The sequence below is a fragment of the Bos indicus genome, chromosome 6 (assembly GCF_029378745.1).
Source record: "Bos indicus isolate NIAB-ARS_2022 breed Sahiwal x Tharparkar chromosome 6, NIAB-ARS_B.indTharparkar_mat_pri_1.0, whole genome shotgun sequence".
NCBI lineage: Eukaryota > Metazoa > Chordata > Mammalia > Artiodactyla > Bovidae > Bos > Bos indicus.
The window spans coordinates 82,520,949-82,665,127 of NC_091765.1; positions in this window are offsets into that span (position 1 = coordinate 82,520,949).

Genomic DNA, 144,179 nt, shown 5'->3' on the forward strand with positions numbered 1-144,179 from the left:
TGAAGAACACACTGGAATCAAGATTGCCAGGAGAAATATCAATAACCTCAGATATGAAGATGACCCCACATTTATGGCAGAAATCTAAGAAGAACTAAAGAGCCTCTTGATGAAAGTGAAAGAGGAGAGTGAAAAAGTTGGCCTAAAGCTCAACGTTCAGAAAACTAAGATCATGGAATTCGGTCCCATCACTTCATGGGAAATAGATGGGGAAACAGTGGAAACAGTGATAGACTTTATTTGGGGGTGCTTCAAAATCACTACAGATGGTGACTGAAGCCTTGAAATTAAAAGACACTTTCTCATTGGAAGAAAAGTTCTGACCAACCTAGACAGCATATGACAAAACAGAGACATTACTTTGCCATCTAGTCATCTAAAGGTCCATCTAGTCAAAGCTATGGTTTTTCCAGTAGTCATGTATGGATGTGAGAGTTGGACTATAAAGAAAGCTGAGTGCCAAAGAATCAATGCTTTTGAACTGTGGTGTTGGAGAAGACTCTTGAGAGTCCCTTGGACTGCAAGGAGATCCAATTAGTCCATCCTAAAGGAAATCAGTCCTGAATATTCATTGGAAGGACTGATGCTGAAGCTGAAACTCCAATTCTTTGGCCACCTGATGAGAAGAACTGACTCATTGGAGAAGACCCTGATACTGGGAAAGATTGAAGGCAGGAGGAGAATGGGAAGAAGAGGATGAGATTGTTGGATGGCATCACCAACTCGATGGACATGAGTTTGAGTAAACTCCGGGAGTTGGTGATAGACAGGGAGGCCTGGTGTGATGTAATCCATGGGGTCACAAAGAGTCGGACACGACTGAGCAACTGAACTGAACTGATTGCAACATCATCTGATTCATTTGTATCCTGCACTCCAGTAGCACTGCTCTTGCCCTCTAATCTTCTGGTCTTGGGTTTCTAGTAATTTTATGCTGGGGTTAATCGGCAGGATACTTTACTTTCACCTTTTTGACCTCAGTTCAGTTCAAAATTTTTTGGTCTCACATTTCCCTAATCATGCATGTATGCAAATTAAAATCTCTTTGTTTTAAATCTTCAAGTGGTTTATGTCGTGGTTTGGTGTTTTATTAAAACAATTCCTTAGAACTTAGGTGGCAAAAATGAGACTTTAACCCAGAGTATCTAAATCTAATTGCAAGGCTGTTTCTAGTTCTACACTAGAGTAGCCACAGAGACTCAGTCCATCGTTGATCATGATCAGGAGGAGGGTATTCTGTTTAATGTAGAGAGACAAAAATATAACATTCTGTGGAATGATAAGTCTAGAAGTTTGTATGCTATAAATATAGTGAATGTTATTAATTATTCTATGATTATTCTAGATATAAGACTAAATCTTTTTGCATGTATTCTTTTTACAACTATAACAAATGAGATAGTCATATTCTTTACATTTGATATAACATTGCTTAGTAAAAGATCAAATCAAAAGTATCAGATAATTTTGTCCTATATAACTTCTGATTTGTTTCAAACAGGTTAGCACATGACTGTTTTTAGAACTCAACTTTGCATTTCCTACATAGGGTATCATAAGTGAAGTAAAGTGAAAGTCACTCAGTTGTGTCCAATTCTTTGGAACCGCATGTACTATACAGTCCATGGAATTCTCCAGGTCAGAATACTGGAGTGGGTAGCCTTTCCCTTCTCCAGGAGATCTTCCCAACCCAGGGATCAAACCCAGGTCTCCCACATTGCAGGCAGATTCTTTACCAGCTGAGCTACAAGGGAAGGCCTGGAACATCATAACTCATGAGAAAAAAGCTACTTAAAATCGCTAAATGTGAATGTTCTCTTTTCATCATGAAATATATTTTAATATATATTAATAGTATTTATAAAAAAATTTAAAGTATCAGACTGTTTTTACTCACTTAAAATTGTACATCTTATTTTTGGCAATATTAATTTTTTTCCCTCTCTCTCTCTTTTTTTTTAAAACTTTTATTTTATGTTAGGGTATAGCTGATTAATAATGTTGTAATGGTTTCAGGTGAACTGCAAAAGGATTCAGCCATATGTATATATATGCACACACACACACACATATCCATTCTCCCTCAAATTCCTCTCCCATCCAGACTGTCACATAACATTGAGCAGAGTTCCATGCACTATACAACAGGACCTTGTTAGTTATCCATTTTATATACAGCAGTGTGTACATGTTCATCCCAACACGCTAACTATCCCTTCCCCATCCTTCCTCCTGCCCCTCAGCAACCACAAGTTCATTCTCTAAGTCTATGAGTTTCTTTCCACTTTGCAAGTTCATTTGTATCATTTATTTTTAGATTTTACATATAAAAGATGTTATAGGATATTTATTCTTCTCTGTCTGACTTCACTCAGTGTGATAACCTCTAGGTCCATCCATGTTGCTGCACATTTGCCATATTAACTTTTAAGAACTCAGTTACTAATTATATTTGGTAATACATGTTTCTGTTTTTATTTTCTGGTTAACATTTGATAGAGGACTGTCAATAAACAGTAGAAAGGTTGGAGATACATGTATATACATCTATATCTGTATATTTATATATATGTATATCTCCAGCCTTTGTGTTTATATATATATATATTTCTACTGTTTATTTTATATATTTATACACACACACTTTCTCTTAATTCCTGAATGATATGTCATAAAAAACATTATAATACAGATGATAACATTAAGCTAATTTACTTTTAAGCTCATTTTACCTTTTTCTTTATTTAACAGCTTGAATAGTATGAATTTTGTTTTCATATTCTAATTTTACCTTTTTCTTAAATACAGTATTAGCTTGGTTCTAATAGGAAAATTGTAAAGAAAACCTATATCCCATTTTGCCCTTAATTTTTCATTTTCTTTGCCTTATCTAGAAGCATTAATTTATGTAATTCAGAGCTTTTTTTCTTTTCTTTCTCTTTATTATTATCATACCATCAACAAACATATATCAAGTACCTACATATACACACACTCTTGTTAACAGAAACGTATTTAATTTACAAAGGCAGTTAATGTCTTTTACAACTTACAGAATCAAATTAAAATCTATACTGACAAATCAAATTGGGAGATAGCTGATAAAATACATGTCTGCATAAACATGTAAGTGAAAATGTACACATACACAATCACTTGTCCACACTAGATACAAGCATACATGATGACAAAAATCCCAGAACTAAACCAAGTTTGTATGCTAAGTATCCTGGGAAAGCAGGTTAAATAAGCGATGACTTCTTATTACAGATTTCCCAATTTCAGTAGCTACAATACAGCCATCTGTGGGCATATCCACAGATGCACAGCTTGGCAGCAAGCACAGCAGTTTACAGAAGGTCAGATGTTAAGTTTGGACACCATGACATTCCCTTTACACTAAATTTTCAAAGCCAGATTATGAAGAAGAGAGTTGTGAATTTAATGCACATGTATAGTTGGCAATATTTTTGCATTTGACACATTTGAAATGGATTGCATCTTAAGGATGCAGTTATGTACTTTGTAACCCCATACTGAACACATCATGGAAGCCATTGAGAGTAATTGCCTCATAAGACATAGTTCCCCAAGTCAAGCTCATTCCTTAAATATGTAATTCAAACTAGTGCCTTGACTAAGTTTGCAACTTAGTCCATAATTAAATTTAATCTCTTATTTTTGAAAATGTATTATTTCCTCAATGAGTATATAGTATTGAGTAGAAATAAATTAAGGAAAAAAATATTATGTAGTGGTGGTCAGCTGAAGGCAATTTTCTCTTGAGAGGACATTTGGCAATGTCTGGATATGTTTTTGACTATCACACAGAGGGAGGTGTTGGTACAGGCATCGAGTACATAAAGACCAAGTGGGTTGCTGAACTTTCTACCATGTTCAGGGCAGTCTCTTGTTAAAAAGCCAAAAATATCAGTAATTCTGAACCTGAAAAAAATTTTTAGCGTAATATTTGGTGATGACATATTATTGTCATGTCACTACTTCATAAATACACGCATGGAGTTTAGAGTTATGTGTAAGAATAAGTGGCTTCCCTGGATAGGCATAAAATTAGATTGGAGGTGGCAGAATAGAGTCAGTGAACCTGGAGTCTGGTTGCTAGAAATTATCCAATTTGAAAAGTGAGACAAAAAGAGATGGATTATTAATAATAACCACCTCAGTGATGTCTGAGACAATATGAGATTTCACAAACTTATTATTGGAATCCCAGAGGGAAAGAGTTCAGTTCAGTTGCTCAGTCATGTCTGACTGTTTTCAACCCCATGGACTGCATCACACCAGGCCTCCCTGTCTATCACTAATTCCCAGAGTTTACTCAAAATCATGTCCATTGAGTAGGTGATGCCATCCAACAATTTCATCCTCTGTCATCCCATTCTCCTCCTGCCTTCAAACTTCCCCAGTATCAGGGTCTTTTCAAATGAGTCAGTTCTTTTCGTCAGGTGGCCAAAGTATTGAGGCTTCAGCTTCAGCATAAGTCCTTCCAATGAATATTCAGGACTGATTTCCTTTAGGATGGAATAGTTGGATCTGCTTGCAGTCCAAGGGAATCTCAAGAGTTTTCTCCAATACCACAGTTTGAAAGCATCAATTCTTCAGCACTCAGCTTTCTTTATAGTCCAAATCTCACATTCATACATGACTACTGTAAAAACCATAGCCTTGACTAGATGGACCTTAGGAACACCATTTGTTTTTGTCATTGTAATGGAAACCCACCCCAGTGTTCTTGCCTGGAAAAATCCCATGGACAGAGGAGCCTGGGGCTACTCTCCATGGACTAGCAAAGAGTTGAACATGACTTAGCAGCTAAACAACAACAATGTGGAGGAACACTATGAAAGAAAGATGAAAGGGAAGTCATTCAGTTGAGTCCGAATCTTTGCGACCCCATGGACTGTAGCCTACCAGGCTCCTCCATCCATGGGATTTTCCAGGCAAGAGTACCTGAGTAGGTTGCCATTTCCTTCTCCAGAGAATCTTCCCAACCCAGGGATTGAACCTGGGTATCCTGCATTGTAAGAAGATGCTTTACCGTCTGAGCCACCAGTTAAATCTAAACACTAAATCTACTTACAAACTTTTGCACAATGAAGGAAACTGTAAGCAAGGTGAAAAGACAGCCTTCAGAATGGGAGAAATTAATAGCAAATGAAGCAAGTGACAAATAATTAGTCTCAAAAATATACAAGCAACTCCTGCAGCTCAATTCCAGAAAACTAAATGACCCAATCAAAAAATGGGCCAAAGAACTAAACAGACATTTATCCAAAGAAGACATACAAATGACTAACAAATGCATGAAAAGATACTGAACATCACTCATTATCAGATAAATGCAAATCAAAACCACAATGAGGTACCATGTCACGCTGGTCAGAATGGCTGCTATCAAAGAGTCTACAAACAATAAATGCTGGAGAGGGTGTAAAAGGAAGCCTCTTACACTTTTGGTAGAAATGTAAACTAGTACAGCCACTATGGAGAACAGTGTGGAGATTCCTTAAAAAACTGGAAATAGAACTGCCGTTCAGTTCTGTTGGGTTCAGTTGCTCAGTCCTGTCCAACTCTTTGTGACCCCATGAATCGCAGCCCTCCAGGCCTCCCTGTCTATCACCAACTCCCAGAGTTCACTCAGACTCACATCCATCAAGTCAGTGATGCCATCCAGCCATCTCATCTTCTGTCGTCCCCTTCTCCTCCTGCCCCCAATCCCTCCCAGCATCAGAGTCTTTTCCAATGAGTCAGCTCTTCGCATGAGGTGGCCAAAGTACTGGAGTTTCAGCGTTAGCATCATTCCTTCCAAAGAAATCCCAGGGCTGATCTCCTTCAGAATGGACTGATTGGATCTCCTTGCAGTCCAAGGGACTCTCAAGAGTCTTCTCCAACACCACAGTTCAAAAGCATCAATTCTTCGGTGCTCAGCCTTCTTCACAGTCCAACTCTCACATCCATATATGACCACTGGAAAAACCATAGCCTTGACTAGACAGACATTAGTTGGCAAAGCAATGTCTCTGCTTTTGAATATGCTATCTAGGTTGGTCATAACTTTCCTTCCAAGGAGTAAGCGTCTTTTAATTTCATGGCTGCAGTCGTATGACCCAGCAATCCCACAGCTGGGCATACACACTGAGGAAACCAGAATTTAAAGAGACACGTGTACCCCAGGGTTCATTGCATCACTGTGTACAATAGCCACGACATGGAAGCAACCTAGATGTCCATTGGCAGACAAATGGATGAGAAAGCTGTGGTACATATACACAATGGAATATTACTCAGCTATTAAAAAGAATGCATTTGAATCAATTCTAAAGAAGTGGATGAAACTGGAGCCTATTATACAGAGCAAAGTAAGCCAGAAAGAAAAACACCAATATAGTATATTAACGCATATATATGGAATTTAGAAGATGGTAACAATGACCCTATATGCGAGACAGCAAAAGAGACACAGATGTAAAGAACAGACTTTTGGACTCTGTGGGAGAAGGTGAGGGTGGGATGATTTGATAGAATACCACTGAAATATGTGTATTATCATATGTGAAATAGATCACCAGTCCAGGTTCGATGCATGAGGCAGGGTGCTCAGGGCTGGTGCCCTGGGATGACCCTGAGGGATGGGATGGGGAGGGAGGGTCAGGATGGGGAACACATGTACACCCATGGCTGATTCATGTGAATATATGGCAAAACCCACAATACTGTAAAGTAATTAGCCTCCAATTAAAATTTAAAAATCTAAAAGGAGGAATTAGGAGCATTCAGAATGACAAATAAGTAGTAAATGTAAAGGATTGCTTTTTCTGTTGTGTAATATAAAAACTAATTACTGTTAAAAACAGAAAATAATTGTCATTGTAATTGTTTACAATGTCAATGTCATTGTAGTAATGTCATTATATTGTTTGTAGAACTAAGTGAAAGTTGCTCAATTATGTCTGACTCTTTATGATGCCTTGGACTCTAGCCTGCCAGGCTCCACTGTCCCTGGGATTCTCCAGGCCAGAATAGTGGAGTGAGTGGCCGTTCCCTTCGGCAGGAGATCTTCCCAACCCAGGGATTGAACCCAGGTTTTCTGCACTACAGGCAGATTCCTTACTGCCACCAGGGAATCCCATTTGTAGAACTAAAATACATGATAGTAACAGCCAATACATGGAGGAGATGATAAATATAATTATACTGTTATAAGATTCAAATATTTAAAAACTGTGACTATGAAGTGCTATGATAAAGTTCACTGGAGTAAATTAAGGATGTACTTAATAACTTCTAGAGCAACCACTAAAATATAGTGTTAATATATTTCGATAAGAATCCAATAGAAAGAATAAAATCTTTAAAAAATATTTAAATAATCCAAAAGAAAGCAAGAGGAACGAAAGGGAGGAAAAACAACAAAAACAAAAAGATGGGGAAAATACAAAAAGCAAGTATTTAGACTTAAATACAAGATAGCAATAGCTATGCTGCTGCTGCTAAGTCACTTCAGTCATGTCCCACTCTGTGTGAGCCCATAGATGGCAGCCCACCAGGTTCCCCCCGTCCCTGGGATCCTCCAGGCAAGAACACTGGACTGGCTTGCCATTTCCTTCTCCAATGCATGAAAGTGAGAAGCGAAAGTGAAGTCGCTCAGTTCTGTCTGACTCTTAGCAACTCCATGGACTGCAGCCCACCAGGCTCCTCTGTCCATGGGATTTTCCAGGCAAGAGTACAGGAGTGGGGTGCCATTGCCTTCTCCTAATAGCTATGCTAGATGTAATTATGGAGAAGGCGATGGCACCCCACTCCAGTACTCTTGCCTGGAAAATCCCATGGACAGAGGAGCCTGGTGGGCTACAGTCAATGGGTTTGCAAAGACTCAGACACAATTGAGCGACTTCACTTTCGCTTCTCACTTTCATGAATTGGAGAAGGAAATGGCAACCCACTCCAGTGTTCTTGCCTGGAGGATCCCAGGGACGGGGGAGTCTGGAGGGCTGCCATCTCTGGGGTCGCACAGAGTGGGACACGACTGAAGTGACTTAGCAGCAGCAGCAGCAGATGTAATTAATTTAACATTTCAATTAAAAGGCATCAGATCAGATCAAATCAGTCGCTCAGTCGTGTCGGACTCTTTGCGACCCCATGAATCGCAGCACGCCATGCCTCCTTGTCCATCACCAACTCCCGGAGTTCACTGAGACTCACGTCCATTGAGTCAGTGATGCCATCCAACCATCTCATCCTCTGTCGTCCCCTTCTCCTCCTGCCCCCAATCCCTCCCAGCATCAGAGTCTTTTCCAATGAGTCAACTCTTCACATGAGGTGGCCAAAGTACTGGAGTTTCAGCTTTAGCATCATTCCTTCCAAAGAAATCCCAGGGCTGATCTCCTTCAGAATGGACTGACTGGATCTCCTTGCAGTCCAAGGGACTCTCAAGAGTCTTCTCCAACACCACAGTTCAAAAGCATCAATTCTTCGGTGCTCAGCCTTCTTCACAGTCCAACTCTCACATCCATACATGACCACAGGAAAAACCATAGACTAGACTAAACTTTATTGGCAAAGTAATGTCTCTGCTTTTGAATATGCTATCTAGGTTGGCCATAACTTTCCTTCCAAGGAGTAAGCGTCTTTTAATTTCATGGCTGCAGTCACCATCTGTAGTGATTTTGGAGCCCAGAAAAATAAAGTCTGACACTGTTTCCACTGTTTCCCCATCTATTTCCCATGAAATGGTGGGACCAGATGCCATGGTCTTCGTTTTCTGAATGTTGAGCTTTAAGCCAACTTTTTCACTCTCCACTTTCACTTTCATCAAGAGGCTTTTTAGTTCCTCTTCACTTTCTGCCATAAGTCTGGTGTCATCTGCATATCTGAGGTTATTGATATTTCTCCCGGCAATCTTGATTCCAGCTTGTGTTTCTTTCAGTCCAGCGTTTCTCATGAAGTACTCTGCATAGAAGTTAAATAAACAGGGTGACAATATACAGCCTTGACGAACTCCTTTTCCTATTTGGAATCAGTCTGTTGTTCCATGTCCAGTTCTAACTGTTGCTTCCTGACCTGCATACAAATTTCTCAAGAGGCAGATCAGGTGGTCTGGTATTCCCATCTCTTGAAGAATTTTCCACATAACAAACATTGTCTGAAAGAGATGCACTTTAAATATAAAGATACAAATTGCAGGTAAAAGAGTGGGAAAGTAATATAATGCCAATAATAATTATAAAATAGGGTGGCACTATTAATATAAGAAAAATTAGACTTTAAGATGAGTATCATCAGAGATAAAAGGAGCATTTTATATTTATAAAGGGCTTGATTCAATAGTAAGACATAAAATGCCCAATACATCTGCACCTACTATTAGGGCTTCAAAATGAATAAAGAAAAATTGGCAGCAGTAGAGGGACTATAGACACAAAATTTTTTTGAAGTTTTTATTTTGTCTCTATTTATTCATCAACATTTTGTACCAAATAAAAGGTAGAGATAATGTCAGCTCAGTGAATACACCTCACTTTTATTATTGTACAAATGAAAGCAGAAAAACATATAGTCAATGGATAATAATCTCTAAACTAATATATTTCTGTCTAGTTTTACTCAGTGAGTTCATGTGTTTTAACCAGGAATTTAATCCAATTAATATTATTTGGGTTATGTTAAGAATATAAACAATGTCAAATGGGCTAGTCTTCTCTGACAGATAGTGAATGCCAAAGGGTAAGAAAAGTTTATCCTGGCAAGCAGTAATCAGATGCCAGCTTGGAATTTACCAATTTCCTTGGGCAAGTCAAAGATGTTTAGGATAACACATAGAGATTGTAGTTAACTGAATTAGAGTGGCCACAAAGACTTAAAGCAAAGCAGTGTTTGGCTTGCTAAACTTTTAATCCAACAGTAGTTCTTTGCTTTTAACAGCAATTGACATAGCATAATAATATGTTCCTGATCTATTTTTCCAAGGCTAGCAACAATGTATATCCCAGTGTCTTCCACAGATTTCTGGACTGTGCCCCACAGGAAGTCATACATTTTTATATCAATATACATAATACACACATACAAATATATACATATTTATTTGGAAACCTGAAAATAAAAATGTTTCATAAATAATATATCCCCTTATAATGCTTAATAGCAGTCTGCTCTATTCTGCTTTATTGTGTTCTCTTCAATTATATTCTATTATATATTTTTTCAATTCTATCAATACTATACTGCATCCATTAAATTGATTTTATGATCTATAAATGTGTCATCAATTACAATTTGAAAATTAACATTTAGATTATAATGAGTATATTTGGTTAGGTTAGATAACCAAAAAATATATTAAAAGGTGATCTACATTCATTGTGTTAAATTAAGCTATTTATGTAATCATACTGTAAATAGAAATACTTAGCTAGATTCTATTTCATTAGAAAAATTAATAAACTGTTTCCTAATAGTATTCACCTGTGAGATAGGCATGATTTGCCTTGCACTACTCAGTGTCTGTGACCTCTTTTCCTCTTCAATTAAATGGGTTTTATTTACAAAAAGGATTTCTTCAATAAGTTTTGAAAAGTCAATATGTAATGAAATGTATAATAGGAAGATGATTTAGAAATATTGATGAAAAGGATTGGAGTAGAATAAGATCAAGAGAAGAAAATTACACAGAAGAATGAGGCAGAAAAGAGAAAATAAGATAAAATAAGAACATTTGTTAAATCAATAAAGAATAAAAAGAAAAGAAATGTGATGCTATTGTGAAATCATAGAAATGTCAATTTCAAGAAACTTTCAAGAACAGTATTTACTAAAAATGGTAGCATAAAATGCACTGAGCATTTCTTACTTGTCAGGTACTGTCTCAGGTGCAGTGAAAGTGAAAGTCGCTCAGTCATGACCCCATGGACTGTACAGTCTATGGCATTCTTCAGGTCAGAATACTGGTGTGGGTGGTCTTTCCCTTCTCCAGGGGATCTTCCCAACCCAGGGACTGAACCCAGGTCTCCTGCATTGCAGGCTTATTCTTTACCAGCTGAGCCACCAGGGAAGCCCAAGAATACTGGAGTGGGTAGCCTATACCTTTTACAACAGACGTTCCCAACCCAGGAATTGAACCAAGGTCTCCTGCATTACAGGCAGATTCATTACCGACTGAGCTACCAGGGAAGCCCATGTACTAAATCATTTTTATTCTTATAACAGCCCCAGCAGGAAGATGTAGTTATTATCTTCATTTCGTATAGGAGTTAGTCAAAGTGAGGCTCTCAAGATCAGAAACTTGTAAGTTCCAGAGCCACAACAGGAGCATAGTTGTCTAGCCCCAAAGTCCACATGCTTTCCTAATACCTCACATTCCACAGCTATTATAGTGTGAGTGAGAAAGAATTAGGTTCATGCTGCGAATACGGAACATTTTTTTTTTTTTGAGTCAAACAATTCAGCAAATGACAGAGCCATTCTTCATACCCATCTGATTTTAAGTTTGAAGCTTGATCTCTTAAAGAGCTACATTCTAAAGAGACACTGATGTACAGAACAGTCTTTTGGACTCTGTGGGAGAGGGAGAGGGTGGGATGATTTGGGAGAATGGCATTGAAATGCGTATAATATCATATATGGAACTAGTCACCAGTCCAGGTTAGATGCAGGATACTGGATGCTTGGGGCTGGTGCACTGGGACGACCCAGAGGGATGGTATGGGGAGGGAGGAGGGAGGAGGGTTCAGGATGGGGAACACATATATACCTGTGGTGGATTCATTTTGAAATTTGGCAAAACCAATACAATATTGTAAAGTTTAAAAATAAAATTAAATTAAAAAAAAGAAAAAAAAGAAATTTACTATGAACATTAACTACACTCCACACACTCCTCTGCATGTTTTATTCCTTTTGCAACATGCCCTTTAGTTCTCACAAAAACTTTGTGGAAAGCTCTTATCATCTCTGTGTTGTATATATATGAAGACATTCACTACAGATGGTTTAATAGCTTATATAAAATCATGAAGATAGTAAATAGAATTGTTGTTGTTCAGTTGCCCTGCCATGTCTGACTCTGCAACCCCACAGACTTCAGCACGCCAGGCCTCTCTGTCCTTCACAGTCTTCTGAAGTTTGCCCAAATTCATGTCCATTGCCTATAGCTTGAAGATTATTTAATGGAGGAACCATAGAAAGTTAGCATTTTTTAATACATATAAGAGAGACAATATAAAATATTTTGGGGGAGTCAAATTTGGAAACTTTCAAGGATAGTTCTGAGGAAGTTAGGATTGCCATATATAATACAAATACCAGTTCAATTTGAATTTCAGGTAAAGAATGAATATTGGTGACATACTAATGATTGTTTTTAGTGAATACAACAATTTTAAAGAAAGGGTGTATATCAAATATAACAATCCTAACATTGAAAATTTCAGTTCCAAGTGTGATTCATTTTTGAAGTTGACTAAAATGACACACTAGACAGTTAAGGAGAAATGAAACCAAAAAAAAAAAAGTTAAAATACATCATAACACTAAAAAGAAGAATGTGGTATAACACATGGAAATGATGGCTAACCCTAAGATATATCAGATATGACTTGGAAGATTTATTGCAAAGATGAGTCACCAAGGGAAAAAAAGATTAGATTTATGATTATGTATAATCCAAGAAGATAGAAATCTAGAATAAAATATTTTTATGAATAGAAATAAAAGCATGATGCAATATGTTAAGTCAAAAGTATGTCAAATGTATTATTTGTAATGAATCTAAGTATCATAAAATTCTGTCAGAAGGACAATGTCAACCACCACATGGAAGAGTGGTTTTTATTAACTTTTGTTAGAGCCTATGATTGTATCAATATTATTTATTTAGGCACAAGATTTTTCTCCTAGAAAATCTTATGTACAATATCAATATATAAAATAGATAAGCAACTACAGTCGTGGAAGCAGCTAAGATGCTCATTATCACAATAAATACCAGATGAATAAGTTAGCAGTCTTGAACATTAAAGTTGTGATACTTTCCTTACTATATAATAAACTCACACACACATTCAAAATTGTAAAATATTTTAAAATCTCAAAGCATCAATTTCTAATTGATTCTTATTTTCAAATATAATTCAGAATGTTCCTCCTTTTGGAGTGCTTGCTTTACTTGTGGTTTACACAAAGACATAGTATATATCCTGAATAACTCAGCAGTGATAAAAGCTATGATATCTCTCTTGCTTCCTCTAAAGGGGGTTCTAAAGTACAAAAGACTTGATCAATAATATATTTGAAGCAAAGACACATATTTTCAGTTTAAAAAAAATGATAGAAACCGTGGGCAAGAAGGAATAAAGGTTGTGAAGCATAGAGCCAAAAATACCTACTTTCCTGATTGCTGTGGTATCAGAACTAAAAATATGTTTTAAAAACAAGAAATGTTACTTGAAAATTACCTACTTCCTGTGTCAAGATGGAATTATTACAGGAGAGATGAAAAAGAAAAAGGAACAGAAACACTGTTTTTATTTCAAAGTGGCAAGGTACGGGTATGATTTAAAATAGAATATAAAGTCATCTCTCACAAAAAGGAAGTGTAAAGCTCTGGGATTTAAAGAGCATAAGTAGGTATTTCCAATTGCAAAATCATTTAATGGAGTACAAAGGCAGAGGACAGCAACTGAAGAAAGAGCAGGAGACAGAATGCTTCATCTTCACCTACACTGTATAAGCCTTTCTAGAAATTCTGGTCATGGGCTTTTATTCATCACATTCTCTTTCTGGAGCATTCCCACCTGCTTCCAGGACTTCAGATTTCACTTCTATGTTGTTAGTGCTCATAAATACAACAGATATTTTTCAACATTTCACAGGACTTATACAGAGCAGACTTAGTGCATAAAAGAGAGGGAGGGAGAAAGGAAATGGAATGGGAAGATGAATGTGAGGAGACCCAAAGCAATAGGGATTGTATCTGCATTGTAGCTCACACCTAGTTCTGAAACATCTCCATTCTCACCTTTGGTCTGTACTTTGGGAGTAGACATGGCATAAAGTAGAAACTCCCTTTCAATTTATATATTGAATTCTGGACTTGGATATGGGGCTGTAGCATTTGTCTTGGGTGTGAGCAGCTTGAGCAGACAGAATTTAAAGTTTTCTCACATTTGTGGAAATGGTAACCCACTCCAGTATTCTTGCCTTGAGAATCCCACGGACGGAGGAGCCTGGCGGGCTACAGTTCATAGGGCTGCAAAGTCGAACATGACTGAGAGACTAAGCACACACACAATTTTCATGCAGCAGTTGACATAACTCTATGCTGTGTTGAAAGATAACAAATTCACTGTGAAGTCTGTGGTGGCAGAGCAAGAAAGCCACACTTCTCTCCTCAGCTAGCAGATGCTGAGGGAGACTCCTCACCTGTGTTTTTCCCTTGTTGGGAAATGTAGCAGAAACCTGGGGCCTGGAAGATTCCTTGAGTCTAATGACATTTGAGTCAGCTTGAGAGTGCTAATGGGTTCTGACTAGTCCAAAAGAGAGATTAATTCACTAGTGACACCAAACTTAGATTCCAGCACTAAAGAAAAGTCAAGAGCTGGTGACTAGATGATGTGTGAAGGTCGTTCAGTCATGTTCGACTCTTTGCTACCCCATGGACAAGATAGCCCATGGAATTCTCCAGTCCAGAATACTGGAATGGGTGGTCGTTCCCTTCTTCAGGGGATCTTCCAACCCAGGGATTGAACCCAGGTCTCCTGCATTGCAGGCAGATTCTTTACCAGCTGAGCCATAAGGGAAGTCCAAGGGAAGACCAAATGATGCTGAGTGCTTCACTCCAGTTGTGTCTGACTCTTTGAGACCCCATGGACTGTAGTCCACCAGGCTCTGCTGTTCATGGGATTCTCCAGGCACAAATACTGGAGTGGGTTGCTGTGCTCAGCTCCAGGGATCTTCCCAACCCAGGGATCAAACCCCCATCTCCTGTGTCTCCTGCATTGACAGGCAGGTTCTGTCAATAGGGTTCTTCCCAATAGGGCCAACTGGTAAGTCCACTCTGTATGTTTAAGGACTCATAATTTAAACACAAACACATACATATAATAAAAAGTATTTACTATGTTGTACACGTGAAAGTGGAAAAGAGTCCCCTTAAAACTAGTATGATGCTGAGGACAGTGCCTAAACCCCAAAGTCATATCTTCTCACTATAGCTGCTCCAACTTTGTCCTCTCTCTGCCCATCTTCACCACCTACATCAGAAGTTGAAAAGCCATACACTTTATCCAAGAGAAACACTTTGTTCTTATTAAAATGAGACTAATCATCACTTAAGTATAATCCTTACATTGTTGTACAGGATTAGGTTTATTGTTGGTAACTAAAGTTTATTGTTTCATATTAAATCATAAGTGAATTCTCATAAGGAAGTAATAAAATAGGTAAATAACATTAGAAAGCATTGCTTTCTCAGCATATAATAGTTATGGATAGGTGAATTTTGTTTACTCACTACTAACAATTCTATTCATTTTGCTGTATTTACTAACACCTGCTTATTTAACTTATATGCAGAGTACATCATGAGAAACGCTGGGCTGGAAGAAGCACAAGCTGGAATCAAGATTGCCAGGAGAAATATCAATAACCTCAGATATGCAGATGACACCAGCCTTATGGCAGAAAGTGAAGAGGAACTAAAAAGCCTCTTGATGAAAGAGAAAGTGGAGAGTGAAAAAGTTGGCTTAAAGCTCAACATTCAGAAAATGAAGATCGTGGCATCTGGTCCCATCACTTCATGGGAAATAGATGGGGAAACAGTGTCAGACTTTATTTTTTGGGGCTCCAAAATCACTGCAGATGGTGACTGTAGCCATGAAATTAAAAGACGCTTACTCCTTGGAAGGAAAGTTATGACCAACCTAGATAGCATATTCAAAAGCAGAGACATTACTTTGCCAACAAAGGTTCGTCTAGTCAAGCCTACTGTTTTTCCAGTGGTCATGTATGGATATGAGAGTTGGACTGTGAAGAAAGCTGAGCACTGAAGAACTGATGCTTTTGAACTGTGGTGTTGGAGAAGACTCTTGAGAGTCCCTTGGACTGCAAGGAGATCCAACCAGTCCATTCTAAAGGAGATCAGTCCTGGGTGTTCTTTGGAAGGAATGATGCTAAAGCTGAAAGTCCAGTACTTTGGCCACCTCATGCAAAGAGTTGACTCATTGGAAAAGACTCTGATGCTGGGAGGGATTGAGGGCAGGAGGAGAAGGGGACGACAGAGGATGAGATGGCCGGATGGCATCACCAACTTGATGGACGTGAGTTTGAGTGAACTCTGGGAGTTGGTGATGGACAGGGAGGCCTGGCGTGCTGCAATTCATAGGGTCGTAAAGAGTCAGACACGACTGAGTGACTGAACTGAACTGAACTGATATATATTTAGCAACTATGCCTCCAGAATTTGATAATGGAGAAGATTGAAGGAGGCAATATTGTTGAAAGGAGGACTAAGGTCCTAGCTTTAAAACCTCTTTTCTCTGAAGAACTTTTCACTCAGAGTGAATGCTTATTTAGTGTGTTTTTTGATGGAATTGAATAAAACTTATTTGCTGCTTTTCCCAGTGTCATAAGGAGTGCCTCTATGAAACTGCTTATTATGCTTTTAGAATGCAGAAATTATGACTGGCAGTTATACATGAAATTTTACTTATCCAGGCAATATGCAAGTTCAGTCTCTGTAGGTTTAAATCTGTGGGTGTGCATTGGCAACTTGCCGGGTTGATCCAGGGTATTTGAAGGACAGACGGCATAGGTGACCTATTTATTTAAATATTTATCAAAGATATAAAGAGTAATAGGATGAGGATAGCTCAGTAGGAAAATTCAGTGGAGAAAAGAGGCTGAGTAGCTTGGTTTACGCGGGAGACCTATAAAACTTCAAGACAAGAAGTTTGCACCACTTACGTAGGCCGCAGGCGTCCTTCCGTTCTCCCGAAGGAGAGGAGACACTGAGGCCTCCCCAGTAGGATCTTAGAAGCCCAGGCATAATTAGCAAGCATGGCGGGTTCCACGCTCCAGATGGAGACTCAGCCAGAATTTGGGAGAGAGAGCGACATGGGGAAACCAAGTTTCGGTGAACAAGGCCCACACTTTATTTTCCAAAGTAGTTTTTATACCTTAAATTGTGCATAGAGGATAATGGGGGAAGGGGTGGAGTCATGCAAGGACAGCAGCTCCTGGTCCTAATCGAAGCCAGGCTTTCAAACTTATCATATGCAAAAGTTCAGGTGAATTACATCATCTTCTGGCCAGGAGGCCTGTTAACATTTTAAGAAACTTATCTTTCTCTAAAGGTGATTATTCCAAAGTCAGGCACCAGCCTCCAAAAAAGCACTGGACAAAGCTGCATTCCTATAGGGCAAAGGTGAGGTGGGCTCAATCAAGAAAAGAATTAACTCAAGGGTCCAAGGTTACAAACATTGAGGCTACTACTTACATTTCTATACACCCATTATATCAATCAATACACTGCCAAGGACACAGTAGGTAAGGAATATGGAGACTTAGCAGCAAACATTGGCCCAATAAGTGAAAAACTCTTCACCAATACAATTTCTAATCAATCTTTTAACTACTCAAAGGAATCTGTGTTTAGACAGTTTAGAACATCTCCTGCCTCTCACAGTTGGGAGGCTCTGAACAATCACATGTGGCCAGAGAAACCTATTCAGGCAGGCTAGAGGATTTCCAAAGGAGTTTGTAGGTTAAACACTGTCACACCCAGGAATTATTAACTGGAACTGTAAGCTAACTCTTTTTTCAGAGAGAGGTAGTGGGGGACAGCCCCCCGTAAAGTCAGAGGTGTAGGTGAAAGCACAAAGCAGAAAGTAGGCAGTCTCTGGTTTTGGGGGTAGATCCTTGAGAATTTCCAGGGGGACTCCTGAAGCTTGATCCCGCCTTTGCGTACATCGAGCCTCCTTCCCACCTTTGTCATGGGCGGAGTTCCTCACGCTGGCTCCCGGCAGTGATAGAATTCCAGTTGAGCTATTCCAGATCCTGAAAGATGATGCTGTGGAAAGTGCTGCACTCAATATGCAATATGCCGGCTCCCGGCATCAACTCTCTTAAGATTCAGATTCAAGTAATAGTTAGCGATTGCCACTTACAGACCAGACCTAATGCAAAGCTCATTACAAACATCTTTAACACTGATGCTACCTAATAAAATCTGTGAGGTCAATATTCTTATACCCAGTGTGTAGATGAGAAAACTGATATTGAAAGTAGTTAGTTAACCTCTCAAGAATAAATAACTATAAAGATGATAGATCAAAAATTTGAATTTTGTTTGTCCTGTGATTTAAACTTTTAACACTTTTGTTGCTGATGCTGTTGCTGATTTTCTTCTTGTTTTTATTCTGCCTTTTTTAGGCGCCATCAGAAAACCAACCTCTGTTCTCCAGGCTCTGATATTCATCATCTATCCCTGCTCCCAGAACCCCAGATTAAACAGATTGGAGCTCTTTAAATAATATTTAAAAATAAAAGCCAAAACAAACCCAGTGTAGCTACATGGCAGATGTTCTAGTTCTAGGCTGAATTAGTCATCAAATCTGCCTCTCTTCGCATGTTTTTATTGTTGTTGATTTTGGAGAATGATACCAAATTAATGAATTGCTTTTCAAATCCCCCTTGAAAATGCGCTTATAGTCAAAGATGGTAGACCCAGGTGTGGTAGAAGAATTAATTAGAGTGTGCACATCAGAGGCATCTCAAAAGGCTGCATATCCAATGCAAATTTCCAAGTACTTAATGTCCATTCAGATGTGTGTGGTGATTGCAGTATTACAGAGGACAAAGCTAAGATGCCGAGCTTATAAGCTTGGATAGAGCTTTCTTGTGTACTCAGGAGAAAACTGAATGAGGTGAGATGGCAAAATCTTTTACTGATTCCTTTGGAATTGATCCTTATTGCATTAGCCAGTCGAATGCACATCTTGCATAATAATTACATTGTGATAATAGGACATTCAAATTTTGGCTTGATTCAGTGTATAATGTTCAGTACATATTTATGTATGTAGGGTCCCTTTTAAAGTACTCACTGTCAAATACTAGTGTCACGTGACAAACATCTCTAATATCCATATTCATCATCTAGGGATTATCTCTTATCTTTATAAATTCTTATAATATTATTGGACTTTCCTGAGTTAGTGAGTCATGCCTTTGGGGCACAAATTTGTAACAATTTGAGAGACAGTGTAAGAGCCTCTGTCCAACAGATGAAAATCAAAATGGTGTTATTTTAACTGAGTAAAGCCAGTTGGATAATGGTGCTTTAGATCTGTGACAAAAAGGACTCACCACTGATGTCAGAATTAGATTTAAATTAATAGTCACAAGCAGCACTGGGCAATCTCAGACCTCCTCTAGACAGGAAGAGGCTTCTTAGCATATAGCAAAGAAGATGCAGAATAATGCATTTTATAGATAAATGTTTCTGAATAGAGAATCATAGTGGAGCCTGGCCACACTTTAGTTCTTCTCCCAGATTGGCCAACCAAGTAAATATTTTATCATTTGACCCAAGTAAATATTTTATCATTTGAAAATGTCAAGTGGGATTGCTGGATCATAAGGCAGTTGGGGCTGGTGCACTGGGACGACCCAGAGGGATGGTGTGGGGAGGGAGGAGGGAGGAGGGTTCAGGATGGGGAACACATGTATGCCTGTGGCAGATTCATTTTGATATTTGACAAAACTATTACAATTATGTAAAGTTTAAAAATAAAATAAAATTTAAAAAATAAAAAAAAAAAAAGAAGAAAATGTCAAGTGTTCTATCCTATAGAATAACATCTTGCTTTGTTAAAACAAAACAAAAACAAAAGCCAAAACAAACCATCAAAAAATTTAAGTACACTAATTTGAAAGTTGAATTGTACTTTTTTTTTTTTAAGTTTGAGGATAATCGCTTTACAATTATGTGTTACTGCCATACATCAACATGAATCAGCCACAGGTATACATATGTCCCCTCCCTCCTGAACTCCCCTCCCATATACCTCCCTATCCCAACCCTCTAGGTTGTCACAGTGGGTTGAGCTCGCTGTGTCACACAGCAAATTCCCACTTACTATCTATTTTACTTATGGTAATGTATATGTTTCCATGCTATTCTCTCAGTTTGTCCCACTGTCTCCTTCCTCCATTCTGCCCACAAGTGTGTTCTCTATGTCTGTGTCTCCATTGCTGTGCTGCAAATAGGATCATCAAAAAGACAGGCAAGGGCTATAATTTCTCTAAGAGTCTTTTTCTCTCTCTGTTTCTGTTTCAAACAGTAAGTGTAAAGCTGCCTATCTCTGCAGGCTAGTCCAGCACAATGAGCTATTTTAATGATTTAATGTTGGCTGTGAGAAACCAACACAGTTCTCACCTGAGAAGGCCAAAGAAACTTAGAAGTTGTGATACAAATATTTGCATGTTCTTGCACATTTAAGCTGAGGTGGCCCAAACTATGTCTACAAAATCTAATGTTTATATTATATTCTAATGTGTTAGTTACCTATTTATGCTGTCAGTCAGTCAGTTCAGTCGCTCAGTTGTGTTCAACTTTTGTGACCCCAAGGACTGCAGCATGCCAGGCTTCCCTGTCCATCACCAACTCCTGGAGCCTACTCAAACTCATGTCCATTGAGTCAGTGATGCCATCCAACAATCTCATCCTCTTTATCCCATTCTCCTCCCGCCTTCAATCTTTCCCACCATCTGGGTCTTTTCCAATGAGTCAGTTCTTTGCATCAGGTGGCCAAAGTATTGGAGTTTCAGCTTCAGCATCAGTCCTTCCAATGAATATTCAGGACTGATTTCTTTTTTTTTTTTTTTTCAGGACTGATTTCTTTTAGGATGGACTGGTTGGATCACTTTTCAGTTCAAGGGACTCTTAAGAGTCTTTTCCAACACCACAGTTCAAAAGCATCAATTCTTTGGCACTCAGATTTCTTTATAGTCCAACTCTCACATCCATACATGACTATTGGAAAAACTATAGCCTTGACTAGATGGACCTTTGTTGGCAAAGTAATGTATCTGCTTTTTAATATGCTGTCTAGGTTGGTCATAAGTTTCCTTCCAAGGAGTAAGTGTCTTAATTTCATGGCTGCACTCACCACTTGCAGTGATTTTGGAGCCCAAAAATAAAGTGTGTCCGTTTCCATTGTTTCCCCATCTATTTGCCATGAAGTGATGGGACTGGATGCCATGATCCTAGTTTTCTGAACTTTAATTTTTAAGTCAACTTTTTCACTCTCCTCTTTCACTTTCATCAAGAGGCTCTTTAGTTCTTCCCTTTCTGCCATAAGGGTTGTGTCATCTCTGCATTCTTGCCACCTCTTCTTAATGTCCTCTGCTTCTGTTAGGTGTTTGTCATTTCAGTCCTTTATTGTGCCCATCTTTGCATGAAATGTTCCCTTGGTATCTCTAATCTTCTTGAGGTGATCTCTAATCTTTCCTAATATATTGTTTTCCTCTATTTCTTTGCATTGTTCACTTAAGAAGGCTTTCTTAGCTCTCCTTGCTGTTTTTTGGAACTCTGCATTCAGATGGGTGTATCTTTCCTTTAATCTTTTGCCTTTCACTTATCTTCCTTTCTCAGCTATTTGTAAGGTCTCCTCAGCCATTTTGCCTTGTTGCATTTTTTTCTTTGGGACAATTTTTGCCACAGCCTCCTATACAATGTTATGACTTCCACCCATAGTTCTGCAGGCACTCTATTAGATCTAATCCCTTGAATCTATTTGTCAACTCTCCCTGTATAATTATGCCTGCCTACTAAGTTGCTTCAGTTGTGTCCCTTTGCAGCCCCATTTCCCATAGCCTGCAAGACCCCTCTGTGCATGTTCTTCTCCAGACAGGAATACTGGAGTGGGTTGCCACTCCCTCCTCCAGCTGATCATCCAGATCCAGGGATCAAACCACAGTCTCTTATGTCTCCTGCATTGGCAGGCAGGATTTTTTTAACTACTAGCACCACCTGGGAAGCCCTGTATAATCATAAGGGATTTGATTTAGGTCATATGTGAATGGCCTAGTGGTTTTCTCTACTTTCTTCAATTTAAGTCTGAATTTTGCAATGAAGTGCTCATTATCTGAGCCTAGTCCACTCCCTGTCTTGTTTTTGTTGACTGCGTAGAGTTTCTCCATCTTCAGCTACAAAGAACATAATCAATCTGATTTCAGTATTGACTACCAGGTAGTGCCGATGTGTAGAGTCTCATCTTGTATTGTTGTTGGGGGCAATTAAAAATATACTACTTCCCTGACCATTTGTATACATAATTATATATGCCTTAAACACATTACTAAGCCAAAAAGAGGAACTAAATTGGAGAACCCACACACCAGATTTTTAAAAATTGCTATACAGGCCATGTAGACCTGGCATAGATTAGACAGGAAGATTAATGAGAAAGAATAGGTCAGTGAGAAAGAACATACACAAATATGCTCATTTGACTTATGACCTTGGACCTCGGCACTAGTATAATTCACTGTTTGTGAATTGTGAATTGGGCTTTTCAATCAATGATGCTGAAAAAATTGGATATACATAAAAAGGACACAGAAATTCATATTTATCCAGTGATAAGACTGAGAAAATATTTTATTAATAAAAAATCAGATTTGGAGAAGATATTAACATTATCTATATGTAACAAAACACTCTTATACTATGTATACACACATTTATGCACATATACAAAATATATTCATACTCACATACATAGATTATTATATACATATTTTATATATGTATATGTTATATTTAATGAGTAAAAAACAGGAAAAAAATAATAACCCAACTTTTTTTAAATGGAGAAAGATTTGAACAGATATCTTGCAAGAGAATATTGAAATAACTTATAAAAATGTTTAAAAATTACTGGACATTGTTAATCATCATTGAAATAGCAGTTAAGACTATGATTTATTGTACATGCTTTAGAGAGACAAAAATTAAAATCATGTTACTAACTATTGAGGATGAGGAACAACTGGAACTGTCATACATTGTTCATATATGGGTAAAATGGTTCAAATATTTTGGAAAGCTAGCTGTTTCTATATTCAACACATAATCAGGAATTCTACTTCAAATTATATGCCCAAGAACAGTAAAAGTATGTCTTAAAAATACATGCACAAGTGTAATAGGAGATGTACTTATAATAACTAGAAAACTGAACAAAGTGTACAACAAAAGAGAGTGGATAGATAATACTTAGAATAATAATAATTCCATGCAGCATTTTAAAGGGATAAACAAAACTTACATGTAACAAGATGGATATATCTCACAAAAATAATAATGGAGAATAGAAGACACAAAAACATACTTAGTTTTCTATTTTTGTCACTTTTTTGTGAGGGGTGACTCTGGGCTGTATTATTTTTTAGATTCCACATATAAGTGATATCATACAGTATTTGTCTTTCTCCGACTTATTTCATTAAATGTGTTATTCTCTAGGTCTAACCACTTTGCTACAAATGGCATTGTTCCATTTCTTTTTGTTGTTGTTGTTCAGTCACCACATTGTTTCCAGCTCTTTGTAACCCCATGGACTGCAGCACACCAGGCTTCCCTATCCTTCACTATCTTCTGAGTTTTCATCAAACTCAAGTCCATTGAGTCAATGATGCCATCTGACCATCTCATCCTCTGTCACCCCCTATCCTCCCACCCTCAATCTTTCCCAGCATCAGGGTCTTTTCCAAATGAGTTGGCTCTTTGCATCAGGTGGCCAAAGTATTGGAGCTTCAGCTTCAGCATGAGTCCTTCCAATGAATATTCAGGGTTGAATTCCTTTAGAATTGACTGGTTTGATTTCCTTGCTATCCAAGGGACTCTCAAGATTCTTTTGCTTTTTAAGGCTGAGTAATATTTTTTCCTTTCTATGAATAGGAAGGGGGATAGTCTTTTCCTTTTTATGGTTGAATAATATTCCAGTGGAATTGCTGCTTCATAAGGTAGTTCTATTTTTAATTTTTTGAGGAATTCCATACTGTTTTTCATAGTGGCTGATTCAATTTACATTCTTACAAACAGCATACAGGTATTCCTTTTTCTCCACCTCCTCACCAATATTTATTTGTTGTATTCTTGATGATAGTCATTCTGATAGATATGAGATGATATTTCACTGTTTTGATTAGTACTTTTCACATAATCAGTGATGTTTAGAATCTTTTTATCTGCCTATTAGTCTTCTTAATTTCTCTTTGGAAAAGTGTCTTTTTGCATGTTCTGCCCATTTGTTGATCAGGTTGTTTTTTGACATTGAGTTATATGAACTGTATATAAATGTTGGATAATAACCCTTTGTCAGTTTGTCATTGTCCCAGATGTCTCTTCATTCTTTTTTATTTTGTCTGCTCCATGGCAGTGATTTCTGCCACTTTGTCTTCCAGTTTACTAATTCATTATTCTGCCTCATTTATTGTGCTATTGATTATTTCTAGTGTGTTTTTTATTTCAGTTATTGTACTCTTCAACTCTGTTTGGTATAATATTTTTCAGTCTCTTTGCTAAGAACTTCTTGTAACTTCTCAATCTGTATATCCATTTTTTACCAAGTTCTTGGATCTTCTTTATGATCATTACTCAGAATTCTTTTTCAGGCTGCCTATCTCAATTTTATTTAGATGTCCCTCTGGGGTTTTATCTTGTTCCTTTTTCTGGAATATATTCCTTTGTCATCTCATTTTGCCTAAATTTCTATTTGTATTTTTATGTATGTAGTAGCTTAAGTTGGGCTTCCCTGGTGGCTCAGTGGTAAAGAATCTGGCAGCCAGTGCAGGAGACACAGGCTTGATCCCTGGGTCAGAAAGGTTCCCTGAAGAAGGAAATGGCAACCCACTCCAGTATGTTTGCCTGGAAAATCCCATGGACAGAGGGACCTGTTGCGTTATAGTCCATGGGATTGCAAAAGTGTCAGACACACCTCAGTGACTGAACAACAACAAAGTAGCTTAGCTAAGTTTCTCAACCTTAGAGCAATGGCCTTCTTTAGGGGATTTCCTAACAGTATATTCCCCTCTCATTATCAAGGGCCAGAGACCAGCTGGTTCCAAGGTAGACAAAGTTCCACAGGATGCAGGACTGTAGTTTCCTTTCTTCTGGTGTCTGCTCCAGTGTGGGTGAGGCAAGTGCATGTTTTCTGGCATGAAAGGCTGGTACCTGCCCACTGGTTGGTGGACCTGGTTCTTGGCCCTCTGGTAGGCAGGATGGTATCAAGGGATACGTCCAGAGGCAGTTTTGGGTTTAGGAAGTCTCTGATAACTGCTGATAACTGGGGCTGTATTCTGCCCTGTTGGCCATTTGGCCTGAAGTGTTCCAGAATTGGAGCTTACAAGCTGTTGGTTGGGGCCAGGTCTTCATGCCAGGGATTCAAAATGTCTCCCTCCAGCCAGAGGTCATGTAGGTCCCTCATGTATGGCCACAAGCTTTCAACAACCCCCCGTCTCTCCAGGGACCTTCTAAGACCAATAGGCAGGTCTGAGCCAGGCCCCTATTAAGTCACTACTTTTGTTGTGGGTCTCAGTGCATGCTAGATCCTGTATGCACTGTCTAAGAATAAAGTCTCTGTTTTCCCCAGTCATATGTAGCTCCTAAAATTGAAACCCACTGGTTTTCAAGGTAAACTGTTCTTGGAGCTCCTCCTCCTGATGTTGAACCCCTTGGCTGGAAGCCTGGAATTAGGGTCAGATCTCTCAGCCCTGTGGGAGAACTTCTGTGATATGAATATTCTCCAGTTTGTGGATTGCCCACTCAGGAAGTATGTAATTTTAATACATCACAAGTGTGCTCCTTCTACTGTTTTTAGGTTGAGATTTCTTCTTTAAGTCTTTGGATGTACAATATCTTTTCTTGATAGATCCCAGTTTTTTATCAATAGATGTTCAGAGGTTAGTTGTAATTTTGGTGTACTCTGCCATCTTGTTGAAATTCTCCCTTGGTATTTAAAGTGTCCAAAGGTTTCAGGTAATCTAAAGGAAGAGTGAAAAAAAGCTTTTTCTTTTTTCACTCTGTAGTGCTTCCTAGAGTAGAAAGTAGAGGCTTCCATAGTAGCTGCATACTTTGACCTCAAAGACCAACCTAAAGTGTTCTCTCTTGCACATATCCTCTGTAAAAGTAGCATTCATATGCATCCAAAGGTAAGCCTGAGAATCTCTGTTGAGAGAAATACTCATTTCCTGCCCCTGTCTTGGGTGTACTTTTATTATTCCCAGTCTCTGGTGAAAATCTTTCAGCACTTGACCATTTATTATAACTGCTAATGTTCTTTCTATATATATTTTTTATGTGTGAAGGATGTCCTCTTCCAACTTAAATATGCTAAGATTCATATTTTTATCATGAATATGTATTAAATTTTATCAAATATTCTTCCTCTACTTTGAGGAGAATATGATTTTATCTCTCATTATTTTAATGTAGTGACTTATTAGCTTTAACATGATAGATTTAACTGTGGTTTCTTTGTGTTTCTCTCACCTGATATTTTTATGACATCTTTATCTTGATATATACCTAAATCTATACCTATAGGTATGAGATTTGGAAAATTCTCATATTATCTATTATGATATTGTTTTTTTCCCAGTCTCACTTTCTGTCCTCTGTGGGAATCTGATTACATGTATGTTACTAATTTAACTCTATCATATATATATATATATATATATAGATAGATATAGATAGATATAGATATAAATATATATATATATCTTTTATATACTTTTTTCTATTTAGTTTATATTTTGTTTCATGTTTTCTTCCACTCTTTTTTTTTCTTGTGATATGATATGCTCAGCAGGAAAAGAAGGATTGAGTTCATTAAAAGCTGCTTTACAATTTTGTAGGAAGTACATATACTCCTAATGGGATAACTCACATCTACTTCCAACTGAGATCTGGGACTTATTCTAGGCCCTCCTTTTGGGGGGAAGTTCTTTTGGAAATACCTATCATTTTTTTTTTCACTTCAACACTTTGAGACCTTGAAAAACTCAGGTCAGTTGATCAGTGGCTCTTGGTCTAACTTTATCTGTTGCCCTGTGCACCTCAAGGATTCAGCACACATCAAGAGAAAACTAGCAGAATACCAGCAGTACTTTGTTGAGCTGTCCTTCTACTCATCCCAGGCAATTTCCTGACTGCTTTGGCAGACAACACTCAACTTTATGTCATTCCACTCAAGAAATTTTCAAAAGTCTTCTCCTTTGCCAAAAGCCCTCTGCCTTATACTCTCTAGGTTCTTGGCTTTTCCAAAGAATAGAAAATAATAGCAGAGGTACTGAGGAGGAAAGTGGCTATATAAAACTGCATCATCTCTGGCTGGTTCCATTCTCTCTGAAAATTTGGCTTTTAGTTAAGGAATTAATAATTAATTAAATTAGTAATTAACAAAGAATTATTAATTCCTTAAAATTAAGGAATTATTGTTTGATTCCAGAGTTCTCTAATTCTACCAAAAAAGACAATAAAAAATGGTATCTACCTTTCATAATTGTTTGTAGCAATATTTATATTTTGTTGCAAAGTATTCCATCATTGGCAAAGTCATCTTACATGATTTTATTTAAATTTTAAATTATTCAGTGACTGTTCCTAGGGTAAATATCAAATCCATAGTTGTATATACAACTTAGAAAATTGATATGAATAAATCAAAATTCTTTACCATTTTCTTGGTACTGAGTGTAAGTGTTTAAGGAAATGGAATAACATGATAACATCTTTATCAATAACATGCTGTAAGTAATCAGTCTCTCTCATGTCTGACACTACTTCTCCATTTGATTCTCCACATTTCTATAGAATCAGACTACATAAGAGTTCTATATACAAAACTCAGCAGTGCTGGCCCAAATGTTGTAGCAGAGAAGGCTACATTGACTGGGACTTCCTGTTGCTAGTTTTATAGTTTTAAGATTAGCACTATATTTTTTAGTTTTTAAGGTCAAATGAAAATAGGAAATGACAGATATCATGTTTTTTCATGCAATCTATTATATTTTTTACATAAATCAGTGCTTTCATATGAATGAAAGATATATCAAAGTCTCACTAGTATCATGAAATAGTTTGAAAAATGGGCCTCCTTTGTAATTCTCTGAGATAGTTGTATAAGGATGATGATATTTCCATTTTGTTTGGAAGAATTCAACTGCAAATCTAAATTGGGAAGATATTTAATTCAGAGTCAGTTGATTCAGAAGACATAAGATTATTCAGAAATACTATATCCCTTTTGATAGTTTCAGTAATTCGTATGTTTAAAGAAATTTGTGTGTTTCATCTTTTTTCTTTAAATATTCCTGTTTCTTTCTATGTGATATTCTTTTGTAGTCTTTATAGCAGAGTACTATATATTAATTTTTAGAAATATGTTGCCCCCTCAAACTTGAAATTGGATGAATTCCAGTCCTCTTGCAGCATTTTAAATATGAGGAGACTTACTGGTCATGCTAGGAGGAAAAATTAAATCAGTAAACCCTTCTAACAGATACCTTAGCATTTGGCCCCATAACCCTTAAAACTATAATACTCAATCACAATCACATAATCATAACAGCATAAAACTCTTACATTTTTTCTAAAAAATCTAACAGAAATAAACATGTTCTAGTATAGAAGATATAAATAGAGCTATGAGAGCAGACAAACAAATGCCCTGATTAGGGTAAGAAACATTTACATCATTATTCTATATGTTCAGAAGGATTCTATTTCCTGAAACAGAACTACAGACATTTAAAATTTTTAATTTTAGCCTGTAGCTTTTCTTTACCCAGGGAGAGCTTCCTATGTATTTAGATATTAGAAGAAACACAAGCTGGAATCAAGATTGATGGGAGAAATATCAATAACCTCAGATATGCAGATGACACCACCCTTATGGCAGAAAGTGAAGAGGAACTAAGAAGCCTCTTGATGAAAGTGAAAGTGGAGAGTGAAAAAGTTGGCTTAAAGCTCAACACTCAGAAAACGAAGATCATGGCATCCGGTCCCATCACTTCATGGGAAATAGATGGGGAAACAGTGGAAGCAGTGTCAGACTTTATTTTTTTGGGCTCCAAAATCACTGCAGATGGTGACTGTAGCCATGAAATTAAAAGACGCTTACTCCTTGGAAGGAAAGTTATGACCAACCTAAATAGCATATTCAAAAGCAGAGACATTACTTTGCCAACAAAGGTCCATCTAGTCAAGGCTATGGTTTTTCCTGTGGTCATGTATGGATGTGAGAGTTGGACTGTGAAGAAGGCTAGGCACCGAAGAATTGATACTTTTGAACTGTGGTGTTGCAGAAGACTCTTGAGAGTCCCTTGGACTGCAAGGAGATCCAACCAGTCCATTCTGAAGGAGATCAGCCCTGGGATTTCTTTGGAAGGAATGATGCTAAAGCTGAAACTCCAGTACTTTAGCCACCTCATGCGAAGAGTTGACTCATTGGAAAAGACTCTGATGCTGGGAGGAACTGGGGGCAGGAGGAGAAGGGGATGACAGAGGATGAGATGGCTGGATGGCATCACTGACTCGATGGACGTGAGTCTGAGTGAACTCCAGGAGTTGGTGATGGACAGGGAGTCCTGGTGTGCTGCGATTCATGGGGTCTCAAAGAGTCGGACATGACTGAGCGTCTGATATGATCTGATCTGATCTGATCTGATTAATTATAAAAGAAATATCTCTTAAAAACTGCTCAGATGATGTCAGATAAAATAAGTAGGAAAAAGAATCAAGATGCATTGGTAAAGAAGAGTTCCAGTCCTAGGAAAAATTAAGATAAAATTTTAGGTAGAGAAGAAAAAGGGGAATTTGAATATATTTCCTAAGAGGAACAAAGAAAATAGGCAGAGAAGTTCAGGTGATACGGAAAGCAAGAAATTATGTTTAGAAATGGAGGAAACATAATAGGGCTCTAAGGCAATGCTAAACAGCTTCTTATAATCAAACCCCAAATTGTGTTTCTTCTTGTTTGAAGTTTGCCAAATTGATTTGAAAGTTTATGCTCTTCAAAACATTCTCTGTGTATGTGGAATTTAATATAATTATCAAGTCAGAAGAAGCAGAGTTGAAAATATTACAAAGTAGTAGCATGTCTCCAGGAGAAGTAAAATTTTTCAATATTTTACAGTGTTAACTCATTTCACTTTTAACATGTTCTTACCTACTTTATGACTTATTGATTAAAATTTGGGAAAATGGAAGCTAACAAAGAAAAGACTATTTTATATTTTAGTAACTTTGGTCCCTCTTTGTCTTGACCTCTATCTTTAATCAGGGCAGTGAGTAACAGAACTTTAACAACAAAAAAGAGACTCATGAATACTCAACTACATGAAATAACTTCCTTGAAGATTGCCACTGGAGTTACTGACTTCCAGATGTAAGATTGCTTTATTTGCAAGTCTTGCTAGGAGACAAAAGACATGGTTCTAGGAATCTTATAAGAAAGCATGTATCTAGGAAATATTCAGCTCTGTTTTATAGGTGTAGCATATCACATCTGTACAAGGTTGAAGAGTTTATCTGAAACGAGCTTCTGAACCTTTCAAGGTTTCTAACATGGTTTTAGTGAAAAACACATTTTCCTCTACACAATCTGGAATGTAGAAATACTCTCTCAATGAACCAATATCAAATGTGACAGTCAGTCTGGTATTAGCAAAACATTTTTTTTTTTTTCTAAAAATCCATCAATCAAAGAAATGAAAGTTAAGGGATTTTATGGACTGTACCTAAATGACAGCTTGCTAATGGATTTTGTTAACAATAAGTGCTGACAATCATAAGTCAATGTATGGCTTATATATGTTGTCTATTTGTAAAGCAAATTTATTTTACTATTTAATAATGACTATCCAATATCACTGATAAGCAGACATAAAATTCCTCAACAAAATACTAGCAAATAGAATCCAATAACACATTAAAAGGATCATATCAGCCCTGGGATTTCTTTGGAAGGAATGATGCTAAAGCTGAAACTCCAGTACTTTGGCCACCTCATGCGAAGAGTTGACTCATTGGAAAAGACTCATGCTGGGAGGGATTGGGGGCAGGAGGAGAAGGGGACGACAGAGGATGAGATGGCTGGATGGCATCACTGACTCAATGGACGTGAGTCTGAGTGAACTCCGGGAGGCCTGGCATGCTGCGATTCATGGGGTTGCAAAGAGTCGGACACGACTGAGTGACTGAACTGAATTGACCTGATACCATGATGAAATGGGATTTATCTCAGGGATACAAGGATTCTTCAATATACACAAATCAATGTGATATACCATACTAACAAAATGAAGGATAAAAATCATGATCATCTCAATGGAAGGAAAAAAAAAGCTTTTGATAAATTCAATATTCATTTATGATCTCTTCAGAAAGTGAGTGTAGGGGAACCAAACTAAACATGGTAAAGACCACATATGATAAACCCACAGCAAACATCTTTCTCATTGGCAAAAACTGAAAGTATTTCCTCTAAGATCAGGAATAAGAAAAGGATGTCCACTCTCATTACTATTATTCAACACAGTTTTAGATGTTCTAGTGACAGCAATCAGAGCAGAAAAACAAATAAAAAGAATTTAAATTGGGAACCAAGTAAAACTGTCACTGCAGATGACATGATGCTATACTTAGAAAATCACAATGATGCTACCAGAAAACTACTAGAGTTCATCAATGAATTTGGTAATGTTGCAGGATACAAAATGAATAAAAATAATCTCTTGAATTTCTGTACACTAACAGTGAAAGATCAGAAAAAGAAATCAAGGAAACAACTGCATTTATCATCACATTAACAAGAAAATAGCAAGGAAAACCCTATCTAAGAAGGAAAAAGTCCTGTACTCAGGAAAATATAAGATACTGATGAAAGAAATCAAAGGATACACAAATAGATGAAGAGAAATGCCATGTTCTTGGATTGGAAGAATCTATATTGTTAAAATGACTATATAGCCAAAGCAATCTACAGATTCAGTGCAATCCCTATCAAATTACCAGTGGCATTTCTCACAGAATCAGAACACAAAATTTTACAATTTTTATGGAAACACAAAAGACTCTGAATAGCCAAAGAAATTTTGAGGGGAAAAAAAAAAAAAAGAAAACTGGAGGAATCAGGTTCCCTGACTTCAGATTATACTACAGACCACAACAATCAAAACAGTATGGTACAAAACAAATATAGATTAATGGAAGAGGATAGAAAGTCCAGAGATAAACTGATGTTCCTAAAGTTGTTTTATCAATATTTTATCAGAGTGCACTTATCAAAATTAAGAATTAATGTTATTGCAACATTAAATTGCAAATTTTATTTGAACTCCAACAGTTTTCCCACCAATATCTTATTTCTGTTTATAGATCCAATCCAGGATACCACTTTGCAATTTATCATGTCTCCTTAGTTTCTGTCCTGAAACAGTTTCAGTTTCATACATTTTTCTTATTTTTTATGACCTTGATACTTTTCAAGAGTAATAAATAGTGAGGTATTTTGTGGAAAATCCTACTTTTTTTTTTCTGTTTTCTAATGATTAGACTAGGTGTATGGGTTTGAGAATGAAGACCACAGAAGATGTGTTATTCTCATCACATCTTACCAGGAAATTACTGATATCAACATGACATTACTAATGATATTAAACTTAACAAAGGTAGTGTTTGCCTGTACTCTCCACTGTGAAGAAGTTATTTTTATTTTTTCTGTACTCTTTTCTTTGGATATGAGTCACTAAGTTTACCTCTTTCATACTGGTGGAGGAGGGTATGAGAGGGGAGATATTAAATAAATGCCACCTCCTGGATTATCAATAATACATTAAATTCTTCTGTAAGATGTCCCTTTTCCCCATTTACTTTTATTCAGTATTTTTATATTAGTATGTAGTCACATCTATTCTATTCTTTAAGCTATATAATAATACTGCTATTTATATTTTTGTTCAAATTTTCCCCAAGTCTGATCAGGTGTTGCATGTTGGTTCCTTTGTCAATTTGACATATCCCATACCATTTTCTTGCTTGTTTTATTTATTGAAATATATTTGACATAATATTTTATAAGTTTAAGGTGTACAACCACGTTGAGTTGAAATATTTGTCTATTGCTGTAAGACTGTCATTGTAACATTAGCTAGCCCTTCTATCACATCATATAATTATTTATCTTTTCTGGTAAGAGTAATTGAGATATACTTTCTTAGCAAGTTTGCTATTTGTAGTACAATATTATCTATAATCATTATACTGATGTATTATATCTCCAGGAGTTATCTCCTAGTTCCAAGTTTGTATCCTTAAATAACATCTCTCCTATCCCGCTATGGCCAAACCACTGATTAACTATCACTTGACTCTCTATATTTATTGGTTTAGCTTTTTTAAAATGTCACATATTAGTGGAAATTTAGTACTTGCTTGCCTGACTTACCTCACTTAGTATAATGTCCTGAGGATTCATCAGTTTTGTCATAAATGGAAAGATTTCCATTTTTTCATAATGATATTCTACTGTGGTGTATGTTTATCTGTGTGTGTGTGGGGTGTGTATATATATCACATTATTTTATCCCTTGAACTATTCATGGGTACTTAGCTTGTTTCTGTATAGCAAAGATAGGGATGCATATATCTCTTCAATATCCTATTTTTATTTCCTTTTGCAACTCCAGAAGTGGAGTTGCTGGAACATATGGTAGTTCTACTTTTAATTTTTTTAAGACCTGCCATACAATTTTCCATAAAGGCTGAACCAATTAACATTCCCAAAAAGTGTCCAAGAGTTTCCTCTTTTTTCTCAATACTTATTATCTCTTCTTGATGATAACCATACTAATAGATGAGAGATGATATCTGATTTTGGTGCTGATTTGAATTTTCCTGTTGATTTGTGATTCTGAGATTTTTTTCATATACCTGTTGCAAATTTGGATGTCTTCTTTGAAAAATGTCTATTGAATTGTTTCACCCAATTTTTTCAATCAGGTTGTTTGTTTTTTTGTTATTGAGTTGTATGAACTTTTAAGTATTTTGAGGACATTAACCCTGTAGCTATTAAGTGATTTTGCAAATGCCATTTTTCCTATTCTGTAGTTGTGTTTTCATTTTGTTGATTGTTTTTTATGCTTTACAGAATCTTTTAAGTTTAATGTGTTCCCACATGTTGAGTTTTGCTTTTGTTAGTGCTTTTGGTATCATATCCAAAAAATTAATACCAAGACCAAGGTCAAAGGGTTTATTCTTACTTGATGTCTCAGGTTCATCTTGTATTTTCCTTGCCCCAAGTCCTAGCTCATTTTAATGGAGAATGGTATTTGCAAATTAAGATATGGGAATTGGTATGTTCATTGTTACTGAGTTGTCACTGCTTCTAGACCCTCTCAGCTGGCAGATTAGGCAAATATAAGTGCATACACTAATGTACACACCCACATATATCTATATTTATGTGCATCTATATCTGCCTTTCTCCATCTGTCATATATCACTGTACAAATCTGTCATGATCTATCATCTATATATACTAACATAAACATGAGTTCATACAGATGCTGTATTCTAATGCAGCACCATGAGGTTCATTTTAGCCTCCCCTCCTCCTCTTCATTATTTGTGACTTCCTTCTCTTACAGTGAAAAACCTGTCTCTGTTTTTATATAATTTTATAAATTTTATACTTATTTGTTCAAATTTGGATATATACAAAGTAATTTTAGAGTTGGTGATTCATACACATATGTGGAAAAACATTATAAACTAGGATTGGCATTGGTAAACTTTGTCTGTAAAGAACTAGATTTACATTTTACACTTGAAACTGCAAAATCACTTGTAGCTTGTGAGCCATATTTTAAAAAAGATGGTGGCTAGATTTTGTTCACAAGTTGGTTTGCTAATTCCTGAAATAGAGTGAAAGCATTTATGTATAATTCTTTTTTATCCGTTGATAACACAATTTTCCATAGTCACTTAGGCTAGATTTTATCCTACACTTTCAGTGAATTTGTATTATGTTGTTGTTCAGTTGCTTTTTCTTTGTGACTCCATGGATGGTAGCACACCAGTCTCCTCTGTCCTCCACTATCCCCCAGAGTTTGCTCAAATTCATGTCCACTGAGTTGGTGATGTTAACCATCTCATCCCCTGCTGCCCCCTTCTCCTTTAGCCTTCAGTCTTTCCCAGCCTCAGGGTCTTTTCCAATGAGTTGGTTCTTCTCATCAGGTGGCCAAACTACTGGAGCTTCAGCTTCAGCATCAGTCCTTCCAATGAATATCAAGGGCTGATTTCCTTTCAGATTGACTGATTTGATCTCCTTGCTATTCAAGGGACCTTCAGGAGTCTTCTCCAGCATCACAATTCAAAAGCATCAATTCTTCAGTGCTCAGCCTTCTTTGTGGTCCAACTCTTATATCCATACATGACTACTGGAAAAAACATAGCTTTGACTATACGGATCTTTGTCTGCAAAGAGATGCCTCTGCTTTTTAATATGCTGTCTAGAGTTGTCATTGCCTTCCTTCCAAGGAACAAACATCTTTTAATTTCATTGTTGCACTCACCATCTTCAGTGATTTTGGAGACCCAGAAAATAAAATCTGTCTCTCCTTCTACTTTTTCCCCTTCTATTTGCCATGAAGTGGTGGGACTGGATGCCATGATCTTAGTTTTTTTGAATGCTGAGTTTCCAGCAAGCAAGCCTTTTCACTCTCCTTTTTCACCCTCATTAAGAGGCTCTTTAGTTCTTCACCCCCTGGGCTTCCCTGGTAGCTCTGACAGTAAAGAATCTGCCTGCAGTGCAGAAGACCCAAGTTTGATCCCTGTTTTGGGAAGATCCCATAGGAAAGAAAGTGGTCACTGACTCCAGTATTCTTGCCTGGGAATTCCCATGGACAGAGGAGCCTGGCGGGCTACAGTCCATGGCATCACAAAGAGTCGGACATGACTGAGTGGCTAACTTTCACACTTTAACTTTCTGCCATTTGAGTGGTATCATCTGTATATCTGAGGTTGCTGTTATTTCTTCCAGCAATCTTAATTCCAGCATGTGATTCATGCAGTGCAGCATTTTGCATGATGTACTCTGAATAGGAGTTAAATAAGCAGGGTGACAATGTACAATATACATATTCCTTTCCAAATTTGGAACCAGTCAGTTGTTCTATTCCTGGTTCTAATGGTTTTTTCTCGACCTACACACAGGTTTCTCAAGAGACAGGTAAGGTGGTCTAGTACTCCCATTTCTTGAAAAATTTTCCACAGTTTGTTGTGATCCACATAGCCAAAGGCTTTAGAGTAGTTAATGAAGCAGAAGTAGATTTTTTCTGGAACTCACTTGCTTTCCCCATTGTCCAATAAATATTGGCAATTTGATTTCTGGTTTCTCTGCCTCTTCAAAACCCTGCTTGTATATCTAGAAGTGCAGTTCACATATTGCTAGCTTGACGCCTTTTGTTCATAGCTTTGCTAGCATGTGAAATGAGTGCAATTGTATGGTAGTGTGGACATTCTTTGGCATTGCCCTTCTTTGTGAATGTAATGGAAACTGACCTTTTCTAGTCCTATGGCCACTGCTGGGTTTTCCAAATTTGCTGACATTTTGAATGCAGCACTTTAACAGCATCATCTTTTAGAATTTTAAATAACTCAACTGGAATTCTGTCACCTCCATTATCTTTTTTCATAGTAATTCTTCCTAAGACTAACATGACTTCACGCTCCAAGATGTCTGGTTCTAGATAAGTGACCACGGCATCATGGTTATCTGGGTCATTAAGACCTTTCTTGTATAGTTCTGTATATTTTTGCTATCTCCTCTTAATCTTTTCTGCTTATATTAGGTCCTTATTGTTTCTGTCCTTTAGCATGCCCATTCTTACATGAAATGTTCCCTTGATACCTCCAAATTTCTTGAGCAGATCTCTGGCTTTTCCCATACTATGAAAGTGAAAGTGAAGTCACTCAGTCGTGTCCGACTCTTTGTGACTCCGTGGACTGTAGCCTACCAGGCTCCTCCGTCCATGGGTTTTTCCAGGCAAGAGTACTGGAGTGGGTTGCCGTTTCCTTCTCCAGGGGATCTTACCGACCCAGGGATCAAACCAGGGTCTCCTGCATTGGAGGCAGACGCTTTAACCTCTAATTGTCCTTTATTTCTTTGCTGTTTTTTTTTTTTTTTTTAAATTTAAGAAAGTCCTCTTATCTCCTTGCTATTCTCTGAAATTCTGGATTCAGTTGGGTGTATCTCTCCCTTTCTTCCTTACTTTTCACTTCTCTTTCCTCAGCTCTTTGTCAAGCCTTTTCAGGGAAATACTTTCCCTTTTGCATTTCTTTTTCTTTTGATTGGTTTTGGTTACTGCCTCCTGTACAATGTTATGAACCTCTATCCATAGTTCTTCAGGCACTCTGTCAGATATACTCCCTTGAATCTATTTGCCACTTTCTCTATAGAATTATAAGGGATTTGACTTAGGTCATACCAGAATCGCCTAGTCATTTTCCCTATTTTCTTTAATTTAAGCCTGAATTTTGCAATAAGGACTCATGATCTGAACAACGGTCAGCTCCAGGTATTGTTTGTTGTTGTTGTTGTTGTTCTCTTCTGACTATATAGAGCTTCTCCATCTTTGGCTGCATAGAATATGATCAATCTGATTTCTGTATTGATAATTTGGTGATATGCATGAGTAGAGTCATCTCTTGGGTTGTTGGGAAAGGGTGTTTGCTATAACCAATGTGTTGTCTTGACAAACTCCATCAGCCTTTGCACTGCTTCAGTTTGTATACCAAGACCAAATTTTCCTATTATGCCTGTTATCTCTTGATTTTCTACTTTTTCATTCTAATCCCCTATGATGAAAATGACATCTTTTTTTTTTTTTATGTTAGTTATAGAAGATGTTGTAGGTCTTCAAAGAACTAGTCAGCTTCAGATTCTTTGGCATCAGTGATTGGGGCATAGACTTGGATTACTCTGATGTTGAATGGTTGGCCTTGGAAACAAACTGAGATCATACCGTCATTTTTGAGATTGCACCCAAGCACTGCATTTCGGACTCTTTTGTTGACTATGAGGGTAATCCGTTTCTTGCCCACAGTATATGTAATGGGCATCTGAATTAAATTTGTCCATTCCCGTCCATTTTAGTTCACTGATTTCTAAGATGTGAGTGTTCAATATTGCCATCTCCTGCTTGACAATGTCCACTTTACCTTCATTCATGGACCTAACATTCCAGTTTCCTATGCAGTTTGATTCTTTACAGCATTCTTTAAAGTGTAAAGAATTTACTGTTCTTTACTTTCACTGCCAGACACATCCACAGCTGAGTGTCTTTTCTGGTTTGGCCCAGCTATTTCAGTCTTTCTGGAGCTATCAGTAATTGCCTTCCACTCTTCCTCAGTAGCATATAAGACACTTTCCGACTTGAGGGGTTATCTTCCAGTGTCATCTTTTTTGCCTTTTCAGTGTGTCCATGGGATTCTCCAGGCAATAATGCTGGAGTGGATTTCCTTTTCCTTCTCCAGTGGACCACGTTTTGTTTGGGAAATGAGGGGAAATCAATGAATAGAACAGTGGCAGGAATGATCTAGGCACTGAGCCTACTCATCTTGATATATCAATGTCATGGGAGGCTTAAAAATCAGAATAAAGAGCTATCTCGGATTAGCAGTTTAGAAGGTAGTATTGAGAAACTCAATAAGAAGAAGTAGAAGTTAAAAATTCAGGTTAATACTCAACAATTTTTAGAGTTAAAAAATACACAAATGCAGGCCTTTTTGTCTCTCAAGCTTTTTATTTAAATGTTCATTGACCACAAAAAATACCCTCAGTAGCTCAGTCAATAAAGAATCTGCCAGCAATGCAGGTGACCTGGGTTTGATTCCTGGGTGCAAAAGATCCCCTGTAGAAGGAAATGGCAACCCACTCCAGTATTCTTCCCTGGAGAATCCCATGGACAGAGGAGTCTGGCAGGCTACAGTTCATGTGGTCACAAGAGCCAGACACAACTTAGTAATTAAACCACCACCACGAAAAATACACCATTTGGAAATAGGTAAGAATGGATGATTTTTCTTATTGTATAACATAATGCATAATGCTACAGATAATAGTAAGTCATTTATTGAAAGCATTAATTGTATATTTTTCAATTACAAATTTCTAGGAGTTTGTAAGTTTCTCTTTATATGAGATATAAGGTTAAATATCAAAATGAGATAATTCAGGAATACTAATAATCTTACACTTAAATATTTACCTATATGGGATATTCATCTCAGTTCTATAAATTACAAAATTAACTTGACTAAAAATTCAAGACTTTGGGGACCATAGTACATTCACATTCTGATTATCTAATTCTTTGCCTGACTTCTGGTTTAAATTGCTCTCACCTAAAGAGTCATTAATATTCAATTAAAAACAGTATTATTGGGGCCAGTTTTTTTTTAATGAAACTTCTGGAAGGATGAGCTTTGATCATACTTTCAAAAATGTATTTTTATTTTCAAATAAAAATACGATTGTCAATGATGGAAAAATAATGAAAATATCTCTAAATTTACTAAAAATATATGACTATAAATATAAGTAGATATTATGTATCATAGTTCAGTTCAGTTCAGTTGCTCAGTAGCTCAGTCATGTCTGACTCTTTGTGACCCCATGGACTGCAGCATGCCAGGCTTCCCTGTCCATCACCAACACTCGAAGCCTACTCAAACTCATGTCCATTGCAGTGGTGATGCCATCTAACCATTTCATCCTCTGTCATCTCCTTCTCCTCCTGCCTTCAGTCTTTCCCAGCATCAGGGTCTTTTCCAATAAGTCAGTTCTTTGCATCAGGTGCCCAAGTATTGGAGTTTCAGCTTCACCATCAGTCCTTCCAAGAATATTCAGGACTGATTTCCTTTAGGATTGACTGGTTGGACCTCCTTGCAGTCCAAGGGACTCTCAAGAGTCTTCTCCAACACCGCAGTCAAACATCATCAGTTCTTAGGCATTCAGGTTTCTTTGTAGTCCAACTCTCATATCTATACATGACTACTGGAAAAATGATAGCTTTGACTAGACAGACCTTTGTCAGCAAAGTAATGTCTCTGCCTTTTAATATGCTGTCTAGATTGGTCATAGCTTTTCTTCCAAGGAGCAAGCATCTTTTAATTTCATGTAGTCACCACCTGCAATGATTTTGGAGCCCGCAAAAATAAAGTCTGTCACTGTTTCCACTGTTTCCTCATACGTTTGCCATGAAGTGATTGGACTGGATGCCATGATCTTAGTTTTCAGAATGTTGAGTTTTAAGCTAATTTTTTTTACTCTGCTCTTTCACTTTGTGGCTCAGATGGTAAAGTGTCTGCCTGCAATGTGGGAGACCCGGGTTCGATCCCTGGGTTGGGAAGATCCCTGGAGAAGGAAATGGCAACCCACTCGAGTATTCTTGCCTGGAAAATCCCATGGACGGAGGAGCCTGGTAGGATACAATTCATGGGGTCACAAAGAGTCGGACATGACTAACTGACTTCGCTTTCACTGTCATCAAAAACCTCTTTAGTTCTTCATTTTCTGCCATAAGGGTGGTGTCATCTGCATATCTGAGGTTATTGCTATTTCTCCCAGCAAACTTGATTCCAGCTTGTGTTTCATCCAGCCCAGCATTTCTCATGATGTGCTCTGCATATAAGTTAAATAAGTAGGATGACAATATACAGCCTTAATCTACTCTTTTCCTGATTTGGAACCAGTCTGTTGTTCCATGTCTAGTTCTAACTGTTGCTTCTTAACCTGCATACAGATTTTCAGGAGAAAGGTCAGGTGGTCTGGTATTCCCATCTCTTTAAGAATTTTCCACAGTTTGTAGTGATCCACACTGTCAAAGGCCTTGTTTGGCATAGTCAATAAAGTAAAAGTAGATCATATTTCAACAGAACATAAAAGAGCAAAAATGACTAATCAAGATAAACCTGATATGAAAAATATCAGATATTAAAATATTTTAGGACTTTCTTATGAATTCTGTTTCTACCAGAGAAAGTAATTTCACAGAATTATGGAAAATTTAGCCCATATATATATATATATATATATATATATATATATATATATAACTGGATGGTGGCATACACTTCATATCTGTCCTCGACAAATTTTTTGTTTCAGAAAAATTGATTTTGCGTTCCTCCTTAATCAAGAAGTATCATAGCAATCTTAACTGAAATATCTCCTACCTTCTTTTATTGAGGGCTAAATCTCAACATTCTTTTGAGAGCAACATAAATACATCTATTTTATGAAGTTTCTAGTGATCTTATATACAACCTGTAAATACTGCTTACTCCTCTCAACCATATAACTCTCCTAATATCTACCTTTTGATGATGCCTTCTTTGAATAATCATTCTATGTCCCTCAAGTACAAGTCTTTCAAAAATTAAGATTTAGTATTTTTATACAGCTGTTATAACACCCTCCAACATATACTCAAAAAGACTTGATCCTGGGAATTCAATTTTCATCAAAAATGAACAATGTTGTTTTGTTTTAATACAATATTATTTGGATTGTAGCAGTCATAATTTCAGAACAATTTTATAGGAATATAAAATTAGTTCCATCATGGCTCTTCTAATATGGAAGAGATAGGAACTTAGAGATAGGAGAAACAACAGGAAATGGAATAATTTATCCACCTGTGAATGCAGACAAACTGTATATGCCACTAATTTGATTTATATCGGAGAAGGAAATGGCACCCCACTCCAGTACTCTTGCCTGGAAAATCCTATGGATGGAGGAGCCTGGAAGGCTGCAGTCCATGGGGTCGCTGAGGGTCGGATACGACTGAGCATCTTCACTTTCACTTGCATGCATTGGAGAAGGAAATGGCAACCCACTTCAGTGTTCTTGCCTGGAGAATCCCAGGGATGGGAGAGCCTGGTGGGCTGCCATCTGTGGGGTCACACAGAGTCGGACATGACTGAAGTAACTTAGCAGTAGCAGTAGTTGATTTACATACTCCATTCCAATTCCAGTGTTAGTTGCACATGAGCATTATTGTGATGAGGTTTTATTCTTCTTTATGCCAAAGAATGCTCACACTACTGCACAATTGCACTCGTCTCACATACTAGTAAAGTAATGCTTAAAATTCTCCAAGCCAGGCTTCAGCAATACTTGACCTGTGAACTTCCAGATGTTCCAGCTGGTTTTAGAAAAGGCAGAGGAACCAGAGATCAAATTGCCAACATCCGTTGGATCATGGAAAAAGCAAGAGAGTTCCAGAAAAACATCTATTTCTGCTTTACTGACTATGCCAAAGCCTTTGACTGTGTGGATCACAATAAACTGTGGAAAATTCTGAAAGAGATAGGAATACCAGACCACCTGACCTACTTTTTAAGAAACATATATGCAGGTCAGTAAGCAACAGTTAGAACTGGACATGGAACAACAGACTGGTTCCAAATAGGAAAAGGAGTTCGTCAAGGATGTATATTGTCACCCTGTTTATTTAACTTATATGCAGAGTACATCATGAGAAACGCTGGACTGGAACAAACACAAGCTGGAATCAAGATTGCTGGGAGAAATATCAATCACCTCAGATATGCAGATGACACCACCCTTATGGCAGAAAGTGAAGAGGAACTCCAAAGCCTCTTGATGAAAGTGAAAGAGGAGAGTGAAAAAGTTGGCTTAAAGCTCAACATTCAGAAAACGAAGATCATGGCATCCGGTCCCGCCACTTCATGGGAAATAGATGGGGAAACAGTGGAAACAGTGTCAGACTTTATTTTTCTGGGCTCCAAAATCACTGCAGATTTTGACTGCAGCCATGAAATTAAAAGACGCTTACTCCTTGGAAGGAAAGTTATGACCAACCTAAATAGCATATTCAAAAGCAGAGACGTTACTTTGCCAACAAAAGTTCGTCTAGTCAAGGCTATGGTTTTTCCTGTGGTCATGTATGGATATGAGAGTTGGACTGTGAAGAAGGCTGAGCACCGAAGAATTGATGTTTTTGAACTGTGGTGTTGGAGAAGACTCTTGAGAGTCCCCTGGACTGCAAGGAGATCCAACCAGTCCATTCTGAGGGAGATCAGCACTGGGATTTCTTTGGAAGGAATGATACTAAAGCTGAAATTCCAGTATTTTGGCCACCTCACACGAAGAGTTGGCTGATTGGAAAAGACTCTGATGCTGGGAGGAATTGGGGGCAGGAGGAGAAGGGGACGACAGAGGATGAGATGGCTGGATGGCATCACTGACTCGATGGACGTGAGTCTGGGTGAACTCTGGGAGTTGGTAATGGACAGAGGGGCCTGGCGTGCCGTAATTCATGGGGTCACAAAGAGTCGGACATGACTGAGCGACTGATCTGATATATATATATATATATATATAAATATATATATATATATATATATAAATATATATATATATATATACATATATATGTGTGTGTGTGTGTGTGTGTATCTCCAGAAGTTCCTATAATTGCAGTGGTTAAAAATAATATACACATGTATACTGTGGCGGATTCATTTTGATATTTGGCAAAAGTAATACAAATATGTAAAGTTTAAAAATAAAATTAAAAAAATAATAATATAATAATGTGATAAAAATAACAAATGTTCCATTTTTGTTCTGGTTTGAATTAAACCATAGTCTTATTCTGCTTTGCTTTTCTCCAGGATATAAATCATCCTCTCTTGGTAGTTGATGCTATTTGAGAAATCAGGAAAGTATTTTCAAATCAGAGATTTTAGAGAGGAAATATTCTCAGGTTTTTATATAGAGTTTTGATTGAATATGTATATATCATTTCTTTATCCATGGGGACAAATTATACAGTTTTGAGATCATTCCATTATCATCCTAGGTTTTAGAATAAACCTGAAAGTTTTGAATTTATAAAAGAGTATTTTATTCATGAAACTCAAAAACTCTAAGCCTATATGTAAAGTGAAAAGTAAGCTGAATAAACAGCAAGCTGAACTTTCCACCCAGCCAGTCCAGTTCTACTGTTTTAAATACAGCCTTTAGTTCACACAGTGGAAATGTTTTCATTGGACATTGATTACTGTTATTGTGAGGCTAGTTTGTATCAAATTTTACTTCTTACAACCCATTTCCTATCAGAGCTAATGGGTTTGCAGCTCATTTATAATGATCATATTGGCATGGATTTAGCTGATGTTTTCAAATCCTCTATAGGGGAAGTTTTTCCACTCTCCTTAGTACCTCTCAGCTGCAGGTAAAGAATGTTACAGCTGGATGAGAGAGCTAATTAGGGCCAATTATAGCCTGAGTGACCAGCGGTGGCATTAAAATGTCTGACAAAAATCTACCTTGTCCTTGCAACACATAGGTTTTAAAACTCTACAAAAACCTGTCTTGGAACATTAAACATCATAGAATGGCAGGTAATAAGCATATAAATTTAATAATCAAAAGGGATATTGCCAAATGAATTCTGAAAGTGAGACTTCACTAGACACTTACACCAACTGCCAAAGGCATCTCAAAATTAATAGTAAATTTCAGAGAGCTAATGAGGATCATCAGGGTTCTACAACAAATTTATAAGTAATAAATCTGGTGACCTAAATTTAATTCAACATACATATTCAAATTTTCTTATAAGTTCATTGGCTCAGCATTTTGAAGAAATTATTTTCAGATTCTCTTTATTTTTATTTTATTCACTTTGTCCAATGGAAGACACAAATCTTTTATTCAGTGAAATTGTTTTTTGGCCAACTTCTTCATCTCTATTCATTTCATAGGATGTAGGACCTCATCTGGACCTTGGAAAGTATAGATGTTTGTGTAGACAGAAACAGAAGAGTAGAAACACTCTATTTTCCCTATGTTTTTATAGCATTTGTTTGACAAAAAATATGGTATGACTGAGGAATATGCAGAGGCAAAATAATTAGCAGCAAGTATTGAATTAAAGTTTGGAAGAAACATTAAATAACCATACATCATTTTCAAAATGCAGTTTTGAAAAACTTTTTTTTTTTTTTGGTCTAGCTGATCCACCTATCTCGCCAATATCTATCTGCTATGAATATAATTATTTATCTTGGAAACTATAGCATCATATTGTAAAATAAGCAGATGCTCTAAGCAGTGTTTAGAGGTAAATAATAATGAATAATTTTTTGAAATATTTTTACAAGGGCTAAGAATTGAAAATATCATAGAAAATATATAAACACATTTCATTCACATGCTTTATGCTTGAAAGGTAAATTTTAGATGTAGAAAATTGTATGAGAAATTTCCACTGCTTAATCAGCTTTAAATTTAAAACACAAAGCCTACATTTATTATAATTATGTATTTTATAATACACCATTTTCTGAAATTCACAGCTACAGTATGTAGTCATCACTTATAAGAATAATCAATAATTTCTGATAGGTTGAACACAACAAAATCAATTAGCATCTATCCAAAAACAAGGATTGTTTTTTTGGTATGCATTTCTAAACAGCTTAAAGCAGTTGAAAATCTACATGATGAAAATGCACTTCATGGAATTGTTTGTCCTTACTCAAATTCAATCCCAGTTATGACCCTGAAAGATGATTAGTAAATTTGACTTTTTAATTACTATTTTGCATAATTCATTGACATTATAATGCAGTCATGCATTTGATTTTCAAGGTGCAGATGTGCTAATATGAAGCTATAATTTTCTCATTTAAATAACTCTTTTAGTAAAACCTTTAAATTCTTACAATTTTATTGTTTAGGACCTATTATTGTTCATTTTTAAAAAATGAATTCAGAAGTAAATTTTGAAGTCAGCTTGTGTTGTTATGGTAAATTGTTTAGGATATTAGGAATCAAATGAAACACAAAATAATTAGCAGCAAGTATTGAATAAAGTTTGGAAGAAACATTAAATCAACACAAAATTATAGCCTAATAGAGCCAAATATAAAGTATAAAATAAAAAAATGAAAGGGAGGTTGTTTTTTGTTTCATTGTGTAACAGTAGCAAGGGCACAAAAAAATCTTAGTGTTCACCAAAAGATGTTTAAGTGACACCTTAGTTCTAAGCCAGATATATGGGTATGCATTTCTTATTTGGTTTCCAGAGATGAAGTTCAGTGTTTGTTTATGTGTAATGGCAAACTCCTATCAGCTGAGCAGCTCAGCTTCAACTCTGAAGAAAATGAAGAAAAAAGGTTGCATAATATAGAATTAGTCGCTCAAAGGAAGTGACAGAGTACACTATGTTTTTATTTAAAAACTCACTATGTTTTTTTTTTTTCCTGCATACCAGAGGGACTTTTAAAATGATATAAATATTTCCAAATGAAGTGAAAGAACTTGCAAGCTAGGATTCTTGGCCATTGGTCCTATCCACCAGTGAGGTAAACTGCCAGCAATCAATCACCCCCACACATAGACAGTTGCTACCTACTTTGCCAACATAGATTTTTGTGCTATTGGTGCTGGAAACATTGACCAGCAAAACTGCTATTATTACAAACATGTGTGGCAATGCTGAATGAGACTTATAGGGAATGATGTGGTAGAATGAATATTAGCATTTGGGACAAATATTTCCTTAGGACATATTATAAAAAGTACTTTCCCCATTTCCAAGCTCTGCTCTGCAGAATTCTTATTATAAGGATAATAGTATGAAAAGACCTCTGTGTTGCTCCTGGCATAGTCTACATTGATCCCTAGTAGGTAATCCCTCACAGCACTTTTACAGCATCTGGCTCTTGGTGCTCATAAAGCAAAGTGAAGCATTGCACTCATGGCAAGGCTGATGAGCTGAGATTGGCTCCTGTTGAGTTCCAGTGTTGTACTTCTAGGTAGCATTATACTGTGTCCTATGATTCTTTCATGCTGATATATATTTTACCCTTTACTTACAAGTGGTGGTATAAAACATTGAAATAATAAGTTGATTTGATAATATGTAAATTAATTTGAAATTTATGAAGATAAATTTTCTGAAGTTCCCAGAAATTGCCAAACATTTGGAAATCATATTAAAAATGGTAATATGGTATTCTATATGCAGAGGCAAGAATGACGACATCTAAATAAGAAAGAAGCAGTCGATTTTAAAAAGGACATTTCACTAAGCCCTTAAGTATAAATTTACGATCCTAAATCCTATGTTCGACGATCTTTCTATTGAATTCTTTGTGTGATCTTCATGCTCATATTGCTTTTACCTACATTCAGTGGGTTTTATTTTTAATAATATGAAAGCCATAAGCCCTGAATAGTAAAATTTCAAATGATGAAGCCCTTTGAATTTCAAATATACTTAAAGGAAGGCTTTCTGAATACCGTTCAAATGGCAACATAAAGCCAACCATTTTAAAGCCACTTAGAAATGAAGCCCAACTTCATGGACTATCGTAGTAATCTTTTCCTAATACTAAAGCTCTTAGAAATCTTTCAGTTAGGAAGGAGGTGACTAATTTTAGAGACAAGCTGACAAAGAGAAATTAAAACACTTGTAGAATATTGTGTTATATGTACATCATATTCTTAGACATTTCCTTGTTCAGTAAGTTCCCCAGCTTTACCATTAACCTGAAGTGTTTATATCATTTGATAGCTTTACTGTAATGTTTCTAAGAAAGTTCAACTATTTTGCAGTTAAAACCTCGGTAATCTACATACAGCTATTACAGTAAGGCATATGTATGCATTAGATTCTGGCATGGGCATATGACTAGCCGGAGGCATGAAGAAGTGAATCAACAGCAGATTCTCGGCTGCAATGCTTTTGTGAGGTCACATAGAGTAAAGTGGTGAGCAGATTGAGTAGTAGCATTATTCCTAGATTACAAAGATAATTACGTCTGTCTTGATCTTAAAATTTGTTCAGGTTTTTAAATAAAAGAATGAGTCAGTAGCCTAATGTTATTTACTTTGATGCTTTGTTTTTGTTTTATTCATAATAAATTGATACAGAACAAATTTTAGCTCAATAAAAAGCAATTTACATGAAATATAAAGGAAAACAAAAAAGCACAAAATAAAGGTGCAAATCTTTTTTTTTTTTTTTTCAAAAAATACATATTTCATAGAAAAAGCAATGCCCAGGAGTCAATGAAGAACCTCATCAATTCAGTTCAGTTCAGTCCCTCACTCATGTCTGGCTCTTTGTGACTCCATGGATTGCAGCACACCAGGCTTCCCTGTCCATCACCAACTCCCGGAGTTTACCCAAACTCATGTCCATTGAGTCGGTGATGCCATCCAACCACCTCATCCTCTGTTGTCCCCTTCTCCTCCTGCCCTCAATCTTTCCCAGGATCAGGGTCTTTTCCAATGAGTCAGCGCTTTGCATCGGGTGGCCAAAGTATTGGAATTTCAGCTTCAACATCAGTCCTTCCTGTGAACACCCAGGACTGATCTCCTTTAGGAAGGACTGGTTGGATCTCCTTGCAGTCCAAGGAACTCTCAAGAGTCTTCTCCAACACCACAGTTCAAAAGCATCAATTCTTCCATGCTCAGCTTTCTTTACAGTCCAACTCTCACATCCATATGTGACTACTGGAAAAACCACAGTCTTGACTAGATGGACATTTGTTGATAAAATAATGTCTCTGCTTTTTAATATGCTGTCTAGGTTACTCATAACTTTGCTTCTAAGGAGTATGCGTCTTTTAATTTCATGGCTGCAGTCACCATCTGCAGTGATTTTGGAGCCCAGAAAAATAAAGTCAGCAACTGTTTACCCATCTATTTGCCATGAAGTGATGTGACTGGATGCCATGATCTTAGTTTTCTGAATGCTGAGCTTTAAGCCAACTTTTCCACTCTCCTTTTTCAATTTCATCAAGAGGCTTTTTAGTTCTTCTTCATTTTCTGCCATAAGGGTGGTTTTATATGAGGTCATTGATATTTCTGCCAGAAATCTTGATTCCAGCTTGCTCTTCATCCAGCCCAGCGTTTCTCATGATGTACTCTGCATACAAGTTAAATAAGCAGGGTGACAATATACAGCCTTGACGTACTCCTTTTCCTATTTGGAACCAGTCTGTTGTTCCATGTCCAGCTCTAACTGTTGCTTCCTGACCTGCATACAGGTTTCTCAAGAGGCAGGTCAGGTGTTCTGGTACTCCCATCTCTTTCAGAATTTTCCACAGTTTATTGTGATCCACACAGTCAAAGGCTTTTGCATAGTCAATAAAGCAGAAATAGATGTTTTTCTGGAACTCTCTTGCTTTTTTGATGATCCAGCAGATGTTGGCAATTTAATTTCTGGTTCCTCTGCCTTTTCTAAAATCAGCTTGAACATCTGGAAGGTCACAGTTCATGTAATGCTGAATCCTGGCTTGGAGAATTTTGAGCATTACTTTGCTAGCCTGTGTGATGAGTACAATTGTGAGATAGTCTGAGCATTCTTTGGCTATGCCTTTTTTGGGGATTGGAATGAAAACTGACCTTTTCCAGTCCTTTGGCCACTGCTGAGTTTTCCAAATTTGCTGGCATATTGAGTGCAGCACTTTCACATAGGATAAAATATTTAGGAAGTTATTCATGAATAGTAGAATCTCAGAAGTCTCCATAGCACTGCATACTAAAGCAGGTAGTACATGCAGTCCATAGGTATTTTGAGAAATCCTGGTGGCTCAGATGGTAAAGAAACTGCCTAATTAACAGCAACACTTCCATCATTGTCAATCAAATAACTGTTTTTTTTTTTTTTTTCTTGAAAATAGCTGATTTAGGTAGTTCTGCCAGAAAGTCCGATATTTGGATGACACAGCATGTGAAATACATATTTAATGTGTTTAAAGGAAATAAAATTTGAAGAGAGGATTAGTAAATTGGAACAAAGACTAGAAAATAATTCAGCAAAAAAGAAATGAGAATGGAAAACTAGAAAAAAATTAACAAGAAACATACATAATAGAAGTATAGTGTAATATATATCCAATTAGAGTCTCAGAAGTGAAGAAAAATATATAGTAGAAGGACTCTTTTGAGACATAATGGCTAATAATTTCCTAGAAATGTTGAAATATATGAATTAGTTATAGGGCGCATGTTGTATATCAAGCATGATAAATCAAAAAATAAGGAAAGAAAAAAAAGAAAACCCATATATGTGGAATTACCAGAATAAAGACATTTTCAAAAAATTTGTAACAAATTGGTATCATACAAATCAAGATATCTAAACGAAGTGAAATGTCTTTGGCGTCTTTGTTTTGAAATGTTTATATAGAATGATTACCCTTTAGTGTTTAAATTTTTAAAAATCAGTATTAATCTACATTATTCCTAAACATATTTATCTTTTAGGATCAAAATGCCAAAATATTTATTGCACAGTCTGTCCAATAATTTTATCATTTTTAATGTATTTTCAAGCACAATTAAGAACAGTATTACTTTACATTCAAAACAACCCAATTCATTGACAAAATATATCAACTGCTACCCTGAGCAGTGGTTCTATCCTACAGTTTCTCTCATGGTTCCTCTTCTATTTGCTGAATTAAATTCTTTGTTGTTCAGTCACTAAGTCGTGTCGAACTCTTTGTGATGCTATGGACTATTCACGGTTGATTTCCTTTAGAATTGACTACTCTTTAGTAGTTTATTGTTATTATTAATATTGAGGGCATTACACTATGTACTCACTATTGTACACATAAAGACCTATTTCTTGTATTCTCAGTTGTAAATGAAAGCATAGCTAGATATTAAATTTTAGATTGAGTCATTTATTTAACATGTTATTGGTAATACATTTTTATCTCCATCCTGCTATTTTCCTTGATGAAGACTGACAGTAACTATTCACTTGTAAAATTTCTTTTATCCTTGGTAATTTCAGATGCTTTCTTTGATATTTTGAAATTTCACTGATATGTCTGCATGTGGATTTATTTTTAACATAGCCTATACTTGGAGAGTACTTTGCATCTGAGTTCTCTTGTTTTTCCAAATTTTTAAAATTTCTCAGCAATGGTTTCTATAAATGTGATTCACAGTAATTCTTTCTGTTCTCTCATCAAGAACTGATATTAGATTACCATCGGGAATTCTTGATTTATCCTTGATGTTTTAAATGTTGCTTCTTGTTTTTATCTCATTGTCTTTTCTATTCTGATCAGGTGTGGTCCATTTTCTGATTTCCAACTTATTTTTATCTCATTGTTTTCCTATATATGTATTTTTATTTTAGTATTTACTTTTTAAATTTATGCATTTCACTTTTATAGATTTTTTCATATTTTATTTTTGTTTCATAATATGTTCTTTTAAAAGATAGCTATTCTATATTATTGATAAATCTACCAAATATTTTTAATATCTTATTTTAAAATCTTTGTTAGATAGAGCTATTAAATGATTTTCATATGGAGTGAATTTCTATTCTGATTATGGATTATGTTAACTTTCTTGGTGTTAAATTTCTTCTTGGTGTTTGCAGGCTTAAATTACAGGTGTTTTTGTGTCTGTTTTCTCATTCTTTTTCTGTCTTGATTACAATTTCTGTGTTAACATATAACTGTCTAAGTACTTTGTAACCTACATCCAGACTCAAGGGTCATTTCTTATAATGTGTGGTTAACTAGATCAAGTTAGCAAGTTGGTGACTTAAATTTGCTTTTGATGTTAAAGACATACTCTTGCATGTTGTGTATATTCCCATCCATTTGAAATTGTGTCAGTCTGATGGGTTAAAAACAATTCCTCATTATTATCCTTTTATTTTCAATTTTTGCTTTTGGAGTATAGCTGATTTACAATGTTGTTTGTTTATGCTAAACAGCAAAATGGGTTAGTTATACATGTACATATATATATATACTTTTTAAAAAATTCTATTTCCATATAATTCATTACAGAGTGTTGAGTAGGGATCCCAAGCTATAAAGTAGGTTCTTATTAGTTATCTATTTTATATATAGTAGTGTGTATATGTCAACCCCAATCCCCAATTTATCTTTCCTTACTTTTTGCCTTCATAGCCATAAATTTGTTTTATATATCTAGGAATCAATTTCTGTTTTGTAAATAGTCTTGTTGATAACATTTTTTAAGATTCTAGATATAAGTGATATATGGCATTTTTTCTTCTCTTTCTGACTTACTTCATTCAATAGGACAATCTCAAATCCCATCCTTGTATGTGTGTGTGTGTGTGTGTGTGTGTGTGCATGCTCAGTCTCATCTGTTTGCAATCCCATGGGCTGTAGCCCCAAGGTTCCTCTGTACTTAGAATTTCCTGGGCAGGAATATAGGAGTGGGTTGTTATTACCTACTCTCAGGGATCTTCCAAACCCAGGTACTGAACCCACATTTCTTGTGTCTCCTGCATTGGCAGGTGTATTCTTTACCACTGTGCCACCTGCACGCTCTCAGGGTCTATCCATGTTGCTGCAAATGGCATTATTCTGTAATTTTTTATGGCTGAAAAATATTCCATTGTATGTATGTACTAAATCTTCTTTATCCATCCGTCTATTGATAGGCATCTATGTTGCTTCCATGTCCTGGCTATTATAGTGCTGCAATGAACATTAGGGTACATGTATCCTTTCAAACTATAGTTTTCTCTGTCTATACGCCAAGGAGTGGGATTGCTGGATCATATGGTAGTTCTATATTTAGGTATTTAAGGAACCTCCAAATTGTTTTCTATAGTGACTTTTCCAATTTGATTATTGGATTATTTCTTTTCCTGCTCTGATTGCAGGACATCCAAAACTATGTTGAATATAAGTGGTGAGAGTAAACATCCTTATCTAATTCTTGATCTTAGAAGAAATGCTTTTAGTGTTTTACCATTGAGAATGATGTTTCCTGTGGGTTTGTCATTGTATTTGCTCTATGTCCACTCTCTGGAAAGTTGTTTTGTTTTTTTTTTAATCATAAATGGGTGTTGAATTTTTAAAAAAAAATTTTCTGCATCTATTGGGATGATCATATGGTTTTTATTCTTCAGTGTGTTAACTTGGTATATCATATTGATTTATGTATGTAATCTGCATATCTGAGGTTAATTGATATTTTTCCTGGCAATCTTGATTCCAACATGTGTTTCATCCAGTCTGGCATTTCTCATGATGTACTCTGCATGTAAGTTAAATTAGCAGGGTGACAATATACAGCCTTGTGGTACTCCTTTTCCAATTTGAAACCAGTCTATTGTTCCATGTTCGGTTGTAACTGTTGCTACTTGACCTGAATACAGATTTCCTAGGAGGCTGGTGAAGTGGTCTGGTATTCCCATAACTTAAAAAATTTTCCACAGTTTGTAGTGATCCACACTATCAAAGTGTTTGGCATAGTCAATAAAGAAGAAGTAGATTTTTTCCTGGAACTCTCTTGTCTTTTCAATGATCCAACCTATTTTGGCAATTTGATCTCTGGTTCCTCCACCTTTTCTAAATCCAGCTTGAACATCTGAAAGTTCTTGGTTCACGTTTGTTGAAACATGGCTTGGAGAATTTTGAGCATTACTTTGCTAGTGTGTGAGATGCGTGCAATTGTGTGGTAGTTTGAACATTCTTCGTCGTTGCCTTTCTTTGGTATTGGAATGAGAACTGATCTTTTCCAGTCCTGTGGTCACTGCTGAGTTTCCATATTTGTATTTTTTTATTTCCTTTTGTAACATTTCCTTTGTTTTTTATTTTCTTTTATATTTCCTTTTGTATTTTTATTTAAATATTTATATTTCTTCAGTGATCCATTAGTTGTTTGATAACATATTGTTTACCCTCCACATGTTTAGATTTTGCTATTTTTTTCCTTGTTGATTTCTAATTTCATGATTTCAATTTTCTTAAATTTACCAAGGCTTGATTCATGACTCAAGATATGATGTCTCCTGGAGAATGTTCCATGTGCACCTTTGAGGAAACTATATTCTGCTGCTTTCAGATAGCATATCCTATAGACACTGATTAAGTCTATCTAGTCTAATAAGTCATCTGCTATTTGTCTTCCTTATTTTTCTGTCTGGATGATCTGTCTACTGGTGAAAGTGGGTATTAAATTTCCCCACTATTATTGTGTTGTTGTTGATTTCCCCTTTTATGACTGTTAGCATTTGCCTTATATATTAAAGTGCTGCTATGTTGGTTGCATATATGTTTACAATTGTTATATCTTCTTCTTTGATTGATTTCTTTATCATTATGCATGTTCTTCCTTGTCCCTTAAAACAAGAGTCTTCATTTTAAAGTTGATTTTGTCTGATATGAGTATTCCTGAGCCAACTTTCTTTTGATTCCAATTTGCATGGGAGATCTTTTTTTATCCCTTCACTTTCAGTCTGTATGTTTCCCTAGGTCTGAAATAGTTCTGTCATAGACAGGATATATATTTATCTTGTTTTTGTATCCATTCAGCCAGTCTGCGTCTCTTGGTAGGAACATTCAATCCATTTATATTTAGAGTAATTATCTGTATGTATGTTCCTATTGCCATCCTCTTAATTGTTTTGGGTTTACTTTTGTAGGTCTTTTTTCTTCCCTTCCCCTTTTGTTCTTTTCCCTTGCAGTCGGATGACCATTTTTAGTATGGTACTTGGGTTGATTTTTTTCTTTGTTTTTATGTATCTCTCATAGTTTTGGAGTGTGCTGCCTCCATGAGGTTTTGATTTAGCAGTCTCTATATGCACAAATTTGTTTTAGGTGGTGAGTCTCTTTTCCACTCAGAGAAAGTCCTTTAGAATTTGTTGTAAGGCTAGTTTGGGGGTACTGAATTCTCTTAGCTTTTTCTTATCTTTATACTTTTTTATTTTTCCATCAACTATGCCTTAGAATCTTGCTGGGTAGAGTATTCTTGTGTGGAAGTTTTTGCCTTTCAACACTTGAAATATATTATACCATTCCCTTCTAGTCTACAGAGTTTCTGCTGATAAATAAATTGATAGCCTTAAGGGGATTCCCTTGTGTGTTATTTGCTGCTTTTCCCTTATTGCTTTTAGTATTTTTTCATGTTTAATTTTTATAAATTTGATTAATATGTGTCTCTCTGTGTTCTTCCTTGTGTTCATCTGTATGGGATTCTCTACACTTTCTGGACTTGTTTCCTTTCTCATGTTGGTGTAGTTTTTGCTAGAAAATCTTTCACTTCCTTTATTTTCTGAGTCCCTTTCTCTTTCTCTTTTCCTTCTGAGAACTCCTATAACGTGGATGTTGGTATATTTAATATTGTCCAAGAGGTCTCTTTATTGACTATGCCAAAAACTTTGTGTGGATCACAATAAACTGGAAAAGTTTGAAACAGATGGGAATAAAGACCACCTGACCTGCCTCTTGAGAAACTATATGCAAGTCAAGAAGCAACAGTTAGAACTGGGCATGGAACAACAGACTGGTTCCAAATAGGGTAAGGAGTACGTCAAGGCTGTATATTGTCACGCTGCTTATTTAACTTCTATGCAGAGTACACCATGAGAAACGCTGGGCAGGAAGAAACACAAGCTGGAATCAAGATTGCCGGGAGAAATATCAATAACCTCAGATATGCAGATGACACCACCCTTATGGCAGAAAGTGAAGAGGAACTCAAAAGCCTCTTGAGGAAACTGAAAGTGGAGAGGGAAAACTTTGGCTTAAAGCTCAACATTCAGAAAACGAAGATCATGGCATCTGGTCCCTTCACTTCATGGGAAATAGATGGGGAAACAGTGGAAACAGTGTCAGATTTTATATTTTTGGGCTCCAAAATCACTGCAGATGGTGACTGCAGCCATGAAATTAAAAGACGCTTACTCCTTGGAAGAAAAGTTATGACTAACCTAGATAGCATATTGAAAAGCAGAGACATTACTTTGCCAACAAAGGTTCGTCTAGTCAATGCTATGGTTTTTCCTGTGGTCATGTATGGATGTGAGAGTTGGACTGTGAAGAAGGCTGAGTGCCGAAGAATTGATACTTTTGAAATGTGGTGTTGGAGAAGACTCTTGAGAGTCCCTTGGACTGCAAGGAGATCTAACCAGTCCATTCTGAAGGAGATCAGCCCTGGGATTTCTTTGGAACGAATGATGCTGAACCTCAAACTCCAGTATTTTGGCCACCTCATGCGAAGAGCTGACTCATTGGAAAAGACTCTGATTCTGGGAGGGATTGGGGGCAGGAGGAGAAGGGGACGACAGAGGATGAGATGGCTGGATGGCATCACTGACTCGATGGACGTAAGTCTGGGTGAACTTCGGGAGTTGGTGATGGACAGGGAGGCCTGGCGTGCTGCGATTCATGGGGTCGAAAAGAGTTGGACATGACTGAGCGACTGAACTGAACTGATATATGTTGGATTTTAAGCCCTTATCAGTTCAGTCAGTCACTCAGTTGTGTCCAACTCTTTCTGACTGCATGAATCACAGCACGCCAGGCCTCCCTGTCCATCACCAACTCCCGGAGTTCACTCAGACTCACGTCCATTGAGTCAGTGATGCCATCCAGCCACCTCATCCTCTGTCGTCCCCTTCTCCTCCTGCCCCCAATCCCTCCCAGAATCAGAGTCTTTCCAATGAGTCAATTCTTTGCATGAGGTGGCCAAAGTACTGGAGTTTCAGCTTCAACATCACTCATTCCAATGAATACCCAGGACTGATCTCCTTTACAATGGACTGGTTGGATTTCCTTGGGACTCTCAAGAGTCTTCTCCAACACCACAGTTCAGAAACATCAATTCTTTGGTGCTCAGGTTTCTTCACAGTCCAACTCTCATATCCATACATGGCCACTGGAAAAACCATAGCCTTGACTAGACGGATATTTGTTGGCAAAGTAACATCTCTGCTTTTCAATATACTATCTAGGTTGGTCATAACTTTTCTTCCAATGGCTCCAAAATCACTGGAGATGGGGATTGCAGCCATGAAATTAAGCCCTTATAGGTCATACCATTTGCAAATTTTCTTCCTTTCAGTAACTTGTCTTTAATTTGTCACTATTTCCATTGCTATACAAAAGTTTTTATGTTTAATTAGGTTCTATTTGTTTGTTTTTTATTTTATTTCCTTTATGTGACAGTTCCCAAAAAAATGTTGCTGTGATTTATGTCAAAGCATGTGCTACCTATGTTTTCCTCTAAAAGTTTTATAGTATCCAGGCTTAAATTTAGGTGTTTAATCCACTTGGAATTTATTTTTTGTACACATTGTTAGAGAGTGTTCTAAAGTCCAGTTTTCTCAGCACCACTTTTGAACAGACAGTTTTTTATTCACTGTATATTCTTTCGTCCTTTGTAGTAGATCAACTGACCATAAGTGGTGTATGGGATTATTGCTGGGCTTTTGTTCCATTGATCTATATGTCAGTTTTTGTGCCAGTTCAGTTCAGTTCAGTCGCTCAGTGGTGTCTGACTCTGCGACCCCATGAATCACAGCACACGAGGCCTCTCTGTCCATCATCAACTCCCGGAGTTCACTCAGACTCATGTCTATCGAGTCAGTGATGCCATCCAGCCATCTCATCCTCTGTTGTCCCCTTCTCCTCCTGCCCCCAATCCCTCCCAGCATCAGAGTCTTTTCCAATGAGTCAACTCTTCGCATGAGGTGGCCAAAGTACTGGAGTTTCAGCTTTAGCATCATTCCCTCCAAAGAAATCCCAGGGCTGATATCCTTCAGAATGGACTGGTTAAATCTCCTTGCAGTCCAAGGGACTCTCAAGAATCTTCTCCAACACCCGAGTTCAAAAGCATCAATTCTTTGGTGCTCAGCTTTCTTCACAGTCCAACTCTCACATCCATACGTGACCACTGGAAAAACAGTAGCCTTGACTAGATGGACTTTGTTGGCAAAGTAATGTCTCTGCTTTTCAATATGCTATCTAGGTTGCTCATAACTTTTCTTCCAAGGAGTAAGTGCCTTTTAATTTCATGGCTGCAGTCACCATCTGCAGTGATTTTGGAGCCCAAAAAATAAAGTCTGACACTTTCCACTGTTTCCACATCTATTTCCCATTAAGTGATGGGACCAGATGCCATGATCTTCGTTTTCTGAATGTTGAGCTTTAAGCCAACTTTTTCACTCTCCACTTTCACTTTCCTCAAGAGGCTTTGGAGTTCCTCTTCACTTTCTGCCATAAGGGTGGTATCATCTGCATATCTGAGGTTATTGATATTTCTCCCAGCATTCTTGATTCCAGCTTGTGCTTCTTCCTGCCCAGTGTTTCTCATGGTGTACTCTGCATAGAAGTTAAATAAGCATGGTGACAATATACAGCCTTGACGTACTCCTTATCCTATTTGGAATCAGTCTATTGTTCCATGTCCAGTTCTAACTCTTGCTTACTGAACTGCATATATGTTTCTTAAAAAGTAGGTCAGGAGGTCTGGTATTCCCATCTCTTGAAGAATTTTCCACAGTTTATTGTGATTCACACAGTCAAAGGTTTTGGCATAGTCATTAAAGCAGACATAGATGTTTTTTTCTGGAACTCTCTTGCTTTTTCCATTATCCAGAGGATGTTGGAAATTTGATATCTGGTTCCTTTGCCTTTCTCAAACCAGCTTGAACATCTGGAAGGTCACGGTTCACATATTGTTGAAACCTGGCTTGGAGAATATTGAGCATTACTTTACTAGCGTGTGAGATGAGTGCAACTGTGCGGTTGTTTGAGCATTCTTTGGCATTGCCTTTCTTTGGGATTGGAATGAAAACTGACCTTTTCCAGTCCTGTGGCCACTGCTGAGTTTTCCAGATTTGCTGCATACTGAGTGCAACACTTTCACAGCATCATCTTTCAGGGTTTGAAATAGGTCAAGTGGAATTCCATCATCTCCACTAGCTTTGTTCGTAGTGATGCTTTCTAAGACCCACTTGACTTCACATTCCGGGATGTCTGGCCTTAGGTGAGTGATCACACCATCGTGATTATCTTGGTCGTGAAGATCTTTTTTGTACAATTCTTCTGTATATTCTTGCCACTTCTACTTAATATGTTCTGCTTACCATACTGCTTTGATGACTGTAGCATTGTAGTATAGTCTGAATTCAAGGAATCCATTTCCTCCCACTCAGTTCTTCTTTCTCGAGATTGTTTTGACTTTTGGAGGTCTTTTGTGTGTCAATAGAAATTAACAAAAATTTTGTTCAACTTCTGTGAAAATTCCATTGCTAATTTGATAGAGTTTGCGTTGAATCTGTAGATTACCTTCGTTATTGTGGTCATTTTAATAGTACTGAACCTTTCAATCCAAGAGCATAGTATAATCTTTTCATCAATTTATGCCTTCAATTTTTTCATCAGTGTCTTATAAATTTAAAAGTAGTGGTCTTTTGCCTCCTTAAGTAGTTTATTCGTAGGTATTTTATTTTGTTTTGTTTTATTTATTTTTTATGTGATGGTAAATGGGATTGTTTGCTTAATTTCTCTTTCTGGTAGTTTGTTGCTAATGAATAGAAATGCAGCAGATTTCTGTGTATTAAATTGATATCTTGCAGTTTTACCAAATTCGTAGATGAGCTCTCAAAGTTTTCTGGTTGCATCCTTAGGATTTTCTATGTACAGCATCATGTCATTTGCAAGCAGTGACAGTTTTACTTCATGCTTTCCAATTTGGATCCCTGTAATATCTTTTTCTTCTCCGATTGTTGTGCTTAGGACTTCCAAAATTATGTTGAATAGAAGTGGTGACAGTGGGCCTTCTGGTATTGTTCTTGATCTTTGAAGGAATGGATTCAGCTTTTCACCATTGGGTATATTAGTTCTGAGTTTGTCATATGTGGCCTTTTTTATGTAAGGTATGTTAACTCTATGCACACTTTTGGAGAATTTGAATCATAAATAAATGTTGTATTTTATCAAAACCTTTTTCTGCATCTATTGAGATTTTCATATGGGTTCTACTCTTTATTTTGGTAATATGCTGTATCATATTGATTAACTTATAGACATTGAAAAATCCTTGCATCCCTGGGATAAACCCCTCATGATCATGATGTATGATCCTTTTAGTATATTGTTGGATTTGTGTTCAGTTCTGTTCAGGCTCAGTCGTGTCTGACTCTTTGCAACCTCATTGGATGCAGCACACCACACCTCCCTGTCCATCACCATCCCTGGAACTTACTCAAAATCAGGTCCACTGACTCGGTGATGCCATCCAACAATCTCATGCTCTGTTTTCCCATTCAACTCCTGCCTTCAATCTTTCCCAGCATCAGGGTCTTTTCAAATGAGTCAGCTTTTCTCATCAGGTGGCCAAAGGATTAGAGTTTCAGCTTCAATATCAGTCCCTCCAATGAATATTCAGGGTTGGTTTCCTTTAGGATGAACTGGTTGGATCATCTTGCAATCCAAGGGGCTCTCAGCTTTCTTTATAGTCCAACTCTCACATCCATGCATAACTACTGGAAAAACCATAGCCTTGATTAGATGGACCTTAGTTGGTAAGATAATATCTCTTATAGTATGCTGTCTAAGTTGAATATAACTTTTCTTCCAAGGAGCAAGCATGTTTAATTCTCATGGCTGCAGTCACCATCTGAAGTGATTTTGGAGCCCAAAAAGATAAAGTCTGTGACTATTTCCATTGTTTCCCCATCTATTTGCCATGAAGTTATGGGACCAGATGCTATGATCTTAGTTTTCTGAATGTTGATTTTTAGGCCACCTTTTTCACTCTTACCTTTCACTATCATCAAGAGGCTCTTTATTTCTTCTTCACTTTCTACTGTAAGGGTCGTGTTATCTGCATATCTGAGGTTATTGATATTTCTCCCAGCAATCTTGATTCCAGCTTGTGCTTCATCCAGCCCAGAGTTTTTCATGATGTACTTTGCATATAAGATAAATAAGCAGGGTGACAATATACAGCCTTGATGTACTCCTCTTCCTATTTGGAATCAGTCTGTTGTTCCATGTCCAGCTCAAAATGTTTCTTCCTGACCTGCAGGCAGATTTCTCAAGAGGCAGGTCAGAAGGTCTGGTATTCCCATCTCTTTCAGAATTTTCCACAGTTTATTGTGATCCACAAAGTCAAAGGCTTGGGTGTAGTCAATAAGGCAGAAATAGATGTTTTTCTGGAACTCTTTTGCCTTTTTGATGATCCAGCAGATGTTGGCAATTTGATCTCTAGTTCCTCTGCCTTTTGTAAATCAAGCTTGAACATCTGGAAGGTCACAGTTCACGTATTGCTGAAGCCTGGCTTGGAGAATTTTGAGCATTACTTTACGAGCATGTGAGATGAGTGTAATTGTGTGGTAGTTTGATCATTCTTTGGCATTGCTTTTCTTTGGGATTGGAATGAAAACTGACATTTTGCAGTGCTTTGGCCACTGCTAAGTTTTATAAATTTGCTGGCATATTGAGTGCAGCAGTTTTACAGCATCATCTTTTAGGATTTAAAATAGCTAACTGGAATTCCATCATTTCCACTAACTTTGTTCATAGTGATGCTTCCTAGGCCAACTTGACTTCACATCCTAGGATGTCTGGCTCTAAGTGAGTGATCAGACCATTGTGATTATCTAGGTCATGAAAATCTGTTTTGTACAGTCCTTCTGTGAATTCTTGCCACCTGTGCTTAATATCTTTTGCTTCTGTTACTTCACTACCATTTCTGTCCTTTATTGTGCTCATCTTTGCATGAAATGTTCCCTTGGTATCTCTAATTTTCTTGGAGAGATCGCTAGTCTTTCCCATTGTAATGGTTTCCTCTATTTCTTTGCACTGATCACTGAGGAAGGCTTTCTTATCTCTTCTTGCTATTCTTTGGAATTCTTCATTCAAATAGGTATATCTTTCCTTTTCTCCTTTGCTTTTGTCTTCTCTTCTTTTCACAGCTATTTGTAAGGCCTCCTCAGACAGCCATTTTGCTTTTCTGCATTTCTTTTTCTTGCGGAATATCTTGATCTCTGTCCTATACAATGTCACAAACTTCCATCTGTAGTTCATAACGCACTCTATCAGGTATAGTCCCTTAAATCTATTTCTCTCTTCCTTTGTATAATCATTTGGGATTTGATTTAGGTCATACCTAAATGGTCTAGTCGTTTTCCCTACTTTCTTCAATTTAAGTCTCAATTTGACCATAAGGAGTTCATGATCTGAGCCACAGGCAGCTCCCTCTTGTTTTTGCTGACTGTTTAGAGCTTCTCCATCTTTGGCTGCAAAGAATATAATCAATCAGATTTCAATATTGACCATCTGGTGATGTCCATGTGTAGAGTCTTCTTGTGTGTTTGGAAGAGGGTGTTTGGTAGGACCAGTGTGTTCTCTTGGCAGAACTCTATTTTCCTTTGCCCTGCTTCATTCTGTACTCCAAGGCCAAATTTGCCTGTTACCCCAGGTGTTTCTTGACTTCCTACTTTTGCATTCCAGTCCCTTATAATGAAAAGAACATCTTTTTTGGATGTTAATTATAGAAGGTCTTGTAAGTCTTCATAGAGCCGTTTAACTTCAGCTTCTTCAGCATTACTGGCCAGAGCATAGACTTGGATTACTGTGATATTGAATGGTTTGCCTTGGAAACGAACAGAGATCATTCTGTTGTTTTTGAGACTGCATCTAGTTACTGCATTTTTGAGTCTTTTGTTGACTATGATGGCTACTCCATTTCTTCTAAGGGATTCTTGCCCACAGTAGTAGATATAATGGTCATCTGCGTTAAATTCACCTATTTCAGTCCGTTTTAGTTCACTGATTCCTAAAATGTCAACATTCACTCTTGCCATCTCCTGTTTGACTACTTCCAATTTGCCTCAATTCATTGACCTAACATTCCAGGTTTCTATGCAATATTGCTATTTACAGTTGGAGCCTGCTTCCATTACCGGTCATATCCACAACTGGGTGTTGTTTTTGCTTTGGCTTCATCTCTTCATTCTTTCTGGAGTTATTTCCCCACTGATCTCCAATAGCATATTGGGCACCTACCATCCTGGGGGGTTCATCTTTTAGTGTCCTATTTGCTTGCCTTTTCATACTGTTCATGGGTTCTGAAGGCAGGAATACCGAAGTGGTTTGCCATTCCCTTCTCCAGTGAACCACATTTTGTCAGAACTCTCCACCATGACCCGTCCATCTTGGGTGGTGCTACAGGGCATGGCTCATAATTTCATTGAGTTAGACAAGGCTGTGGTCTATGTGATCAGATTGGTTAGTTTTCTGTGTTGGTGCTTTTCAGTCTGTCTGTCTTCTGATGGAGAAGGATAAGTGACTTATGAAAAAGTTCCTGATGGGAAAGACTGACTGAGTGGAATACTGGGTCTTGTTCTGATGGGCAGGGCCATGCTCAGTAAATCTTTAATCCAATTTTATGTTGAAGGGTGGAGCTCTGTTCCCTTTCTGCTATTTACCTGGGGCCAAACTATGGTGGATGTAATGAAGATAATGGTGACCTCCCTCAAAAGATCCCAGGCATGTACTGCTACAGTCTGTGCCCCCAACCCTGCAGCAGGCCACCACTGACCCAAGCCTTCACTGGAGACTCCCAGACACCCACAGGCATGTCTCCTGGGGGGTCACTGTTCCTTTGTCCTGGGTCCTAGTGCACAAGATTTTGTTGTGCTCTCCATGAGTCTATTTCCCAGTCCTATGTAAGTTCTGGCAGCTCTATAGTGGGGTTAATGATGACCTCCTCCAAGGGGACTTATGCTGTACCCACACCCAGAGCCCCTGTCCCTGCGGCAGACCACTGCCAACCCGTACCTCCACAGGAGATGCTCAAACACAGTTCTGTCCCAGTCTCTGTGGGGTCCCTGGGTCCTGGTACGCACAAGGTTTGTTTGAGCCCTATGAGTGTCTTTGGCAGGAATGGGGTTTGATCCTAAATGCAAATTCACCCCTCCTACCATCTTGCTGGGGCTTCTCCTTTGCCCCCGGATGTGGGGTATCTCCTCCCAACCACTCCAATGCCTATGGTCTTACTAGGGTTTTTCTGACCTTGGCCATGGATATCTCCTTAATTTGCTCATATTTTGTTGAGGAAGGTATCTATTTCTGTGTGCCACTTTATACATCATTTAAAAACTTAAGCTAATATAATTTCACATCTTTCTTCCCAGCTCTTATTCTATTGTTGTCATATATTTTATCTGTATATATATATTATAATATACTATTCTTTTTATTCAATGCTTAGCTGTCTTTTAAGGAGATTTATATGATAAGAAATATATGTACTTACCTAAGAAATTAACATTTCTGGTGCTATGTATTTTTGTATGTTGATTCATATTTCTCTGTGATATAACTTTACTCGTGTCTGAAGACATTTCTCTATTTCTTATGACTGTTTAGGTAGTGTACTATTTCAGCTTTTTTCTGTCTGAAAAGTACTTCGCCTATGATTTTTCAAATGTATTTTAACTGGAATAGACTTCTAGATAGTTAAATTATACATTCAGTACTTGAGAAATGTTACTCCACTCTCATCTCACATCATTTCTGCAAAAAAAAAAAAAAAAAACCATATATATATATATATATATATAGTTTTTTTTTTTTTTTCCCCACTTCTTTGTAAAATTTGTTTTACTCTGTTGCCTGTAAGTTCTTCTTATTATATTGGTTTTGAGCAACTTGATTATGGTGCATTTTGGTATAGTTTTCTTTTGGTATTTTGTGACTGGGGTTTATAATTTTTGAACTTGAATTATTGAATCGGTTTGTTTTTATTTTTATCAAATTTGAAGATAATTCAAATAATTGTTTTTAACCTTCAAATATTTTTCCTGTTCCTTTTTATTCCTTTAGGAATTCTAACACGTGTATATTAGATAGCTTGAAGTTTTACCATTGTTTATTAATAATCTTTTTAATTTTTAAAATTTTGTTTTCAATATTTTCTTAATACTGGATGTTTTCTCTTTCTGTTTATTTTAAGATTGACTAGTGTTTTCTTCTGCAATATTTAAATTGTTAATTTTAATCAGTATATCATGTGGAATTTTGAATTCATATTTAAAAAATAGAAATAAATAAAAGCATTATCAAAGGGGTTCAAACTGCCTAATGAAGGATCAGTAAATTGTATCTTATTAATGGAATATGAATTAAATGGGGAGCTTTATCTTAAAAAAGATTAACTAAAAGAGAATTTGGAGTATTTTGTGTATTTTTGATATTAGAATAAAATGTGTAGAATAATGCTGCACAAAGGAAACTTTTCATTCAGAGAATGTTAAGTATAGAATGAAATGTTTTTTAAGGTAATGTTTCCTGTCAGAAATTTTAAAGTTTAGCCCACTGAGAAGATGTACATAAGGTAGACATTTGTATTATATTAATTTTAGTTTTAAAATCTGTAGTAAAAATTCCTCTACACATTTCTTACTAAGGAACATAAAAATTAACTTTAAAATTTTTTACTTAGAAATCATTGTAGATTCAAAAAAAATAACAAGTAAGCAAGATATTGTGTACCCTTTATCCAATTTCTTCAAAGGTATCATCTTGCAAACTATAGCACAATATAACAATTAAGATATTGACAGTGAGAATGTCCACATATCTTATTCAGATTTCTTGAGTTAGTTGCACTAATTTGTACATGTAGGCATGGATTTCCCTGGTGGCTCAGATGGCAAAGTGTCTGTCTACAATGCGGGAGACCCGGGTTCGAGCCCTGGGTTGGGAAGATACCCTGGAGAAGGAAATGGCAATCTACTCCAGTACTATTGCCTGGAAAATCCCATGGACAGAGGAGCCTGGCAGGCTGCAATCTATGGGGTCGCAAAGAGTCAGACACGATTGAGGGACTTCACTTCACTTCACTTCTCCAGGCATGTATACATTTGCTTGCATGCTCAGTCACTTCAATCATGTCTGACTCTGCAACCCCATGGACTGGTAGCTTGCAAGCCTCTTATGTCCATGAGATTTTCCTGGGCAAGAATACTGGAGTGGGTTGCCATGACCTCCTCCGGGGGATCTTCCTGACCCAGGGACTGAACCTGCATCTCCTGCATCTGGTACATCGCAGATGGATTCTTTATCACTGAGCCACCAGGGAAGCCTGATGTATGACTTTATTTCTCTACAGTTTTATTACACATGTAGTTGTACCCAAATTGAAGACAATACATCTATCACCATAAAGATCCCTTCTATCCCATTTATAACTACATCCTCCTCCTTCCCACCTGCCAGTGTCCCTAATCCTAACTTGAGAACCATTCATTTATTCATTTCTATAGTTTTATCTTTTCAAAGGTGTTATATATATGGAATCATATAGTAGTAACATTTTGGTTGCCTTTTGGTAATTCTTAGTTCGTGATTTCATGCACCATGCCCACAATGTAGGGCAGGCAATAGAAAACCCATGGATTGGCCACTCTGTCTCCCTCAAGTCCTAAGGTCCTTAGGTAGTTTACCCTCTTCACCTTCTAGGGTCTTTCTGTGTTTACTTGCTGTGTTATGTGCAGGGTATTTCAGCTATAAGGATGACCTGCGAGGAATGGGGCTATTCCTTATTTGCCAGAGCCCCCAATTCCCTTTTATCAATTTCTAAAAAATTATGAAGAGATATTTAGTGTTTATGACATTTAAGTTCTTTAATTTGCTTCCACTGAATATTAACCTCCAGTTTCCAATATTGGACTTCTTTGTAGAGCATATGTTGCTGCTGTTAAGTAGCTTCAGTCATGTCCTACTCTGTGTGACCCCATAGACGGCAGCCCACCAGGCTCAGCCATCCCTGGGATTCCCCAGGCAAGAACACTGGAGTGGGTTGCCATTTCCTTCTCCAATGCATGAAAGTGGAAAGTGAAAGTGAAGTCGCTTAGTTAAGCTGTCTTTCAATCATAAATCATAAAATTTAAAGCTATAGAATGTTAATTTTATCTTGTTTCACTTCTTCATTTTTTAGGTAGTCTTTTTTATTTTTTTGCATTTCTTAGTTATCCAGGAAAAACTACCACTGTTGTATTAAATCAGCAATAGACATATTTAATTTTTTTTAATTTTATTTTATTTAACTTTACAATATTGTTTTGGTTTTGCCATATATCAAAATGAATCTGCCACAGGAATACACGTGTTTCCCATCCTGAACCCTCCTCCCTCCTCCCTCCCCATACCATCCCTCTGGGTCGTCCCCAAGCATCCAGTGTCATGCACCGAACCTGGACTGGTGACTCGTTTCATATATGATATTATACATATTTCAGTGCCATTCTCCCAAATCATCTCACCCTCTCCCTCTCCCACAGAGCCCAAAAGACTGTTCTATATATCAGTTTCTCTTTTGCTGTCTCATATACAGGGTTACTGCAGCCATGAAATTAAAAGATGCTTACTCCTTGGAAGGAAAGTTATGACCAACCTAGATAGCATCTAGATAGCATATTCAAAAGCAGAGACATTACTTTGCCAACAAAAGTTCGTCTAGTCAAGGCTACTGTTTTTCCAGTGGTCATGTATGGATATGAGAGTTGGACTGTGAAGAAGGCTGAGCGCCAAAGAATTGATGCTTTTGAACTGTGGTGTTGGAGAAGACTCTTGAGAGTCCCTTGGACTGCAAGGAGATTTAACCAGTCCATTCTAAAGGAGATCAGCCCTGGGATTTCTTTGGAAGGAATGATGCTAAAGCTGAAACTCCAGTACTTTGGCCACCTCATGCGAAAAGTTGACTCATTGGAAAAGACTCTGATGCTAGGAGGGATTGGGGGCAAGAGGAGAAGCGGACGACAGAGGATGAGATGGCTGGATGGCATCACTGACTCGACGGACGTGAGTCTGAGTGAACTCCGGGAGTTGGTGATGGGCAGGGAGGCCTGGCGTGCTGTGATTCATGGGGTTGCAAAGAGTTGGACACAACTGAGCGACTGATCTGATGTGATCTAATACAGGGTTATTGTTACCATCTTTCTAAATTCCATATATATGTGTTAGTATACTGTATTGGTGTTTTTCTTTCTGGTTTACTTCACTCTGTATAATAGGCTCCAGTTTCATCCACCTCATTAGAACTGATTCAAATGTATTCTTTTTAATGGCTGAGTAATACTCCATTGTGTATATATACCACTGCTTTCTTATCCATTCATCTGCTGATGGACATCTAGGTTGCTTCCATGTCCTGGCTATTATAAACAGTGCTGCAATGAACATTGGGGTACACGTGTCTCTTTCCCTTCTGGTTTCCTCAGTGTGTATGCCCAGCAGTGGGTTTGCTGGATCATAAGGCAGTTCTATTTCCAGTTTTTTAAGGAATCTCCACACCGTTCTCCATAGTGGCTATATTAGTTTGCATTCCTACCAACAGTGTAAGAGGGTTCCTTTTTCTCCACACCCTCTCCAGCATTTATTGCTTGTAGACTTTTGGATTGACGCCATTCTGACTGGCGTGAAATGATACCTCACCCTGGTTTTGATTTGCATTTCTCTGATAATGAGTGATGTTGAGCATCTTTTCATGTGTTTGTTAGCCATATGCATGTCTTCTTTGGAGAAATGTCTATTTAGTTCTTTGGCCCATTTTTTGATTGGGTCATTTATTTTTCTGGAATTGAGCTGTAGGAGTTGCTTGTATATTTTTGAGATTAGTTGTTTGTCTGTTGCTTCATTTGCTATTAATTCTCCCATTCTGAAGGCTGTCTTTTCACCTTGTTTATAGTTTCCTTTGTTGTGCAGAAGCTTTTAAGTTTAATTAGGTCCCATTTGTTTATTTTTGCTTTTATTTCCAATATTCTGGGAGGTGGGTCATAGAGGATCCTGCTGTGATGTATGTCGGAGAGTGTTTTGCCTATGTTCTCCTCTAGGAGTTTTATAGTTTCTGGTCTTATGTTTAGATCTTTAATCCACTTTGAGTTTATTTTTGTGTATGGTGTTAGAAAGTGCTCTAGTTTCATTCTTTTACAAGTGGTTGACCAGTTTTCCCAGCACCACTTGTTAAAGAGATTGTCTTTAATCTATTGTATATTCTTGCCTCCTTTGTCGAAGATAAGGTGTCCATATGTGCGTGGATTTATCTCTGGGCTTTCTATTTTGTTCCGTTGATCTACATTTCTGTCTTTGTGCCAGTACCATACTGTCTTGATGACTGTGGCTTTGTAGTAGAGCCTGAAGTCAGGCAGGTTGATTCCTCCAGTTTCATTGTTCTTTCTCAAGATAGCTTTGGCTATTCGAGGTTTTTTGTATTTCCATACAAATTGTGAAATTATTTGTTCTAGCTCTGTGAAGAATACTGTTGGTAGCTTGATAGGGATTGCACTGAATCTATAACTTGCTTTGGGTGTATACTCATTTTCACTATATTGATTCTTCCAATCCATGAACATGGTATATTTCTCCATCTATTAGTGTCCTCTTTGATTTCTTTCACCAGTGTTTTATAGTTTTCTATATATAGGTCTTTAGTTTCTTTAGGTAGATATATTCCTAAGTATTTTATTCTTTTCATTGCAATGGTGAATGGACTTGTTTCCTTAATTTCTCTTTCTGTTTTCTCATTATGTGTATAGGAATGCAAGGATTTCTGTGTGTTGATTATATATCCTGCAACTTTACTATAATCATTGATTAGTTCTAGTAATTTTCTGGTGGAGTCTTTAGGGTTTTCTATGTAGAAGATCATGTCATCTGCAAACAGTGAGAGTTTTATTTCTTCTTTTCCAATTTGGATTCCTTTTATTCCTTTTTCTGCTCTGATTGCTGTGGCCAAAACTTCCAAAACTATGTTGAATAATAATGGTGAAAGTGGGCACCCTTGTCTTGTTCCTGACTTTAGAGGAAATGCTTTCAATTTTTCACCATTGAGGATAATGTTTGTTGTGGGTTTGTCATATATAGCTTTTATTATGTTAGGTATGCTCCTTCTATTCCTGCTTTCTGGAGAGTTTTTATCATAAATGGATGTTGAATTTTGTCAAAGGCTTTCTCTGCATCTATTGAGATAATCATATGGTTTTTATTTTTGAATTTGTTAATGTGGTGTATTACATTGATTGATTTGTGGATATTGAAGAATCCTTGCATCCCTGGGATAAAGCCCACTTGGTCATGATGTATGATCTTTTTAATGTGTTGTTGGATTCTGATTGCTAGAATTTTGTTAAGGACTTTTGCATCTATGTTCATCGGTGATATTGGCCTGTAGTTTTCTTTTTTCGTGGCATCTTTGTCAGGTTTTGGTATTAGGGTGATGGTGGCCTCATAGAATGAGTTTGGAAGTTTACCTTCCTCTGCAATTTTCTGAAAGAGTTTGAGTAGTATAGGTGTTAGCTCTTCTCTAAATATTTGGTAGAATTCAGCTGTGAAGCCGTCTGGACCTGGACTTTTGTTTGCTGGAAAATTTCTGATTACAGTTTCAATTTGCATGCTTGTGATGGGTTTGTTAAGATTTTCTATTTCTTCCTGGTCCAGTTTTGGAAAGTTGTACTTTTCTAAGAGTTCTTCCATTTCTTCCAAGTTGTCCATTTTATTGCCATATAATTGCTGATAGTATTATCTTATTATTCTTTGTATTTCTGTGTTGTCTGTTGTGATCTCTCCATTTTCATTTCTAATTTTGTTGATTTGATTTTTCTCCCTTTGTTTCTTGATGAGTCTGGCTAATGGTTTGTCAATCTTATTTATCCTTTCAAAGAACCAGCTTTTGGCTTTGTTGGTTTTTTCTATGGTCTCTTTTGTTTCTTTTGCATTTATTTCTGCCCTAATTTTTAAGATTTCTTTCCTTCTACTAACCCTGGCGTTCTTCATTTCTTCCTTTTCTAGTTGCTTTAGGTGTAGAGTTAGATTATTTATTTGACTTTTTTCTTGTTTCTTGAGGTATGCCTGTATTGCTATGAACTTTCCCCTTAGGACTGCTTTTACCGTGTCCCACAGGTTTTGGGTTGTTGTGTTTTCATTTTCATTGGTTTCTATGCAAATTTTTATTTCTTTTTTGATTTCTTCTGTGATTTGTTGGTTATTCAGCAGCATGTTGTTCAGCCTCCCTATGTTGGAATTTTTAATAGTTTTTCTCCTATAATTGAGATCTAATCTTGCTGCATTGTGGTCAGAAAAGATGCTTGGAATGATTTCAATTTTTCTGAATTTACCAAGCCTAGATTTTAGGCCCAGGATGTGATCTATCCTGGAGAAGGTTCCATGTGCGCTTGAGAAAAAGGTGAAATTCATTGTTTTGGGATGAAATGTCCTATAGATATCAATTAGGTCTAACTGGTCTATTGTATCATTTAAAGTTTGTGTTTCCTTGTTAATTTTCTGTTTAGTTGATCTATCCATAGGTGGGCGTGGGGTATTAACGTCTCCCAGTATTATTGTGTTATTGTTAATTTCTCCTTTCATACTTGTTAGTATTTGTCTTACATATTGCGGTGCTCCTATGTTGGGTGCATATATATTTATAATTGTTATATCTTCTTCTTGGATTGATCCTTTGATCATTATGTAGTGACCTTCTTTGTCTCTTTTCACAGCCTTTGTTTTAAAGTCTATTTTATCTGATATGAGTATTCCTACTCCTGCTTTTTTTTGGTCCCTATTTGAATGAAAAATCTTTTTCCAGCCCTTCATTTTCAGTCTGTATGTGTCCCCTGTTTTGAGGTGGGTCTCTTGTAGACAACATATGTAGGAGTCTTGTTTTTGTATCCATTCAGCCAGTCTTTGTCTTTTGGTTGGGGCATTCAACCCATTTACGTTTAAGGTAATTACTGATAAGTATGATCCCCTTGCCCTTTACTTTATTGTTTTGGGTTCGATTTTATACAGCATTTTTGTGTTTCCTGTGTAGAGAATATCCTTTAGTATTTGTTGGAGAGCTGGTTTGGTCGTGCAGAATTCTCTCAGCTTTTGCTTGTCTGAAAAGCTTTTGATTTCTCCTTCATATTTGAATGAGATCTTTGCTGGGTACAATAATCTGGGCTGTCGGTTATTTTCTTTCATCACTTTAAGTATGTCTTGCCATTCCCTCCTGGCTTGGAGAGTTGCTATTGAAAGATCAGCTGTTATCCTTATGGGAATTCCCTTGTGTGTTATTTGTTGTTTTTCCCTTGCTGCTTTTAATATTTGTTCTTTGTGTTTGATCTTTGTTAATTTGATTAATATGTGTCTTGGGGTGTTTTGCCTTGGGTTTATCCTGTTTGGGACTCTCTGGGTTTCTTGGACTTGGGTGATTATTTCCTTCCCCATTTTAGGGAAGTTTTCAACTATTATCTCCTCAAGTATTTTCTCATGGTCTTTCTTTTTGTCTTCTTTTTCTGGGACCCCTATGATTCGAATGTTGTAGCATTTAATATTGTCCTGGAGGTCTCTGAGATTGTCCTCATTTCTTTTAATTCATTTTTCTTTTTTCCTCTCTGATTCATTTATTTCTACCATTCTATCTTCTAATTCACTAATCCTATCTTCTGCCTCTGTTATTCTACTATTTGTTGCCTCCAGAGTGTTTATTACACTATTCATTATATATTGACTCTTTTTTATTTCTTCTAGGTCCCTGTTAAACCTTTCTTGCATCTTCTCAATCCTTGTCTCCAGGCTATTTATCTGTGATTCCATTTTGATTTCAAGATTGTGGATCAATTTCACTATCATTATTCAGAATTCTTTATCAGGTAGATTCCCTATCTCTTCCTCTTTGGTTTGGTGGGCATTTATCCTGTTCCTTTAACCTGCTGGGTATTCCTCTGTCTCTTCATCTTGTTTATATTGCTGAGTTTGGGGTGTCCTTTCTGTATTCTGGCAGTTTGTGGAATTCTCTTTATTGTGGAGTTTCCTCACTGTGTGTGGTTTTGTACAGGTGGCTTGTCAAGGTTTCTTGGTTAGGGAAGCTTGTGTCGGTGTTGTGGTGGGTGGAGCTGGATTTCTTCTCTCTGGAGTGCAATGAAGTGTCCAGTAATGAGTTATGAGATGTCTATGGTTTTTGGGTGACTTTGGGCAGCCTGTCTATTGGAGCTCAGGGCTGTATTTCTGTGTTGCTGGAGAATTTGCCTGGTATGTCTTGCCCTGGAACTTGTTGGCCCTTGTGTGGTGCTTGGTTTCAGTGTAGGTATGGAGGCATTTGATGAGCTCCTGTCAATTAATGTTCCCTGGAGTTAGGGTTTGGACTTAAGCCTCCTGCTTCCAGTTATCAGTCTTATTTTTACAGTAGTCTCAAAACTTCTCCTTCTATACAGCCATTGATAAAACATTTAGGTTAAAGATGAAAGGTTTCTCCACCGTGAGGGTCACCCAGAGAGGTTAACAGCGTTACATGGAGAAGAGAAGAGGGAGGAAGGAGTTAGAGGTGACCCGAATAAGATGAGGTGGAATCAATAGAGGAGAGAGCGGGCTAACCAGTAATCACTTCCTTATGTGTACTACACAACTGGACTGCTCAGAGATGTTCACAGAGTTATATAGAGAAGAGAAGAGGGAGGAAGGAGACAGAGGTGGCCAGGAGGATAAAAGGAGGGAATGAAAAGGAGAGAGACAGATCCAGCCAGTAATCAGTTCCCTAAGTGTTCTCCACCAACTGAAACACACAGAAATTCAGAGAGTTGGGTAGAGTAGAGAAGGGTTAGGGAGGAGACACAGGCGATCTGGTGGAAAAAAAGGAGAGTCCAAAGGGGGAGAGAGCAGTCAAGCCAGTAATCTCGCTCCCTGGTAAAAAAATGGGTACTGAAGATTGGGTTCTTAAAGGTACAAAATTGGTAACAAATACCTAAAAGCAAAAATTGAGAATCTAGAGTAGATTTTGGAATTTCAAAAATACAATGTTAAAGAAAAGAAGAAGGAAAAGAAAGAGAAAAAGAAATAAAAAACAAAGTCACAAAAATTATAAAGAAGATATAGGTACAAAATTGATAACAAATAACAAAAAGCATAAATTAAAAATCTAGAGTTTGGAATTTCAGGAATACAATGTTAAAGAAAAGATGAAGAGAAAGAAAGAGAGAAAAAAAGTCACAAAATTTATAAAAAAAAATATAGGTACAAAATTGATAACAAATACCAAAAAGCTAAAATTAAAAATCTAGAGCAGAATTTGGAATTTTAAAAATACAATGTTAAAGAAAAGAAGAAAAAAACAAAAACAAAAAAACAAAGTCACAAAAGTTATAAAAAATATATATATATATGAAGTTTGCTTTTTTTTAAAAAAGGGTCTTTTTTTTTTGCAATGTAATAGTAGGTTATAAAAGTGAAAATTAAAGGAGTAATAGAGAACTTAAAATTTTTTAAAAATTAAAAAAAAAAAAAGAAAGAATGATTGTAAAAATAGTAAAAATATATATATAGGACTTTCTCTGATGTTGTGGGTATTGTGGGTTCAGTTCGTTTTCAGCTAGTTCCTTGTTCTGGCTTATATTTCTCAAGATCTATAGGCCCCTTCCTATGTAGTCGGTACTAACCACGGGATTTTAATCTATTGCCTATTGCTTCCAAGGCAGTTCCCTCTGTTATAGCTTCTTCTGTTTGCTGGTCTCTTCAGTGTCTGATTTCCGCCCTGATACAAAGGGTGCGGTGGTGGACACCTTTTTTTTTTTTTTTTTTTTTTTTAAGGCTCACTTGTTAAGTAGTGCTGTGGGGAGGGAGGGAAACTCCACAATAAAGAGAACTCCACAAACTGCCAGAATAGAGAAAGGACACCCCAAACTCAGCAAATAAGACTGGCATGTGCTTGCAGTGCCTCAGCCAAACTGGGCCTCCCTCTGCTCACGGCGCGTGTAGCCTCCCTGCCCACACTGCTCAGGCTCTAGATTGCTCCACTGGGAACCATCCGCTGCTGGCCCTGGGCTGCTTGCACCTCCCAGGTCTAAGCTGTTCAGGTTCAGGCACTTGTGTAGTCCTCAGAGGCACAGACTCAGTTGGGCCTGCGTTTTGTGCCCTTCCCAGGTCCGAGCAGCTCAGACAAGAAAGACAAGACATATACTTGTCTTTCAATGATGAGGTGTTTGGCGAGCGTGGTTACTGCAACTTATCGCCTCCCCGCTGCTCGGTTATCTGGGTGTACAACTGGCGCACCTTCTCAGGTGGATGTTGACTGTCCAGAACCCCAAGAAGTTTTAGTTAGCAAAGAAGCCTGCTTACAGTTTTGTAGATAATGTCTCTCTGGGGCTGCGATTGCCCCCTTCCAGCTCTGGCTGCCTGTCACCAGAGGGGGACCGTCTGCAGCCGGCTATCTCTGTACAGTCCTTTGTTCTGTGCGCGGGCCTGGCTGTGTCTTAGGTTAGGGCTGGCTTTTCACGTGGTAGATATCCCACAGTCTGGTTTGCTAGCCCAATTTATTTCACTCAGGTAGCGCTCGGGTTTTCAGGCCAGATCCTTACCCTAAGCGATGCAGCCCGCGCCGCGCCTCCCTGCCCAGCACCCCCTTGCTAATGGCGGATGCAGGCATCTGCGCTTCTTCTCCACTGGGGGAGTTACCGTAGGGCTCGTAATTTGTGGGTTTTAGTTGTTTATATTTCCTCCCTGTTATGTTGCCCTCTGTGCTTCCAAGACTCGGCACAGACTTGGCAGTGAGAATGTTTCCTGGTGTTTGGAAACTTCTCTCTTTTTAAGATTCCCTTCCTGGGACGGAGCTCCGTCCCTCCCTCTTCTGTCTCTTTTTTTGTCTTTTATATTTTTTCCTACCTCCTTTCAAAGATAATGGGTTGCTTTTCTGGGTGCCTGATGTCCTCTGCCAGCATTCAGAAGTTGTTTTGTGGAATTTACTCGGCATTTAAATGTTCTTTTGATGAATTTGTGGGGGAGAAAGTGTTCTCCCTGTCCTATTCCTCCTCCATCTTAGCTCCTCTCAGACATATTTTATTATCAATTATGCTACTCTTTATAAGATTTGACAATATTATTTTTCATGTATTGTAATAAAATAATTGAATTCTAACATTTTACCACATATATGTGATACATAATATATATGAGAGAGATATATATGAGATATATATGTATATATATATATATATATATTTATTTGCTCTCTCTTTCTACCCAATGGTACAATTCGAATTGGTCTCACACATTATTGCCATATAAAGAGACAAAGTCATTTAACTTTTTATAATTTGGTAGCACAGAAAACTAAGATCATGACATCCAATCCCATCACTTCATTGCAAATAGATGGGGAAACAATGGAAATAGTCACAGACTTTATCTTTTTGGGTTCCAAAATCACTGAAGATTATTGACTACAGCCATGGAATTAAAAGACATTGCTCCTTTGAAGAAAAGCTATGACCAACCTGGACATATATTAAAAAGCAGAGACATTACTTTGCTGACAAAGGTCCATCTAGTCAAAGCTATGGTTTTTCCAGTAGTCATGTATGGATGTGAGAGTTGGACTGTAAACAAAGCTGAGCACAGAAGACTTGATGCTTTTGAACTGTGGAATAGGAAAAGACTCTTAGGAGTCTCTTGGACTGCAAAGAGATCACATCAGTCAATTCTCGAGGAAATCAGTCCTGAATACACATTGGAAGGACTGATGCTGAAGCTGAAACTCCAATATTTTGGCCACCCCATGAGAAGAACTGACTCATAGAAAAAGGTCCTGATGCTGAGAAATATTGAAGGCAGGAGGAGAAGGCGATGACAGAGAGGATGATATGGTTGTATGACATCACCAATTTGATGGACATGAGTTTAAGCAAGCTCCGGGAGTTGTTGATGGACAAGGAAGCTTGGTGTGCTGCAGTCCATGGGATCACAAAGAATCGGACAGAACTTAGCAATGAGCTGAGCACAGAAAAAATGGGATATGCTTGCCAATGGTCAAATAAGACAACTCTTCAGGATCTAGAATAAACTATTACTTGACAAGAAGGAGTGATCATAATATCATATGATAGATATTACTATAGGGAAAGTTTCTGGCTGAAATTGTACTTTACCATGCACCTTCAAAATCTGAGAAGTTTGGACTCTTACTTCTAAGTGTCTGTGTTTGGTTGTATCTAGAATTTGTTCTATGACAGTGAAAGAAAAGTTATGGTGCATATGTCAACTGAAATATAATTAGTCCCTGTGGTTTGATTTTCTAAATTTTGTTTTATATCAGGAATGAGAAGGTCCTGAGGAAAATAGTCAGCAGATGGCTTTATCTACAAGTTTGTTTTTCTGCCAACAATCAAAATGATGTAGCTAGAGTATGCTAACAAGATCAAGAGAAAATGTTTCAAATGAAAATAAATGTATGTGTCTTGAGAATAACTGAAACTATTCTATGTCAGGTGACATTTCATTCATGCCTTAAAAAACACATCATGAAACAACAATCACAGGATGAATATTGTTTACTGTAAAATTTGTTAAAATAATGCATATTATATGGTATTATATATAAAATAATAAACAATATTGAATAATATATACAACAATAATACAAGCAGTATTCAATAATAATACAATATTGAATAATAATACAATGTTCCATAATATAGATGTTAAGTATATTATATATTATATACAATTATATACATTTATATTGTTTGTACCTATACAAATATACAGTTGATCCTAGAACATGGGGATTAATCCAACTATAATTTATAATTTGCCCACCATGTCCAAGTTTCCTATATATCATGAACTCAACGAATCACAGATCATGTAGTACTATGTTATTTACTATTGAAAAATACCTGCATATATCTAAAAATATCTACTGTGGACATGCACAGTAGAAACCCATGTTGTTCAAGATTAAACTGTAATACATAATATTGTTTAAAAGAAATATTGGCTACCTTCAAGTTACTTTTCTTCTCTTTATCCATGAGATGTTTGGTGTGTGTTAATCACTCAGTCATGTCTGACTATTTGGGACCCCATGGACTGTAGCCCACCAGACTACTCTGACCATGGGATTCTCCAGGCAAGAATACTGGAGTGGGTTGCCATTTCCTTCTTCTTTTCCATGAGATGGCTTATGTTAATTTTATTCTATTTAGTTTTTAACTTCATGTACCTATTTGTCAGGAAAGAAAGAAACAATTTTGCAATAGTGTGAGTTTTGTAATAGTGGTTTTCTTGAAGATGTATAACTTTTCTAGCATTGTATATCTTATTGCATTTTATGATAAAACTTAATCATAGAACTTATACCACAAAACAAATTATGAAGACTAAAAAAAAAAAAAAAAAAACATTGTAAATAATATAGTATGTTGCTAGATCCTTGATCCCACATCCCTTAGGATGGGAGCACTGATTCTCTGAGTTGCTGGTGGTATTGGAAGCTGGGTGTTCTCAGATGAGACATTCTGGAGGAACTGCTATTGAATGAAAAAGTCATCTCCCTCAGATCTCCCTGGCCAGAAAGGCTCTATATGGAGTAGCTGGTTAATTAGGGTATTCATGCCTGCCCCTTCTGATTTAATGCAGGCAACTTTACAGAATCATCTCAGATCCAGAGCTCCTGTGGGATTTACCAAGACCATTTTTTTTTACTGTCCAGTCCTCACATTCTTTATTCCATCATAGGCACTGAGATGATCTTGAGAGCAGAACACTGCTTAAGAATTTTCTCACGTGTGACCTTCCATATTAGTCATTTCTTAGTGTTCTTGGCTGCTTTGGAGAAGTTTCAATTCTAGTTCCTGGAAAGTCTTACCAGCAAAGTCAAGGTTTAGACTGGGATGAAGTGAGCTCTTAAAATATAGTAGAGAAGTATCTGAACCAAGTTACACAATAATTTTTAATCTCCATGTTTCCAACTTTGAGTCTGCAGAAATTTCCCCCACATTCCTATAAAAAACTAATGCTTCTCACTTAATTGAAAATATTGTGATGACTCTGCCTTACAAAACAAGACACCTCAACCTTTAAGGTCTCTCTTTTTACCCCTCTTGACCACCAGAACAGTAATTAAGGTTAAAGTCACAATATATTTGAGCCAGAAATATCTTGTGTTTACTAGAAAGAAACTGTAAGATTTAGTTAATATTCACTAGCTTTAAATTAGATTATTTTTAGTGGGAATGGTATTTCATCTATGTCACACTATCGATGTACACATGAAGAAAAGGGAGAATGTATCAACATGGGAATATCTTGTTATTAAGGCATCTGGATGACGGTTCTAATATGGATCTTGGAAACTTGAAGAAAGAGATGGTTCATGATAAATAAGATATAATTAAGTTATAAATGTCAGTGCTACATTGGCAGATATTGTAAAAACCTAATCAATACTTGTAGAAATGATCAACTGGTTATATTGTGTAATGTTGGGAAAAATCGATGAATATAATCTGTAACAGGACTTCACAAACACTCCACTTAGCAAAGTCATGAGGAATCTTTTAATCAGAGGGGCACCAGTATCACTAAGAAACTATTTTAAGCATCTTTAGTAGGTCAGGTATGGCAAACGGTGCATAGGCTTGCATTTCCATGGTTGATAGATATTTAATTCATGTTAAAGTCAGTTCAGTCACTCAGTCATGTCCGACTCATTGTGACCCCATGAATCACAGCACGCCAGGCCTCCCTGTCCATCACCAACACCCGGAGTTCACCCAGACTCACATCCATCGAGTCAGTGATGCCATCCAGCCATCTCATCCTCTGTCGTCCCCTTCTCCTCCTGCCCCCAATCCCTCCCAGCATCAGAGTCTTTTCCAATCAGTCAACTCTTCGCATGAGGTGGCCAAAGTACTGGAGTTTCAGCTTTAGCATCATTCCTTCCAAAGGAATCCCAGGGCTGATCTCCTTCAGAATGGACTGGTTGGATCTCCTTGCAGTCCAAGGGACTCTCAAGAGTCTTCTCCAACACCACAGTTCAAAAGCATCAATTCTTCGGCGCTAGCATTTTTCACAGTCCAACTCTCACATCCATACATGACCACAGGAAAAACCACAGCCTTGACTAGATGGACCTTTGTTGGCAAAGTAATGTCTCTGCTTTTGAATATGCTATCTAGGTTGGTCATAACTTTCCTTCCAAGGAGTAAGCGTCTTTTAATTTCATGGCTGCAGTCACCATCTGTAGTGATTTTGGAGCCCAGAAAAATAAAGTCTGACACTGTTTCCCCATCTATTTCCCATGAAGTGATTGGACCGGATGCCATGATCTTCGTTTTCTGAATGTTGAGCTTTAAGCCAAATTTTTCACTCTCCTCTTTCACTTTCATCAAGAGGCTTTTTAGTTCCTCTTCACTTTCTGCCATAAGGGTGGTGTCATCTGCATATCTGAGGTTACTGATATTTCTCCTGGCAATCTTGATTCCAGCTTGTGCTTGTTCCAGCCCAGCATTTCTCATGATGTACTCTGCATAGAAGTTAAATAAGCAGGGTGACAGTATACAGCCTTGACGTACTCCTTTTCCTATTTGGAACCAGTCTGTTGTTCCATGTCCAGTTCTAACTGTTCCTTCCTGACCTGCATATAGGTTTCTCAAGAGGCAGGTCAGGTGGTTTGTATTCCCATCTCTTTCAGAATTTTCCAGTTTATTTGATCCACACAGCCAAAGGCTTTGGCATAGTCGTTAAAGCAGACATAGATGCTTTTCTGGAACTCTCTTGCTTTTTCCATGATCCAGCAGATGTTGGCAATTTGATCTCTGGTTCCTCTGCCTTTTCTAAAACCAGCTGGAACATCTGGAAGGTCACAGTTCATGTATTGCTGAAGCCTGGCTTGGAGAATTTTGAGCATTACTTTATTAGCATGTGAGATGAATGCAATTGTGCAATTGCATGGTAGTTTGAGCATTCTTTGGCATTGCCTTTCTTTGGGATTGGAATGAAAACTGACCTTTTCCAGTCCAATGGCACTGCTGAGTTTTCCAAATTTGCTGGCATATTGAGTGCAGCACTTTCACAGCATCATATTTCAGGGTTTGAAATAGCTCAAGTGGAATTCCATCACCTCCACTAGCTTTGTTCATAGTGATGCTTTCTAAGGCCCACTTAACTTCATATTCCAGGATGTCTGGCTCTAGATAAGTGATCACACCATCATGATTATCTGGGTCATGAATATCTTTTTTGTGCAGTTCTTCTGTACAAAAGCCCCCTCTTCTTAATATCTTCTGCTTCTGTTAGGTCCCTCCAATTTCTGTCCTTTATTGATCCCATTGTCTGAAATAAATGTATTAGATATTATAAAATACATATATATTATATAGCAATTATATAGTATATAATAAATGTATTCAGTTCAGTTCAGTTCAGTTCATACCATTTCTGTCCTTTATTGAGCCCATCTTTGTATGATATGTTCCCTTGGTATCTCTAATTTTCTTGAAGAGATCTCTAGGCTTTCCCATTCTGTTGTTTTCCTCTATTTCTTTGCATTGATCACTGAGGAAGGCTTTCTTTTCTCTTCTTGCTATTCTTTAGAACTCTGCATTCAGATGCTTATATCTTTCCTTTTCTCCTTTGCTTTTCACTTCTTTTCTTTTCACAGATATTTGTAAGGCCTCCCCAGACAGCCGTTTTGCTTTTTTGCATTTCTTTTCTATGGGAATGGTCTTGATCCCTGTCTCCTGTACAATGTCACGAAACTCAGTCCATACTTCATCAGGCACTCTATCTATCAGATCTAGTCCCTTAAATCTATTTCTCATTTCCACTGTATAATCATAAGGGATTTGATTTAGGTCATACCTGAATGGTATAGTGGTTTTCCCCACTTTCTTCAATTTAAGTCTGAATTTGGTAATAAGGAGTTCATGATCGGAGCCACAGTCAGCTCCTGATCTTGTTTTTGTTGACTGTATAGAGCTTCTCCATCTTTGGCTGCAAAGAAGATAATCAATCTGATTTCAGTGTCGACCATTTGGTGATGTCCATGTGTAGAGTCTTCTCTTGTGTTGTTGGAAGAGGGTGTTTCCTATGACCAGTGCATTTTCTTGGCAAAATTCTATTAGTCTTTGCCCTGCTTCATTTCGTATTCCAAGGCCAAATTTGCCTGTTACTCCAGGTATTTCTTGACTTCCTACTTTTGCATTCCAGTCCCCTATAATGAAAAGGACATCCTTTTGGGGTATTCTAAAAGGTCTTGTAGGTCTTCATAGAACCATTCAACTTCAGCTTCTTCAGTGTTACTGGTTGGGGCATAGACTTGGATTACTGTGATATTGAATGGTTTGCCTTGGAAACGAACAGAGATCATTCTGTCGTTTTTGAGATTGCATCCAAGTACTGTATTTTGGACTCTTTTGTTGACCATGATGGCTACTCCAATTATTCCTAGGGATTCCTGCCCGCAGCAGTAGATATAATGATCACCTGAGTTAAATTCACCCATTCCAGTCCATTTTAGTTCGCTGATTCCTAGAATGTCGACATTCACTCTTGCCATCTCTTGTTTGACCACTTCCAATTTGCCTTGATTCATGGACCTGACATTCCAGGTTCCTATGCAATATTGCTCTTTACAGCATCGGACCTTGCTTCTATCACCAGTCACATCCACAGCTGGGTATTGTTTTTGCTTTGGCTCCATCCCTTCATTCTTTCTGGAGTTATTTCTCCACTGATCTCCAGTAGCATAGTGGGTACCTACTGACCTGAGGAGTTTCTCTTTCAGTATCCTATCATTTTGCCTTTTCATACTGTTCATGGGGTTCTCAAGGCAAGAATACTGAAGTGGTTTGCCATTCCCTTTTCCAGTGGACCACATTCTGTCATAATGTTAAATTAGGCCTCTCTGGCAACGGCAACCAACTTAAGTACTCTTCCTGGAAAATCCCATGGATGGAGGAGCCTGTTGGGCTGCAGTCCATGGGGTCGCTAGGAGCCAGACACAACTGAGTGACTTCACTTTCACTTTTCACTTTCATGCATTGGGAAAGGAAATGGCAACCGACTCCAGTTCTTGCCTGGAGAATCCCAAGGATGGGGGAGCCTGGTGGGCTGCTGTCTTTGGGGTCACACAGTCAGACACGACTGAAGCAACTTAGCAGCAGCAGCAGCATCCTGAATGGTGTAACAATTAATCTTAACTAAAAATCAATACATATTCCAAGCATGGATTTGCATATCCTGCCCATAGGGTTACTATGAATAATACTATCTAAGGGATTAATGTATGTTTTTCTCAAGCAACATTGTATCAAATTGAAGTGGAAGTCGCTCAGTCATGTCCAGCTCTTTGCGACCCCATGGACTGTAGCCTGCCAGGCTCCTCTGTCCATGGGCATTCTCCAGGCCAGAATACTGGAGTGGGTTGCCATACCCTCTTCCAGGGGATCTTCCCAACTCAGGGATGATCCTAGGTCTCCCACATTACAGGCAGATTCTTTACTGTCTGAGCCACCAGGGAAGCCCATCAGACTCAAAGTTTCATTTATTAAGAAAATATGTGGTAATTAGCCATTTTGGATCACCCATTTCTATTTACACACTATACTGAAAATTACCCAGAAAATTACCAACCTGATTGAAAGAAAAAAAAAAGAGAGAGAGAGAGAGAATTGTTGAGGGAACTGCCTGGAGATATTCACCTACATGAATATATGCTGCCCTTAAAGATATAGTTCAGTTCAGTTCAGTCGCTCAGTCGTGTCCGACTCTTTGCGACCCCATGAATCACAGCACGCCAGGCCTCCCTGTCCATCACCAACACCCGGAGTTCACCCAGACTCACATCCATCGAGTCAGTGATGCCATCCAGCCATCTCATCCTCTGTCGTCCCCTTCTCCTCCTGCCCCCAATCCCTCCCAGAATCAGAGCCTTTTCCAATGAGTCAGCTCTTCGCATGAGGTGGCCAAAGTATTGGAGTTTCAGCTTCAGCATCATTCCCTCCAAAGAAATCCTAGGGCTGATCTCCTTCAGAATGGACTGGTTGGATCTCCTTGCAGTCCAAGGGACTCTCAAGAGTCTTCTCCAACACCACAGTTCAAAAGCATCAATTCTTTGGTGCTCAGCTTTCTTCACAGTCCAACTCTCACATCCATACATGACCACAGGAAAAACCACAGCCTTGACTAGACGGACCTTTGTTGGCAAACTAATGTCTCTACTTTTGAATATGCTATCTAGGTTGGACATAACTTTCCTTCCTAGGAGTAAGCGTCTTTTAATTTCATGGCTGCAATCACCATCTGCAGTGATTTTGGAGCCCCCAAAAATAAAGTCTGACACTGTTTCCACTGTTTCCCCATCTATTTCCCATGAAGTGATTGGACCAGATGCCATGATCTTGGTTTTCTGAATGTTGAGCTTTAAGCCAACTTTTTCACTCTCCACTTTCACTTTCATCAAGAGGCTTTTTAGTTCCTCTTCACTTTATGCCATAAGGGTGGTGTCATCTGCATATCTGAGGTGATTGATATTTCTCCCAGCAATCTTGCTTCCAGCTTGTGTTTCTTCCAGTACAAACCCTCAAATTAATTACCATTATGCATATTGGGTCTGAGAACAAAGGTATAGAAATAGGAAAGGTCCTACTTACAATTATTCTCAGTGACTCACTTTGAGAAATTATGCTTTCTGTGCTTGCTCCTCTGGTGCCCAGAGTAGGAAAATTTTCCTTAAGGGCATACACTAAGAATGCTGTTAAATTTCAAGTTTAGATATTCCTCAGATATAATGGGCTTACTGTGATAAGAGAAGAGTGGGCAAAGAGGGGATGTCACCCTTCTGGCCGGGTAACAGATTATCAAGTTTAAATAGAGTTGTTTTTAGACTTTAGCACAGAGAAGATCTCCTTTGATACCTAAACAATTTACTTGAGCATCTTCTAGTATTGTCTTCCCCAGTTTGCATGAAAAAAGGAAATAGTATAGTGACTTAAGGACTCAAACTTCTTAGAAATGAGAATCTGTGTAACACCAACAGAAAGGGTACCCGGACCAGTAGAGAAGTTAGCTGAGAATGAAGGAAATCTATAATGAGTATTAGAGAAGGACAATAGCATGGATCAATTGTGACCTTAAGACCAGCTACAATGGCGTACAGTTCACTCACATATTTTCTAAGTTCTTCTAATGAAGAGACTCATTAGAATCTTGGATTAGCTCCATCCAGCACTAATGTTACAAAACAATTAAAAAAAAAAAAAAAAAAAACTATTTAGATCCAGTGGTATAAGGGTAGATTGGGCTGTATCACAGGTCCTATCCTCTCCACCCTTGCTTTGGGATTGAAACATTCATTTCCCTAGGTGCTGTTTGTGTTGAGAGCCTGAACAGAAAAAAAAAGAGCCAAGGAAAGTCAAATTCATTCTCTATCTATTTGAACTATGATATTAATCTACTGCCTTTGTTTCTCCTTGTCCTCAGGCTTTAAACCTCGACTGGAATCTGTATCATCAGCTCCCTGAATCTCAGATCTTCAAACTATACCAGTGGATTTTCTGAGATCCAAGCTTGCAGGAGACAAACTGTGGCACATCTCAGCTTCCATAATCATGTTAGTCAGTACCTTATAGTTTAATTTGTAATAAGTCTTTATATATCCTCTATTGGTTTCATTTCTTTGTAGAACTCTGACCAATACACTATGACTGGGCATAAGAGAATACAGTGTTTTGGCTCTTAGTTTTTAATTGCAGAAAACTGAGACTGTGTGGAAGGGGGAAAAAAAAAAGAAAGATATATGAATATACTTGCAATGACGGTCTGGGAGAATTTTAAAAACCAGAAACAAAAAACATGAAAAGTAAAGGAGAAATGACAGTAAGTTCAAAACATTCTGACATTCTGATATGTTTTGATAGAGTTATTATGGGTAGAAATAAAGTGTTTTAATTCCTTGAGATTCTTTCTTAAATAGACTAATACAGTTAAATAGCATTTTTAAAAAAAATCTATGTATCATTCATTTACTTTTGATATATTTTATACGTCTACTTTACTTCTGTAGCCTATGGGTTATTCCATATTAATCATATTTTAGAGTGCTCCTCCTCAATAGGGTAGTCCAAGAAGCAAGGGGCTGTACAACACTGTTCTCATGAAAGGACAACTTAATTTGAATTTATTTTGGATTTATTCAATCCAGTTGGAATAGACCCCAAAAGTTATACATCTCATTGTTCCATCTTTCAGACATTCATGTATATCCTTTTTCTCATTCAGGACACTACTCTGGATAGATCCCTATGTCCTGTTCTTTTTTGCAATTATATTTCACAGTCTCAGTTTCTGAAAGGATTATTTTCACTCTTTGTGGGACTCATTATACTCAACAACCATCTCTTTCAAAAGGAATATAATTCAAAATAAAAGCATTTATAAGTTAGTACCATTTTTGGACATCTTAACTCTAAGTTTTAACATCATATCATAAAATGTATCTGCAATCCCCAAACACTAGAAACCTCAGTTTTAGAATATGGAGGATACTTGGAATGGATGTCATAAGAAAATGTATCTGTTTTTTTTTTTTTTTTTCCTCACAGTAAAAACTACAATATCTTGCCATTTAAAGACTGGTATAAAGAAAGTGAATAGGTGATTATAAGGGACAGATATTTATTGAGGTAGAGGAAGAGAATTTAGGTAATCTAGTTTTCTTAAAATAGGGCACACAATGTGGGGGTTAGACAGAGATGGATGTTTGATTTTTTTTTTTTTTTTTTTTTATGATAGTGTTTGCTTTCTTGGGTAGTCAACATAACATCACTGGAGAAAAAGATTCAGGAACTTTTTAAAAAACTGAAATATATTGACACATATATTACTTTCAGGTATACTACATATGAGTCTATAGTTTCATATATTGCAAAATGCTCCCAACTATACATCTAGTCAACATCAGTCACCACAAAGAGTTACAAGTTTCTTCTTCATGATGGGACCTTATAAAATTTATTCTACCAGCAACTTTCAGATAGTCAACAAAATATTAGTAACTGTAGTCATAATGCTATACATTACATACTCCTATTAATTTTCTAACTAGAAAGTCACATCTTTCAACCAACTTCACTAGTTTTGCCCATTCCCAAAACCTACCTCTGGTAAACATCAATCTCTTCCCTGTTTCTATGATCTTGTTTGTTTTTTTATTCCATATGTGAAATTATAGAGTATTGCTTTATGTCTGATTTATTTCACTCAGCATAATGTCCTCAAAGGTCATCGTGTTGTCACAAATCACAATATTTTCTTCATTTTAATAGTTCCATACATATGACTTTTTTTTTAAATCCATTTATCCAACATTGAAAACTTAGGTCACTTTCATGTTTTTCTGTTGTGAGTAATAATCGTGCAATAAATGTGGGAGTATGTATCTTTTTGAGCTAATATTTTCATTTTCTTCATATTAATATCTAGAAGTTGAATTGCTGGATCATATAGTATACACTTTTTATTTTTTGGGGAAACTTCCATACTGTTTTCCATAATGGCTGCACCAGTTTAAATTCCCACCAACAGTGAAAAAACATTATTTTTATCTACATTCTCTTCAATATTTGTTAATTCTTCTTTTTTGTAAAGCCATTATGAAAGTATGGGAATTGATACTACATTGTAGTTTTTGTTTGCATTTCCCTTATAATTAGTGAGTTTGAGGATATTTTCATTGTCGTGTCTTTGAAAAAAATGTCTATTCAGATTCTCTGCCCATTCTTGATGGGACTGTTTCTTTGCTATTGAGTTGTATGAGTTTTTTGAATATTTTTAAATTTAACTCCTTATCAGATATATAATTTGCAAATTTTTTCCCATTTAGTAGGTTATCTTTTTCATTTTATTGATTTTTTCTTTCTTGCTGTTAAGGAGCTTTTTAGCTCAATGTAGTCCTACTTGTTCATGTTTTGCTTTTACTGCCTTTCTTTTGGTGTCAAATTAAAAAAACTCATCACATCAAAATCAAAGTAAAATAATTTAATGCCTATGTTTTCTTTTTTGGAGTTTTATAGTCTCAGATCTTATATTCAAGTCTTTAATCCATTTTGAAATTGTTTCTCTGTGTGCGGTAAGATAATCATTCAGTTTGATTCTTTTGAATGTGACTATCCAGTTTTCCCAGCATTATTTACTGAAGAGATTATCCTTTCCCCACACTATATTCTTGGCTATTTTGTTGTAAATTGACTTCCATGTGTGTGTGGATTGATATTGGGGCTCTCATTTCTGTTCCATTGAGCTCTCTGTTCTACTTCTAATACCATACTGTTTTGATTACTGTAGCTTTGTAATATAGTTTAAAACCAGAGCACATAGTCTCCAGATATGATTTTCTTTCTGAAGATTGTTTTGACTATTCAGGGTTTTTTGTGTTTCCTTACAAATTTTAAAATTATTTGTTCTAGTTCTGTGAAAAATTCCTTTGGTATTTTGATAGGTATTGCATTAAATCTGTAGATTTCTTTGATTCAGTTCAGTTTAGTTAAGTCACTCAGTCATGTCCGACTCTTGGTGATCCCATGGACTGCAGCACACCAGGCCTCCCTGTCCATTGCCATCCCAGAGTTTACTCAATCTCATGTTCCTTAAGTTGGTGATGCCATCCAACCATCTCATCCTCTGTCACCCCCTTCTCCTCCTGCCTTCATCTTTTCCAACATCAGGGCCTTTTCAAATAAGTCAGTTCTTTGCATCAGGTGGCCAAAGGGATCAGAGTTTCAGCTTCGGCAGCAGTCCTTTCAATGAATATTCAGGACTGATTTCCTTTAGGATGGACTGGTTGGATCTCCTTGCAGTCCAAGGGACTCTCAAGAGTCTTCTCAAACACCACAGTTCAAAAGCTTCAATTCTTCAGTACTCAGCTTTCTTTATAGTCCAGCTCTCACATCCATCCATGACAACTGGAAAAACCATAGCTTTGACTAGATAGACCTTTCTTGGCAAGGTAATGTCTCTGTTTTTTAATATGGTCAGTTTAAAAATATTCTTTTACTCCATGAACACAGATTACCTTTCCATTTATTTATTTATTTTTCTTCAACTTCCTTCACAAATGTCAGATTTTCATAGTATAGGTTATACCAATTTTTGCCTTCTTGGTTAAATTTATTCCTGTGTGTATTATTGTTTTTGATGCAAGTAAAAGTGTAACTATTTTCTTATTTTTTCTTTGGTAATTTATTATCATTTTATAGAAATACAACAAGATTTTTTTATTGATTTTGTGTCATGAAATTTTACTGAATTTGTCAGTTGGTTCTAATGGTTTTTTTGGTTGGAGGCTTCAGAGTTTTCTCCATGTAATATCATGTAATATACACAACATCATGTCATCTACAAATAAAGGGTGATTTCATTTCCTTCTTTCCTTTATTCCTTTTCTTGTCTAATTTCTTTGGCTAGGACTTCCAATATTATGTTGAATAAAAGTGGTGTGAGTGGGCATCCTTGTCTTGTTCCTGATCTTGGAAGAAAAGCTTTCAGCTTTTCACTGTTAAAAATAATGTTTGCTGTGAGCTTGTCATATTTGGCTTTTATTATGTTGTGATATAGTGGCTTTATACCCATTTTTTGAGAATTTTATAATGAATGAATGTTTAATTTTGTCAAATGCTTTACTGTATCTATAAAAATGATCATATAGTTTTTATCTTTATTTTTAATGTGGTTTACATTGATGTTCATATTTTGAACTACCCTTATATATCTGAAATAAATTTTACTTGATCATAGTATATAATAGTTTAATGTGCTATTGAATTTAGTGTGCTAATATTCTGCTGAGGTTTTTGCACCTATGTTTATTGGGGATATTGGCAAGTAATTTTTTTTTTTCCTTTGTGGCTATATTGTCTGGTTTTAGTATCACAGCAGTGTATTGGCCTCATAAAATAAGTTGGGAAGTATTCCCTTGTGTTTTTTGTTTTTTTTTTTTTTAAGAACTTGAGAAGGACTTTTCTTAATATCTTTTAAATGTTTAATAGAATTCACCAGTGAAGACTTCTGGCCCTGTACTTTTGTTTGTTGAGAGGTTTTTATGAAGAAATTTTAAAAGACAGTAGCTAATCTTCTAAATATTATAATTAACTAGACATCAAGAGATTATGCCAAGCAAGAATGGAAACAACAGAACCTAAAATATATGATTTTTTTTTTACTAAGTTCTTTAGTTACAGTGACTTATTTTGCAAGTGACAGATAACATTAAAAAATAAGCAAATGTTTATCTGGCTTATTATTATTATCAGTATAATTATTATTAAAACTAGGAATGAGTAACATAGATTGTCAAGGATGGAAGATACTAGGAATGCTAGCAAGAGATTAGTTGATATTGCCTTTTGTGGATTTCTAGGTGTAAAAATATTAAAATTAATTCAGATGATGATAAGCATGTTGAGGGAAATGTATTGGAATTAGAAGGAGAAGTCAAGGACTTGGGAATTTCTATTAGAAGGAAATGAAACTGAAAAACAGAAGTAAAATAAAAATAGGTGGGATACAATGCAGAGGAGTCCATGATAATCATTAATACTATCAGAATTCTGTGACTTAATAGGCATAACTGGGGAATTGCCTATAGTTAATTATTCCCCAATGGTTAAGCAGGTAAAGAATCTGTCTGCAATGCAGGAGACACAGAAGATTTATGTTCGACCCCTAGGTTGGGAAGATTCCCTGGAGGAGGAAATGGGAACCCACTCCAGTATTCTTGTATGGAGAATTCCATGGACAGAGAAACCTGGCAGGTTACAGTCCATAACATAAGAACTAGTCAGACACGACAGCACATGGCACAAACATGTAGTAGCAAAAATCATGTAGCTTAGGTATATATAGATTATAGGTAACTAAATTATAGAAACAGAATTTTATAGAGCAAACATCTACTAAAATATGCATACTCAGGATTAGAAACAGATAAGCAGTTACGAACTCTAAGAAAATGAATAAAAGGTTTATAAACTCAATGGGTAGGGGAACCTTGCCTCCAAGTTTCCTGCAAGAGTCTTGGTTTGTGCCTGATATTTTTAAAAGATTTATTTATTTTGTCTGTGGTGAGTGTTCATTGCTGCATGCAGCACATGTGTGGACTACTGTTCATTGCAGTGTGTGAGCTTTTCCTTGGGGTGGCTTCTCATTGCAGAATACAGGCTCTAGGTGCATGGGATTTAGTAGTTGCAACACATGGGCTCAGTTGCTCCACAGCATGTGGGATCTTCCTGGCCTAGTGTTCAAACCGGTATCTTTTGCATCGCAAGGTGGATTCTTAACCACTGGACCACCAGGGAAACCCTGTGCTTGATTTTTTAATAGCATTCCTTTTTCATCTCAAAATTGGTTTAGGTGACAAATTTTCTAGTCACACTAAATCTGGGTGACAATTACCGTAATGAAAATTCTCATTAGACAAAAGACAAAGGTTATTGTCACAGAAGCACTGAATGTTATTTCTCTTTTAACTATCTCTTTTCTCATGAAAAGGAGTCTCTACTTTGCTTGTTATGGGAAGAACCCAGAGAATCTCTAAGGCCAGGTTAGCATCTTCTGCACTGTTCTATATCTCTGTAGAATTGAAAGTGATTGAATATGTGGGGTATATACATAACTAGTGTATAATGTTACTAGTAATTATTTTAAATCATTAATCTTTCAGTAATATCTTAACATTAACTGTACACATAAAGTAGGATACTTAAAACATAATTTGTGATAAATTAACTAGTCAAATAGTCCAATACTGTTTTCCTGTTTGTCTGATAGATACAAATGTTCTATGCATATAGGGAGGAGCATATTTATAGACTTGTGGCAAAAAGCCAGATATAAGATGGCAGGGATACAGAAGTTGTTTAACTTCCATCCTTCACTTGAAGGTACCTGGAGATTTCCTATAATAATCTCACTGTCATTCTCTTCATCTTGGTCAACAATGACTTTCACTCAGTCCACACAATCTCCAGTCTCCTGGGAGAAGAAAAGACCAGGGATTGACAACGATTAACTACATAGAATCTCTCTATGGAACAACTGGACAGAGGGGTCTATGATATATGCTTATGGTCTGTTTAAAAGATGAGTGAATATACAAATGGATAGGAAGTAAAGTGTGGTAAGAATTGTCTTAAGGCAGAAGCTACAGAGGAAAAACTGGCATAAGGTAGTTAAATCCATTAAAAATGGTTTAAAAAAGGATAATGATCAATGAAAAAACATTTATATGAATGTATATGCTTTTCTACTACCAAGTCTTTGTGGGAAATGTGAAATAGTTTACTAATTATAAAATATATCTGGAGATTATTATTTCCTTCAATGAAACATTAGCCATTGGTAGAGTTTTTTCTCCTCAGATTTTATGAGACTCTGAAACAAAAGCATATAATACATTACATGTGTGTGTATACATACACACATGTATTCATCTATATATATATATATATATATACACATATTTATACATGTATTCATTTAAATTTTTTTAGTATTAATAATGAACAAATTTTTCTCAACAAAAATGTAGGTAAGATACTTTATTAGAAAACTTCTAAAAAACTGAAACTATAGTTAAAAGTATCTTTTTAATAATGTGCTGATAAAAATGCATCTAGCCTACAGAATTACTCTAAGATATTTTTTAAGCCTTGGGAAAAGAAAAGTGAAGGTATTCAGTCAGTTCAGGTCAGTCACTCAGTCATGTCCAACTCTTTGCGACCCCATGAATCCCAGCATGCCAGGCTTCCCTGTCCATCACCGTATCCCAGAGTTCACTCAAACTCATGTCCATTGAGTCGGTGATGCCATCCAGCTATCTCATCCTCTGCTGTCCCCTTCTCCTCCTGTCCCAAATTCCTCCCAGAATCAGAGTCTTTTCCAATGAGTCAACTCTTCGCATGAGGTGGCCAAAGTACTGGAGTTTCAGCTTTAGCATCATTCCTTCCAAAGAACACCCAGGACTGACCTCCTTTAGAATGGACTGGTTGGATCTCCTTGCAGTCCAAGGGACTCTCAAGAGTCTTCTCCAACACCACAGTTCAAAAGCAGCAATTCTTCAGCATTCAGCTTTCTTCACAGTCCAACTCTCGCATCCATACTTGACCACAAGAAAAACCATAGCCTTCACTAGACGGACCTTTGTTGACAACATAATGTCTCTGCTTTCAATATGCTATCTAGTTTGGTCATAACTTTTCTTCCAAGGAGTAAGCGTCTTTTAATTTCATGGCTGCAGTCACCATCTGCAGTGATTTTGGAGCCCCAAAAAACAAAGTCTGACACTGTTTCCACTGTTTCCCCATCTATTTCCCATGAAGTGATGGGACCAGATACCATGATCTTCGTTTTCTGAATGTTGAGCTTTAAGCCAACTTTTTCACTCTCCTCTTTCACTCTCATCTAGAGGCTTTGAAGGTATTGGTACAGTATTAATCTGGAGATATTTAAAAGCAGAGAGGTAGTTAAATATACAGACATAATTTAAATAAGGCATACTTTTAAGGAAACATTTTAAAATATACAACAGGAAAAGAGGACACATACACATTATTTCAAGAAACCACATGGTATTTTCCTAATGTTTATCTTTCTTCTTTTCCTCTAGTGTTAGGGATCTTATATAGACCACAAGTGGAAGTGGTGAATCTTTCTTGGCAAAAAAGAGCAAATCATAATGTAAACTTTCCAGAAATCCTCTAAGGGAACAAGTTAGGCTTCTTCTGAATGCATATGGAAATACCTTTTAGAGAGTAAAAGAAAATGGGAAGAAGAAAGATAAGATCTTACATGCAGTATTTGCTAAAATCTCATTTCATAGGCTGCATTTTCAGTTTTTCCAGAAGAAGCTATTATTCATTTCAAGCTCAAGTATATTGCTCAAAATTATAAGATTTTCTGGCAATTTTTATTAAAAATTCAGGTGTATAGCTATAATAACTAGATACTGCAGCATCTTACAGCGTATATATACTAGGAATTCCAAATACACTTTAAATTATGTACTTGATTACTTTCTTGGATTTAACATATTTTAAACATCACTACAATAAAAGGAGATTTTTTCCTGTTTTATAAATTTCATACAATCATGTAGAGTATGACCCATCAATTTTCTTTGATTTTTTTAATTAAAAATTATGTTTTCTGATTTGTCAAATACCTAGAGAAGATAGGTTCTTTACTAACCCAATTTTTATTGTTTACTAACCCAACTTTTGTTCTTATGGTGCAAATAACATTAATTCAGTTTTTTTGGATGTGAATTCATTTTGTTCACTTTTATGATGTCTGATTTTGCACATGTTAATGAACAAATACTCTTTACCAAAACATGTGGGAAAAGACTGCTTATAGAAAAGCTAGGAATTACTTAGAAGTACAATTTTCAAATTTTATCAATAATAATTCTGAACAGTCTTAAAAATATTAGCTCTTAATGGACCACTGAAATAAAAGCAAACTTACTTAAAGCAAATTAGTTTGGAGAGATTGAGGCCTGAAATTTTAATTGAATGTAAATGGTGCATTCAGAATGCAAGGCATCATCATTTGCACAATCTTTAAGAAGATAAAAGGATGTCCCTCTATATAGGAAATAGCACATTAAAAAGCTGTGTATAGCCTATTTATGTCAGTAAACCAGTATTATGTGTGTGTGTTAGCAGACCACCTTAGTGGATGAGATGTATTAAAATCATGATGTTTATCATACATAATTACTGAGTAAGAGCTGTATTATATGGCACTGATGAGCATGGATCCATAGTTCTAGATTTATGTCCTTTTAGGTTCCTAAGCAGAACTTGTTATGTATAAACCAGCTGAAGCAGATGGACTACTCTCCAGAGTACAATAGACAATAGAACAATGTAGAATTTTATAGAGGAGAAAGTTTCCTCTAGCAAAACCACAGAAATTCAGGCAGCTACAGAGAAAATTCCACAACTAACCTGTAATAACTACTTGTCACACTTAAAATCTAATTGTCTTGTGCTCAGTCATGTCCAACTCTCGGAAACCCAATGTATTATAGCTCTCCAGGCTCCTCTGTCCATGGGATTTTCCAGGCAAGAATACTGCAGTGAGTTGACAATTCATACTCCAGGGGATGTTCCCAACCCAGGTATCCAACTCATGTCTCTCCTGTTTCTCCAGAATTGGCAGGTGTATGTTTTACCACTAGTGCCACCTAGGAAGCCCGTAAAATTTAATTGATAAATATTAATTCTGACAAGCAGGCCACTCGGGCTGGGAAGAGAGACAGAGAGATACTTCTTGTTTAAATATGAGCATAAACCTGACTGTGTTGAATAAAAATTGAAAGCACAGACTTTAAAGCTACTTTTCAGTATATATGTAAACTTTGGACACATTTGTTCACCTCTCTTCCATTTCCTCTTCCAAGACATGGAGACGATAACTGTTCCACCTGAAGGATTGCCATGATGTTTAAATGTGATGAGTATTAAATAGTAACCTCCACGCAATTGTTGGCTGTAATTATTATCCTGATTTTATAGATGAGGAAAACTGAGTTTAATTGCCCTGCCCAACATTATACATCTAGTGAGTGACAGAGTGAAAGTGAGTGAAAGACGCTTTCACTTTCAGAGTGAAAGACAATGAGTACCTTAGTTACCTGTTACTGTATAATAAGGCACACTAACATTTAGAGGCTTAAAACATGAACAGTGTATTATTTCTCATGATTCTCCTAGGTGACCAGGTAGTTCTTTTCTTGTTTTACTTGGGCTCGCTTTGCAACTGCATATCCCTGATGGGTCAGCTGAAAACTAGGCTCAGCTAGAACAGCTCAGATGAGAGAACTTTTGTTCCCAACGTTTGTCTAGGTTTCCTTCAGGGTTTCAAGATGCAAGCTACTAGTCTACAAAGACTTTTTATCACCCTTCTAGTTGACTCACCTTGCTGATGTCACATTGACCAAATCAAATAGTATAGACAAGTAAGCTCACAGACAGTATGGGAGAGGACTACCCATGTGTTGACATGGAAGGTGTGATTTATTGAAGATCATAAAGGAAACAGTTATTCACATCTATGGATTTAAAGGAAATGGCAACCGCTCCAGAATTCTTGCCTGGGATATCCCATGGATAGAGGAGCCTGGCAGGCTATAGTCTAGGGGATGGCAAAGAGTCAGACATTACTTAGCAACTAAGCAACAACCAACCAACATCCATTGATTTTTTTTTAATGTGCTCTTTTTTTTATTGACTCCAGATAAGAAAATTTTCAAAATACAGACTAATCATTTATAAACATTATTAGAATGGAAACCCCCCATAAATTTGTGTGTGTGCATGCCCACACAGAAATTCCTTCATGAAGGGTACTGCTGAAAATTCTTGAAATTGACTGTCTCCATGATGCAAAATTTAATTGAAAATATTTAGATAAATAACTTTTCAAAAGTTTTTGGCAAACAAAATAGTGAGAATAATAAAAACTGTTAGAGTAGGAATTTATTCAGAAAACAGTTACATGGGTGTTGAATCTTGCCTGTGCCACTAACCTGCTGATTTATTACCTACTAATGGATATTCGGTGACATGAGTGTGTAAAGCAATGAGTGTTAATAGGTATCATCTTGACTCTTTTACTCATCTGGAAATATAGTTTTGAAATAGCATATGTATTTTAGTAGAATATGACTATGATAAATCATGTACATCTGTCTCCAGTTAATTCACTTTTGTGTAATACTCATTTGTACCATCGATACATTAAACAAAGTTTTAGTTCCCTATTCTCTAAAATGCAGATAATATCTATAATACCATTTCTTTCTGTTTTTAGAACTGGAGTTGGTGTACATCGAGAATCTGCCATAGTGCTCAGCACTTTATAAACTAAATGGACCTAACAATTACTTCTTCCTTGTTTTGCTGCTTCCCTCCTCCCTCCCCACTCTTCCTCCTACCCCTATTGTTAAAAATAGGTAGAAATTAGACAAGCATTTACTTAAAAAAAAATATTTTTCTTATGTGCAAAGTATTTATACCCAATAGAATGCTTTTAACTATTTTGACCAGATTCTGTTTTAGTGTGCCCTAATCTCCCTAGTGGAGAAGGCAATGGCACCCCACTCCAGTACTCTTGCCTGGAAAATCCCATGGATGGAGGAGCCTGGTGGGCTGCAGTCCATGGGGTCGCTAAGAGTTGGACACGAATCGGCGAATTCACTTTCACTTTTCACTTTCATGCATTGGAGAAGGAAATGGCAACCCACTCCAGTGTTCTTGCCTGGAGAATTCCAGGGATGGGGGAGCCTGGTAGGTCTATGGGGTTGCACAGAGTCAGACACGACTGAAGCGACTTAGCAGCAGCAGCAGCAATCTCCCTAGGCTTTTGAATTGTGGTGTTGGAGAAGACTCTTGAGAGTCCCTTGGACTGCAAGGAGATCCAACCAGTCCATTCTAAAGGAGGTCAGTCCTGGGTGTTTTTTGGAAGGAATGATGCTAAAGCTGAAACTCCAGTACTTTGGCCACCTCATGCAAAGAGTTGACTCATTGGAAGAGACTCTGATGCTGGGAGGGATTGGGGCAGGAGGAGAAGGGGACGACAGAGGATGAGATGGCTGGATGGCATCACTGACTCAATGGACGTGAGTTTGGGTGAACTCCGGGAGTTTGTGATGGACAGGGAGGCCTGGCGTGCTGCAATTCATGGGGTTGCAAAGAGTCGGACATGACTGAGTGACTTAACTGAACTGAATCTCCCCTAGGAATGTATTACACTTTGCAATTCTTGGGGCTTTATTATCATGAAGGCAAACATTAAAGTACTTGTATTCACAGTGCAGTTCTGCCTAGCTATATCACATGCAGTCATTTATCTGATTCTCATAATTATAACTCCTAAAAGACTTTGAGGATGTAATATATTTCATGCTATATCAAAGTATTAGGATATAGTAATACTATAATATTAACATTGTATTTCACATATACCTTCACTTATTCCATATCTCCCTGTTTAATAACTGTTATTATATATTGATAGGGTTTTGAATAATATTTGCATATATTATAATACACAAATGCTGAATTTTTATTTTTTGCAATACAGTGGCATTTATTATATTCAGTTTTGTGTAACCATTATCAACAATGTGATTTTAGAATATCTTTGTGCCCCCTAGAGTGGCCCCATTAATCAGTAGAAGTCACTTTTAAATTTTCCCTAAAATCTCTCTTCCCCACATATATTGGCAGCCACCAATATAATTTCTGTGTCTATTGTTAAAATATAAACTGACGTGTATTAAAATTTTCAAGAGTTTATTTGAGCATGCATCAGTTAGATTTGGACATCACCAAACAAAAGTTGTTAGGAGCATCCCTACCAACAGGTGGTAAGAGATATGTTATTAGAAGATAATGAAGCAACGCAACTAAATTATTTTATTGCATGGTTTAAACAGTTGCTTTATTTGGAAAGCCAAGTTGGCTATTAGTGATTGGTTCTTAAGTGTCATTTTCTTGGATTCCAATTCATTGACGCTGAGTTAGGATGTGGTTTGCTTATGTAGGGTTATCAAGGCAGTACAGTCACCCCGTGTCTAAAAGCCTCTTTGTTTGGTTTAACTCTATAGATTTCCCTAATTTTCAGTTCACTTCAGTTCAGTCACTCAGTCATGTCCAACTCTTTGCAACCCTATGGACTGCAGTACGCTAGGCCTCCCTGTCCATCATCAACTCCCAGAGTTTACCCAAACCCATGTGCATTGAATCAGTGATGCTATCCAATCATCTCATTCTCTGTTGTCCCCTTCTCCTCCTGCCCTCAATCTTTCCCAGCATCAAGGTCTTTTCATTTTTTTTTTTTTTTCAATGAGTCAGTTCTTCGCATCAGGTGGCCAAAGTATTGGAGTTTCAGCTTCAACATCAGTCCTTCCAGTGAACACCCAGGACTGATCTCCTTTAGGATGGACTGGTTGCATCTCTTTGCAGTCCAAGGGACTCTCAAGAGTCTTCTCCAACAACACAGTTCAAAAGCATCAGTTCTTCTGTGCTCAGCTTTCTTTACAGTCCAACTCTCCCATCCATACATGACTACTGGAAAACCCATAGCCTTAACTAGACGGACCTTTGTTGGCAATGTAATGTCTCTGCCTTTTTTTTTTTTTTGCTTTATTTGGACATATATAAATAGGATCATTAATTTGTGGTATTTTGGAGTTTTTTTTAACTTAGCATAGCATTTCTGATCCATTTGTGCTATATTATGTATGAAAAATTCATTCCTTTTATTGCTGAATAATATTGCATTGCACAAAGTGTTTATTTTGTTTATTCATTCATTAACTGGTGGACATTTAGCACCTCTGTGTACTGAGTTGATTGTGGGATGTGCGTGTTTCCATTTCTACTGAGTGTATACCTAGGAGTGGAATTGCTTGGACATAGTAACTCTTAACAATTTAACAAAATGTCAAATTGTTTTCCAAGGTAGCTGTACCATTTTATATTCCCACCAGCAGTATATCAATGTTCTAGTTTCTCTACATCCTTACCAACATTTGTCCTTACCTGTCCTTTTATTTACAGTCATCCTTGTGGATAAAGTAGTATCTCATTACTGTGTTAATTTTCATTTTACTGATGACTAAGAATATTGATCATCTTTTCATGTGTTTACTTACCCTTTGCATATCTTCTCTTGAAAAATATCTATTTAAATACTTTATCCATTAAAATGAGTTTTTATCTTTTTATTTGTTGAATAAGACTTCCTTATATTTTTTTCTGGAGACTAGACCCTCAGATACATGATTTGCAAGTATTGTCTCCAATTATGTGGGTTATTGGTGTTTGTTCTCATTCAGATTGGAGGTTTTCTAGGTACAAAACTCTTTAATAGAATTCAATTTATTTTTCTCTGCTTCCTAGTTTTTCTATCTTTTTTTTGGGGGGGGGGGTGTAGTATCTAAAAAATCATTGCTAAATCCAATTTTACAAAGATTTACTCTTATGATTTTTTTAAAAATAGAGCTCTGACTATTACAGTTAGTTCTGTGATCAATTGTAACTTAATGTTTTGTGTGTGATCTGAAGTTGAGGTCCAACTTAAATGTTGTGCATATAAATATCCAGGTCTCACAGGAAAATATTTTGTTTTTGTTTTTGTTTTTTTTTTTCCTTTATTTCTCATGTGTTCCCCATCCTGAACCCTCCTCCCTCCTCCCTCCCCATACCATCCCTCTGGGTCGTCCCAGTGCACCAGCCCCAAGCATCCAGCATATTTTAAAATACTCTTCTTTTCTCCCCCCTTCATTAGTCTGAGCATCTTTGTCAGAATCAGTTAACCATGTATCTATATAAGGAATTTATTTCCTGACTGCCGATTGCTTCCTGTTATCTATTTATCTGGGCTTCCCAGGTGATGCTAGTGGTAAAGAATCCTCCTGCCAATGCAGGAGATTTAAGAGACATAGGTTCGATCCCTGGGTGGAGAAGATCCCCTGGAGGAGGAAATGACAACCCCTTGCCTGGAAAATTCCACGGACAGAGGAGCCTGGTGGGCTACAGTCCACAAGGTCACAAAAAGTCGGACATGACACAGCACGCTTGCACCTGTTTATCTATTTATCTCTCTTTCTTCATGCAGTGCAACACAGTACTGCTTAGTGGACTGTAACTTTGTAGGAAGTTGAAGTTGAGAATCATGAGCGTTCAACTTTGCTCTTTCTTTTGAGGTCGTTTTGGCTATTCTCAGTTCCTAAAATTCTGATGAAAATATTAAGAACAGTTTTTGAAATTTTGAAAAGAGAAAAGCTGAGATTTTTAAAAGAAACACTCTGAATCTTTAGACCAATTGAAAAAGCATTGATATCTTAACACTATAAAATCATATAGTTTTATGCATATGGGATTTTTTTCCATTTAGATTTTCTTTAATAATTTTAAATAGTGTCTTATGAATTTGTCTTGTCTTACACCTTAAGTTTATTGTCAGGAATTTTATTCTTTGTGATGCTATTGTAAATAAATTTGCTTTCTTAATTTTATTATTAAAATTATTTGCTGTTAGGGTATAGAAATACAACTGAATTTTTATATTGATCTTGTATATTGTAACCTTGCTGAAATTGTTTATTCCTAACAATTTTATTATAAATTTCTTCAGACTTTATGTAAGATTACATCATCTACAAATAGAGATAGTTTTACTTTTTTGTTCATATCTTCATTTTTATTGCCTAATTTTTCTGGCTATAACATTGAATAGAAATCACAAGAGCGAATACCTTTGTCTTGTTCCTACTGTAGGGAAAAAGCATTTAATCATTAACCATTTCTTGTCTCTAAGTTTAGTTTAAGGTGGTTTTAATTACATGCATTTTATCAAGCTGAGGAAGTTTTCATCTGTTTTCAGTTTGTTGAGATTCTTTTTTAATCACAAAACAGTGTTGGATTTTTTCATATTTTTGTTTCTACTGATTATCATAGGATTTTGTCTTTTTGTCTATGAATATGTTGCATTATATTGATTCACTTTCAAATGTAAAACCTTGAATTCCTGGAGAAATTCTACTTGGTAATCAAGTGATATCTTTTAATTTTTTAATAGTCCTATATTCGGTTTGCTAGAATTTTGTTGAATTTTGCTTCTATAGTCAAAGGGTATTGATCTGTACTTTTCTTATTATGAATGTATTTGTTTTGTTTTGATGGCACTTATAAAATGAGTTTTGAAATATTCTATACTTTCCTATTTTAAGATTGAATATCTGATGAAAATATTTGTTAGAATCCACCATTGAAGCTGTTTGGGCCTGGGCTTTTCTTTGTAATGTATTTTTTGTTACAAGTAGGATGTCCTATTATAGGTCTATTAACATTGCCTATTTATGAGTCGGAGAAGGCAGTGGCACCCCACTCTAGTACTCTTGCCTGGAAAATCCCATGGATGGAGGAGGCTGGTAGGCTGCAGTCCATGGGGTCGCTAGGAGTCGGACACGACTGAGCAACTTCACTTTCCCTTTTCACTTTCATGCATTGGAGAAGGAAATGGCAACCCACTCCAGTGTTCTTGCCTGGAGAATACCAGGGACGGGGGAGCCTGGTGGGCTGCCGTATTTAGGGTCGCACAGAGTCTGACACGACTGAAGTGACTTAGCATAGCATTTATAATTCAGATTTTCTAGTGTGTATATTTCTAGAAATTCATTCATTTCACCCAAGTTGTCCAATTTTATCACATAGTATTCCCTTATAATCATTTCTGTAAAATCATTTTTCTTTATTTTATTCCTGTTTGCAGTAATATATTTTCTCTTTTTTTTTTGATCTACTTATGTTTACCAGTTTTTCAAGATATTTTCTGACTGAAAACTAATTTTTTGTTTTATTACTTTTCTCCAAGAGTTTTTATTTCCCCTTTTAACTTAATTGTAATACAATTATAATTTTTCCTTTATTTGTCCTTGTTTTGTATTGCTTTTATATTTTTAATTCTCTAAACTAGTAAGTTAGATTATTGATTTGAGATCTTTCTTCTGATTAGATTAATGTGTTTCTAAATTTTTCTCTGAGCACTTCTTTAGAAGTATCACAATAGATTCAGCATGGTGTGTTTTGTTTTCATTCATCTTTAAGTATTTATATATATATATATATATATATATATATATATATATATATATATATACACACTCACTGCATCTTTTCATATGCCTATCGGCCACCTGTATGTCTTCTTTGAAGAAATTTCTATTTAGGTTTTCTGCTCATTTTTTGATTAAGTGGTTATGTATACACACACACACACACACACACATATATATATGTGTATGGAACTATATGCAGAGGAAGGAAGGTCCTTCCTTGCAAAGTCATTCTATGAGGCCACCATCATCCTGATACCACAACCTGACAATGAAATCACGTAAAAAGAAAACAACTGATCTTTGACAAAGGAAAAGCTAGTATAACGGAGAAAAGATATTGTTTTGCTCAAACAATTGGATATTCACATGCCAAAGATGAATCTAGGAACAAACCTATGCCCTTTATGAAAATTAACTCAGAACAGATAGTGAATCTAAATGGAAAATTCAAAACTATAAAATGTGTAGAAGAAAACTAGTATACCTTAGTTCACTGTGGGTATGGTGATGACTTTAAATACAATTCAAAGGGCAAAATCCATGAAAGAAGGAATCAATGAGCTCAACTTCATTATTAAAAACTTCTGTATGTAAAAGACAATATCAATGGAATGGGAAAATAAGCCACAGTTTAAAAACATTGTGGAGTATTTATCTGATAGAACTGTTATCTGAATACACAAATAAGTCATAGAACTTTACAACAAGAAAATGAAATACCTGAATAAAAACTGGGCAAAAGACCTGATCAGACTTCTCACCAAAGATATACAATGGCAAGAAAGCATATTAAAAGTGTTCAACATCTAATGTCATTAGAGAACTGAAAGTCAACAATTATGAGCTGCCATTCATGTCTATTTGATATCCCAGATCCAAAACACTGACAACTTCAAATGCTAGTAAGAATGTGGAATCACAGAAACTCTTTAATTGCTGATGGGAATACAAAATGGCACAGCAACTTTGGAAATAGTTTGGTGGTTTCTTACAAAACTAAGTGCTTCTCTCATAGCTCAGTGGGTAAACAATCTGCCGTAATGCAGGGGACTGCGGTTCAATTCTTGGGTGGGGAAGCTCCCCTGGAGAAGGGATAGGCTGCCCACTCCAGTATTCTTGGGCTTCCATTGTGCCTCAGCTGGTAAAGAATCTGCAGGAGATCTGGGTTTTATCCCACGGTTGGGAACATCCCCCTGAAGAAGGGAAAGGCTACCATTCCAGCATTCTGGCCTGGAGAATTCCATGGACTGTATAATCCATGGATTTACAAAGAGTTGGACACTACTGAATGCACTTCTGTTTTTACAAAGCTAAACATACTCTTACCATGTGACTTAGTAATGATGCTCCTTTGTATTTGCCAAAATGAGTTAAAAAGTTATGTCCACACAAAAATATGCACATGAATGTTTATATCAGCTTTAGTCATAATTTGGAAACAACCCTCAGTCGGTAAATGGATATATAAAGTTTGGTTGCTGCTGCTGCTGCTGCTAAGTCGCTTCAGTCATATCCGACTCTGTGCGACTCCATAGACAGCAGCTGACCAGGCTCTCCCGTCCCTGGGATTCTCCAGGCAAGAACACTGGAGTGGGTTGCCATTTCCTTCTCCAATAAAGTTTGGTACATACAAACAAAAGAAAATTGGTCAGCCCTAAAAAGAAGTGATCAAGCTATTAAAAAAAAAAAAAATAGGGGAACTGTAAATGTTTATGACTAAGTGAAAGAAGCCAAGCAGCAAAGGCTATATATGTTATAGTATGATTTCTACTATGCAAAAGGCAAAATATGGAGACAGTAAAATTTCCAGTGGTTGCCAGGGGCTAAGATGGATGACTAGCTAGAGCACCAGTATTTTTAAGACAGCAAAACTCTTTTGTATGATACTACAATGGTGGTTACACGTCCTTACACATTTGTTAAAACCCCTATGGATGTACAACAGCAAGAGTGAAACTTTATGTAAATTATGGACTTTGTGTTATAATGATGTGTCAATCTATCTTCATCAATTGTAACAAAATATCATTCTGCAGATCACTAAGAGTCTGGGAGTTTGTATATGTATGGAGATAAGGTACATGGGAACTCTGTACATTGTAGTCTGACGTTCCCCTTAAAAAATGGCTCAATTATTTTGGGAAGTCATAAGTTTCTTCCTTCAGATTTATCTATTCCCCTGATTTTTATCTTTTTACTTTACAGAACGAATATATAGTGTTTTCAATTGATAGTATCTCTTTGTTTTTGGCAATTTTTCTTGTGCTTATGTACATATACATACACCTTTATTTAAATTTATTTTCTATCATTTCAATGAGGTTACAAGGAATTAAATTACACATGAGTGTTTGTTCTAATTTACAAGATCCATATATGCATAGATTGATAATGAACATGTTCCTATAATTTAATAAATATCTAATTGAATGTTGAATTTTAATAAAATTGTCTTTTCTTTTTTTGCTTTTGAGTTTTCTTATTGCTCATGGGCACTTTCATCAAGCAAATAATACTCATGTTCTGTGTTTTTTACTTTGAATAGCTTAACACTAAAAGAACAGTTCGTAGACAAATGAGAAAGATTCTTGATTTAGACGTAACTTTCTGTGCTATAAGAGAAGGAGTCTTGAATCTATGCCATTAATAGAAATGTTAGTATAAACTGGGCATTAATTACTCTAGTGAAGTTAATGAGTATTTAAAATATGTTAATTCGATTCCTCCAGAATATATGCAAACTAAAATATATACACACTTGTAAAAAAAATAATAGTATTATTTAGCTAAAAATAACAGCTCCCCAAATAGTTTATAAATAGGAATATTGATATATTTTGAACAGGCAGAAAAACATATCTGAAAAAAATCTACCATCTCTGATGAAAAGTTTTTACCTGAGTAAAATGTAAATTTTCTTAATGAATTTACAATACATTTCAATTGTAATTACATAACATAACCAGTGTTTCTACTGGTTATTTATTTCTTTTATTTCTTTTTTATTTTTTTATTCTGAGGGCTATTTTGCATTCATAAGATAAATTAGAGGGTAAAATGATTATTGATATTAGAACTAACTCCTTCATTTTGATCTGTTTCCACAAAATGTGGACAATGCCTTTTTTGTTTGCTTGTTGTTTGGGGTTGTTTGTTTCCAGTGGTTCTCATGCAGTTTGGAATTGTAGAGTTATAAATTATGCAAAAATAAGTGGCTCATACTTTATCCATAACAGAGTGTATGCTTTGCTGATGAGTATGAAGCAATCTTCATTTTCAGGAATCACTTCTCTTGAAGGGACAAAAGATCAGCAATGTTACTGTAAGCTCTTAATATAGTTCCACATATTAATAAAATATTTCTCTATATAAACCTTTCTCAAAGAAGCTATCAAACTGAATGTGGTAAGCTTTCTATTCCTCTTTTTTTTTTCAAGAGTTAAGTGTATCTATTTAAATTTTAATAGCCAAGGGAAAGCATCTCACAGGTGAACTACAACAACAAAAATGTCATGTTGTGTTATTGAGAAAATCCCCACCATGTTTTGGAAATCCTGCTAGTTAACTGCCAGTTAGTTATTAACTAAACAGAGCAGAAGAGCCCACACTTATTAAAATATTATATTCAACTAATTATCCTGTAGCCTGCAGGAGTAGCACAGTAAATCCATATCAAATATCCCTAAGAACATTGAATTAGTTATAGATACTCATTTACTCACAACAATAACTGTCTCCTGATCTAGAAGAGTGAAATAATTATAAGGATAAAGCATCCCCTAAGGTTATAGATAAAACCTGGAACCTAGCCCAGGTGTATTTTGAGGATAAAGATGAAGACAGGGCACCTCAGACTGTAAAGGGGCTCCCCAATTGGGGTTTAGAGTAACAGCGCATGCTGGCAGACAAATTTGCTAAACATAACCATTAAGCAACTCAATAAACAATTTCACTTTCTCTCAAACACGTATGACAGTAGAAACTGTGAAATAAATTGACCCCAATATGCAGTTGAGTGTGAAGCCCCTAGGGCAAGTCCAGTCGTGTAGGTAGAGACATTTATGCTGGCAACAGCTGGCCTAGAATATACTTTTCTAAAAAAGAATAATTCAGTATAAATTAGAAAAGGGGGGGGATAAAGCTTAAAGAAAGAGAAAAGCATATCTATCAGTCTCATATTTGTTTTTCAATTTTTAAAGATTTTTAACAAGAAGAAATCTTAAAGATACAGTAGTAACAAATGGGCTTGTGGGTTTCAGTCTAAAGGCTTTTCTGGTTCCAATATCTCACAATATGTTTAACTTGTAAGACAGAGAGGCTTCTTTTGTTCATTTACTTTGATAATTCTATTTACTTTCCTATATATTATTATGTTAAATAAGTCATTTTTCTATCCCTTTCTCCATTTCATTTATCTTCTAATTACTTTATTATTCCTTCAAAAATATTGTATATACTACTAAATTAAAGTCTTGAACACTTTTAGTCTACTTTTAGATTTAAAAAATTCCTCACCTCACATTTGCTAACTTGCTTATTTTATGCTTCCTCCTTCCATGGAATTCAAACATCATGAGTGCCAAAACCATGTCTGTCTTCTTCAGTCTTCTGTCTCCAATATCCATATTAATACCTGAGATAAACGCTGAGGTCAGTAATTTTTAGTAGGTATATTATTATGATTTCACTTGTAAATATGTTATGCAAGTATTGGTAGACCTAGTAAGCTACATAGTGCTAATATTACAAAAACAAAAGAAATTCTCCAAATTTGTTATACATTCAAGCAATAACAAAAGTATATAAAAATAAAAGGATTTTATTTTTGAGTTTTATCTGGTTTTCAAAACATCTATTTATTATTTGTATTCTGTAAGTTTTGCCCTCAAGTAATGTGATTTTTTTTCTTAATAAAACTGCATGTTATCAAGATGAAGAAGATATTTAAATATAGACATACAATTAGATGTGGCTCTTCTAACCTGATATTTCAAGATAACTTTGAGTCTTAAGAAATGAGAGACTTCTAGAGAAGCTTGGCCAATCAGATATAGCTTAGAACTCTAGATACCTTATAGTTTATTTTACAAACTGGGACACTTTAAAAGTGAAATGAGATGATATTAATTAGACCAGGACAATTGCCATAGGGGATATTGTCTAGAGAAAACTATGATTTTATTTATCACTATCTGGATAAATAGTAAGATGGTAGTAAAATAGCTCTTTCAGATACTTGACAGTAATTGATTGAAAAAATCCTAATAAATCTGAAGATAAATTTCACATACACACAGACACAGAGATCTCAAAAAAAAACCTTCAGATTTTACAGTATCTGGAAGGTGTGAGCAGAACACAAGTGATCTTCAGTAGCCAAAATATGGACTAGTCAGAAATGCAGGGAGGAGGGTTTCTATCTCACTAATCATCTTACTCCTGACATCTGTTTCATTAAAAGCCTTTTATCTGTTTGCTTTTTGCCAGAGATTTCAGTGTATGCATTTTGGGAAAACTAATCAGTGGAAGTGGACATTATCATCGCAGAGCCAAGTTCACAAGTGTATAGAAATATTTGCCAAATGAAAAACACCATTCAAAAAACACTAATATAATCCCATGGAAAATTGGAAAGATTAATATAAATGAAAATCTAGCCAGACTAAACAATAGAAACTGATAATAACTGCCTTATAAACTTGTAACCAAAGTAGGATTATCCAAATGTTTGGTTTTGGGCCTGGATTAACTCTTCTAATCTCAAAAAAATTGGCTTAAATTATACTTAGAAAAGTAGATCTGCTCGCTGTCTTTTACATCTGGCCACTATTTATACATAGTTACTCTATGTATGGGCTTCCTTGGTGGCTCAGATGGTAAACAATTCACCTCTAAAGTCTGAGAATTGTTTTTAATAATTGCAGTAATCTAGATCACATTCCTATAGTTCTTTTCTTGTGAATTATTTGGGAGTGATTTTTAAGAATGGAAACAATAGATAAACTCTTCTTTAAGAGTGACAGCAGGCATGTGAATAAGTTCAAACAAGAATTGTTGTTGCTGTTCAGTCATTTAGTCATGTCTGACTCTTTGAACCCAATGGACTGCAGTATGTCATGCTTCCCTGTCCTTCACCATCTCTCAGAGATGCTCAAACTCAAGTCCACTGAGTCAGTGATGCCATCCAACCATCTAGTCCTCTGTTGACCCTTCTCCTGCTTTGAATATTTCCCAGCATCAGGGTCTTTCCTAATAAGTCGGCTCTTCATATCAAGTGGCAAAAGTATTGGAGCTTCAGCTTCAATATCAGTTCTTTTAATGAATATTCAGGATTTATTTCATTTAGGACTGACTGATTTGATATCATTGCAGTCCAAGGGACTCTCAAGAGTATTCTCAAACACTACAGTTCAAAAGCATCAATTCTTCAGTGTTCAGCCTTCTTCATGGTCCAAATTTCATATCCATACATTACTACCATAGCTTTGACTATAGGAACACTTGTGGGCAAAGCAATGTCTCTGCTTTTTAATATGCTGTCTAGGTTGGTCATAGCTTTTCTTCCAAGCAGCAAGCATCTTTTAATTTTGTGGCTGCAGGCACCATCTGCAGTTATTTTGGAGTCCAAGGAAATAAATTCTGTCACTTTCTCCATTGTTTCCCGATCTATTTGCCAAGAAGTGATGGGACTGAATGCCATGATCTTTGTTTTTGGAACAATGAGTTTTCAGCCAGCTTTTTCACTCTCCTCTTTTTCCTTCATCAAGAAGATTTTTATATCTCTTCAGTTTCTGCCATAAGGGTGGTATCATCTGCTTATCTGAGATTATTGATATTTCTCCCAGCAAGCTTGATTCCAGCTTAATCAAGCCCAGGATTTTGCATGATGTACTCTGCATATAAGTTAAATAAGCAGAGTGACAATATACAACCTTGATGTACTCCTTTCCCAATTTGGTTCTAGTACATTGTTCCATATCTTGTTCAAACTGTAGCTTTTTGACCTGTATACATGTATCTTAGAAGGCAGGTAATATGATCTGGTATTCCCATCTCTTTAAGAGTTTTCCAGTTTGTTGTGATCCACATAGTCGAAAGCTTTAGTGTAGTCAATGTAGCAGAAGTAGATGTTCTTCTGGAATCCTCTTGCTTTTTCTTTGATCCAGTGAATGTTGGAAATTTGATATCTACTTCCTCTGCTTTTTCTAAATCAGCTTTCACATCTGGAAGTTCTCAGTTCATGTACTTTTGAAGCCTGGCTTGGAGAATTTTGAGCATTACTTTGCTACCATGTGAAATGAGTGCAATTGTGTGGTAGTTTGAACATTTTTGGCAATTCCTTTCTTGGGACTGGAAAAAAACTAACCTTTTCCTGTCCTGTGGACATTGCTGAATTTTCCAAATTTGCTGTCATATTGAGTTATAGCACTTTAACAACATTATTTTCAGGATTTGGAATAGCTTAGCTGGAATTCCATCACCTCCACTAGCTTTGTTCATAGTGATGCTTCCTCAGGCCCACTTGATTTCCCATGTCTGGCTCTAGGTAAGTGATACCACCATCATAGTTATCTGGGTCATTAAGATCTTTTTTTGTATAGTTTTTCTGTGTATTTTGCCACTTCTTGTGTTAGCTCCATACCATTGCTGCCCTTTATTGCGCCCATCTTTACATGACATGTTCCCTTGGTATCTCTAATTTTCTTGAAGAGATCTCTAGCCTTTCCCATTCTATTGTTTTCCTCTATTTCTTTGCACTGATCACTGAGGAAGACTTTCTTATCTCTCCTTGCTATTCTTTGGAATTCTGCATTCAGATGGGTATATCTTTCCTTTTCTCCTTTGTCTTTTGCTTCTCTTCTTTTCTCAGCTCTTTGTTAGGCCTCCTCAGCCATTTTGCCTTTTTGCATTACTTTTTCTTGGGGATGGTTTTGATCACCACCTCCTGTACAATATCACGAACCTCCATCCATAGTTCTTCAGAAATTCTATCAGATCTAATCCCTTGAATCCATTTGTCACTTCCACTGTATAATCATAAGGGATTTAATTTAGGTCATACCTGAATTTCCTAGTGATTTTCACTACAATCAATTTAAGTCTGAATTTTGTGATAAAGGTTTTCATGATCTGAGTCACAGTAAGCTCCCTGTCTTGTTTTTGCTGACTATATAGAGCTTCTCCAGTAGAAAATCAGGATAAGGAAGGATATTTCTGAGGACTGAGAACTAGGACTACTCCCTAGGGATGCTCAGTACAAACAACTAAATTGCCAATTACTCTCACATGGGTTAACCAGTTATGAAGAAACTGTTGCTTGATACATGTTCTTGTCAAGCACTGTTGATTCATCAAGGAGTTCAGAATTTAGCTGAATGATGGATCAGAGTGATTCATTATGTTTGTATGAATCTACAAGTGTTGCTAAGTGAATAAAAAGTTCTTCACAGTTAATATTAAAATGTTTACAGATGTTCTCATGTATAATATACCATTTTATGTTTGCTTTCGCTTTACATACAGTTCTGATTTAAGAGACCCTACGTTCAGCATTTAAAATTGCTATTTTGTTATTTTTTTATAAAGCTTTTGATTTTGTGAATGTAATTCATGTATAGAAACAAATACTTTAAGATTATTTGGAGAAAAAATATTTTGGAGAAAAATAATTGAAAGCAAGATGGCGATAAAACATCCAAAATAGTATCTGTGATTATTACTGAAAAGGGTAATAACTTTCTTGCTTTGGCACATTATGTAATAGTATATAAATATTATATCCTTAACTTAAGTGGCTTAGATAATTATATAAATGTAATACAAAGGCCTAAGAAGTTAAAAAATTAATTTAGCCTGATATCATTGAGTTGGGTATAGCTTTTAATATATTTGTTGCTTTTAAATTTCAAAATGAAAACAATTAGAATTGCTGTATTTCACAAAGGTGATGTAAAATTAACTTAATTACAGCATATTTTATAAAATATATTTTTAAACAGGCAATAATTCCCATATTCATTTTTATTGTGGTAAATAAGCAAAATAAAAATAGATATGTTCACAGGAATATATTTTACCTACCAGCAAATTATATAAGATAACTATGGAAATCAAATTAAAAAGAACATTAAAGCAAAATAAATTCCTCAAAGAAAAAGAAAATATTAGACCGAATCACTATCATTTTGTTATTTTAGACAATATTTAATACTAGCTTATTAAAATGCAATTATTATTCATTTCAACATGAATATGTCAGATGATAAATGTGGAATAGCTGAGATTCAAACACAGGTGTTTAACATTTATTACTATATTATTAAATTTGTTCTCATTCACAATGACATGTATTAGAAATGGACCATGTATCATGTATTCAACAGGGAATAATAATTAAGTCTAGTTATAAAATTTGGTCAGCTAAAAATATTAATAAGTGCTTAAGTATATATACTTATATATATAGATATATTCTACCTTATCAAAATTTATCTTTATATTCATATATATTGCTATAGAGCTGTCTTTAGTTATTCATGAATAACACAGCTATTTGAACTCTTATAATGAACATAACAAAGTCAATTCATTTTCTGATATTTAAATTTATTTTCACATGGATTCTAGCAGATGTTTCCCTTTTAGTTACATAATTGACTCTGATAGCAGGAATTTTAGTAGTATTTTATTGAAGTATAATTAACATATTAGTTTCATATGTACTAATGACTTGATATCTGTGTGTTTTGTGAAATAATCACCACAGTAAATCTAGTTAACTCTCCATTATAATGAATAGTTACAAAAGTATTATATTGTTTTAGGATGAGGACTTTTTACAGTTACCCTCTTAGCAACTTTCAAATCTGTAACACATATATTAACTGTAACTGTCATACTGTACTTTACATCCCAGTAACTTATTTTATAATGAAGTTTGCCTTTTTTGACTTTCTGAACATATTTCTCCCCTCTATTCCCCCAAACAATTACCCATCTATTATCTTTATCTATGAGATATTTTTTTAGAGTCTACATATAAGTGATATCATATGATATTTGTCTTTCTCTGATTTATTTCACTTATTATAATACCATCAAGGTCCATCCATGTTGCTGGAATGGCAAGATTTTTTTTTTAATTAAGGCATATTTGAAATACAACCTATTAGTTTTGCTTCATATGTAAAACAGTGATTTGATATTTTATATACTGTGAAATGATCGCTACAGTAAGTTTAGTTCCCATTCTTTGTTATTCATATAGATATTTTTCTTGTAATGAGAACTCTGTAGAGTTTGAATTCTTTATATATTTTAGATGTTAACAATATTTACAGATAAATGACTTGCAAATATTCACTCCCAGTTGGTGGTCTCTTAGTTCATTGATGGTTTCCTTTGCTGTACAAAATCTTTCCAGTTTACTGTAGTCCTACTTTTTTTTTTTTTTTTCACGTATGTTGCTTTTTATTTTAGTGTCAAATCCAAAAAATTAATTGCCAGGGCCAAAGTCAAGGTGTTCACATCTATGTTTTCTTCTGGTTTTCTGATTTGAGATCTTATATTAAAATATTCAATATATTTTGAGTTAATTTTTGCATATGGTTTAAAATTTTGGTTTAGTTTCATTCTTTGGCAGGCCATTGTCTAGGTTTCCCAGTACCATTTAAGAGACCATGTTTTCTCACTGTATATTCTTGACTCCTTTTGTAAATTAATTTGCCATATACATATGGATTTATTTGGGGGCTCTCTATTTGTTCCATGGGTCTGTATCTGTTACTACGCTAACACCATACTGACTGAAAAATGAGAAGCAAAATCATCATTGTGAACTGTTGTCTCTCATTTTATGCAAAGCCAACAAACCATTTCTTGATCAGATTATGACATGCAAGGAAAAGCAGACTTTATATGACAACAGGGGACCAACAGCTGAATGGTTGGGCTGAGAAGAAACTCAAAAGCACTTTCCACAGCAAAACTTGCACAAAAAAAGATCATGGTCACTGTTTGGTTGTCTCCTGCTGCTCTGATCTATTACAGCTTTCTGAATTACAGAAAAACCATTATATCTGAGACATGTGCTCAGCAAATCAATGAGATGCACCAAAAACTGCAATGCCAGAAGCCAATATTGGTCAACAGAAATGGCCCATTCTTCTCCATGACAATGCCAGATCACATGTAGCACAACCAACACTTCAAAGGTTGAATGAATTGAGCTAAAGTTTTGCCTTATCTGCCATATTCACCTGACCTCTTACCAACTGACTACCACTTCTTCAAGAATCTCAAAACCTTTTTTCAGGGAGAAAAACTTCCACAATCAGCAGAAGGCAGAAAATGCTTTCCAAGAGTTCATCAAATTCTGAAGCATGGATGTTTGTTGCTACAGGAATAAGCAAACTTGTTTCTCTTTGGCAAAAATGTATTGACTGCAATGGTTCCTATTTTGATTAATAAATATATATTTGAGTCTACTTATGATTTAAAATTCATGGTTCCAAACTGCAATTACATTTGCACCAAACTAATTTATTTTTTATCCTTCATTAAAGTTCTTAGTAATATTTTGTGTTTGAACAAAATCTGGCATCATGTGTCCCAGAAATGGGTCAACCAAATAATAAGTGGCTATATACTATTGACTATAGAAGTAATAATATCAATGCTTTAGAAATATGATGACAATTATTTAGATAATTTTAAACATCAGATTATTAGATGAAATTTAAAATTTATTTCAGTCAAAGGTTTAGCTTTTGTTATTACACATAATAGGCACTAACAAAATAATTAGGATGGCAAGCAATATAAAGCAGAGCCAATGAATAAAATCTGACTGAAATTGAAAATACACTTTAATCATTCATTATTAATTTTGTTAATAGTTATGTACTAGGAGACACTGACTCATTGTCATGATTACAACATGGTATAAAGCAAAGTCCTTAAATTTATGATGATTACTTGTTAATAGTCAAAGAAAACTTTCCCTTGCCTTGAGATAAATATATCTCAAGTTGAATTTTATTTTTCTTGTTTTTATAGTGAAATCTTATAGCTGTGTTAATATGAATTCTGAAAAAATGAGTTTCTCAAGTTGTTTTTTTTTTCCCCCCAATTCTAATAGCTCTGGTTATGAAGGATAGGATTTTTTTTTTTTTTTTGGTATGTGAGCATATAGAGAAACGTTCAATACAGTATAATTAGAAATTTAATCAGGTCAGTGAAGTGTGAGCCATTACACAGGAAGTACAGTTCCTGAGGCAATAGAAATCTTGCATAGAAATGTATACTTATTACTTTATCAAGAGTATTTGGGCTCGCAGTTTACCAAAGTGTAAATAGCCAATGTTTTTTATAAGTTGTGTGTAACTTGATTAGCCAATAAACCATACTAAAGTGCATAATAAGCCATTTTACCATATACAGTTACCCATTCAAGCATGCCATCCATTGAGCTGTGCATAAAAGGACATTTGCAGGATAGTGTAACCATTTCTTTAATGCAGAGTTTCTTTGTTTATGTATAAGCATACAAAATCTGGTAATTAACAGTCAGTCTCAGTTCATTTAATGTGATTGAGCAAGGTCTCAACTCTACTACATTCTATTAGGGTATAATAGCTCTCTTGACCTCTACCTACTTAGGAATAAGTATTTTATCCACCACGGGGAAAATGAAAATAACAGTGGCTTCCTTTCTTTTCATGAAAATGCAAAGTACCTTTTACATCAATTTGTGTTTATAAATGAAAAAAAAAAAAGTGAGATTACTTTTATTTATCAGACCCAAACTGTAGTAAATCATTGCATGAATGTGCACTTTTGGTGGTTTGAGTCATAAATTGAAGTCAACAATAATATTTTCACCTTTTCTTTATGAATAGAAACTTCAAATATAAACATTTCAAATTGCTTTTTCTTTCAACATGCAGGAGGAGAAACAATTTTCTGAAGTTAATAACTTTTTTGCAAAGACTGTGGGGAAATCATGCAAAGCTAAACTGCATAACATGGAGGGCTGCTAAACAGAAAACTTTTTAGAACTTCTATTACATTTTTTCCTTTATATTTTGTGAGATTTAAAGTACTTTCAAAGAGTAACCATTTTTAAAATACTGGATGTGTTATATATCTTAGAAAAGAAGACATTTAAACCATAATTCACTCTTAGATCAATCACAGTCATGAAGGTAAAGAGTTTCTCTGGCATGTCTTCTTTCACTCTTCTAGAAATAGGTGGAAGCTCCGTTATTTTTAATGCATGTCTTAAATGATGAAAATATTTCAGTGTGTTTTAATTTTTTGATTAAGTCATTTGTTTTCCCAATTTTGACTTGATATGACTGTAATTTTACATAATGGACTGGAAATAATGTTTTTTCATATTAATCATTCTTTAAAAAAAACAAACAAACAAAAACTCTTTGGAAAAAACATGAGGTAGAATTTTAATGTCTTATGAGCAAAGGAGCCATATGTTTCAGACTGCCTTGCTCTCTACTATCTCTAGCCAGGAATCACACTGTAGCCGACAACCATCTTGCTAAGTCTAATATCTTGTATTGGTAGATCTAAACATAAAAACTCTTGCTCTGGCATCACTGGTAGGGTCTGGTCAATTCTCTATTTTTTCTTTTTTTCCAATTCTGTCTACTTCATTTTATTCTCTAAGACACAGCTTATTGTGGATATAATATTGCAAACAACAATGGAAACAGCAATGAGTAAAACATACAAGGCCTTTGCTCTCATAAACAAAGAAAATGTTGCCATGTATAAAAAATAAGTGGTTTTCATATTCCTCACTTAAAGTAATAGACCACTGCTGGTGGGTCTGTGTCAATACACATGGACAATGGTTAGTAAATTAATAAAATTTTGGTTTATTATAATGCATATAAAACAAAAATTTTGAATATATTCCATATGGTACACATAATCTGCCATGTTTAAACTGAGTGTGTATAAATTTAGTTTGTTGAACCCAAATTAACTCTCTAAGCATCCTTTTACCATAGTTAGTAGATCATTTCATGTTATATTTATATGTTAAGGAATGAAGATAAAACAAATACATAGGCTCTAGGTTTTCTTTTAAATTTTTATTATGACCATAGCTTTCTTGAGAATTTGAAGGCAAGGTATAGTAGAGATTGTTTAAATAGCTTTCAGTGCATGTATATATGTCCAAGGAAAATGCTACAGAATAAATTTCAGGGGAAATATTATGCAGTGGACCATAGCAATATTAGTTTTTGCATTTCCTGACTAGAAAATTAGAATACATGAATAGTTCTGTCATATGAAATTCTGACTGGCATAATTTGTAGACTTAGCTACAGCTAAGACACATCTTCTAAAATTATATACAAATTCATGTTAACATCTATCTTATTGGCAATTATGTAAACATTCAGTTTTCTCATTCATTGCATGTCAGAGTCAAATTGCTAAGTGAAATTTAATGATGCAAAGCAACATAAATAGGTGCTGAGGAAAAAATGTATTAACATGGCTGATAATACATGAATACCTAACTGGAACTGATTTCATCAGAAATAATTAAGACATAAATTGAACATGATTGAGAAGTATAGAATTTATTAAGTAAAATTCTAATTTGTTGTAGAAACTTAATAGTGCAAGTGTGTTATCCATTTTATTGCCATATAGTTGTTCATAATAGTCTCTTATAATAGTTTGTATTTCTGGCTGGATTGTCTCTTGTAATCTCTCCTTTTTCATTTCTAATTTTGTTGATTTGATTCCTCTCTCTTTTTTTCTTGATGAGTCTGGCTAAAGGTTTGTCAGTTTTGCTTATCTTCTCAAAGAACCAGCTTTTATAAACTGGATAACCTGGAAGAAATGGACAGATTCTTAGAAAAGTTCAATCTTCCAAGACTGAGCCAGGAAGAAAGAGAAATTATGAACAACCCAATTACAAGCACTGAAATTTAAGCTGTGATCAAAAATTTCCCAAAAAACCACAAGCTCAAGACCAGATGGCTTAACAGGAGAATTCTATCAGACATTTAGAGAAGACTAATGCCTATCCTTCTAAAACTCTTTCAAAAAATTGCAGAGGAAGGAACACTTTCAAACTCATTTTATGAGGCCACCATCACCCTGATACCAAAACCAGACAATAACAACACAAAAAAAGAAAACTACAGGCCAATATCACTGATGGACATAGACGTAAAATCCTCAACAAAATTTTAGCAAGCAAAATTCAGCAACACATCAAAAAGCTCATACACCCATGGTCAAGTTGAGTTTATTCCAGGGATGCAAGGATTCTTCAATATACAAAAAGCAATCAATGTGACACATCATTTTAACAAATTGAAAGATAAAAACCATATGCTAGACTCAATAGATGCAGAAAAAGTCTTTGACAAAATTCAGCACAGTTTATGATTAAAACTTCAGAAAATGGGCAAAGAAGGAACCTTCTTCAACATAGTAAAGGCCATATATGATAAGCCTACAGGAAATGTTATTCTCAATGGTAAAAAACTGAAAGCATGTCACTAAGATCAGGAACAAGACAAGGGTGTCCACTTTCACCACTATTATTCAACATAGTTTTGTAAGCCTTAGCTATAGCAATCAGAGAAGAAAAGAAATAAAAGGAATCCAGATCAGAAAAGAAGAAGTAAAGCTCTCACTGTTTGCAGATAACATAATATTGTACATAGAAAACCCTAAAGATAATATCAGACAATTGCTAGAGCTAATCAGCAAATTTAGCAAGATTTTAGAATACACAATCAATACACAGAAACAAAATAACTTGCATTTCTACATACTAGTAATGAAAAATCAGAAACAGAAATTAAGGAATCAATCCTATTCAACACTACAACAAAAAGAATAAACTGTCTAGGAATAAACTTACCAAAGGAGAAAAATGCAAAGAAATAGAGGAAAACAACAGAATGGGAAAGATTAGAGATCTCTTCAAGAAAATTAGAGATACCAAGGGAATATTTCATGCAAAGATGGGCTCGATAAAGGACAGAAATGGTATGGACCTAACAGAAGCAGAAGATATTAAGAAAAGATGGCAAGAATACACAGAAGAACTGTACAAAATGATCTTCACGACCCAGATAATCACGATGATGTAATCACTGACCTAGAGCCAGACATCCTGGAATGTGAAGTCAAGTGGGTCTTAGAAAGCATCACTACGAACAAAGCTAGTGGAGGTGATGGAATTCCAGTTGAGCTATATCAAATCCTGAAAGATGATGCTGTGAAAGTGCTGCACTCAATATGCCAGCAAAATTGGAAAACTCAGCAGTGGCCATAGGACTGGAAAAAGTCAGTTTTCTTTCCAATCCCAAAGAAAGGCAATGCCAAAGAATGCTCAAACTACCACACAATTGCACTCATCTCACACGCTAGTAATGTAATGCTCAAAATTCTCCAAACAAGGCTTCAGCAATATGTGAAGCGTGAACTTCCTGATGTTCAAGCTGGTTTTAGAAAAGGCAGAGGAACCAGAGATCAAATTGTCAACATCTGCTGGATCATGGAAAAAGCAAGAGAGTTCCAGAAAAACATCTATTTCTGCTTTATTGACTATGCCAAAGCCTTTGACTGCATGGATCACAATAAACTGTGGAAAATTCTGAAAGAGATGGGAATATCAGACCACTTGATCTGCCTCTTGAGAAATTTGTATGCAGGTCAGGAAGCAACAGTTAGAGCTGGACATGGAACTGCAGACTGGTTCCAAACAGGAAAAGGAGTACGTAAGGCTGTATATTGTCACCCTGCTTACTTAACTTATATTCAGAGTACATCATGAGAAACGCTGGGCTGGAAGAAGCACAAGCTGGAATAAAGATTGCTGGGAGAAATATCAGTCACCTCAGATGTGCAGATGACACCACCCATATGGCAGAAAGTGAAGAGGAACTAAAAAGCCTCTTGAGGAAAGTGAAAGTGGAGAGTGAAAAAGTTGGCTTAAATCTCAACATTCAGAAAACGAAGATCATGGCATCTGGTCCCATCACTTCATGGGAAATAGAAGGGGAACCAGTGGAAACAGTGTCAGACTTTATTTTTTTGGGCTCCAAAACCACTGCAGATGGTGACGACAGCCATGAAATTAAAAGACGCTTACTCCTTGGAAGGAAAGTTATGACCAACCTAGATAGCATATTCAAAAGCAGAAACATTACTTTGCAACAAAGGTTCGTCTAGTCAAAGCTATGGTTTTTCCTGTGGTCATGTATGGATGTGAGAGTTGGACTGTGAAGAAGGCTGAACGCCAAAGAATTGATGCTTTTTAACTCTGGTGTTGGAGAAGACTCTTAAGAGTCCCTTGGACCTCAAGGAGATTCAATCAGTCCATTCTGAAGGAGATCAGCCCTGGGATTTCTTTGGAAGGAATGATGGTAATGCTGAAACTCCAGTACTTTGGCCACCTCATGCAAAGAGTTGACTCATTGGAAAAGACTCTGATCCTGGGAGGGATTGGGGGCAGGAGGAGAAGGGGAAGACAGAGGATGAGATGGCTGGATGGCATCACTGACTCGATGGACGTGAGTCTGAGTGAACTCTGGGAGTTGGTGATGGACAGGGAGGCCTGGCGTGCTGTGATTCATGGAGTCTCAAAGAGTCAGACACGACTGAGAGACTGAACTAAAGGAGACAAAAGAACAGTAAACAGAAAATTATAAGACACTGATGAAAGCAGTCAAAGATGACAAAAATATATGGAGAGACGTTCCATGTTCCTGGGTAGGAAGAACCAATATTGTGAAAATGACTTTACTAACAAATGTAATCTACAGATTCAATGTGATCCCTGTCGAATTACTAACGGCATTTTTCACAGAACTAGAACAAAAAATTTCACAATATGTATGGAAACACAAAAGACCCTGAATAGCCAAAGCAGTCTTGAGAAAGAATGGAGCTGGAGGAATCAACCTTCCTGACTTCAGATTATAGTACAAAGCTACAGTCATCAAGACAGTATGTTACTAGCACTAAAACAAAAATATAGACCAATGGAACAAGACAGAAAACCAAGAAATAAACCCATGCACCTATGGGTACATTATATTTTACAAAGGAAGCAAGAATATACAATGGGGCAAAGACAGACTTTTCAATAAATGGTGCTGGGAAAACTGGACAGCTACAGGTAAAAGAATTAAATTAGAATAGTTCCTAATACCATACACAAAGATAAACTCAAACTGGATTAAAGACCTAAATGTAAGACCAGAAACTATAAAACCCTTAGAGGAAAACATAGACAGAACACTTGATGACATAAATCAAAGCAAGATCCTCTATGGCCACCTCCTAGAGTAATGGAAATAAAAACAAAAGTAAGCAGATGGGACCTGATTAAGCTTAAAAGCTTTTGCACAGCAAAGGAAAGTATAAGCAAGGTGAAAAGACAACCCTCAGAGTGGGAGAAAATAATAGCAAATGAAACAACTGACAAAGGATTAATTTCTAAAATATACAGCCCTCTCATACAACTCAATGCCAGAAAAACAACCCAATCAAAAAGTGGGGAAAAGACTAAACAGACATTTCTCCAAAGAAGACATACAGATGGTTAAAAAACACATGAAAAGATGCTCAACATCGCTCATTATTAGAGAAATGCAAATAAAAACTACATTGAGATATCACCTCACACCAGTCAGAATGGCTATCATCAAAAATTCTACAAACAGTAAATGCTGGAGAGGGTGTGGAGAAAAGGGAATACTCTTGCACTATTGCTGGGAATGTAAATTGATACAGCCACTATGGAAGACTGTATGGAGATTCCTCAAAAAACCAGGAGGAAAACCACCATATGACCCAGCAATCCTAGTTCTAGGCATACACCCTGAGGAAACCAAAATTGACAAAGACACATGTATCTCATTGTTCATTGCATCACTATTTACAATAGCTAGAACATGGAAGCAACCTAGATGTCCATCAACAGATGAATGGATAAAGAATTTGTGCTACATATACGCAATGGAATATTACTCCATGATAAAAAAGGAACACATTTGAGTCAGTTCTAGTGAGGTGGATAAAGCTAGAGCCTATTATACAGAGTGAAGTAAGTCAGAAAGATAAATATAGTATTATAATGCATATATATGGAATCTAGAAAAATGGTACTGAAGAATTTATTTACAGGACAGCAATGGAGAAACAGATGTAGAGAATAGACTTATATACATGGGGAGAGGGAAGGAGAGGGTGAGATGTAAGGAGAGAGTAACATGGAAACTTACATTACCATATGCAAAATAGTTAGCCAACGGGAATTTTCTGTATAGCTCAGGAAACTCAAATAGGGGCTCTGTATCAACATGGAGGGGTGGGATGGGTAGGGAGATGGAAGGGAGGTTCAAAAGGTAGGGGATATATGTATATCTATGGCTGATTCATGTTGAGGTTTGACAGAAAGCAACAAAATTCTGTAAATCAATTATCCTTACATAAATTAAAAAATAGTGCAAGTGTGTCATAGAAAGCAAGAAAACCTGTTTCTTTAATGCTCAACTCTCTGTGGAGTACTATAACTGCTTGCAAGGACTCATAAATCTCTTATGTCGAGAGAGAAAGAGGTCTCTTGAAGAGTTATATAGGAATCACTCAAGGGGGAAAAAATAGATGTTGATCAGAAAATTTAGATTTTCTTTTTAAAAAGAGAATGTCAGCAAGATAAGTCTGAGCCAAAAAGATGTAGAAAAATTAATATTCTGGAAAAAAGTTCTGCTGATAAATACAATATTTGGTTTATAACAGATTTACCATTTTGTGTATATGTTGAAAGTTCCTGGGTAGTTGTGTAAATTTACAGAATAAAGATAATATTCTCTAGTTTACACATATGTGCTTTAGCTACCTGCAGGGGCAGGATGGAGGCCCTCACAAACTGGTCCAAATCTTGAGACTCAGAATGCCATGCACATACCTTTGCAGCAAGAATTTATCAAAAGGTACACTTATTAATACATAACGAAGCTTTTCTGGGGGAGTGGTAGAGCAGGAGGATAAAGCTGGAGTGAATATATCATGTGTTTTGGGGGTTTTATTGTGCTTAGGGCATGTTTCTGGGAGTTTCCCTGGTGGCTCAGATGGTAAAGTATCTACCTGCAATGCATGAGACCTGTGTTCGATCCCTGGGTCGAGGAGATCCCCTGGAGAAAGGAATGGCACCCCACTTCAGTATTCTTGCCTGGAGAATACTATGGACAGAGAAGCCTGGTGGACTACAGTCCATGGGGTCACAATGAATCAGACATGACTGAGTGACTAACACAGGGCATGTTCCTAGAATTAGGATTTTGTACACAACCAGGGAATTGCATGGTTTTAATCTCCTGCCCACACTAAAGAGGGTAGCATACACGCATTTTCTTAGATTCCTAGATGTGGGGAAGAAAGAAGAATGAGAAGTAAAAAAGTGGGATCAGATTCATTATAATTGTCATAATTAAATGTGAAATTTGATAATTATGGAAATTTTTACTACTGTCATTTCAGAAACTAACAATGTACTATAGTAATAAGTTTCTAAGAAGGCAAATGAACAACAGATAATCATATAGTGATGTGTTAATCACTGAACTTATAATTTTACATATATTAAATAAATTTTCAAAAGAACCAGTAAGTGAGGAACTATTATCTTTATATTTCCTAAGAGAAAACCAGTATATAAAACTTAGTAACATGTTTCAATGGCATGTGCCAATGGCATATACCTAGGTAGAAATTAATGAAGGAAGGATTCATACACAAATAGACTAGTCCTAGAATGTGGACTTTAGCCATATACTGTGCTTCTGGAAAATGAGACTGTGTAAGTAAATGGATTTAAATATTTTTGCTTTTTCTGTTTGTTTCTGATAAATGGGGGGAAAAAAGAAAGAACACTACGAGCTCTTACTGAATTTATTTAAATATATTTACTAGGGGGCTTCCCTGTAAATATATTTACTAGTGTGGCTCAGCTGTAAAAGAAACTGACTGAAATTCTGGAGACGTCAGTTTGATCCCTGGGTAAAAAGAGCCCATAGACAGAGAAGCCTGCCAGGCTGCAGTTCTTGGGTTCCCAAAGAGACACAACTGAAGTCACTGAAAGTAAAATAACTACCAGGGGATTTAATGTTTAGTCAAAGCAATTGTAAATTAAGATTTTTGTGGCAGTTTAGGATATAAAAAAAAATCCCAAGTATATCTTTTTAAACCTTTATATTAGTATTTTCATTTTAGCAAACAACTTTTTATTTCATAAATTTCAAAACTTTGACAACCAATGAATCAGCTGGAGTTCAAGTAGGATTACGGGTTTCCCAGGTGGTGCTAGTCATAAAGAACCAGCCTGCCAATGCAGGAGACATAAGAGAAATAGGTTTGATCCCTGGTCAGGAAGATCCTCTGGAGGAGGGCATTACTGGGTTGCATACCATGGGATTCTCCAGGCAAGAGGAATGTGACAAGTTGCAGGCAGTTCATAGGGTCACAAAGAGTCAGACAAAATTAAAGTAACTCAGCATGCATACAGGATTATGATAACATAAAGTGGCATTTCATCTTTACCATTCCACATGATTGAGGGCAAAAATTTGCAAATGTATATAAACAAGTAAGAAATCAGTTCAGTTCAGTTCAGTTCAGTCACTCAGTCATGTCCGAATTTTTGTGACCCCATGAACCAAAGCACGCCAGGCCTCCCTGTCCACAACCAACTCCTGGAGTCCACCCAAACCCATGTCCATTGAGTCGGTGATGCCATCCAACCATCTCATCCTCTGTCGTACCCTTCTCCTCCTGCCCTCAATCTTTCCCAGCATCAGAGTCTTTTCCAATGATTGACTCATTGGAGTTGACCTCTTCACATCGGGTGGCCAAAGTATTGGAGTTTCAGCTTCAACATCAGTCCTTCCAGTGAACATCCAGGACTGATCTCCTTTAGAATGCACTGGTTGGATCTCCTTGAAGTCCAACAGACCTTAAGAGTCTTCTCCAACACCACAGTTCAAAAGCATCAATTCTTTGGTGCTCAGCTTTCTTTATTGTCCAACTCTCACATCCATACATGACTACTGGAAAAACCATAGCTTTGACTAGATGGACCTTTGTTATCAAAGTAATGCTTCTGCTTTTTAATATGCTGTCTAGGTTGGTCAAAACTTTTCTTCCAAGAGCAAGTATCGTTTAATTCCATGGCCGCAGTTACCATCTGCAGTGTTTTTGGAGCCCCCAAAATAAAGTCTGTCATTGTTGTTATTGTTTCCATTGTTTCCCCATTCATTTGCCATGAAGTGATAGGACCAGATGCCATGATCTTAGTTTTCTGAATGCTGATTTTTAAGCTAAATTTTTCACCCTCCTCTTTCACTTTCATCAAGAGGCTCTTAAGTTCTTCACTTTCCTCCATAAGGGGGTGTCATCTGCATATTTGAGGTTATTGATATTTCTCCCAGCAATCTTGATTCCAACTTGTGCTTCATCCAGTCCAGCGTTCCTCGTGATATAGTCTGCATATAAGTTAAATATGCAGTGTGACAATATACAGCCTTGACATACTCCTTTCCTTATGTGGTTATATATTTAACCATGGGTTATATCTTGATTATATATTTAACCTATGACAAAGGAGGTAAGAATTTACAATGAGAAAAGATTATCTACTCAATAAATGTTACATGCAAAATAATACAGCTACATTTAAAAGCATGAAATTAGAACACTCCCTAACACCGTACACAAAAATAAACTCAAAATAGATTAAATACTTAAACGTAAGGGTAGAAACTGTAAAACTCTTAGAGGAAAAATAGGCAAAACCCTCTACAACGTAAGTAACAACAAGAGCTTTTCTGACCCACATACAAAACTAAAAGAATGAGACTTAATTAAACTTAAAACCTTTTTCACACCAAAGGAAACCATCAAGAAAATGAAAAGTGACCCATCAAATGGGAGAAATATTTATAAATAGAGCAACTGACAAGCGATTAATCTCCATAATATACAAACAGCTCATGAGGCTTAATATCAAAACAAACAACCCAAGCAAAAAAATGGCAGAAGACCTAAATAGATTTTTCTCCAAAGAAGACATACAGGTGGCCAAGAGGCACATGAAAAGATGTTCATCATCACTAAGTATTGTTGTTATTAAGTCGTGTCTGATTCTTTGTAAACCATAGACTGTTTCCCACCAGGCTCCTCTCCATATTTTCCATGCAAAAATACTGGAGTACATTCCCATTTCCTTCTCCAGGGGATCTTCATGATTCAGGGATGACCCACATCTACTGCAATTCAGCTGGAATTTTCACCCCTGATTCATCAGAGAGACTTATTAGAGAAATGCAAATCAAAGCTACAACAAAGTATCATCACCTCACACTGTTCAGAATGGTCATTATTAAAAAATCTACAAGCAATTAATGCTGGAGAGGGTATGGGAAAAAGGAAATCCTCTTACATTTTTGCCGGAAGTGTAAATTGGAACAGCCATTTTAGAGAACAATATGGGGGCTCCTTATGCCCAGAAGAAACCATAACTCCATAAATACATGCATCTCTGTGCTCTTTGAAGGAATATTTACAATAGCCAGGACATTCAAACAACCTAAATATCCACTAACAGAGGAATTTATAAAGAAGGTGTTTTACATATATTTGGAAACAGTGTCAGACTTTATATTTTTGGGCTCCAAAATCACTGCAGATGCTGACTGCAGGCATGAGATTAAAAGACACTTACTCCTTAGAAGGAAAGTTATGACCAACCTAGATAGCATATTCAAAAGCATAAACATTACTTTGCCAACAAAGGTTCATCTAGTCAAGGCTATGGTTTTTCCTGTGGTCATGTATGGATATGAGAGTTGGACTGTGAAGAAGGCTGAGTGCCAAAGAATTGATGCTTTTGAACTATGGTGTTGGAGAAGACTCTTGAGAGTCCCTGGGACTGCAAGGAGATCCAACCAGTCCATTCTGAAGGAGATCAGCCCTGGGATTTCTTTGGAGGAATGATGCTAAAGCTGAAACTCCAGTACTTTGGCCACCTCATGTGAAGAGTTGACTCATTGGAAAAGACTCTGATGCTGGGAGGGATCGGGGTCAGGAGGAGAAGGGGACGACAGAGGATGAGATGGCTGAATGGCATCACTGACTCGATGGATGTGAGTCTGGGTGAACTCTGGGAGTTGGTGATGGACAGGGAGGCCTGGCATGCTGCAATTCATGGGGTCGCCGAGAGTCAGACACGACTGAGGACTGAACTGAACTGAACTGATATAATGAAATATTAACATAAAAAGAATGAAATATTGCCATTTTTAGCAACATGAATGGACCTAGAAATTGTCATACTGAGTGAAGTCAGAGTTATATGATATCCTTTATATGCAGAATCTAAAAGAAAGGATACAAATGAACTTATTTACAAAATAAAAACAGACTTAGAAATAGAACTTATGGTTACCAGTGGGGGAGGGATAGATTGGGAATTTGGGATGGACATGTATACACTGCTATATTTAAAACAGGTAACCAACAATGATTTATCATATAGCATAGATAATTCTGCTCACTTATTTATAGTAGCCTAAATGGAAAAACAATTTGACAAAGAATAGATTCATGTATAACTGAATGACTTTTCTGGACCCCTGAAACTAATACAACATTGTTAATCAGCTATACTCCAATATAAAATAAAAATTTTAAAATGATTTGAAATCATCAACAGATACAGAAACCACTAAAAAAAATTCAACATCCATTCATGACAAAAACTTGGAAGAAATTGGGTGTGATAGAATGTATGACAAGCTCACAGCTAACATCATACTCAATAGTGGAAAGCAGAAAACTGTTCCTCTAAGATCAGGAATAAGACAGGGATGCCCACTCTTGTCATGTTTATTCAACATAGTATTGGAAATCTTTGCCAGAGAAATTTGGCAAGAAATGCAAAAACAAAGATCTAAATTAAAGAACTAAAATTGTCATTATTTGCATATGACATAATATTACATACAGAAAACCCTAATTAATGAATTTAGTATATTTGCACAGTACCAGCTCAGCAGACAAAAATAAGTTATATTTCCATACATTAATAAAAAATTAACAAACAGAAATTGAGAAAATAATTCCATTTACAATTTCATCAAAAAAGTAAAATAAAGTAACTAGGAAAAAATATAACCAACAGGGTATAAGTATAGAACACAGTTGAGACTGTAAAAGGCACAGGATGCAAGGGTATAAGCTCATGGATTGGAAGAATCAATATTTTTAAAATTTCTGTAATATTCAAAACAATCTTTATCAACATTCTAAGAGTATTTTTCATAGTAATAGAACAAACTAAATTTTTTTATGAAACCAAAAAGAACCTGATTAATCAAAGCAATCTTGAGAAAAAAGTACACAACTGGAAGCTTTCCTGATTTCAAACCATATGACAACACTATAGTAATCAAAATGGTATGGTATTGGGTAAAAAAAAAAAAAAAAAAAAAAAAAACCACAGATAAATGGTACAAAAAGCCCATAAATCAGAGAAGGCAATGGCACCCCACTCCAGTACTCTTGCCTGGAAAATCACATGGACGGAGGAGCATGGTAGGCTGCAGTCCATGGGGTCGCTAAGAGTTGGGCACGACTAAGCGACTTCACTTTCACTTTTCACTTTCATGCATTGGAGAAGGAAATGGCAACCCACTCCAGTGTTCTTGCCGGGAGAATCCCAGGGACGGGGGAGCCTGGTGGGCTGCCCTCTATGGGTCGCACAGAGTCAGACACGACTGAAATGACTTAGCAGCAGCAGCAGCCCATAAATAAATGCATGTCAATTAACTTATAAATTAGGAGCTGAGACTATACAATGAGGAAATTACATTTTTCTTTTCAATAAATTGTACTGGGAAAACTGCAAAACATCAAAAGAATAAAGCTAGGTAAAAACTAGGTCACTATTTTACGCCATACACAAAAACTGACTCAAATTAATTAAAAATTTGAATGTTTAAGACTTGAAACCATAAAACTTATTGAAGAACACAGACTGAAAGCTACCTGACATTGGTCTTGGCAATGATACTTTGGAAATAACTCCAAGCAAATGCAGCAAATGCAAAAATAACAAAAAGGGACTAAATAGGACATCAGTTCAGTTCAGTTCAGTTGCTCAATCGTGTCTGACTCTGTGAACCCATGAATCACAGCATGCCAGGCCTCCTTGTTTATCACCAACTCCCAGAGTTCATTCAGACTCACTTCCATCGAGTCAGTGATGCCATTCAGCCATCTCATCCTCTGTCGTCCCCTTCTCCTCCTGCCCCCAATCCCTCCCAGCATCAGAGTCTTTTCCAATCAGTCAACACTTCTCATAAGGTGGCCAAAGTACTGGAGTTTCAGCTTTAGCATCATTCCTTCCAAAGAAATCCCAGAGCTGATCTCCTTTAGAATGGACTGGTTGGATCTCCTGGCAGTCCAAGGGACTCTCAAGAGTCTTCTCCAACACCACAGTTCAAAAGCATCAATTCCTCAGCACTCAGCCTTCTCCACAGTCCAACACTCACATCCATACATGACCACAGGAAAAATCATAGCCTTGACTAGACGGACCTTTGCTGGCAAAGTAATGTCTCTGCTTTTCCATATGCTATCTAGGTTAGTCATAACTTTTCTTCCAAGAAGTAAGCGTCTTTTAATCATGGCTGCATTCACCATCTGCAGTGATTTTGGATCCCAGAAAAATAAAGTCTGACACTGTTTCCACTGTTTCCCCATCTATTTCCCATGAAGTGATGGGACCAGATGCCATGATCTTTGCTAGTGCAGGAGTAGCTGAGAGGAGCTACCCCACACCCAAGGCCAGGAGTGGTGGCCGGGAGGAGCTACCCCACGCCTGAGGCCAGGGGCAGAGGCCAGGAAGAGCAACCCTACGTCCAAGGAGTGGTGGCTGTGCCGGCACAGGAGGGCCTAGAGGAGCTATTCCATGTTCAAGGTCAGGAGGGACAGTGGTGAGGAGATACCCCTCGTCCAAGGTAAGAGAAACCCAAGTAAGACGGTACGTGTTGCAAGAGAGCATCAGAGGGTAGTCACACTGAAACCATAATCACAGAAAACTAGTCAATCTAATCACACTAGGACCACAGCCTTGTCTAACTCAAGGAAACTAAGCCATACCCTGTGGGGCCACCCAAGACGGGCGGGTCATGGTGGAGAGGGCTGACAGAATGTGGTCCACTGGAGAAGGGAATGGCAAACCACTTCAGTATTCTTGCCTTGAGAACCCCATGAACAGTATGAAAAGGCAAAATGATAGGATACTGAAAGAAGAACTCCCCAGGTCAATAGGTGCCCAATATGTTACTGGAGATCAATGGAGAAATAACTCCAGAAAGAATGAAGGGATGGAGCTAAAGCAAAAAATAGAGCATAGTAGTTTCCTTTCCTTCTGCAAAGGAAACCTTCCACAAAGCAAAAGGAAAATGTACTACCTGGAAGAAAAATATTAGCAAATCATTTATCTGACAAGGCATTAATATCTAAAATATATGAAAAACTCTTCAGCTCAATAGAAAAAAAAAAAAAAAAAAAAAACTAGTTATTTGATCAAAAAGTGACAGAGACCCTAAACAGATATTTTTTATAAAGATACACAGCCAAGCGGAAAATATACTCAGAATTATTAATCAGGGAACTGCAAATCACAACCATAATGGTATATTGCCTTGCACCTGTTAGAATAGTTTTATCAAAAAGACAAGATATAAAAGGAGTCAGCAATGATATGGAGAAAAGAGAACACTTGTCCAGTGATAGTGGGAATATATATTGGTGTGTCCATCATGGAAAACATAATGGAGGATCCTCAGAATATTAAATACAGAACTACTATATCATTCAGCAATTTCATTTCTGAGTATTTATCTGAAGAAAAAAACACTAATTTGAAAAGATATGTATCCACACGTTCATCGTAGCATTGTTTACAACACATGAGACATGGAAATAAGAATCCTTTGATAGAAGAATGGATACAGAAAATGTTGTATATATACACTAAATTGTTAGTTGCTCAGCTGTGTCCAACTCTTTGTGACCCCATGGACTGTAGCCCTCAGAATCCTCTGTCCATGGAATTTTCCAGGCAAGATTACTAGAGTTTGTTGCCATTTCCTTTTCCGGGGGATCTTCCCAATTCAGAGATTAAACCCAGGTCTCCTGAATTGCAGGCAGATTCTTTACCATCTGAGCAACCAAATATACACCCTGTGTATATTTACACAGTGGAATATTATTCAGTGAAGAGAAAGGAGGACATTCTCCATTTGTAATACTATGGACAGACCTTGGATACATTATGCTAAATGAAATAAGTCAGATAGACAAGTACTGTAAAATTTCACTTATATTTGGAATCTTAAAAAAAAACAAAAAACAAAAAAAACAACGAGTTCATGGATACAGAGAATAGATTGGTAGTTGCCGAAAGTGGGGGTTGGGGGAAGAGGCAGGACAAATGGATGAAGGGGATAAAAAAGTTCACATTTTCAGTTTTAAAATAAATCATGGGAATGTAGTATACAGCATGGTGACCACATTAATAATAGTGCACTGTATATTTGAAAACTGAAAGAGAGTAGATTTTAAAAGTTCTCTTAACAAGAAAAAGATTAAAATATCAGGCCACTTTTACGGTAGATTGGTTGCCCTAACTTTGAGAAAAAATAATGCCTATAATTTACTTGGTCTCAAATATGTAGCCAATGGCTATAAAATGTTGTTAGTTAGTAAATTTTAATTTCACTTGTATAATCTATGAGACTATGTGTACCTAGTATTTATGTCACTAAGTGTGGAATCAAGAATAGGAATCACTGAAATGTGAATATCTTGTATTTTTATTGGATTGAGACATGGTTTTCAGGAAGATCTCTGTATGATCAGTACAAGTAAGTAAAGCCTTAAAAACAAACATAAATTCATATATTTTTAATATGACAAATCTAGTTATCAGTTCTAATAAAGAAAGGTGATTAATATTAGAGTAGGCAAAATAAGATATAAAGGCTTTATGTCTAGAATTATTAATTAATCAATAAATATGCACTAAATACATACTATGTGAGGATTGGTGGGTTAGGGAGACAGTTTCAAATTTTAACAAAAATAAAATACTTCTTCTTAAAATATCCTTATTTTAAGATATCCTTAAGAGATATCTTATCTTTTATCTTTTATCATTAAGATATCCTTAAGAGAAAAGATATTTTAAAAACCCCAATACTTAAGCATTATAAGGTATACAATGAAACATATAAGAAAACAACCTAATCTGGTCTAATGACCATTGAAGAATTTTCTGAGGATTTAATTTAACATCTATTAAATTATTTGGTTGTAATTGAATTATTTCCCTAGCCTAATAAAATAAAGACCAATCATAGCTTTTTAATTCAATGAATTCTATACTTCTGCCAGATCTGGGAAAACCAATAATTCAATAAATATTTATTAGTGTGATTGGTATAAATGCTGAATATTATCAATTGAAAGGGCTTCCACAGGTGGCTCAGTAGGAAAAGAATTAACCTGCAATGCAGGAGATGTGAGTTTGATTCCTAGGTTGGGAAGATACCCCAGAGGAGGAAATGGCAACCCCCACCAGTATTCTTGCCTGGGAAATCCCATGGACAGGGGAGTCTGGCAGGCTATAGTCCATAGGATTGCAAAGAGTCAGACACAACTGAAGCAACTGAGCACACACACACATCAATTGAAAGCATGCCTGAAATTTCCTTCAAATTGGCACTAATCTGTAACTAAACATTCTCTAAGAAAAGATATTAATAATGTTATGAAAGTGAATGAAGTCGCTCAGTCGTGCCCGACTCTTTGAGACCCTGTGGATAGTAGCCTGCACCAAGCTCCTCTGTCCATGGGATTTTCAAGGCATGAGTACTGGAGTGGGTTGCCATTTTCTTCTCTAGGGAATCTTCCCAACAGATGCTTTACCTTCTGAGCCACCATGGAAGTTGCTTAATTATAAACTAAGTGCTATGTATATAAATATACATAGCCTGTTTGTCTATAAGACTGCCATGAAAGATTTATAAAGCACCCATGCTAATATCATCATGGAAATGTGATATAACTACTATAATCTCACAGTCTGGAAAATAAACGTGGAAACAGTAAAATTTGCTTGGGTTGTGCCACTTTATTGAACTTAAAACAGTTTTTAGTTTTTATTTTGGTTAATAGTGAGAATATTGACAAATGATGTGACCAAAAAAGAATTAATTTCCAAAATACACAAACAGCTTATACAACTCAAAAATAAAAAAAGCAAACAACCCAATCAAAAAATGAGCAAAAGACTTTAAGAGCCATTTCTCCAAAGAATACCTAAGATGGACAATAGGAACTTGAAAAGATGTTCAGCATTGCTAATTTTTAGAGAAATGCAAATCAAAACTACACTGAGGTACCATCTCACACCAGTCATAATGGTCAGCCTTAAAAACAAGTAAAAGTTGGAGAGGATGTTGAGAAATGGGAATCCTCTTCCACTGTTGATAGAAATGTAAGCTAAAGTCACTATGAAAAGCAGTATGGAGGTTCCTTATAAAGTAAAAATAGAATTACTATCAGTTCAGTTCAGTCACTCAGTCGTGTCCGACTCTGCAACCCCATGAACCGCAGCACGCCAGGACTCCCTGTCTATTGCCAACTCCCGGAGTCCACCCAAACCCATGTCCATTGAGTCAGTGATGCCATCCAACCATTTCATCCTCTGTCATCCCCTTCTCCTCCTGCCCCCAATCCCTCCCAGAATCAGGGTCTTTTCAAATGAGTCAGCTCTTCACATCAGGTGGCCAAAGTATTGGAGTTTCAGCTTCAGCATCAGTCCTTCCAATGAACACCCAGGACTGATCTCCTTTAGGATGGACTGGTTGGATCTCCTTGCAGTCCAAAGAATTACTATATGATTCATTAATCCCACTACTAAACATACCCAGACAAAACTCTACTCTAAAAATGCACATGCTCCCAGGTTGATAGCAGCACTATTCACAATATGAAATATGAATTATGGAAACAACCTAAATGCCCATAGACAGTTGGATGGATAAAGAAGATGGTACATGTATTTTATACAATACTACTTAGCCAAAAAAATGAATGAAATAATTCCATTTGTGGCAAAATAGATACAACTGAAGCTTATCATACTAAGTGAAGTAAGTTAGAGAAAGACAAACATCATATGATATCATATTTGGAACCTAAATAATGGCACAAATGAACCTATCTATGAAGAATAAATAGACTCATAGACAAAGAAAACACACCTATGTTTGCCAAAGAGAAAGAGCCTTGAGGGGGGGATGGAGTGGGAGGTTGAGGTTAGCAGATGTAAGCTATTATTATGAAATGGATAAACAATAAGATCCTGCTGCAGAGTACAGAACTATATTCAGTATCCTATGATAAAACTTAAAGAATATTTTTAAATGTATTTATATGTGTGTGCATGTATATCTACCTATCTATCTATCTATATATGTATAGGATTAAAGATTTATTGAGTATGGCTCTGCCCATCAGAGCAAGACCCAGTTCCCCCATCAGTCAGTCTCTCCCATCAGGAAACTTCGATAAGCCTCTTATCCTTCTTATCAGTGAGCACAGATATGAAAACCACAGTCACAGGAAACTAACCAATCTGATCACACGGAACTCAGCCTTGTCTAATTCAATTAAACTATGATCCATGCTGTGTAGGGCAACACAAGATGGATGGGTCATAATGGAGAATTCTGACAAAACGTGGTCCACTGGAGAAGGGAATGGCAAACAAATTCAGGATTCTTGCCTTGAGAACCCCATGAACAGTATGAAAAGGCAAAAAGATGGGACACTGAAAGAAGTACTCCCCAGGTCAGTAGGTGCCCAATATGCTACTGGAGATCAGTGGGGAAACAACTCCAGAAAGAATGAAGAGACAGAGCCAAAGCAAAAACATCACCCAGTTGTGGATATGACTGGTGACGGAAGCAAGCTCCAATGCTGTAAAGAGCAATATTGCATAGGAACCTGGAATGTTAGGTCCATGAATCAATGCAAATTGGAAGTGGTCAAACAGGAGATGGCAAGAGTGAACGCTGTCATTTTAGGAATCAGTGAACTAAAATGGACTGGAATGGGTGAATTTAAATCAGATGATCATTATATCTAAGAATCTCTTAGAAGAAATGGAGTAGCCATCATAGTCAACAAAAGAGTGCAAAATGCAGTACTTGGATGCAATCTCAAAAAGGACAGAATGATCTCTGTTTGTTTCCAAGGCAAACCGTTCAATATCACAGTAATCAAAGTCTATGCCCCAACCAGTAATGCTGAAGAAGCTGAAGTTGAACGTTTCTGTGAAGACCTACAAGACCTTCTAAAACTAACATACAAAAAAGATGTCCTTTTCATTATAGGGGACTGGAAGACAGAAGTAGGAAGTCAAGAGATACCTGGAGTAACAGGCAAATTTGGCCTTGGAGTACAAAATGAGGCAGGTCAAAGGCTAACAGAGTTGTGCCAAGAGAATGCACTGGTCATAGCAAACATCCTTGTCCAACAACATAAGAGAAGACTCTACACATAGACATCACCAGATGATCAATACCAAAATCAGATTGATTATATTCTTTGCAGCCAAAGATGGAGAAGCTCTATATAGTCAGCAAGAACAAGACTGGGAGCTGACTGTGGCTCAGAACATGAACTCCTTACTGCCAAATTCAGACTGAAATTGAAGAGAGTAGGGAAAACCACTAGACCATTCAGGTATGACCTAATCAATACCTTTACGATTATATGGTGGAAGGACAAATAAGTTCAAGGGATTAGATCTGACAGAAAGAGTGCCTGATGAACTATGGATGGAGGTCATTACATTGTACATGAAGCAGTGATCAAGACCATCCCCAAGAAAAAGAAAAGCAAAAAGGCAAAATGATTGACCGAGGCAGCCTTACAAATAGCTGAGAAAAGAAAAGACAAAAGGCAAAGGAGAAAAGGAAAGCTTTACCTATTTGAATGAAGAGTTCCAAAGAATAGCAAGGAGAGATAAGAAAGCCTTCCTCAGTGATCAACACAAAGAAACAGAGGAAAACAACAGAATGGGAAAGATCTTTAGATATCTCTTCAAGAAAATTAGAGATACCAGGGGAACATTTCATGCAAAGATGAGCACAATAAAGGACAGAAATGGTATGGACCTAACAGAAGCAGAATTTTTAAGAAGAGGTGGCAAGAATACACAGAACTCTACAAAAAAGATCTTCATGACCCAGATAACCATGATGGTGTGATCACTCACCTAGAGCTAGATATCCTGAAGTGTGAAGTCAAGTGGGCATTAGGAAGCATCACTACGATAAAAGCTAGTGAAGGTGATGGAATTGAGCTATTTCAGTTGAGCTGTTTCAAATCCTAAAAGATGATGCTGTGAAAGTTCTGCACTCAACATACCAGCAAACTTGGAAAACTCAGCAGTGGCTATAAGACTGGAAAAGGTCAGTTTTCATTCCAATCACATAGAAAGGCAATGCCAAAGAATGTTCAAAATACAGCAAAATTGTACTCGTCTCACAAGCTAGCAAAGTAATGCTCAAAATTCTCCAAGCTAGGCTTCAACAGTACATGAACCATGAACTTCCAGATGTTCAAGCTGGACTTAGAAAAGGCAGACGAACCAGAGATCAAATTGCCAACATCCGTCAGATTGTCAAAAAAACAAAGGAGTTCCAGAAAAAGTTCTACTTCTGCTTTATTGACTATGCCAAACCCATTGACTGTGTGGATCACAACAAACTGTGAAAAATTCTTAGAGATATGGGGATACCAGACCACCTGACCTGCCTCCTGAAAAATCTATATGCAGATCAAGAAGCAACAGTTAGAATTAGACATGGAACAACAGACTGGTTCCAAATTGGAACCAGTACTCCTTTACTTCAAGTACTTTACTTAAAGTACTCCTTTACTTCAAGTTTGTACATTGTCACCCTGCTTATTTAACTTACGCGCAGAATGCTTCATGTCAAAAGTCAGGCTGGATGAAGCACACTTGGAATCAAGTTTTCCAAGAGAAATACCAATAACCTGAGATGTGCAGATGACACTATCCTTATGGCACAAAGCAAATAAGAACTAAAGAGCCTCTTGATGAAAGTGAAAGAGGAGAATGATAAAGTTGGCTTACAACTCAACATTCAGAAAACAAAGATCATGGCATCTGGGCCTAGCACCTCATGGCAAATGGATGTGGATACAGTGGAAACAGTGTCAGATGTTTTTCTTGGGCTCCAAAATCACTGCAGATGATGACTGCAGCCATGAAGTGAAAAGATGCTTGTTCCTTGGAAGAAAAGTTTTGACCAACCTAGACAGCATATTAAAAAGCAGAGACATTACTTTCTCAAAAATGGTCTGTCTAGTCAAGGCTATGATTTTTCCAGTAGTCATGTATGGATGTGAGAGTTGGACTATAAAGAAAGCTGAGCACTGAAGAATTGATGCTTTTGAATTGTGGTGTTGGAGAGGACTCCTGAGAGTCCCTTGGACTGCAAATAAATTTAACAAGTTCATTGTAAAGGAAATCAGTCCTGAATATTCATTGGAAGGACTGCTTCTGAAATTGAAACTCGAATACTTTGGCCACCTATTGCGAAGAACTGACTCATTGGAAAAAACCCTGATGCTGTTTGAAGGCAGGAGGAGAAGGAGAGGACAGAGGATTAGATGGTTGGATGGAATCACCAACTCAACAGACATGAATGGAGTAAGCTCTGGGAGTTGGTGATGTACAGGGTGGCCTGTTGTGTTACCGTCTGTAGGATCACAACAAATCAGACATGGCTGAGTGATTCAACTGAACTGATATATATATCAGTTATATATATTATATTATATATGTAATATATATATAACAAAGGGCTTCCCAGGTGCTTCAATGGTAGAGAATCCTTCTTCCAATGTAGGAGACACTAGTTTTATCCCTGGGTTGGTAAGATCCTCCAGAGAAGAAAATGGCAACCAACTCTAGTATTCTTGCCTGGAAAATCCCATGGGCAGAGGAACCTGATGGGCTCCAGTCCATGGTGTCACAAAGGATTGGACATAACTTAGTCCCTAAACAATAACAACAACATTGTATAATTAAATCACTTTGTTATACAGCCAAAATTATTAAAACACTATAAAGCAAAAATATGCTTCTGTTAAAATATTTTTTAAAACTTTTAGTGATGATATCTAACTCCATTTGGAATTTACAAACCATCTGTTTGGTAGCCTGTCCAAATAAAAAGCCCTCAGCATTCAAATGACACTTTTTGGTAGGTAACTTTAAAACAGATAACAGTAGCTTATCTTCCATTTTCTTACACAAAATATTGTACTTTAGGCATAAGTATTTGCTTGCACAAAGAATATCTGGTAAAAAGTTATATTTTATGAAACAGTCACCATCAGTGACTGTTATGATACAGTCACCAACAGTTGCACCAGCTTTCAATACTTAACTCATTGAAATTGGAAACCTTAGATTATATCACGTGGACCTGAAAGCATTAGCATAGTTTCAAATCTTTCTACAGGATCTTCATTGACTCATTTGTATATCGCAGAAGTACACTGATGACTAGATGGATTTATTGGAACTGCTGGTGTTCCCCATATTTCAGCTTTCCTATCACTGCAATTTATATATTTTTGGTCCTATTGCTTGGCCCCATGCTAACAAACAGCAGAAAACTAAAACAAATGACTATTGATTGTTTCTGAAAGAGATGGGAATATCAGACCACCTGAACTGCCTCTTGAGAAATTTGTATGCAGGTCAGGAAGCAACAGTTAGAACTGGACATGGAACAACAGACTGGTTCCAAATAGGAAAAGGAGTTCGTCAAGGCTGTATATTGTCACCCTGTTTATTTAACTTATATGCATCATGAGAAACGCTGGACTGGAAGAAACACAAGCTGGAATCAAGATTGCCGGGAGAAATATCAATAACCTCAGATATGCAGATGACACCACCCTTATGGCAGAAAGTGAAGAGGAACTCAAAACCCTCTTGATGAAAGTGAAAGTAGAGAGTGAAAAAGTTGGCTTAAAGCTCAACATTTAGAAAACGAAGATCATGGCATCCAGTCCTATCACTTCATGGGAAATAGATGGGGAAACAGTGGAAACAGTGTCAAGACTTTATTTTTCTGGGCTCCAAAATCACTACATATGGTGACTGCAGCCATGAAATTAAAAGGCGCTTACTCCTTGGAAAGAAAGTTATGACCAACCTAGATATCATATTCAAAAGCAGAGACATTACTTTGCCAACAAAGGTTTGTCTAGTCAAGGCTATGGTTTTTTCTGTGGTCATGTATGGATGTGAGAGTTGGACTGTGAAGAAGGCTGAGTGCTGAAGAATTGATGCTTTTGAACTGTGGTGTTGCAGAAGACTCTTGAGAGTCCCTTGGACTGCAAGGAGATCCAACCAGTCCATTCTGAGGGAGATCATCTCTGGGATTTCTTTGGAAGGAATGATGCTAAAGCTGAAACTCCAGTACTTTGGCCACCTCATGGGAAGAGTTGACTCATTGGAAAAACTCTGATGCTGGGAGGGATTGTGGGCAAGAGGAGAAGGGGATGACAGAAGATGAGATGGCTGGATGGCATCACTGACTCGATGGATGTGAGTCTGGGTGAACTCCGGGAGTTGTTGATGGACAGGGAGGCCTGGCGTGCTGTGATTCATGGGGTCGCAAAGAGTCGGACATGACTGAGCAACTGATCTGATCTGATCAGAGTTTTAAAATTATTGAATTGAACTTGTGTTCTCAACAGCAATTCACTAAAGTTTAATCTTTAGATGCTCTTTTTTTCTGGTACATTTACTCCACTTCAATAAGAAATTATTTACATTTACAAAAAATTTTCTATTTTGTAAAATTACCCATAAATTTTCGTTTACAATACTGTTATTTCCTGGCATGTTCTCTGATTTCTTTTTTCTAATGTCCTTAATAGTTAGGTTCATGTGTACAGTTTTGCTGCTGCTGCTGCTGCTAAGTCGCTTCAGTCGTGTCTGACTCTGTGCGACCGCATAGACAGTAGCCCACCAGGCTCCACCGTCCCTGGGATTCTCCAGGCAAGAACACTGGAGTGGGTTGCCATTTCCTTCTCCAATGCATGAAAGTGAAAAGTGAAAGTGAAATAGCTGAGTCGTGTCCAACTCTCAGCGACCCCATGGACTGTAGCCCATCAGGCTCCTCCGTCCATGGGATTCTCCAGGCAAGAGTATTCTAGTGGGGTGCCATTGCCTTCTCTGGTGTACAATTTTAAATTTGTATAATTTCTTGTATAAATTTTGATAGAACTGTGTACAAATTTTAGTTTTTTATAAAATTATAATTGAATTGGAAAGTCACTAATTATATGATAATAATAACTTCTGTATTTTAGAAATACTATTGGCCCAAGTAGATAGTTTATTTTAAAATAAACATATTTACTATTCAGTATGTTAGACATTCTGCTGGGAGCTCAGAGGAGACTGTTTTAAACAAGTGAGATGGAACACTTGTCTTCACATAGCTTATACTCCAGTATAGGAGATGGAAAAAAATCTATTATAATATAAGCAGTTAACGAAATAAACTGGGATCAGGGACTAAACAAAAAGGCACAGTGTAGTCTACTGCGACAGCAACCATTCAATGAAATAGATGCTTCTTTGTTAAATGAAGAGAACACCATGCCTTCTTGCTCCATGGAAAATTTTACCTTCTTCAATCATTGAATAAAGTTTTTGTTTTTTAACCAGAAGTTATACCAGAAACTTTTTTTTTTCAGTGTGGAAGAAAAACAAACAAAAAAACACCAAACCAAAAAATAAAACACAAAAAACAAAAATAAAAAACACACTAAAAGCGAAAACAACAAAAAAATACTGTAATACTGTTCTTTCCCCCCTACCTTAGTATATACTGCTCACAATCTAGAAAGTAAGAGTTCTAGTCTTGAGTGATTTCTTACCTATCAGTCGAGCATACTGAATGCAGTTTTGTGACCTGGTTTTTGAACCACTTACTTAAGTTCTTACATTCCCTCTAAGTTTATCCTTAATGTTTCTAAAAGATTCAATATTTTATTTCCTTTTTTATTTAATAGGAAGAATTGTCTAAATGGTATACACTGTATTGGACTTTGCAGTGACTCAGCAGTAAATAATCTGCCTGCAATGCAGGAGACACAGGAGATGCGGGTTTGATCCCTGGGTCAGGAAATTCTTCTGAAGAAGGAAATGACAACCCACTCCAGTATTCTTGCCTGGGAAAACCCATGGACAGAGGAAGCTGGCCAGCTACAGTCCATGGGGTTGCAAAGAGTTGGACATGACTGAAGTGACTTAGCATACAGGCACACACACATATATATTATATTTTAACTGTGAAAATAACAACATTATTGCTAGAAATTAGTAGGACATCTAAAGTTATCCTTGAAACACACATATCTCTTGTAAGGCTTATTTCTTCCCAATTATTCTAGTTTTACTTGTATTTTATAAAGTGTGGCTTACCTTGCTTCCTGAGAGTAAGCAGTCCTAACAAGGCAGGTTCATAAGAAATATTAAGTAGCACTAATATTATTAACAAAATGGGGGAACTGGTCTGGTTTAGAGAGGCAGTAACCTTGTGAGGCTTCAATGGATAGACCTTCACTGTGGCTGTGGTTCAAAGTCAAAGTTTTGGCCACTCAGTTGTGTCCAACTTTTTGTAACTCTATGCTCTGTCCTTGGAATTCTCCAGGCAAGAATACTGGAGTGGGTTGCGATGCCCTTCTCCAGGGGATCTTCTTGACCCAGGGATTGAACCAAGGTCTTTTGCATTGCAGACAGATTCTTTACCATCTGAGCTAACAGGAGATATCTTATATAAATATCCTCCATGTCTCTTCAGTTTTGCCTATAGTGACTTCTGAACTTTCTTCATTTTCTTCTAACTTGACTATGCCCCTGGTGACCATTATTGGAGTTTAGCTCTAACACTACTTTTCTACAGTCTGCACAGAGTTACTGGGTCTAGAATTTTAAAAACTATATTTCTTAGATATCTTTCTCAGCTAGTTTACTGTTAAGTTCTGCCAAGGGGAGCCAGGGAAATTGAAACAAATGACTCCCTCCTTGCATTGAGTTTCAGACAGTGTCTCATCAAAAAAGAGTAGCCAACTCCAGCTCTAGCCTCTAGTCTTTTGGTCTTCTGCTACCAACCACAAAGAGGCCCTTCAGAGTTGCCAGTAGCACCTTGGTCTTGGCAGCTAGAGTTACAGCTCTGGGTGCCCCTCCTCATAGATCTGAATGTCTAACCCATGATATTCCTGTCCATAAGTCCAAGCACGAACCTACAGGATCTGTCCTCTGAACCCAATAACTCTGTATACGAGACAGCAAAAGAGACACTGATGTAAAGAACAGTCTTATGGACTCTGTGGGAGAGGGAGAGGGTGGGAAGATTTGGGAGAATGGCATTGAAACATGTAAAATATCATGTAGGAAACGAGTTGCCAGTCCAGGTTCGATGCACGATGCTGGATGCTTGGGGCTGGTGCACTGGGACGACCCAGAGGGTTGGTATGAGGAGGGAGGAGGGAGGAGGGTTCGGGATGGGGAACACATGTATACCTGTGGTGGATTCATTTTGATATTTGGCAAAACTAATACAATTATGTAAAGATTAAAAATAAAATAAAATTAGAAAAAAACAAAAAAACAAAAAACCCTAGGTTCTGGCAAGCCCACTCTTCCCTCTGGTTTCTCAGTCCTAAAGGTCATATATAGCCTCTTGCTACAGTTATCTCTGGGTAACTTCAGCATCCCTTTTATACCCTCTGAGCTTTCTACTATCTGTGTAACAATGTACTCTATTAAATAAATCTCATTTAAAAATACTTAATTTTTTTTTTCCGATGATACTTGGACTGATATGTACATGTGGCCTACACATCATGTTTTCCTCAGCATAGGATCTTTGTTAACATTTACCTGACTGAAGATACACTGAAAAAAAATTTAGCTAATTTTAAACTAAAACTCTTCATTATATGCTTCAGTTAAAATAAAGATGGAAATTTTAAGTTATATTAGAAAGATACACCCACATGGCAACTGCAGTAAGTCCTATATGGAGAGTGGATATTTTATAAGTTCATCTTTTTCACAATAAAACTGAATTTATAATCTACTGTATAGCACAAGGGACTCTATGCTCTAGGGTGAACTAAATGAGAAAGAAATATAAAAAAAAGATATGTGTATAAATGTATTAAATGTATAGCTGATTCACTTTGCCATACAGCAGAAACTAACACAATATTGTAAAGCATCTCTACCCCAATAAAAATTAATAACAAAAAACCAGAATTATATTATCGAAAAGCAGAAAAGGGCTTACCTTCAGGGCAGATCATCAGATTTTTTTTTTTTTTTCTGAGATAGCATTAAATTTTTTTTTTTTTTTTGCAATTTAACAATGTTGCATTTAACATATATAAAATATTATCATTTCAACATGTCATGAACAGAATAAACTATTTTTTGTTACGGTATAGATAATTTATAGTGTTGTGTTAGTTTCAAGTGTACAGCAAAGTGACTCAGTAACTTATATTCTTGGTCAGAGGACCAATACCTCAGTGTGATAAACCTTGTTAATATGTTTCATGTGTAAAGATGAAAGAAAGATATTTTTTGCCAAGTCTCTGACTGTTTGCCACCCATACAACTTCTCTAAAACAGACTACTTGAGGCGCATTCCAGTCTAAGGAAAACTGAATGAGAATAAATTTGAGATAGGCAGCCACAAAAACTGGGTTCAGTTTGAAGGTTACTGTGATGTGTTTGATAGCATATCACAATAAATTTAGTTGACTTCCAAGTTGTTAATAGTCTTCTACTGTATAGTAACTTCGGACAAGGCAATGGCACCCTACTCCAGTACTCTTGCCTGGAAAATCCCATGGATGGAGGAGCCTGGTAGGCTGCAGTCCATGGGGTCGCTAAGAGTCAGGCACAACTGAGCGACTTCCCTTTCACTTTTCACTTTCATGCATTGGAGAAGGAAATGGCAACCCACTCCAGTATTCTTGCCTGGAGAATCCCAGGGACAGAGGAGCCTAGTGGGCTGCTGTCTATGGGGTCGCACAGAGTCGGACATGACTGAAGCGACTTAGCAGCAGCAGTATAGTAACTTACTACTTTCAGTTCAGTTCAGTTCAGTTCAGTTGCTCAGTCGTGTCTGACTCTTTGTAACCCCATGAATCACAGCACGCCAGGCCTCCCTGTCCATCACCAACTCCCAGAGTTCACTCAGACTCACATCCATCGAGTCAGTGATGCCATCCAGGCTTCTCATCCCCTGTCGTCCCCTTCTCCTCCTGACCCCAATCCCTCCCAGCATCAGAGTTTTTCCAATGAGTCAACTCTTCCCATGAGGTGGCCAAAGTACTGGAGTTTCAGCTTTAGCATCATTCCTTCCAAAGAAATCCCAGGGCTGATCTCCTTCAGAATGAACTGGTTGGATCTCCTTGCAGTCCAAGGGACTCTCAAGAGTCTTCTCCAACACCACAGTTCAAAAGCATCAATTCTTCGGCGCTCAGCTTTCTTCACAGTCCAAC